Source organism: Chelon labrosus, assembly GCF_963514085.1.
Source record: "Chelon labrosus genome assembly, chromosome: 4".
Lineage (NCBI taxonomy): Eukaryota > Metazoa > Chordata > Actinopteri > Mugiliformes > Mugilidae > Chelon > Chelon labrosus.
The window spans coordinates 3,466,512-3,610,690 of NC_140340.1; the positions used below are offsets into that span (position 1 = coordinate 3,466,512).

General features: G+C 44.3%; 4 protein-coding genes across 6 annotated transcripts; 1 reads left to right on the top strand and 3 right to left on the bottom strand.

Annotated features, from left to right (window-relative positions):
• Positions 1 to 54,129: 54,129 nt before the first annotated feature.
• avpr2b.1 (arginine vasopressin receptor 2b, tandem duplicate, 1) lies at positions 54,130 to 56,559 on the bottom strand. Its single transcript, XM_084543867.1, has 2 exons — positions 55,324 to 56,559; positions 54,130 to 54,901 (listed from the first exon to the last, which is right to left on the bottom strand). Exons 1-2 carry the CDS (start codon positions 56,195 to 56,197, stop codon positions 54,693 to 54,695), a joined length of 1,083 nt encoding a protein of 360 aa, XP_084399993.1. The 5' UTR covers positions 56,198 to 56,559; the 3' UTR covers positions 54,130 to 54,692.
• Positions 56,560 to 56,691: 132 nt separating this feature from the next.
• Positions 56,692 to 63,955, bottom strand: trnt1 (tRNA nucleotidyl transferase, CCA-adding, 1). Its single transcript, XM_084543864.1, has 8 exons — positions 63,858 to 63,955; positions 63,510 to 63,642; positions 62,232 to 62,425; positions 61,734 to 61,872; positions 61,506 to 61,632; positions 61,208 to 61,401; positions 59,398 to 59,648; positions 56,692 to 57,116 (listed from the first exon to the last, which is right to left on the bottom strand). Exons 2-8 carry the CDS (start codon positions 63,640 to 63,642, stop codon positions 56,871 to 56,873), a joined length of 1,284 nt encoding a protein of 427 aa, XP_084399990.1. The 5' UTR covers positions 63,858 to 63,955; the 3' UTR covers positions 56,692 to 56,870.
• Positions 63,956 to 64,093: 138 nt separating this feature from the next.
• Positions 64,094 to 68,595, top strand: arl6ip5a (ADP-ribosylation factor-like 6 interacting protein 5a). Its single transcript, XM_084542637.1, has 3 exons — positions 64,094 to 64,305; positions 67,030 to 67,247; positions 67,547 to 68,595. Exons 1-3 carry the CDS (start codon positions 64,127 to 64,129, stop codon positions 67,720 to 67,722), a joined length of 573 nt encoding a protein of 190 aa, XP_084398763.1. The 5' UTR covers positions 64,094 to 64,126; the 3' UTR covers positions 67,723 to 68,595.
• Positions 68,596 to 72,821: 4,226 nt separating this feature from the next.
• On the bottom strand, positions 72,822 to 119,416 carry frmd4ba (FERM domain containing 4Ba). 3 transcript variants are annotated; one of them, XM_084542408.1, is made up of 24 exons: positions 118,877 to 119,414; positions 98,899 to 98,964; positions 98,692 to 98,786; positions 98,446 to 98,538; positions 98,155 to 98,239; positions 96,795 to 96,851; positions 95,969 to 95,991; positions 90,817 to 90,900; positions 90,019 to 90,084; positions 89,480 to 89,537; positions 88,525 to 88,611; positions 83,063 to 83,139; positions 82,477 to 82,615; positions 78,880 to 79,021; positions 78,642 to 78,775; positions 78,445 to 78,561; positions 77,855 to 78,083; positions 77,687 to 77,743; positions 77,462 to 77,597; positions 76,619 to 76,777; positions 75,737 to 76,488; positions 75,513 to 75,648; positions 74,395 to 74,542; positions 72,822 to 73,974 (listed from the first exon to the last, which is right to left on the bottom strand). In XM_084542408.1, the coding sequence occupies exons 2-24, from the start codon at positions 98,962 to 98,964 to the stop codon at positions 73,927 to 73,929; spliced, it is 2,988 nt and encodes a 995-aa protein (XP_084398534.1). In that variant the 5' UTR covers positions 118,877 to 119,414; the 3' UTR covers positions 72,822 to 73,926. The 3 variants fall into 3 exon arrangements, with proteins under 3 accessions (XP_084398534.1, XP_084398535.1, XP_084398533.1); XM_084542409.1 differs by lacking the exon at positions 74,395 to 74,542 and having other exon boundaries at positions 118,877 to 119,411; XM_084542407.1 differs by lacking the exon at positions 72,822 to 73,974 and having other exon boundaries at positions 74,409 to 75,168; positions 118,877 to 119,416.
• Positions 119,417 to 144,179: the final 24,763 nt, after the last annotated feature.

The window sequence follows — 144,179 nt, forward strand, 5'->3', positions numbered from 1 at the left end:
ATATTGCTAGCATAATAACAAGTAGACCTACAGTACGCAAAGTCTCCATTGTAGCCTATTTACGTGGGACATTTGGCTTCCTTCTTTACCCCGCCTATACGTTTACCAGCCAATGGCTGAACGACCTTAGCACATGTGTTTTTGTTTATAAATTCTGGTCCGGTTGCAATTAATCACAGTGTGAAAGCGAACCGCACTAAAAAAAAAAAAAGAAAAAAAAAATTGGTCCGGACCAAAGCAAGTGAACTAACGGACCTTCCTGGTGTGAATACGCCCTTAGACTTAGACAAACTTTATTCATCCACAAGGGAAATTGCTTGGTCACAGTAGCTTAGTTGTACATAAAAAACACTCTTAAGAACCTCAGATAAAAGAAGATTAAATAAAATAGAAATAAGTAAAATAAAATCTAGTAAAATAAAATAAAATAAAAATAGTATAAGCAAAAATGTACAAACTAGCATATTAGCATATGTACAAGAAATAGGTATGGAAGAATATATATTATATATACAGGATAAGGTGTAAGGTGCAATAGTGAAATTGAACTGTCACAAGATGGTCAATGTTATTCACTTCTCCTGTCAGTGGTTTTAATGTTGTGTTCAATTTTATTTTTAGGCTTGGCATGCTAGATGGACTGAAGGGTTGATTCTGTGTCCGGGGCCAATAAAAGATGGTGGGCGACTGCAGCTGACATGGTTCTCAACTGTCTGCTGTCTGCTGGTTGGTCTAATGAAGAGAAATGTCTGTACGGTGCCCTGCAGCGATAGCACCAGTTTAAGGTTCAAAGTTAGCGGCTCGGCTGATCTCTGTGGCCTGATAGAGCACAACACAGCTGCTTCTTGTGCTGCCTTCTGGCCCCTGGCCTGCCACTCCTGATGAGCACTTAGTATTCAGCTGGGACCCGTGGACTGATGCCCATAAACAGAGGAGCTCTAAGAAGAAAACACTGCTCTCTGATTACCCGCTTGAAATAGAATATTCATTATATATTTATTTTAATATACCCCAACTCTCAGTATGAACAATCATGTTGAAGGTCCGGTCCTTCCCCTTACTGACAGGTGGAGAGAGGAAAAAGTCATCCTAACAGACTCCAGCGGTATGAGGAGTCCCCTCACGTCCACAGATTTAGGATTTTTGAAATGACGCTTTCAAAGTCACCAGGGTGGAAGTGTTGAGAGATGAAATGATGGTGCTTCTAAAATGATTATCTGCTCCCCCCCCCCCCCAGTTGGGCGCAGGACGCTGCTCACGTTAGATGAGCTACAGACGTGCAAAGTTTCTATGAAATTAAACAGTAAATTAGATTTAGGATTGGATGATGAAGGCTGTAGTGAGCAGGATCTGGCTTAATACCAGGTCCTGTGAGTTGTCAGCAGCTGTTCTCTGTCCCCGTACCCCCCCACCCCGTCCCATCAAGAGATCTCGCCAAGAAGTTCCAATAATTACCTCAGTAACGGCTTTGCTATTATCCTTGAGGGATAGACGCCTGCAGATGAGAGAGACAGAGAGACAGAGAGAGGGATAAAAGTGGAAGCAATGGTTGACTTTAAGCTTTTTTTTTTTTTTTTCTGGGGGTGGCTTGAGTTTACAAAGTTGAAAAAAAAAAGTGTTGGAGGCTGGAGGCTTGCTGACAAGGCCTTGGCTGTGATGGAGAGACCCCATCACTCCTGTTCCGCGTCTTGTCACGCGCTCGTCCCATCATCGCGGGGCTTAATGTCAGGAGCAGAGCGAGGCTGTGCAGGTGAGCGATGGGTGCTGTGTCATCCCGCTCCCCTGGTCCTGCTAGATGGATCCCCCTCAAAGAGAGAATAAGGAGAGGGATACAGAGCAGGAACACACAACAGTCGGCTCAGATCTCTGCGAGGTGAGAAAACACCACCGTGGAAACATGATCTAGACCAGGGGTGTCAAACTGATCTGTGAAGGGGCCGCTGTGGCTGCAGGTTTTCATTCCAACCATGCAGCACCCGTGCAGTGGGTGTGGCTGGCAAGTTTTTGTTCCAATCAAGCAAGAGGACACCTGAAATGACTGTGTGAAGGCAGTTCAGTTGATTGATTGAGCCAAGTCAGGTGTGCTGCTGCATGGTTGGAATGAAAACCTGCAGCCACAGCGGCCCTTTCACGGATCAGTTTGACACCTGTGATCTAGACGATTGGAGTTTATATTTGAGGCAAATGGACTTTAAACAGCTCCGTCTGCACGCTCGGTATAGATGATTGATTGATTTTATTAAAATGTGACAAACCTCAAAAACAGAATTTCATCTGAACCGTGAAAAACACTCGGGAATTAAACTCTGATTATGGAACTAATAATGTGCAAAGTGCCTGAACTGCTAACTGCTTTGGAATGACTGGTTGTCAGAAATACTGCAGTAGTGTTTTACTGTATGTACAGCTCCTTTCTCTTAGACTTAAACTTTATTCATCCACAAGAGAAATTGCTTGGTCACAGTAGCTCAGCTGCACTTAAAAAATCATGAGAGTCTCAAGTAAAAATATAAAAAAAAAAAAATCTAATAAAATAAAATATCTGCAAAAATATGTAGTAAAATCAAATACAAAATAAAATATATGTAAAAATCTAGTAAAATAAAATAAAATATGTAAAAATCTAATAAATAAAATAGCATAAGCAAAAAGCTACACTTAAAAAACACTCTTGAGAGTCTCAAGTAAAAATATAAAAAAATAAAAATCTAATAAAATAAAAATAAAATTTCTGCAAAAAAAGTAGTAAAATCAAATCAAATAAAAAAATATGTATAAATCTAGTAAAATAAAATATAAATAAAATATATGTAAAAATCTAATAAATAAAATAAAATAGTATAAGCAAAAAATATACAAAATATGCATATGAACAAATGTACAAGAAATAGAGACAGAAGTAAATATATATTATATAGATAGGAATGACAGTAAGGTCCAATAATGTGCCTTAACATTACTAAGACGGAGTTATCTGTTACAGAAAGGTGAGATGTTGTGCAACTGGATACAGTTTGGAGTTTGGTATGAATCTGAGAATGCGAGTGTGATTTAAAAAATAAAAGTGCAACAAGTCAAAAAACAAAAAACAAACAAAGGTTTCATTTTCTTCAAGCCTGGGGGCATGTTCAGGGTTCAGCATAAAATCTTCTGTGGGAAAAACTGGTTCTTCTCCGGATTGATAAGACAAACACTCAGATGACCAAATACCTTGTGTCAGAAAGTCTAAAATTCCATCTGAATATTGTTCCAGAGTCGTGTCTGTGCTCCGTTTAGACCAACAGAAAAAAAGTGTTTTTGCAGAGAGCTATAAAATAACTCACTGCTGTAAACAACTTATTCTTCTTCGTCTACAAAAACTGGTTTTATATGAATCAAATAACGTTGTTTTTCTTGTTTAGTTGGATGAAGCTTAAGTTTACTTGTATAGCACTTTTTGATTCAGCTTTTTAAAATGAAAACTCCCCAAAAATTATTATTATTATTATAAATTATTCTAAAACCAGTCTTGAAAGTACACAGAGTGTCTGGGTAATTCCAAATCAGACTAATTTAACAACCATTTAATGTGGAAAAAATAAATAAAAATCTATATTAAAGCTATCCAAAATGAACCTCATATCCTAAACTCCCTTTTCCTCTTTTCACACTCAGCCATTTATTACTGTCAGAACCACCTGGTGCATCATGAATGGTGCACACTGCAGAGTCACCTCCCTGTAGAAGAAGCTCTGTCACATTCAGCATCACATTTAAAAAAAAAAAAGCTGATCCTTCCTCACGTGAGAAAAGTTTGTCACGTCCAAAACAAAAACATTTACCCACAAGATCCTCGTCTGGGCCGCGGCCCAAAGGTCTGGCTTCTCCAGGAGGTAACCTGTGATACTCAGCTGCTATAAGTGCTAACAGCCCATAAAGAACACGTCTCCATGGAGATGTAACAGGGGTGGGGGCCCGTAAATCAAAGTGAGTAAAAATGGAAGCTGCTGCACATTAGTGATGGTTAATTAGCTCATAGCAGTGACGACTGGAGGCTGTCTGGTGCTCGTCTGTGCCGGGACCTCTGGAGGCTGAGGAGAGGCCCCGGCGTTGTGTTTTCATGGGCCATTTTACTACTCCCCGGGGCGCTCTGATTTAAAACCCGTTTTCACAAAACAGAAGAAATACGCTGATGTGAGTGAGGAGCACAAATGAGAACAAGCTGACATCAAAGCTGATTGTCCCATAAAAACGTGTCTCATCCTTTTCAGAATGGCGGCTTTAATGGTGGGAGGGTTTCAGCAGTTTATGAAGTTTGCCGATAACTTCCTGCTCTCTCCAAAAAAAATAAAAAAACAAGCTCTTTGGCTGTCCGCCCGTCTGGCAGACGAGGCAGCATCCAGGAGGACTCTTTGCGTGCATGATTAATTTTGAAGGCACTTTCTTGTCAAGAGGACCTTTACTCCGCTGATAGAGGCAACGTGTTCTGTCAGGCCTTTGAAATTCAAACGACGCCTTCCACTTGGTGTCCCGCTGACGGCTTTGAAAACTCTAATAAAAGGAGAGCAACCGAGACGGGACCGAGCAACACGAGCTGAAGGAGAACAGAAAGACAAAAAAAAAGAAACGGCTTCGTCCCAAAATAGATGACGGCGCCAAAGGAAAAAGACGCAAATAGATAATCAAAAAGATGCTTGACTAAACGTGTCTAAGGTCTGGAAATGTATAGGAGCATGGCTATTTTTGTAAGGGTGCTGCTATTTTTAACACAGTACTGTTTGACACCTCTCACAGAGATGTGAAACGTTTAATTTTAAGACGTACATTGTTTTTTCTTACTGCAGACCAGAGGGGAGGACTCAAGTCGTTAATTTGATGAATTTAGACTCAACTTGACAAAATGTAAAGAGACTTGCAGCTCAACTTTAACACCAATGACTTGTGACTTCACTCGGATTTGAGCCTTATGACTTCTCTCTCTCTGTACATGTGCGTACTAGGGACTTGACTCAGGACTTGAGGACAAAGACTTGAGACTTACTTGTGACTCTCAAAACAATGACTCAGTCTCTTCTCTGCTGCAAACTCTAGATGTGGTTGTGTTGCTTGTACACCAATAAATATTAAAGCAGTGAACATCTACAGCCATGCTAGCAGTACTTTGACTTCTACGCTATTACCTGCATGCTAACATGCTAACACGTCGACTGCATCGGCGTGCCAACAAACGCCATTTACACTGTGTCGAGTCTGATGGTGGAGAACGTGGTCCCCATTATTCATTCATTCATCTTCTGGAACCTCTTGTCCTGTAAAAGGTCGTGCGGCGTGGGGGGTAGGTGGGGGGTAGGTGGGGGGTGGAGCCTATCCCAGCTGTCATTGGGCAACAGGTTTCCAGTCTATCGCAGCACAGACTGATGACTTGAGGCAGGAAAGATTTCCTGTAGCGTTCTTTGAGACAACAAAGTTGCTTGAGTCTTCTGGAGAAGCTGCTGTCTGTCTATTACCTGGAGGAGAGGGTGGTCAGGGTTATCCATCATTGATTGATGGATATCAATCAATGATGGATAACATATTGTTGGTCCTCCAGTTCAGTCTGTTGTCGATGGTCACTCCCAGGTATCTGTAATCCTCCACCACCTCCACATCCCTACCAAGGATGCTGAGGGGCAGAGGAGCTGTTCCCTTCCTCCTGAAGTCACCATCACCATCTCTTTGGTATTGTCAATTGAAAGCACTTTTATTTGAAATGACCCTTCAGACAGTAATTATCTGTTGTGATGGGGCAGGATCCTCGTGGTCCTTTCTTAGGCCTTGCTGCATCAGTCATCGTGTTCTGTTGTGGTCATATTTAAAATTAGGTCGTGAGTGGAAGTGGCAAAACATTTCTTTGTGCACCAAATCTTTAAACCCATATGAAGTTGATTGCCTTACATTTAAAAGGCGTTTACCAGGAGCCATCTGAGCTGCATCCGGGGCTTCTGCTAACAAACACGTGATAAACAGATAAGCAGTACTTCATTCACAAACTGAGAAACATCCCAGCCCTTCGTCTCTGGCCCAGCTTTGCTCAGTGAGCCGACGGAAGCTGTTTTGCTGTGAGAGTAAGATGTTGATGAGTGCAGGGGCGCCGAGGCTGCAAGTGTCTTAAAAGCTCCCTCATGGTGGCTGGTAATTGCACGTAGTTTGTCAAGCGGACCACATGACCGCATTCCTGGAAAAAAAGCTTCAGAATCCCTGTCTGAATACACCCGGGCAGTTTTAGAATCCATTAGCATGAGAGAGAAGGAAATGTTGTGGTTTTATGGATCCTGAAAGACCAACGATTAGACCGAACACAATTCATGTGACTCATGCAGAACACGGCCCCGATGAGAAATAAACATTTTTTTCAGTCAAGCTGTGAAAGAAGAGGAGAAGGAAAAAAGCTTGATATCTGTATCTGAAAAGAACGAGTGTCGATCCATATGTTGTTTCAAGAGCCGTGCATAATTACGGACAGCGACTCTGCACACGTCACAGAGTACACAAAGATCCCCAGCTGATTGTGTTTGATTTTATATCGTCAGCCCTGCATGGATTCTAGCATCTTCACTGACGGAGCGTATATATAATGAGGTCCACTCACTCATAGTGGAGGAGAATCAACTCCCAACAGTGATGCCATAAAGAAATGTAAATTCAATAGCTCCTGCTTCTAAATAATCTCGAAAGCTTGAGAAAAAAGGAAACGAGGAAGTAGCTGTGCGTTCGAACAGAGCTGCAGTATACTGTATGACAAAGCCAAAAAAGAAATCCATAAAATCAATTTTCCTGGTATTAAAAAAAAAAAGAAAAAAGCGCAGAGGTGACGGGATCAGAGTAAAACGCTCTTATTCTTATTTACAGCAAGGGCCTGAGCGAGCAGCTGCAGGGGATGAAGGGTTTCATTTGTACACACAGTCACGCTGGCTGCATGCCACCGTCCTCTCAGCTACAACTGGAGGAGTAGCCTCGTCCTCGTTATCGCTGCCCAGAGTTAACGTCAAACGTTAAACAAAGCCAGAAAGTTAATGGTGAATGATGACTTTGGTTCCGTACTAGTATAGTGAACGCTTTACAGGAATAATACAGGAAATACTGGATTTTTTCTCGTGTTGTGTAGTTGACGTCTAGGATTTAGTCAAAGGTATATTCATCCTGTAATATGCAAATATACACTCAGTGAGCTCTTTGTTATTAGTGGTGGGGTCTTATTTTGTATCCAAACGTACACACGGTTTTGTGGATTCCTCAGATGTTTCCAACTCATTCCTCTGAGATTCTGTCCTCTGTGGAGGACATTTGTAAACCTGAATATCTCCCACCCTCTGCCATACCTGTCAAGTATCCCGTTTTGGCCGGGATAGTCCCGTATTTTAACCTTCTTTCCCGCCGTCCTCCCGTATTAGTATTTTCCTGTAAATCTCCCGTATTTTAACCTGCGTTATTAAAAAATAATAATACCCCGGGCGGTGTAAAAAAAAAAAAACATTCCCAATCTGAGCTCTGTCACTAGCCTCGCGATAACTGCCACCTGCAGTAGCATACTACAGGTACTGTAGGTGGCAGTTGTCGCGAGGTTAGTGTGTGACATCAGATGATTGACAACGCGAGAAAAAAAAGAAAAAAAAGAGAGATGGATGATGGACGCCACGACAGAGAAGGCACTCCTCCTGCCAAAAAACCAAAACCCTCATGTAAATCTGATTAATCCAGGTGTGTCTGATTATTGTTGTTGTGACTACTGAGGTCAGGCACACCTGGATTAATCAGTTTGTCCAATAATGGCAGACAGGAAACAAAGGAGCTGGCTGACGTTCAGGAAGTAGTGCAGCTGTGCATAAAGCCAGTGGAAATTGTAGTTTATAAGTGGTTGACAAGTGGTGACTTTAGCTTTCTTGTGCACCTGTCTTAAAATGTAAGGGATACTGGAGCTTGGTTGGGGTGGAGGGACTGCTCGCGGCGGGCGCCGGAAAATTTCCCTTATTTTCAAATCCAAAACTTGACAGGTATGCCCTCTGCATGTTACTGAATTAACTCCGTCTACAGAGAACATTTAGGGCTTTTAATGATACTAAATGTGAAGGGGTGGGGGTCTTTCTCATTAAGAAAAATGTCCTGCATCAATTATGTAATTATCTTAAAAACAAAAAAAATATTCTTTTCAAAAACAAACAAAAAATGTTTTCAGTATTCTAATTACCTTACAGAAGATTGGGGAATTAAAAAAAAATAAAAAATGTGATTGGACAATATTTGTTTTCCTGGTAGTCAGGAGGCCACTGCCCTGATCTCACTGCCATGGAACTAGGTGCATAGGCAAGATGCATTATCCTGCAGAAAGTGACCATGAAAAGATGACTAACTGTGGTCGTAGAGGGACGCACACGGTCAGCAGCAATATGTTTAGGGAGTGAGGATTGGTTTTAGGAAGGAACGGAGGACCCAAATGCAAGACACTTACTAAAAGAAAACAAAAAGGTGTTGCGATGACAAGCAGGGAATTTCAAGAACAAGAGTTTAACAAAAGAGAAATGCAAAGGAGAAATTAAGACAAAAAGAACAAGAACAAAAAATATCCTGGAGACACAACCAGAGCATGTGAGCAGGGCAGCAGCAATGAAACAAATTATCCAGAGACTGGGACAAAGACAGGGCTGTATATATATACATCAAAGCTAACGATTCACAGGTGAGACTACTGAAGGAGGATCACACAAGGAGAACGCAATCACACAATCACAAATGATTGAAAACACAGACAGGAAGTAACACAGAGGAGGAGATCTACAAAACACACAAGGGCTGCGTTCAGACTGCAGACGAATCTGATTCAAATCTGATTCCTTCTCATATCCGATTTTTAGGGCTGACTGTTCACACTGCCTTTAGCAAGTGTCCAAATCGGATATGGTTCTGTTCAGACTGGGCCACATTCTTCACCGGTCTGATAGGTTGCTGTAGCAACGAGCGGAAGCGTCATTCAGCACGTGTATTTGTCAGACGTCATATAATTGCGACAGCGACAAGCAAAACAACAACAAACAACACGATGGATGTACGTCACGTCAGTGTAAAGATTTATAAGGCATGCAGTTTCTTCCTCTGTCCAAGGCGAATTGTTTTCAAAGTCCTCCTCCATTGTGATAGCTGTAATATCACTGTCCGTGGCCGTAACGTGGCTCCTCCACAACGGAAATAGGCACGCGGTCTGGCGCATTGGTTCTGGCCTGGCGTCGCGTAAGTGACGTCACGGACAGTCAAAACCCATCTGAGTGTTGGGAGCTGTTCAGACTGAGACGCATCTGTCCATATCCGATACGAATGCGATATGAAACTACCTCTGGATGTGGTTTGCAACCGTTTGGCAAAAATCGGATTTCATGTGATCTGTCACTGTTCAGACTTCAAAATCGAGATCCGATTCAAATCTGAATGGGCTAAAAATCGGATTTTGTCTGGCAGTCTGAACGCAGCCAAGGAGAACCAAACAGGATCAAAGAACATATTTAAAACTCAATCTCCTGAAGAAACAGGGAAGGTTCAAAACTCAATGTCATGACACCCAGAGCAAAGAAAAGAAAAGAAAGCCTTCCACGCACCTTTACACCACCATGAGTGTGACTTACTGAAACAAGGTAGGCTGAGGTCTGTGGATGAATGCCATGGGAGCCTCTGTGTGCTTTAATAAAACTGAGCTCATCTGAACAGGCTTCATTCTTCCAGTCCTCAGCTGTCCAGTGTTGGTGAGCTTGTCCCAACTGCAGCCTCTGATCTTTAGTTCTGACAGGAGTGGAACCTGCACTTTAAGCCCAGTAAACCATAAGGCTGTCAAGATGCTTTTCTACATGACCCCACTTATAAAGAACAGTCATTTGTTTGCTCAAGCCACTTTCCTTTTGCCAGTCTGTGGCATGTTTTCATGCATACCACTGCTGCAACATTCATTCATTTGTTTTCCGTAACTGCTTGTCCTCTGGAGGGGCAAGAGACGGGATACACCCTGGACAGGTCACCAGTCTAACATGCAAACCAACACAGAAATGCCCCAGTCGGATGGTGGATTCAAACCCAGGACCTTCTTCTTGCTGTGAGGCATCAGTTCTAACCCTGCTGCAACATGATTGGTGGATCAGACAGATGCACGAGTAAGCAGATATTACCGACGTTTCAATTGGAATGCTTGGAGAAAGTTGTCAGAATTTGATGGAGTACGAGGAACCGTACGTTTTCTTCTATGTAAACAATAAGGCCTCAGATTTACTGTAGCTACTTAACATACCGGCCGGCCTTGTGATCATTAAACTGTCCATGAACTGTCTGACTGGAGCAGATTCCAGCCCTTTAGAATGATGTTATTGTGCCATAAATCCAGGGAAGAGAAACACGTCTCCGTGCTTGGAGAGCGTCCAGGTTTGCGTTGGTGAATCTTTACTTGTTACTCCAAGAAATAATTATGCACACAGCGACAGTGTCATTTGCTGAATCATCAAGGTTCGCCAAAAGCACAAACACACACGTAGCCTCTCTTCAGATAGGAACGCGACTCAGAATAAAGAGCTTTGAACGCTGCATGCTTGGATTTGAGCCAGGCTTTCCCTAAACACATCACATTACAGTCAAATATGGCTCAATAAAGCACTTTACTGCAGTGCAGCTGTTACAGCGAGAAAGAGACAGATATATAAGCACTTGCAGTACAGTAGGACAGCAGCCATAACACTCTGTAGGCCAAGTTTCACAGGTAGCATCATTTGATTAAGACGTCAGAAGGTGTAGAAACGTACTGTGAAAGTGTGTGTGGAGCTGTTAGCTGCCTGTGCAATGTTCCCCACAAGTTCTTGTTAACGGTGCAGCTCGGCGACGCCTTACCGCTGATCAACACTCACACTGACATGAGAACACACTCGTTTTTTAAAACCACGTCTATTTTATTCATGTGTTATGGAATGCACGTACGGCACAAGCCAGCCACCGTGGTGAAAGCTTTCACAACTTTAACCGCGTGGTCACCAAGGTCCACAGGTTTGTCATGTCCTATCCTGAGCTGCTGCTCATAAAAAGCCCCAGATCATCACACCAGCCTGAGGGGATATCCAACAGCAAACAGGGGAGTTAGCTGAGGGGCGTTTGAGCAGAAAAGACACGCTTTCTAGCCAAGACAGATTTAGGAGTGGACGCTAAACACATTTACAGTTGACAACACATTCAGCGGTGTAGATACAGGGAGCTGGGAAAGGTGACATGTAGTGGACAAGGAGCGGGTTTACCTGTGCTCAACACATTTTAAGCCTGTCATCTGTCGAGATATGGCTCGTTACGAATCGGCTTGAGGGCAGAAGCAGAAGAGAAACAGAAGGAGGCAAAAGCCAAAAAGCGACTAGACATGGAGCTTCTGAACGCAGCTCCTCATACATCAACATGATCGCATCAATAATTAACACAGAATCACACTCATGTACTCATATTAAATACTTCATTTGTTAATTCTTAGATTTATGTTTTTAGCTAGTTAACAGCTACAAGGACAGAATCTTTTAAAAGGCTCTCATTACTAATGAACAGACATCACTTAAGGTGTTTTTTCCTTTTCAGGTGATCATTTATAAAGGCGGCCGTGTATTTTTTTTCCAAATGAAGGAGGCAGGAGCACCGCTGTTGAGTATAAGAGGTCTTTAATGTGACTCAGCACACATTGCAGTCACACTACCAAAGGAATGAGGACACATGCGACCCAGACCAGAGATCAGATCTCTCAAAGCGTCCTGGGGGTGTTCACACGTGATCAGATCGCCCAGATCAGATCTTAATGCAACATCTGAACAGGTAACAGGCCCTCAGACCTCTGCAGACATGTCTTTATGCACACCTCCTCAGGTGTGTCTGATTGGTGCAATTAAGCCCGTGCACCATCCAAAGACACATGCACCGCCGCTACAAGGCCAGCAGTGGTGCAGAAGGACGTACCACACATTAGAGGACAAACTAAATGGTTACGTCACTCTAAAAAAAACATGATCAACCCCTAAAAGTAAGTTTTAAAAAGGCTTAGGGTGTATTCACACCTGCCTTGTTTAGTTCGATTAAAACGAACTCAAGTTCGTTTCCTTGCTTGGTTCGGACCTTTTTGACTGGTGTGAATACAATCACTCGAACTCTGGTGCGGACCAAACAAGCGGACCGAGACCCAGCTGAGGAGGTGGTCTCGGAGCGGTTCCTACCGAACCCTGGTGCGGTTCCTTTATGGTGTGAAAGCAGCCCGACCTCGATCCGACCCAAGTTGCAAAAATCTACCTTTTTGGATTTGACAGGCTCCCGTAGTTTCCCGTAGTTTTCGCGCATTATGGGAAATGTAGGATAGCCCAGTGACACACACAACAGAGAGAGACACGTGAAGCAAACAAACGCAGGTAGGTTAGGTAGAGATGAGCCGTTGCAAAATAACGAGCATGATATGGTTAAACTCATGTTGCATCAAACGGTCTTGACGCTCGAGCACAAGCTGTAAGTTTATAAACCATATTGCTAGCATAATAACAAGTAGACCTACAGTACGCAAAGTCTCCATTGTAGCCTATTTACGTGGGACATTTGGCTTCCTTCTTTACCCCGCCTATACGTTTACCAGCCAATGGCTGAACGACCTTAGCACATGTGTTTTTGTTTATAAATTCTGGTCCGGTTGCAATTAATCACAGTGTGAAAGCGAACCGCACTAAAAAAAAAAAAATTGGTCCGGACCAAAGCAAGTGAACTAACGGACCTTCCTGGTGTGAATACGCCCTTAGATTTAAGCAGGGGTGCAGCTCGTCAACAGACGAAGGCGGGCATCTGCTTGCGGCCCCAAAGCCAGTAGGGTTCTGCCGAGGGCTGACGAGCTTTAATCTTCAGCAGGAGCGACGTGCAGGTTTGTAGATCTCCCTAAGGTGCCCCCTAACTGACACAAACCTCTGAACACTGTATTCTGTTACGTGACACGTGCATGACTTTTTAATATTGTTATGACAACGGCACCCAGTTCAGAATGGGGAGGGAAGAAAGAGAAAGAGGGTGAGGAGAAAAGACAGACAGACAGAGGTCAGAGAAGCAGATGATGGAATAATGGATGGAATAATAATAAGAACAATAATATTCCCAGATGAGTCTAGTGGAAATGTTTGCCTTGGGCCCCGATAGACTCTACAACCGCCTCTGGATTTAAGCCTATTTAGTATCATATGAGAAATTAAATGTCACAAAATAAACTTCAAGATGAAACTAGACGTGCAGAGTGAACCGGTCAGACTCGGTTCTTGTCTGTTTGAGCTGAAAAATAGATAAAATGCCATAAACCAGGCTCTGGAGTGCAGCGGATTTGATGCTGTGTTTGTTTGTTTTTCTGATGAGACGATGCTTCACAGCGATGAGAAGATCCTCCCTAAGATTTAAACACATTAGAGCTCTTGAATTTCTGTCCGTGCAGAGCATAAACTGAGCAGTTCTGTTCTAAATACAGACTGCCATGAGGTATATCCACACGTGTCTCTGACTGAAAGAATGAAATCTTAAAAGCCCTCATTTCATTTCATGAGATGGGATGAGAAACGTCTGATGAGGTCTTGCAGCTGTAGTGAAACTGATCATCTGGATGCGTGTATTATTTCATTGTGTGTAACTTCATCCTCCCTGTGCTCGTTCAGAGCTTGCTGTGATGTAACTCTGCCCAGCTGGGGAGCGCCCTTTACTCCCGAACACTGGTCTCCTTGTTGTGACTGGTGCTCGGAAATGTAAAACATCTCCATCCGCTGCAGGGACGCAGGAACCCCGGGGTGCCTCCAAACATAACAGCTCCCCCCCCCCAACCCCACCCCCCTCAATTATTCAGCACAGAGAAGGACTGCAAGTATATGAACTGTGTGATCAATTATTTACCCAGCTCCATGTATTATTGACTTGGCAAGCTGGATCATTTATTGGGACTTTGTTGTTCTTGTGCTCGTTCAACAGCAAAACAAAAATAAAGACCTGCAGATATTGTATTTTTCTTTGACCCTTGAGGTTCAGCTGCAGAAATAATTCAGAGGCTTTTGATCTTTTAAGGGTTGATGCTTCTAGTTTTTATTATTTTCTTTTGTTTGATTGCCTTTAACTGCAACACATGTTCTAAAGCTAATTTGTTTTCTTACCTGCATCGATTAACGCGATTAACACCAGCTCTGGGGCAGACATGTGACAGCCAATCATCATCATCATCAATATGCATGTCTGAAACGCCTCCTGACCTTGAGGGGGGTAAACAACAGACGAGACGGGAGCAAAACTCCTTCCCGGGTTTGTTTCCTGGTGGAGGTGGGGTGGGGTGCAGTAGGTGTACTCGTACAGTAACTGTGTGGGGTTGCATCACCAGGGATCCTGCCACGCTCGGCTAATGCGATTTGAAACTGTGAGTTTAAGGAATTTCTAATGAGAGGAACGTCTCCTCAGGAAAAAAAATAAAAAATCAGTGTAAGCTTCAGTCACATCAAAAGGAGCATCAGATTTTAAGGCAGACTGATGAATATTCCACGTGGCCGACTGCAGCTTTGACAAAGGGAAGTAAGCTGAGGACGACGCACGTCAGCTTCACAGCAGAGCACATTCTCTATTTATCACCAGAGAAGACAGGGATTTAAGCTGCTCATACATTCTGGAGAAGCTTGAAGAAGACGTGCTGCGGTTTGGATGGTTATTATTATCATAACTGTCTAACTTCTCGTTTGTCTGTTCTCTTAACTTTTTTAAAATTCACAGGAGTTTGTGGTAAATATGACTGTGTTTAACCAAGCGATTTGACGTAACTGATTGAAGAACACTCAATTGTACTATTAAATTACTGAACCGTATTTATTTGGTCACAACGGGGGCGGCTGTGGCTCAGTAGGTAGAGCGGGTTGTCCACGAACCAGAGGGTTAGCGGTTCGATCCCCGGAATGTGCCACATGCCGAAGTGTCCTTGAGCAAGACACTGAACCCCCAGTTGCTCCCAGTGCGTGGCACTGGTGTGTGAATGTGTGTGTGCTTGTGTGAGCGAATGGGTAGATGTGTCTATGATTGTAAAGCGCTTTGAGTACCAATAGGTAGAAAAGCGCTATATAAAAGCAAGGCCATTTACCATTTACAACTGTGCCAATATCCAATAAAGAGTGCTAACTGATCTGCCAGGACGAACACATCATGTGGCTGGGACTTTATTTGGTGATGGACAGAAGAGTGCATGTAATCTGGGCGCTGTGGAGTGGAATTTGTTTCCAACAAAACGTCTCTGATTGGTTAGAGGACTATCCAGTTGTGTGCAGAGGTATTTTTTTATTTTCTTTGTCTGTATTGGTTGCATTGGCTACATCAGGTGTTGAGGAAAAAGTTCCCGGGCCAGGCCAGTTGTTGCTTATGCCTTCTTCCTTCAACGCTTAGTCTATGAGTTTACAGGTGTCTGGATTAACTTCAAAGTCAAAAGGAATCACCGGAGAAGTCAAAGTTTGATGCAAGCAGAGTTTACTCTCAACAAGATACAAACTCAAATCTGATCCAGGGTGCCATGAGAGTTCAGACTGAATCTACGGTGTCATGCATCTGTTTTTATATTGTGTGGTGCTTCATTAACATATGAGGCTGGACCGTGTCTCCTTATATCATGTTTTCTCTCCCTCAGGACAACAACTGTATCCAAACCTGGGCCTCAAACCCCCTAGTGATGCACATTTCATTCATTCTTTGCCACAGTTATGTCCATTCCTTCATGTATGTATATTTTTAAAAAGAGGTGCAGTTCCAGCCATGGTCTTTGTCAGTTCTGTATGTTGCTCTCAATCTTAGAGTTCAAGAAGACATTCCAGCTGCTGTCAGTGAGATGTTGGTCGACTGTGTCCATCCCCTGTTACATGAATAAATGCTTAAACCTTACTACTGTGGTTTCTAATAGTATAAGCACAAGGTTACACAACAAACTTAATTCACATCTGATTTCTCTCGACACCGGCTCCCAAGCTTTTGTTGTGATGGATGTTGGTGTTAATGCATTTGGCTGCTGCCTGATGTGCGTGTGAGAGCACCTACTGTATACCAGCTGTGTTAGCTTTTGGTTTTGTGCCATCTGTGAGTTGTCTAAAGTTCCACATCATCATATGCGGTCCTGGGTGTCACCAGGATATCTGCTACTATGAGATGTGACTGTCTGTTAACACACAGTAGGTACACTCATGAAAAAGAGAAAACGGGCAACACGGGAAAGGAGTGTGCATGAGTGCAAAAGTCTTTTAACTTATTTGGCTCATTTAACTGCACAGTTTGCACAGATCTCCATGTGTTTCTGTCAATGACAATAAAGCTTGATTGACTTTTAGACGAATGACGTCACCAACAACGTCAACGAGAGCTTGTTGTGTGAACGTAGGATATCAGATAGTGATCTAACAACCGGGCAGGAAAGACTTAATGAGAGGACATTAAGTCCTCCAACACTGCTGGGAACATGTTCCTCAGATATATATACACCAATCTGCCACAACATTAAAGCCACTGACAGCAGAAGTCAATAAGATTGACCATCTTGTGACAGTTCAATGTTCTGCTGGGAAACTTTTGGACCTGGCATTCATTGGTGTGGATGTTACTTAGACATGTAGCACCCACCTAGACCAGACCAGGCACCCCCACCCCATAGCAATGACACTCCTTGATGGCAGCACAAACATTTGGGGGGTTAAATGTCTTGCACTTTATATATGCAGCATGACAGATGTTACATTACTAACAGTGTTTCAGTAGAGTTTGTGGGTAATAAAGTAATAAAACTGGTCTTGATTAGATGCAAACTTGCTCAGAGTGGCACAAACAGAATCAAAGACGTTTCAAGTTTAGCTAAAACTTTCATTCTTGTCTCAGTTTTTTTTATATATATAAACAGACAAGCAAACAGTCACAGATGACTCTTTAGGGTGAGTCGACAATGCAAATCACTGCTAAATACAAATACAGTACATCCAGAAACATTTTGTATTCCTAAGAGAATTGAAATTTTAGTACGTGTGAAAACAAATATCCATTTGTGCTTTAAACGGCCGGACTAAATGCGATGAATTCTCCCGTTTACAGTCTCCAGAGATCATTCACTCTGTTTTTAAGAGGCTTTCAGCTCTAGAGCTTTGTGCCGTGGAGGCAACCGGCCTAAAACACTCCAGTGTTCACCTTCCTCCTCTGGCAGACTGCCCAGGTTCCTGAAACAGCAAAGTCCCGTAGGAGGTAATCTCTGCTGGGAGCCGGTTAGAAATCACGCTGTCAATTTTACACATGTCGAGTGGGCCACATTGAATCACACCAGGCAATTTCAGAGTTGACTCCCTTGTAACCAGTGTTACTGTGGCCGTAATTGGATAAGCTGTCAGCCGGGGCCTCTGGGACGGAGCCTGGGCCTTACTGTATCTGCTGGTGTGCAGCCGGATGGACAGATGCTTGTGCAGGATCCTTGCATATTCACTACACTCTGGATTAATGTGCTCTACTGGAGCATCATGGTCCTCATGAATTATCTCATTTTTGATGCAACATTGTTCCTCTAATCTGTTCTGGTTGTCAACTTTGTTGTGAGCTGGAAGAGGCAGATCATATATTTAGTTAAATCCCAACAATGTCACATCCCTTATTGTCATCTTGTCTGAGTTCTCTGATGTTTAATGGAACTTTTGTTTACACATACACAATCAGGGGTGGCACAGTGGTGTGGTGGTTAGCACTGATGCCTCACAGCCAAAAGGTTCTGGGTTCTAATCCATGGTCTGACTGGTTCCTTTCTGTGTGGAGTTTGCATGTTCTCCCTGTGTCTGCGTGGGTTCTCTCCAGGTTCGCCAGCTTCCTCCCACCGTCCAAAGACATGCTGGTTAGGTTCATTGGTGATTCTAAATTGGTTCAAATTGGCCAAATCTCTGTGTTAGCCCTATGATAGACTGGAGGCCTGTCCAGGGTGGACCCCACCACTTGCCCAATGACACCTGGGATAGGCTCCAGCCCCCCGTGACCCTCCAGAGGACAAGTGGTTACAGAATATGAATGCATATCACAAACATGTGACACCATTTGACATAGATGCTGCTATGGCTCTGTGCAAGACAAACAGATGCACCAAGACTTGAAGAGTTCCTTGCAGATGTTTTGCCACTGATCCAAGTAGCTTCTTCACTTCGTCAGGTCATTAAGACCCTTACATATAATCTTGTAAAACTTGCCACTGCCTGTTCTGAAACCAGCTCAAAGCGATTGCTCGTTCCTGAGCAGAGGGAAATAATTGTTCTCTAGCCTGCACAAAATAGTTGTTCCAACCAAAACCAGATATTCCCACAACCCTGATCAAGTTGTCTTTGTGTTACACAGAAAATCAGAAAATGCTGACAAGTGTAGTCGTTTTGAGGCTCATACGAACACTTTATAATAATAATATATGACAACCTGTCTGTCTGTAAAGAGTAGTAAGTGAAGTGTAATGAACGACATGAATTTCATGCTCTTTGGTTGTAATAAAGACCTAATCGAGGCTTTGAGAGCGTCTGAATGAGGGTTTTATCATAAAATTGAAAGCAGATGTTCTTCATCCAAGACAGTTAACGTTTTGTGTCTGATTTATTTCTCTCGTATTCGTCTAAATGAATGAATAGCTGGCGTATTCATAATCAGAAGCTGATTTAATTCATTCAGCGGTTATGAGCCAATTTAACAGATTTTATCTTTGCGGAATAAGACGGCTGAGGAGCACTTTATTAAAAGTCCTAGTGAGACTTGCTCTGAAATCTTTCACACGAAGCAATAAATATCACACGTTTCATTAAAACCTCTTCGAGTAATAACTTAGATCTTGCGAATGCTATTTTAAAAACAGATGTTTGATGTGAGTCCCTGGAGACCTGCATCCTCCTCCTCCTCCTCCTCAGAGATGTGAAAAGAAGTGAAAATGAAACACCAGTCTTTCTGTAATTAGAGGCGACGTGTGCACGGCGTTCTGCTCTGTTCTTACCTTCACAGACGCATTTAGTTCAACAACAAAATAAAACACACAACGGATCTGTTGATATCAGTCAATGTGTGGCTGTGTTTTTTCTTCTTAATTAGTTCTGCTGAATGCTTTTACCGTGCAATTTAATCATCCAAATAGATCCATCAGCATCCTGATAATGAAACCATCTTAGCATCGCTTTATTCTAGGGCTTTGTTGTGCATGCAGATGTTAAGACACATTTCAGCTGCAACATGGTTTTATTTCAGTCTCAAATGTATACATTAAAAAAAAGAGCAAAAAAATCATGCTAACAGTAAAACTCCCACTCGATTTGAATCATATTGCATCACATATTTAAGGAGAAACGTCACAAACTCATCTCAGACAACTACAATATTTAGAAAGTGCAACAAGATATTATTTAGATCATCATATACGGAGCGATGAACAATGAACGCACCACGGCACACGATCCTGCAGGAGATGTGGATATAAATGACAGGATGTAACTTCACTATGTCAGCTTTTCTGTTGGTTTTGTCTTGTACTGCTATTTTATATTAAAACTGTTTATGTTGCAAGCCAAAAACATTATATACGGGGAAAAAGCCAGAGGACTGCGGTATGTAACATGTCTCGGGCAGCAGAGAGAGCGAGTGAGTGGCTATGGGTACGTAGGAAGCATGCTAGCTGGGGAGCTAGCTAAAGGTAAGGGTCGCTACGTGACTTTAGTGTGTTTACAAATCATTATAGATGTGGTCGATTGGTTTGTGTTTCAGTCCGCATCAACGGGGCGAACCACGGTAGATTTGTTTGTGTCGTGATTCATAAAAGGACAAGGCTAATTATTGAACTATTAGTTGTTGTCTAATATTAATGGTGAGAAAACCGGGTTTTGCAGTGGCAGTGTGGAGGAGGGTGACTCCAGGACGCTGGAATTCACTGTTAAGCCTTCTTGAGGTGTCGTGGGCCTAACTTAACGAAACATCAGTGAAGGGAGGTGCCCACTTGAAAACCCCAATGACATGCTGCATACTGCTGTTGTTTAGGCCAGGTTCCTGATGTCTTCATGTTGCTTGGTAGCTATGGTTAGCTGCTGAGTGGGCCATACAAGCCAGCAGCATTTACTTAGTTCATTTAGATTGTAGGTTAAGCATCAAATCACATGACTATAGGTTTGTTGGGGTTTCTCAGCTGCCTGGGATCTTGGCACAAGGGATTGTGACATCTTATCCTGCGTATTAATGAATGTAAGAAACACTAGCATGTACCCAAGTCAAATAGGTTGGAAACAAACCCAGTGTTTTAACTCAATGTTCTCACTAAGTCATGCTGCTAATTGAAGTTTTCTGGCCCTGATAATAATTTAACTCCTGATACACTGAGAAGTTCACTCGTTCTATCGTCTTCTTTGAGGCCAGTTCATGTCTAAGCATCCATATAACCGAAAAAATCACCACTGCGGGTCTCTTCGTACCTTGCGGCAAAATCAATTATTACCCACACTCCTCCGAGCAGATCACACAGTCATCAAAAACAGCCCCGAGTCACATACGTCTGGGCCCTGTTATTGCACCCAGCTCAGATGACATCCCACAGAGCATGGAGACAGTAATCGGATTAGCCGTGGTCTCGAGAAGACAAACATAACATGTTGTGCTCTGTCCTGAGACGTCCCCTTTAGGCGTCGTCTTCATCAGGTGCCATTGTCCCTTATCTGCTTCCCTCAGCGCCTGTCCCCCCCTCCACCTCCACCCCTCCGGCTCTGCTCCGAGGACACAACGCTCACAGCCAAACCAATTTACTCACATCCAACAATCCAATCACTTCCACAATGTGTCCGTGTCAGTGTCAGAGGAAGGGGAAGCTGTTGTCCAATGCTCTTTGAAATGCGGCGGGTTGCTCTGAAATAATTGGATCGCTCACTGTAAACGGTTCATCTGACGGATGGAAGTACACAACCGTGAAACACTGAAACTGAAAATTAAGAAGCTATTTATATCTCTGTTATAGTGTGAAACCTCTATTTTATGAACTGTTTAATTTGTTTTCACTCAAATCATCCTCCACCCTGCAGAGAGAACATGTTTGTTGCTATGACGGCATCATGAGGAGTACTACAGATGTGTTATAATAACAGCTTGTTTCACCTGAGAGCTGTTCTGCCTGTCTCTGAACTCGAGGCAGGTTAGAGCAGGATACAAAAAAGAAAACTGTAAGATCTATGAATATTTATAATATAAGACATAAGACAGTTCTGCAGCATGGCTGAACGATCTTTTTCCCCTTAAACTCCTGCAGTGCTGGCTTCCTACCCTGACTGGTGGATATCCTGCAAGGTAACACTTCTATTCTAAAATATAAGTGTTAAAAATAAAAATACTTCACTTGCTTAGGGACAATAACTGAAACCATAAAAATTCAGTCCTGCTTGATATGGTGACTCCTGTGGTCAATGGTCAGACAAGTAAATAACATTGACTTCATCTTGTAACAGTTCAGTGTTCTCCTGGGAAACTTCTGGACCTGGCATTCATTGGTGTGGATGTTACTTAGACATGTAGCACCCACCTAGACCAGATCAGACACCCCCACCCCATAGCAATGACACTCCTTGATGGCAGCAGCCATCCCCAGCAGGATGCAGCCTGACACAGACACACACACAAAAACACTTTAGGAACAACTAAAAAAAAAAACATGAAGAACAGCACAAGGTGTTGACCTGGCCTCCAAATTCACTATATCCCAAACTGATCAAGTATCTGTGGGATGATCCACATTGACTTCTTGGCTCAAGAAACCAATGATATATAAAATACAGTTTGTACAATACGAGTCCGACTTCCTGCTGGAGTTTTGAGGAGGTGTACTTGGAGCACAGTGGGGACGAGGCAGAGCACTGGAGTAGACGTTCATGTCCTGTGGATGTGTGCTGTATGCTCAGCGGGGTCCTTCTCAGAGGCAGCAGTGATGCATGCATGACCTAAGACACCCGCTGGCCGAGCTGGATGACTTCCTGTTAACTCCCCCGCATACATGACGGGGAAGAAACTGCTCTTCTAAACATTTTAAATGTGATCAAACCGACTGAATCAAATGTAATAACTGGATCACAGTTTCTCTTTCATCAGTCAGAGTTTATGAGAAAAGGTTTTTTGGTCACATGAGCAACTAGCATGGTCTGGCTGCTTGTCCAGCGCTACTCCTGAGGGCATGTGCTGCACGTATAGGCCTGTGTATGTGTAAATCAGTGTCTTATTTTAATAATTGTTGAGATTTTGTTTTGCTTTGAAATACAAAATCTTGTTATGATGATGTGCAGCAAGGAGGCTGCTTCAAAGCTGCTTTGGTGCAAAGAAAATAAATCACATGACATACGACATACGAAGCAGCAGCTGCTTCAGTGACTGAATGAATCAACTGATTTTACTCGTTTTCTAAACAACTTTCTAAACAACGCACACAAAAATCAAGGATGAAACTATTTTTAGTTTAAGAAAACTGCAGTGTGAAGCAGGGTAATGCAAAAAAATCAGAAGCAAGACACGACTCAAGAAAGCAGGAACTGAACACAGACACTAAAAAACACACAAGGGTGCATGAAGAAGTAGGTGACTCAAAGACACACAGGCTAATGGGTTAATGAGACGCAGGTGAGACCAATGGGGGGGGGGGGCATGCAGACAAAAGACACAAGGCAAGACAGGTGAGTAAAATCCTAGAGAACGGGAAAAGACAAAGACAGGAAGTAAAAACTTAAATGCAAAGAGAAAACCGATTTCAAAATAAAACATATTGATCTATTTCATTCATTTTCTGTAACCGAGGGTTCTAGAGGGTTGCGGGGGGGCGGATTTGGTCTAGAGGCGGGGTCCACCCTGGACAGGTTTCCAGTCTATTACAGGGCTAACACAGAGAGACACTCACACCTACGGCCAATTTAGAATCAATGAACCTAACCAGCATGTCTTTGGACGGTGGGAGGAAGCTGGAGAACCTGGAGAGAACCCACGCAGACACAGGGAGAACATGCAGACTACACACAGAAAGGAACCAGTCGATAGATGGATTAGAACCCAGAACCTTCTTGTTGTGAGGCATCAGTGCTAACCACCCCGCCACTGTACCGTCCTCTATATGTCTATTTGCTATAGCAGTTAATTTGTCAAACGTCACCATAAGAAACACAAATGAGAAACTGCACAACTAATTACTTAATATCCAAATGGAATCCAGAAGCCAGTTGCAGTGATTTGCGTAATTGTGCTTAATCCTAATCCTGTTGTTTGAGAGGTTCAGCTCAGCACCAAAAACAAATGTGATCAGCTCCATGCAGCAGCCCCTCCACCCGCCCGGCACATCACAAATGTCTTTTGTCAGCAGGATACACTAATGCTGGCGATGTTGGACCCCCTGCTGTCTGTCTCATTGCTCCTTTATTCACGTCTCAGCTAACACGTTTTCAGTCATTAATTAGTCTGTATGGCTCCACTGATAATACCTGTCGAGTGGATGTTTTCTAGAGGCGCCTGTGGTACGGCATGCTCACACGTTTCAAACCTTGATCATAGAGTAGCACTGAGCAATGACCAAATGTCTGTTAGCTCTCAGTGGTAAAAACATTTTAATTTATTTTCCAATAAAGGCACTGAGGTGAGATTTGAATACTCTCAAGATGAGGACGGACTCATGCGAGTTTGCTTCAGCCGGTTTTCCCGTGGCAATGAACTGCTCCACTGGGAACACAGTGAAGTCATTTAGCAACCATCTGCAACAGCTACAAATCTAATCAGCAGAGCCAGACAGAACGTTGTTCCTTCAACCTCAGCTGGTCAACCTGTCAGATCCAATCTCTGTCCAATTTTGCTCATCTTTCACTGAAAGTCAAGGGTGCTGCTAGGAAACCGCATCCGTCCCTGTGTTGCTCACCTGTGTAATGTGTAATCTGTGTTTATGTTGCACATGTTGTTGTGAATCCTCAAGCAGAGTCTGACTGTGACACATGTAAGGCAGCAAGATTAATTAAATACACTGGTTCTATAATTAGAGCACAGTTATGAACTATTGTTCACTCGAGTTTTAACAAATGAAAAAAAAAAAAAAAACCCACCAGGGTTAGTCAGTGCATTTATATTTCAGCTTCTCCAGCACATTCCTCAGGAACAGCTGGAGGGGACTTCTTCAAATTTGGCACAAATATCCACTTGGACTTGATGGTGAAATGATACGATTTCAATCTCATTTGTGAATTATTTTTTACACAAATGTCTGACCTTACGAGTTGTTGGGTTGGAGCTGGACTCTCAGCGTCAGAGAGGAGGATGTTAGCAGAAGTGAAGGCCATCCTGGACAACTCCTCACTCCACAACAAACTGGCCCGTCTGAGGAGAACCTTCAGTAATAGACTCGTCCAACCAAAATGCACCACAGAACGTCCCGGGAGGTCGTTCCTGCATGTTGCCATCAAACTTTATAACTCCTCCCACTGAGTGACGGTCACTTTTAAGATTCAAGATTCAAGATTTCTTTACGTTCACAACATACAGAAAAATCGAAAAAACGTTTCTCTCTCTGTCTCACATAATAATAAAAACTAAAAACCTAAATAGACCTAAAGTGGATGAAGTTGGTTTTAACACTTCAGGCTCTGTTACAATTTATTTGTAACCACTTAACCTCTGTCAAGTGAAAACTTGTGCAATATTTTATTTTTTATATGTATTTTTTTTATTATTCTATTTGTATTTCACTCTGTCTCTTTGCAACTGCCACTTTACGGGAGCAACAGCAACAGAATAATTTCCTTAAAGGATCAATGAAGAGTTCTGATTCTGATTCTGAAAATCCAAAGAGGCCAACTTCACTGTGACGGCATAATGCTCCGTAGAAACACATGTTAGAGTCTGAACAGACGTGTACGTAAACTGCAACTTGACTAGTCGGTGGAGGCAAGTTCTTTAATCCAACAAGTTTTGCAGAAAGGAACCAGCCTTTCCAAAGGCAGAGCAGAGTTCAGCTTAGATCGGATTATGCAAAGGAGCTCATGCGACTCTGAAAGGAGGGATGGATGAGTCTGTAGTTTGTGTATTTTGTGATTTTTTTTTTCCCCAAAAGACAAATATACTGCAATATATATTTATCCGTTACATGTGTCAGGTATTTTGCAGCATACCTTTTCCTGTATACTCCCACATCACTCTTCCAGTAATGATGATTTAGCTGAGCTGAAGAGCAAAGCCACTTAACAGAAGTAGAGTACAGCGACTAGCAGTATAATAGAGCATATGGTATAAAGCACAAGGAAGCAACGGAACTAAATATATGTTGAGTTATTCTCCCTAATAACTCAGAAGAAGGCTTGCAGTGCTTCTTTCAGAGAGAGCTTTCAAAGAAAAAGACTTGGGTCCTTAACGGTGGAAGAAAAGTAATCTGTGCACCTGAGAAACAGAAGTCCAGTATTTATTTGTTTCATCAGCGGTCAGACAGCTTCAGAAAGCTTATTAAAACGTGACAAGATGAAATGGGAAGCCAAACAATGAGCTAATCGGTGATTGGTTGTGTGAAGATTCAGTTCTTATCAGAATATGAGTCGGGTTAAAGCCGAGGACGCACTACAAGATTTTTTGCCAAGTTGTACTCATTGATTTCCAGTTGGACTAAGTCTGCAGCAGTCTGCAGTAGTTGGGGGACAGTCGGCATGGGTGGTTAGCACAAAAATCTGTTAGTGTGTGAGGGGAACAGACCCAATACGACCTCTGTAAACAAGTGTTGCCAACAGCCGATGAAAAAGAGACAGCGGGACAACAAACAGCGAGAGTCTGAGAGAGGTGACAAAACAAATCTGGACCACAGAAATAGAGCAGAGATTAATGGAGTTGTGGCAGGAGAACAAGTGACTTTATAATGTTGGTTGCCGTGCATAACACAACTGTCGCACTAGAGTTTGATATGTCCAGGTTTTAGTTGGTCTGAAAGTCATGTAGTCTGTGATCCCTCATCAGGAGCTGTTGTTAAGTGTGTGACCCCCAGTCTTTCAGTCTTTTCAAAATCTGTGAAGAAACAAACACCTCTGCACACAGTTGGATGGTCCAACATCCAATCAGAGCAAGGCACTCTCAACAAATGACTTAATCAGCTGTTAATGTTATTTCACTGCCAATATCTTTTTACAACGGAGCTGATAGCTAAACCTCTAAACAGCTCACTTCTCCACACGGCAGCCACTTACTCCTCTGTCCTTCAGCGCGTAAAGACCACACGAATTATCTGAGACAAAAGATTTGTGGCCGGGGCAGTCGCTCTGGCTTCCAGGCTATAAATATGCCACAACACAGAGCTGAGGGAAACTGTGTCGTAATTATTTTTATCACCAGGCGAGATCTTTTACACATTACGGATTACAAATCTAATCCATTGTAAGCATAAAAAAAAAAATTATATTACACAGTGCAGCTTTAGTTTGATTAATTTCTTCTGGCTTTAATAAAAACTGCCAACATGATATCCAATGAAGAGTTTAAGTAATTCCCCCGCTCCTGTCACATCAGGCATGAGGAAAATAAAAATGTTGATTAAATCAGATCATCAGCTCATCATCGGACGACCCGCTGCAATAATGGCACATCAGCATTTAGGAACGATAGCCCTGCTGGAGCTAATTTGAGCACATGTGTAGCTGTGTGTTGTGGTGCACAGGGAGGAGGGAAATCATGCCTTATGAATAAACAAGTGTAATCCCAGCTCTGCGGAACATTGTTACACAACGACTTTGAAAATCCTGCAAATCAGTTTATTCATGCAGCTTCACAGCCGGGGAGGCTGCTCGACATGTTCACTGGAGGAGGACAGACTTACAATATTTTTGATCTGATCAGCTTTGTTGTGGTGAAATCCGCTGTAATTGATGACGGGGACACGTTCCCCCCGGCAAATCAGTTTGAGAGGAGATGACGGATGGAGACGGGAGTCGCTGGGAAAAAGTGGCTCATCAGTCTTCCCCTCTGCCAGGGTGACGGGGGGCATGAAGCTGTCATTTTCATTTGCTCCACCGCTTGCTCTTTTCCCTCCGTTCACAACTCAATCCGCGCCAGCCTCCAGCTCCAGTCCACTCTGGATTTGTATTCTTTGGACAGTTTTGAAATTCATCCAATGTGTGATTCACCGAAAGTGTTCTTGGGGCGCGGGTAGTTGTCAGCTAATCTGGACGACGTTTGTTGAGCTAGACATGACTGATGGTTTCTGTCTGGGTGGATCAGACGGCTGTTTCAAGTTTTCTTCTGTCATGTTTGTTTGTGCTGTGAGACGGACGTTTAAGGAAGTTAGGATGTTATCTGATCTTAAGGAAACGGCGTGGACGACTCTGTACAAAGATAGCAAAATAGAATTTTAGTGTAATTAAACTGTAGTTTGTTGAATTTAGATTAAAAATAACAAAAAAAAAAACCAAACCCAAACATGTTGTGATTGTGCAAGATAAGAAACATGAACACACATAACTTTCACATAGCTAGCAGGCTGCTGGAATGTAGTGTTTACAAATATGAGAGTGGTCGCGATACTTTCAAGAAACCCAATAAACCAATTAAATTTCACACTATTGCTTTAAATCGAGAGCGGCACAGTGGTGTGGTGGTTAGCTCTGGTGCCTCACAGCCAGAAGGTTCTGGGTTTGAATCCAGGCCGACTGGTTCCTTTCTGTGTGTAGTTTGCATGTTCTCCCTGTGTCTGCGTGGGTTCTCTCCAGGTTCTCCAGCTTCCTCCCACCATCGAAAGACATGCTGGTTAGGTTCATTGGTGATTCTAAATTGGACGTAGATGTGTTAGCCCTGAGATAGACTGGAGACCTGTCCAGGGTCCAATGACAGCTGGGATAGGCTTCAGCCCCCCAGCAACCCTCCGGAGGACAAGCGGTTACACTTTTTACAAGTCCTTCTAACTACTTTCTGCTTTTAGCCAGAACTTTACAATATAGACAGAGATGAGATTCTGTCCTCAAACCAATAAACTCTTTGTGTGTTTTGCATTTATCCCCACGATTGCTTTAGTCTTACTCCTGCTCCTCCTGCTCTCTCATTTGCCTTCCAGGCTTTACACGCTCTCTGTGACTTGGGAATAGCGGTGAACGCCTAACATGTTCACATCAGGCAGTTTAACGTGATCAGAACATAATACTCTTGCATCCGCGCCAGTTTATCAGAATTTTTGCCAATTTTCTAGTAGAAATGTGGTGTAAACGTGTCGTATCTTATCTTAAAATAATTGGTTAAGAGTCTTATCATCTTCCAGGGTAGTGATAGCCCTGGCAGTGATTGACAGCTGAAGGCGCAGGAGAGATGATAACGGAGACAGAGCTGGGATGTCGGTGCGTAACATGTGACCTTCTCTAAAGGTCACCCCCCCCTCACCCTACGATGCAGGTACTGCAAGATGCAGACAGTGGGTAGAAACAGGAAGTTCAGGCAGCACGCAACGGCTGCATGTGCATATATCCATCGCATGTGCACATTCCTTGTTAGCAGCATGAGCAGCTTCATCAGGCTCTTTTGTCACTGTGCTGCAGGGATGCTGGGAGGACGCCAGAGGTTTGCAGAGCAGCTGTAAAAACTCAGAGACTGCAAAGATTCAGCTCATCCTGCAGCACCTCTGATGAGCAGATCTCACTTTGTCCAGATTTATCTTCCAAATAAATGATTTGGAAAGATTTAATAGAATAACCATTTTAAAAGCTATTTCTATTATTATTTATTTCCACTACATTCAAACAGAATCATGCCGAATAAGAAGCTTTTCTTCAGGGGTACACGATGTACTATAAAAGTAAATTCAGCTCAGTCTGCAAAGGATCAGTGCAAGTTTCCTCTCTGGTGTCTGTGGCTGTCTGAAAGCTGCCCCGTGCATAATCTGGATAAATAATGTACACCAAGTGGCAGCTTCTGCCTGCCAGCTGCAGCGGAGACCTCCTCTGCATCCATCCAAGGAGCTGATTATCCTGAGCCTCTGCCTCCAGCTCCACAGTCCACACACCGGCTCAGAAAATCTCACTTGATTGGTTATTTGTTTTTTTTTTGGAGTAAATACAACCACACTATATCACTAGAGTACGATGCTAAACGTACATGTGATATAGACGCACAGTCAGTTCCGCCTTGTTGACAAACTGCTGAATCACGTCTAGTATTGACAGGCCGGGCTCTGACCTTGGGAGGTGTCCACCGCAGCCTGATTGATGGCAGATAGACGCCAAGAACAACAAAGATAGAGTGATCGATCTGGCCAGGACTCACTGATCCCCCCCGCTGGTGCCCAGACCCACCAACCTGTCAAGAGGAAGTCTTCTGTCTTGTCTCGTTATATGTGTCTCTCACGTTTTACGCTTGAAATACAAATATGTGATTTTCCTGCAGTCGCACCGGAGTGCATTAGTTGGATTTCTGAAGCGGGGCCTGTCCAGGTGGAAGACGCTCACATTATGTAAGGTATGCATTTAAACAGCTGGTCACCGTGTGTACCTTGTAGTGTAACTACATAATACTATAATACTACTACATACACTACACAAAAAACAGGAGCAGCTGTAGTGTAGATGGACCGTGCACACATTATCCGTCTACTCTACAGTTGTTAATGTGTTTTTGTTTTATTATTATGCTGAAGCTCAGGATGACCGACTGTCATACTAATCCATTTTTCCAGGCAATCATCCACAGCTCCTTTTTTCCAAATGATCATCACCCCTTACTATAATCCAGATCCACAGCGGTGGGTGCACCGTTTGTGTTTTTCGTTCTCTGAAGGACAGCACTGACATCTCCTGGACAGAGAGCAAACCTGCAAGAGTGGACATGTAAAAAATATAGCCCAAGAAGAGTCTCCAAATCTGCTCAATACAAGTTGTAATCTGCAAGGATGTCTGTCACGGATATGGCCTGTAATTAGTTTACAATCAGCCTTTATTTTATTCATATTATATGTAATATTTGGTGATCTGTTATTTTAACAAGTCTGATGTGGCAGGGTTTGAGTGAAGCAGTGTTGTGGAGGCAAGCTATTCCCTCTGGAGGGCGCTTTACTCCTTCACACAGCAGCGTACAGCACAGTAACACGCTCTGACAGACATTCATTCATTCATTCATTCATTCATTCATTCATCTTCTGTAACCGCTGTCCTGTGAAGGGTCGAGGACTTTGACAGACATACAGCGGGTACGATTGTCTCAGTAAATACATTTCTGAAGGTGCTACTGATATGAAACTGTCACTAGATGTCGGTAACAATCCATTCAACCCACACATGCAAAGAAATCAAACCTTAGATGTCCACAAATTAAGTTACGTGTTGCAAAATGGAATGACACAGGGAAAAAGTACTGAACACACTTATTTAAATTAATTTAATGCTTCGTACAAAAGCCTTTGTTGGTAATAACAGCTTCAAGACGCCTCCTGTATGGAGAAACTAGTTGCATGCATTGCTCAGGTGTGATTTGGGGACATCCTTCTGCACAAACACTCTTCTATGAACTCTGATCTTTAGCTCTTTACATAGATTTTCTATTGGATTCCAGTCAGGTGATTGGCTGGGCCATTCTAGCAGCTTTATTTCCTTGGCTGTGTGTTTGGGGTCATTGTCTTGCTGAAATGTCCACCCTCGTTTCATCTTCATCATCCTGGTAGATGGCAGCAGATTTTTATCAAGAACATCTCGGTACATTCTTCCATTCATCCTTCCTTCAGTTATAAGAAGCTTGCCAGCACCGTATGCTGACAAACAGCCCAACACCATGATGTTCCCTCCTCCAGACTCCACTGTTGCTATGGCGTATGTATTATGGCATCCAAAGAGTTCAGTTTTGGTTTCATCTGACCAGACTATATTCTCCCAGTATTTTACAGGCTTATCTAAATGTTGTGTAGCAAACTTTAAACGAGCGTCAGCATATTTTTTCCTCAGCAATGGAGTCTTGCGTAGTGAGCGTGCAATGTTTTTTGGGATGTTTTCAGCTACACTGCCTACAGCAGGCCTAATAGTGGCCCAGGATCAACCCCTGAGTGGCCCAGCCTGTTGTCCAGCCCACCTCAACTGAACTGAACTGAACTGAACTGAAGACATGCAGGGAGCCGTGGATGCAGCACTCTGCCCTCCTACCTCAAGTTCTGTTCAATTACAGCTGTTTTTGTGTTTTTATGCACTTTTTGATGAGCCTTTGTCATGTTGCCAACTTTAAAAGACAAGATTTATTCAATCATCTTCTGTAACTGCTTGTCCTGTAAAGGGTCAATGGGGGGGCTGGAGCCTATCCCACCCTGGACAGGTCTCCAGTCTATCTCAGGTCTAACACAGAGAGACACTCACACCTACGGCCAATTTAGAATCACCAGTGAACCTAACCAGCATGTCTTTGCATGTCTCCTCTCATCTCTTTGACCTAGGCGCCACAGTTCAAATATATGCTTGTGTTTTAGATATCAAACGTGTTTTTCAACCCTCAGCCTGTTTTGTGTGTAAATTGTGAACCACCGAACACTTTTAAATTAGCGCTGACTGTAAGAGCAGACTGATAATAAAGAACACACGGTATTATCAGACAACCTCGCTCTGAGAAACTCGTCTGTTTTCTCCATTACGCTCCTCTGTCTTTTTTATGAAGGGCAACATTTTCATGCATCTCTCAGAAGACAATAAAACAAAAAACCAGACAATCTTGACAACTGTCTGGGTGTCAGCCACTTTCCACCTCTCTGCAGATGTTGTTAGTTGCTTGTCGTGAATCGAGACGTCTCATAAAATCTAGGAATATCCTGTATATAGGCCTCCACGTAGCTCATCTCAGAGCGGCATCAAAACCTTGGTATCATTTTTGACCCCGTGTCGTCCTTTAATAATCACGCTGCAGAGCATCCGCTGCAGAAATTCTAACCCATGCACTTGTCATTTCAAGTAAATAATGATTTATTTTCTTCCTCGCTTCACAGCAGCACTAGAAATCAGTTCACGGCTGCTGTAGATGGAATTCCAAGCTCACCTACGCAATATTATTAAAATGCCGTGCTCGCCCTATCTGCCCTTTCGTGTTCTGTGGTCAGAGGCCACATGATGACTGTGTGTATCTGCTGTGAGAATTTTTCCTTATACATGTAACGTGTTATGTTTGCTTTTAATCCAATCTTAAAACCCGTCTCTTTTAATTGCACACTCTTTGTATTAATGTCTTCAGCGTTTGTACAGTTTTAATTCTATACTGTAATGCACAGGGGTGTGTAAACTATAAGAATACAAGTGTCAGCATTGTCCTCCCCACTGTCCATCCTCTGACTACTCGACTAGAAGAGACATTCCCACCTCAAACCATCTCAGTCGTCACAGTCAGACCAGGTGAGACGGCGGATCTCTAGACCAGGGAACCGAGGATGCTCCAGGTTTGTGTAGAACGGCTGTCTGCAGTGTTCCAGCATATTTCTGACCTCTCCCCTGAGGTGGAAATATATGCCCAAAATCCCAATATCTTTACAACATCCTGCTAGTCCTGCACGTGACCAGATGTCCCAGCGCTCTCACTGACTTCAGGCCTTGTGGTCTTAACATCAGGCACCTTGGGCCTCTGGTACGTAAAAGCCAGGACCCCCTGCAGTTTGCATGTCCTCAGGGTGACATTAGTCTGTCTAGCCAGGCCAATATTCCTCAACAGCATCCCCTCTTAGCCGTGGCGTTCTATCTTGGGCCCTATTCTTTTTCCGTTGCTGCCCTTGGGGTCCATTTTTAAAAATGTAACATCTCGTTTCACTGTTTTGCAGATGATTTACAAATTCATCTGCAAAGCGGACGAACAGCAATGCCTCTATACGGACTTTGCTGAAATGTGTGAAGGATGTGCAATCATGGATTTAGCATTTAAAGTTGATTAGTTCAGTAGTCTAGACATGCTTTTTTAAATTAAGACTTCCGAGTAAAGCGAAGTGCTACCTCCCCCCACATGATTTTGAGAAGATAATTTATTACCTCTCATTCAGACTACTGTAACTCTCTGTGCATGGGGCTAGACCAATCATCAGTATGCCGCCTGCAGGCTGTACAGATACTGGCATCCCTGCACTGGCTTCCAGTCCATTTTAGGATTCATTTTAAATCCTTTTAATGGCCGGGCACCATCTTACCTGTCAGAACTACTTCGTCGCCACACTCCAGCCAGAGCACTGCGATCAACAGACCAGCTGCTACTCGACCTCCCTAGATAGAGTTTGGAGCATTTTAAATCATTGTTGAAAACCCACTTCTTCTCGCTGGCCTTTGGTTGAGCAGGATTTTATCATGCAAACACAGTTTTTAATCACAGTTTTACTTTTGCCCAAAATCCCAGGTTGTTTTTAAATGTGCTTTCGAAATAAACTTTGACTTGACTTGACTTGGAGGATGCCAGCATCTCCCTGATTCCTACAGCTAGAGAAAACACTGTGAGCATCAGTTCTTGGACTTTACCAGTGCTGTCAACACCTCCTGGCCACACGTGCAAAAACATCATAGATCCATACATACTGCACATACCTATATTTATTGTTTACAGATATTGCGTATGTTTGTTTTTATTGTGTATAGATAATGAGGATGCTGGACATGCACATATAGATGTCAGAATCAGAATCAGAATTTATTTATTGACATTGCACAGCAGCAAATTAAAAGCTCAAGCTTTAAAATGCAGATCACACAACAAAACAAGACATTTAACAATAAAGACTAAACAATCGGTGCCATCATTCAGCATTCAACATTTAATACATGGTCCTGAGTATGTGTTCGGAATATATAAAGTGCAAGTGCATTGAGATACACTAACAAGACATATAGTATTACATAAATGTATCTTTTGGCAGTTGGTGCATGTTTCTGTTCAGCAGGGTAATGGCTCTGGGACCTGTAGCGCCTCTCAGAAGGCAGTAGGTTGAGCAGATGATGGCCTGGGCAGACTGTCCTGAGCTGTGTTTCAAGCTCTGTTTAAGCAGCGGGAGTTGTGGATGGAGTCCAGGGAGGGGAGAGGGCGGCCGATAATCCTCTGTGCAGTGTTGACCGCTCTTCTTAGCCCATGTATAAATTCAGATTGCTGTTTTTCTCCAACGTCTTGTATTGTATTGCTGCTGTGTCACTGTGAATGTCTCCCTTGGGCATCACCAATAATATCTTATAGCATATTGAATGACCGAGTGTCAGATTCAGCTTCCAGAGACCTGAGGTCTGCAGCTTTAGCGTTCATCCATCACATGACTTTGTCTGAGCAATCGAAATGTGAAACTTCTGCCATTGTTGGGACCTTGTCTGAGTCGTCTCTGTGATCCGGTGCGTTATACGGCCATCAGGCATAACATTACGACCACTGACAAGTGAAGTGAATAACACTGATTATCTCCTCATCACGGCACCTGTTAGTGGGCGGGATGTAATAGGCAGTAAGTGACCATTTTGTCCTCAGAGTTGATGTGTTAGAAGCAGGAAAAATGAGCAAGCGTAAGGATTTGAGTGAGTTGGTGGGGTGTCCCTGGTCTGCAGTGGTCAGTATCTATCAAAAGTGGTCCAAGGAAGGATCAGTGGTGAACCAGGGCTCGTTGATGCAAGTAGGGAGCAAAGACGTGTCTCCCTTCTGGTGAAGTAGGGCCCAAATTCAGGACACAGAAGGAGGAAGAGCCAGGAAGCAAAAATTACTTTAATAAAAACACACTAACCAAAACGTAAGGCGCTGCAGGGGAAGGAAGGGTATCTAAAACACAACTACCACTAACCAAGATGAGCACACAGAAAGGATTCATCATCAGTCATTTTTAATAACCACCTGATTCTGAAAAAGCCAGTTTGATTAAGAAGTAAAATATTCCATTGACCGTGTTGAATTTTGCAAGCTTCTGTGTTCAGGAAGAGGCAAGGAGGAAAAAGGAATCCAGTGTTTGACAGGTTTATTGACAGATGCTGTATTTTGTTACACAACGTCCACCTCATGCGCTTGTGCAGCCACTGAGCTATTAGAGACCAGCTGAGAAATAATTTCTGCCTTGGAGGCAGCACAGCTTTTCAGCTCCGTCGGCCTCTACGGCGCTTTGAACGCTGAAGCGCACACAGCATCGCATGCATCCGAAGCAAAGTGCACATCACGGCAAGACTGCTCGAAATCAAGGCCGTTGTTGATATGAAAGACCTGTCAGTTACCTCCACATGTCTTCTAAATTAATTGAAAATTTAGTCTTCAGTCAGAGATGTGATGATCAATGCCAGTGTTTTCAAAGGCTACGTTACTTTGACAGCCTAGTATCTTCCCACATGCTACAATGACATTTGATGTCTACAGCCTTGTAATGGGGGGTGATCGGAGGATGGAAGCAAAGTCCCGTCCTATCCATGGTGCTGTAATAGAACTGGTCAGTGTTACCAGAGGGTTAGGGTTAGGGTTAGGGTTAGGGAGGTCATTCCTTCCTGCTGCTTAGAGGCTGTACCACCAAGCCTGCTCCCTGTAGACCACAGATGTATAATCACTGTTCTAATTAAATAGTTATTTCTGTATTTATTTAATATTTTACCTTTCCTTGTCTTGTGCACTGTCCTTAAACCACATGCTGATGTAACATGGCAAATCTTGTTTTGACGATGCTGGATGAATGTAGATTTTAACCTGATGATGGTGCTTGAACTTAGCACAGCTGGACCGATCCATTCTCTGAGGGACACGATTCTCCATCCGATGGCTGCCATGATAATTCACTATATAGGTGAAAACGTTGCTGGATCCACTAGTGGAAGACTGGTAGTGATGAAATGAGAAAACACACAGACCTCTTCAGACACACTGCATGGTTTTAGTCATGGCTGAAGTGCTCTGAGCAAGCACACGTCCAAAGACATGCTGGTTAGGTTCACTGGTGATTCTTAATTGGCCGTAGGTGTGAGTGTGAATGGGTCTCCAGCCCCCTGTGACCCTTCACAATACAAGTAGTTACAGAAAAAGAGTGAATGAAAGATTAATTATTATTATTAATGTTCTTAGAGTCAGACTGGAAGGCCCAGATTCCCTCGGCTTATATTTTTAGTTTTGTTAGAGTCAGAAGAAAGAAACTGTGAACACTGACACACCATCACGTACCTTCATGTTCCTCAGGGAGGGAGGACATTCTGTCATATCACGTATGTTTGTGTGACAGTACGTGCTGATAACTTGAATGCACCAGTATATATTACAAGTTTCAACACATGATGGAAAAAGTCCACTTCAAACACAACTGTATTTCTGTTTTAATTTGAACTGGAGAAACATCCTTGCAGCCGAAGGGATTGGATGAGCAGTGGTGGTGCCCGATCAAGCGCATCTGGGAACCGAGGAAGCATGAAGACGTGTCATATATAACAAGAACTCCCAACCATGCGTCTCCTCTCTGAAACCGTATGGAAAGGGAGGAGTATGGTGTAGTAGTATATTTGATGTGCATGTGGTAGGTGGACTGGTGTGGGGTTTAGAGCAGGATGTCTGCAGACACTAGTATTTAACACTGCTCAGAGCTTCCAGGAAGATTTGTTTTGAAATAAGCAGCCATGTTTTTTTTTCATGATTTTTTTTAGTGTTCAATCTTACCTTAAAAAAAACCTCCACACATGTTTTGTGCTCCTGAATGTGTCTCACTATAATCTCTAGTGCATTAAAGGCAATGAATCGAATACTTCTTTTTTTTTTTTTTTTGTTCCAGCTCACTTAACACCTGCATAATTGTGCCTCTTATTGACTTTCATATCGTCTGTTCTGAGACTTCTCCCAGGCACAGAATTGCTGCCGTGAAAAGGCTTCCATCGATTTTCCTCAGCTGTCTTCCTCGTTTCCACGCTCCCTCCCGCCGTCTATCTGGAGCAGACAGACACAAGACCCGGTGACAGCTTCATTCATTAAGCAGCCTCAAATTAATCTGTGGCCGTGCGTATCTTTCAGCTGAATTATTAACCGCGAGGATATATTTGGCTGCAGAGGTGAACGGTTAGAGTTAGAGTTTCCCGCAGCAACCTGGTGGTGTTATCAGTTGACGTGCGCTCTGTTTAGAAAACAGTTTGATTTACGATTTTAAAGTGGAAACCGTTTTGTCAGGAGTCAGGAAGTGATTTGTAAAAGGAGTCGTGTGAGCCTGGTCAACCGATTCGTTCTTCCCCTACATTTGACACTTCCACAGATTGTGTTCATTGAAGGTGACAGGTGTTCTCCCCCCTGTAGGATTAGTGCAGGTTGTAATCGCTGAGCATGAGCAGCCTAAAGGTCACATAGAATGTTTTCATTAGATTCCGGTTCACTGATTTGCCCGACTTTAAGGTCAGTAAGTCATAGGGCTCTCTGTCATTGCATTAGCAACGCTGTGCAAAAGGTATTTGGTCTCTGTGTCACTGACATGGCCTAGAGCAGGAGACAAGTGTTGTGCAAGATGCAAGACTCAAAATTAAATCTAATAAGACTTCACTATCAGTCATGATGGCATCGTGTCAATCAGTGGTATGGGACAAAAGATAAAAAGACAATGAAAGCTGCTACAAACGTATGCCTGACCCTTGTTGCTGCAGGATGGGTGTGATGCACAACTAAGCTGAGCTAGCCTCAGGTCTTTAATGTCTCTGTAAGATTGGTCTGATCATTTTGAAATGGATGGCGACGTAACATCAAGCCACAGAGCTTCAACCACACTTGTATATATGTGAACATATATACTATATATGTTCACATGTTCACATATACTGTGTATGATTGACACGCTAACATTCATTCATTCATTCATTCATCTTCTGTACGTGCTTGTCCTGTGAAAGGTCGTGGGGGGGCTGGAGCCTATCCCAGCTGTCATTGGGCGAGAGGCGGGGTACACCCTGGACAGGTCTCCAGTCTATCACAGGGCTAACACAGAGAGACACTCACACCTACGACCAATCTAGAATCACCAATGACCCTAACCAGCATGTCTTTGGACGGTGGGAGGAAGCTGGAGAACCTGGAGAGAACCCACGCAGACACAGGGAGAACATGCAGACTCAACACGTTAACAAGTAGCGCTAAATTCTAACATAACGTTAACACGCTGCAGTTCTCACAAACATACTGATATTCAATCCAGTAAAATGTTTCCCTTGTTCATCATCTTATTTAAGCATGTTTACAGTCTTCTTCCTCCTGAAGCGTTACGAGCAAGATAATGAGCACTACCATCAGACGCCGACGAGGAACTGTGACAGCTCTGATCATAAACACCAAACAACCTGATTATTTGTCCTACAACGTACAAATGAACATAAGTGGGGACACTGAGTAGCAGTTGTTTGCCATGCATTCAATCAAAATTTAACTACCAGCTTGTCGCCACACAGAACAATCACTCTGTTGGAACTGACGGACAATGAGATGCTGCTTCAAGGGAAACAAACCACCGAGAACTTGTTCCTCTTTAAATGGTAATTCAGGAAACCGTTTACTGCTCCTCCCTGATAGTTCTTGTCAACAATAAATAATCTGAACGGCGTGAAGAATGAGCAGATAATTCCTCTGTGTTTTCCAACTTGTCGTTCTTCTCAGACCCAGTGATTGCAAAAATGTACGATTGACTCGATGATTACTAGCATCCACTGAAAGAGGAGAGCAGAGTAAATCACAGCACAGAGAAGGAAAAGGTGAGGTGATGATTTCAGATTAGAAAATTGGGCTGCTCCTGCTCGCTGCCTGCCTAGGGTCATACGGTATACGTGACGCTGATCAATGGATCATGGAGCATCGACCAGAGACTCTTATGTAAGAAACTCTTTCACTGGTTATAATACAACATGTCGAGGAACAGCTCTGATTATCACAGTGTCAGTGATTATCATCATGCACTCTAGAAAGAGCAGAAATTGATCAGAGGTGAATTAGCCTTAGGCACCAGCAAACACACAAACACACCAGCAAACACACAAACACACCAGCAAACACACCAGCAAACACACAAACACACCAGCAAACACACCAGCAAACACACAAACACACCAGCAAACACACCAGCAAACACACAAACACAACAGCAAAAAGTCACAACACCAGCAAACACACAAACACAACAGCAAAAAGTCACAACACCAGCAAACGCACAAACATGCTGCAAAAAGTCACAACACCACCAAACGCACAAACACGTGGCAAAAAGTCACAACACCAGCAAACGCACAAAAATGCTGCAAAAAGTCACAACACCAGCAAATACACAAATACGAGGCAAAAAGTCACAACACCAGCAAATACACAAACATGCTGCAAAAAGTCACAACACCAGCAAATACACAAATACGAGGCAAAAAGTCACAACACCAGCAAACGCACAAACACAACAGCAAAAAGTCACAACACCAGCAAACGCACAAACATGCTGCAAAAAGTCACAACACCAGCAAACGCACAAACACACGGCAAAAAGTCACAACACCAGCAAACGCACAAACACAACAGCAAAAAGTCACAACACCAGCAAACGCACAAACATGCTGCAAAAAGTCACAACACCAGCAAACGCACAAACACGCGGCAAAAAGTTACAACACCAGCAAACGCACAAGCACGCGGTAAAAAGTCACAACACCAGCAAATGCACAAACACACCAGCAAACACACAAACACACCAGCAAACACACCAGCAAACACACAAACACAACAGCAAAAAGTCACAACACCAGCAAACACACAAACACAACAGCAAAAAGTCACAACACCAGCAAACGCACAAACATGCTGCAAAAAGTCACAACACCACCAAACGCACAAACACGTGGCAAAAAGTCACAACACCAGCAAACGCACAAAAATGCTGCAAAAAGTCACAACACCAGCAAATACACAAATACGAGGCAAAAAGTCACAACACCAGCAAATACACAAACACAACAGCAAAAAGTCACAACACCAGCAAACGCACAAACATGCTGCAAAAAGTCACAACACCAGCAAACGCACAAACACACGGCAAAAAGTCACAACACCAGCAAACGCACAAACACAACAGCAAAAAGTCACAACACCAGCAAACGCACAAACATGCTGCAAAAAGTCACAACACCAGCAAACGCACAAACACGCGGCAAAAAGTTACAACACCAGCAAACGCACAAGCACGCGGTAAAAAGTCACAACACCAGCAAATGCACAAGCACACTGCAAACACGCTGCATTAAATTAGTTTAACTTTTGTTTCTTAAATTCACTCATTTCCAGGTAGACGGTAGGAACACTAGTCGGATAACATTGACTATGAAGCTGCATATAATATTGCGAAGGATTAGTGGAGCACAGATTAGAGAAAATGGCCGGTAGATTTGTCCGCTGTTCTGCAAATTGACTGACGCTATGACTCATACATGAGTAGTTTCTCCTGATGACGGGAGGAAGAGGACGGACGTACGCTCCCTTTTGTCTGTGTCAGTGGGAGGGGTTGTGACTGAATGTGTGCAGCTGATGAATGAGGATGTCTTCAATCTGACTTCATATCAGCCGTTCTACACTCATGCACTTATCTGCTCACCATTTTACGGGCAAGATGGAGGGTCTCAGTCGGATGTTTGAGATGTACAGTATGTACAAGTGCATTAGACTGACAGCATTTTAGAAGTTCTTTCTGTTTACAAAAATGAACCAAAGTCGTCATCTCCTTCCATATCTGATCTGTGGAAGTCAGAACTCTGTCATGTCTCTCATCTCATCGTCAGTGTTTTCTCTCTGATACCTCTGTATCAGCCTTATTAAATGAAATGATTCATGAGCTGGCCTGATTCTGTGAAACGCCAGTGGTGTTTTCTGTTAGAAAGTGTCAAAGTATCGTCTCCGTGGATTGTCTTTTTTCCTCAGGCATCTTTCCGCATCTCTTGTCAGTCTCCTCCTAGACTGGGATGTGTCAAAGGATTGAATCTCGTCTTCTCCGGAGAGATTCCCAGCACCCTCTCCTGTGACTATGTGGATCTTTTCATGCCATGAGGTAATTTGAGCCAATCAAATATGTTCTGAGTCCCACTACATTAATTTAAACATCAAGTAAAACGTTTGATATTGAAAACTAGAAAATGTCTCTCTGGTTTTCATGTGGAAGTTTGTTTACAGAAGCTGCAGCATGCAAATGAAATAGCTCTCTTTCCGTCAGGTTGGTGCGCGTGAAATTCAAATGACACCCAGTGGCACTTTCGGTTACGGCTTGCCCTGCGCAAACGTGCAGGCTCCTGCTTACATTAAGGGCGGAACAGAAAACTCCGACAATGTTTAACGAGAAACAAGCTCCTGCAGGACCATTACCTTTTCAGTCCACAGAGCTCTGCTACATGGGGGAGGGGCTTTTATCCTGTAGCCATGCCAACTGCATATAGCCAATAATAATAATCAGCAGCAGAAATATGGCAATGTGGGTACTCACCCATGATTGCATGCATACTGTGTCATAGATTGAGGGGTTTGTGTAAAACGGCCACAGTGAAAAGGTATGAAAGAGACTTAGTGATTCATTAAATGTTGGGACTGGCTCCACAGAAGCGTTTGATCACCCGGGCATTACAGAAACTGTGCTCCACAGGCAGAGAGCGGCTCATTTACATGCAGCAGGTATTTAAATCCAGCCTCTGCTTATGTTCCACCTTTGCTGCTTCCTCCCCAGAGCAGTTTGGTTTGAATGAAGCAACAAGTCATTTCAGATTGACCCACAACCGCAATATGTGGCTCTGTTACACAACACGGTGTTTGTCAAGATTCTCAGTCATGCAGGTGTATTAAATACAGAGCTAACACAAAGGCAGAGCAGATCCCATGAAGATGTTTCAGCATCTGGAGCTGGTGCACACCTGGAACGTTCATGTCTAGGGTCTGTTAATGGCCCATCTGCATTTGGAGGATGTTCAGATTAACCTGGGCGGTGTCCTGTTTTTTTCACGATTAGTGGTTCTCTAACGAGCCATTAATGACCGGAAACTGTTTTTGTTTTTCACCTCCATTTCACAACTCAAGCCTGGAGAGTGTCTGGCCATTAATGGGTCGTTAGGCAACCAATAACCCGGAACAAAAACAGGATACCACCCAGAATCGTGCGTAAATGCGCGAGGTGACGCTGCAGGAAGGTTGCAGGTTGACCATTTGGGTTTAGCTTTGTTTCTCAAGACGTCTTTGCAAGAGAGACCTGAGAATAAATTACTGGGATGTTTTCCTACATCAGCCTTCACCTTTAACTGTCCTGTTGATCTGGCGTCGTGGTTGCCCGTTTCACATTTCCTGGAGCGGTCTACGTCCAGTTAGAATGACAGCAGGATGACTGCGTCTCACAAGTTTACGTGAGACAGACGGGTTCGGTGTAAGAAAGTCTGTTTTCTCTTCATTGTCAGAGAGATTTCAGGTGAACAGAGAGATAACGAGCACTAAAAGAAACTGATGCATGAATATGAATCTCATTTGGAATGCATCACGGTGGCCGTCCTATTGATATGCAATGCCACAGCTCCGGTTCTCACTTAATCCACAGCAGTCGAGTGCGGTTCATCATTGCCGTGCTGTTCTTGTATTGATCATTTATTTTCTCTTGCTTCCTGCCAAGATCTGCATCAATATTCGCTCGCTTTAACACAATAAGACCGGGTGATCGGGGCCGGTTTGGAAAGTCATCTAAGTGTATAAAAGATGAAGCATGTGTTTGCAGAGGATAATTTTTATAACGAAATGTTGATCTGTGATAAAAAGGAAACCCAGCGTATGTTCTTTCTAGGGAGCATTTAGTTGATTAGTTTAAAAAGCGCTGAAACAAAACTGATAGTACATCAGGCTTCTAGGCAACACGTTGTTTTTCCATCGCGACTCCTGCGTCTCTCGACTTGCTTTCGTCAATACCATATACATCTGCTTCCCGTCTCCTTCTGCGTTCCCTCACAGAGCTGATGAAGCAGTTACACTAGAGAACATTGTCTCTCACAGAAGAAGACGGAGCCCAACAGGTGTGGAAGCTGCTAATTGTCGCCTCGTGATGAGTCCAGCTCGGTTCCTACCTCCAGTCAGTGAAAGAACTCTAGTTAGTAAAAATCCAAATTATATACAAATATCCCTGTCTGCGATGAGCTGCCAGAGCTTTGTGGGATTAATGGTGAAGAGTCATGACCCGAGTGAATAGAGGTCTAGACCCCAAGCCCAGCCACTGCAGGGCACTGATATTATTGCTTTGAAACTATCATAGCATGGACTTGTGAAATAAACCTCATACATCCTCAGCAGCCTCTCCTCCAGGAAACATTTATATTTAAATGGTAGTCCACATTTCAACTTTTCTGTCTGCAGAGCATAGAACCCCCTCATGCCCTGCCCCCAGTCTCAAGTCACAAGCTTTCTAGAAAACGTCCGAATGTCACGTGAGGTTTGTTTAGTGAGGACTGAGCAGCAGAGAACTAATTTCTTGCATTGAAACCAGGAGAAATAATTAGGAGCAGTGAACCGTGCAGACCCATAATGGCAGCCCAGGATGGACACAGTGGAATTCCTCTCTTTGAAGAACATCAGGGACCTCAGCTGACATTGTCATCATTGACTGGCAGAGCAACAATTTGTCCCTGCATGTGGTAGCTTGATGAAGCTCCATGTCCCTAGAAGTGATGTCCACCCAGCCCACGTCAGTAAATCTGTGACTCAATGTTTCTGCGAAGGAATCGAGGAGTTAAATACGGGCATGCATTATTTATTTTTCAGTTTGTGTAAATGTCTGTGTAAATATACGGTTCAAGGATGAATCCAAACATGTGCCGTCTGTACTAGAGATTCAAGACAACAAGCTCCCTGCAGCTTCACCACAATATATATATATATATTCATAAATAATTGTAATTATTTTTTTTTTCGGGCCGTCAAAATTAACGCATTGATGCAGATTAAGCCATCATCAGCACAGAATGACTCTGAGCGTCTCTGGCAACGCATTTCGGGCAGTTGGTCCAAGTAGAGAGCCCTGATAGACTGCAGACCTGTCCAGGGGGTACCCCGCCTCTGGCTTGATGACAGCTGGGATAATGGGAAAATGAATGAATGAATGAATGTCCAGGTAGAGTTACCGTCACTCATGCACAACTGGGCAGTTGATCCGGCAGTGACAGGCAGCAGAACCAACCGATAAAGATGGAAGACGCTAAACAGCACGTTATCTTTATCGGTTGGTTCTGCTGTCTGTCACTGCCGGATCAACTGCCCATTCGCGCATGAGTGACGGTAACGCTACTTGGACAAACTGCCCAAAATGTGTTGCCAAGAGACGTTCTGAGTCATTCTGCGCTTCAGATGGCTTAATTGCGTTGAAATTTTTAATCAGATTAATCACGATGATGGATTAATCTGCGTTAACGAGTTCATTTTGACAGGTACAGAACCAAAACCTGGACACGTGACTTCCCAAACCCAAATTAAATTAGAAGGCAAAACTAGGAAGCAATAAGACCATGGTGAAGTTCCAGTGTAGCTCTACTGCACTGCTGCAAGGCCAGTGGGGGTTAGAGGGACCCAGATGTCTGTTTTCAAGTCACACCTAATGTAATCACAGAAATTAGCCGTCTGGGAAACCCTTGAAGCTAACTACATTTGGGATTCCTATTTATGGACACTTAATGGAATCAACCTGCATAATATCTGATGATTATCACCTGAACGCTGCCTCCATAGAGGGAACACAGCTCATGGAAATCTGGTCCTTTGTAAAGTAAACAGGGACTATCAGCGATCAGACCTGGAACCGGAGCAGAATCTAAAGCATGACATAAATGACAGCTTTTCAACCTGGACCTGCAGTGTAGCTGGAATCAAACTGAGCCAGCGAGTCCAGGTTAGACTGTTTGTGTTGTAACTAGAAACTCTGCACATCTTAACATAGACTTTTGTGATGACATAATTAATAATGCACATTAACTAATTGATTGTGTACGTTGCAGTCCTGCTTTCCCTCAGGCCAAGAGTCTCAGGACCACTCCAGCCCCCGTCTGGGTCCTAATAGCTCCTCTGATAAATGGATATATCCCACAGGCATGGGCGATAATAACGAGTCAGACCTATTCCTGGGACTAGCAGCCGTTTCATTTTAATTAAGCCGATGTCACGTACATGAATTATACAGGGCTTTGTTCAGCCTTTAAAGGTTTCATGAGAAAGTTTCATGCTTTTGCAATACTACCCCCCCCCCCCCCACCCCACCCTCCACCCCCTTGCAGAACTGACACATGCGGTGTGAGTCTTTCCTCCCTGATAGATGCGTGACTATATAAATATAAATAATCCAGTTCAATCGTCCAATATTTGAAATATTCATTACCGGACTCAGGGTCTCAATCCACATTTGTTTAATTAGTTAGTGAAGGCACGGCGGACACAAGCTTGTTTTTCCCCGATGCTGTAGTGCAATGCATACATTGATCAACACGTGCTCCACATCTGTTGGTTCTGTGTAATGATTCGCTGAGGGACAATCAAATGTACAGAAGAGGATAAACAAAAGGCCTCTGTATTATGTATTAATGTCAGGCAAGGTCATGCACCTTATTACAAGGCTCCGTTAATTCTACTGTGATGTAGTTCACATGCACAGACAGCTGCAGAAACTGAGCCATATCGAGTATGCATGCACAAAATAAATAAAAACAACACGCACGGAGACGTTTATGGAAACTGAAGTTGTGAACACCAGATGGAGATAAGCATGGCTCATTTGTATCTCTATATGTCTCTTATGTTAAAGTTTTTCCATTAAATATGAAGAGCTGCTTGTGGATTCTCAGCCAGGAGGAACTGAACGTGAATATGAAGCAGGTCTAGCAGTTATTCGACATATTAACACCTCTTGCACGGAATTAATCCGTGATCCCAGTGGTGGACGTTTTGAAATGAAAAGCAGCATCCGCAACCTTTCAAGTGGCTTATTCCAAAGCGAGCAAAGAAGACGTTCAGGACAAAGCATTTCTATTTTTGCATTTTAATAAACTGCCGCGTTTAAAGTGCATTCACATACATAGTTTGCATCCAATTTTCATGTGAATGATAACCAGCACAGGTTACAGGATACTGAGCTCCAGCTTTGTGTTGGTCAGAGTAGATTAGATTTTAGTCACATCCTCAAGAATGAGCCATGAATAAGGAATCACTTTATTCTAAAAGGACAAGAACAAGAACAACTCATCATCATCATCATCATCATCATCATCATCATCATACTCATCATCATCATGTCTATGAAGGTTCTCAGTCATCCAGGTCATGGTATATCCAACAAAGGTTCAAAAAAGGCAACTGGACTTGTAGAGTTTTTTAAGAAGACGTTTCAGCACCCATCCAAGTAGTTTCTTCAGTTCTAGGGGACTGGTGGGAAGTCTGAGGTTTAAATAGGACTCAAACTTCCCACCAGTCCCCTAGAACTGAAGAAGCTACTCGGATGAGTGGTGAAACGTCTTCTCAAAAAACTCTACAAGTCCAGTTGCCTTTTTTGAACCTTTGTTGGATAACTCATCATCATCATCATACTCATCATCATCATGATCATGATCATCATCATCATCATCATCATCATACTCATCATCATCGTCATCATCATAATCATCATCATCTTCATCATCACAATCATCATAAATACCATCATCATCATAATTATCATCTTCATTATCATCCTCTTCCTCATCCCCCTCCTCATCATCCTCATCCTAATCTTCATCATCCTCATCCTCATTAATGAAGAGACCAGAGAAATGTTGACAAATTCAGCAAAGCCATAAATAATCAAAGAAAATGAAAGTAAGGATAGATTAAATTAAAAAAAAAAATTCTAATTTTCCATTTGTTAAAAAATAGATACTTCTTTAGATCCGGACCCATTTGTAGACGTTCTGTGTTTCTGTTAAGTTTAGATATTAAATAAAAGTTAAATATTGTTTAAGGGCGCAGGATTTGTTCATTCCCATAACCAGTTTGTGAATTAGAGTACTGGTCCTTATAAAACAACTGTTAATGGGGGAGATGATGGGGGAGGTGATGGGGGAGGTGATGGGGAGATGCTCCTCCAAAGGGAGAATGAAATGAATGATTTTTTTTGTTCCTCATTCATCTAGCTGCTGGCTGTCAGTGATTGTTGTAGATGCTTTGACTGCATGTCTCTGACTAAAGTCCAATCAGCATCAAGCTGTGCTCCGTGGAGCACTGCTCAGCCCCTTCCTTAAGACGACTATCAGAGGTAAAAAAAAGTACTAAAATATCATACTCAAGTAAAAGTACCAATACTTGGATGAAATATTACTCAAGTACAAATGAAATTACCCATCTGAAAAATTACTCAAGTAAAAGTAATAAGTAGCTAATTTAAAATGTATTTTAAGTAAAAGTTACTTAGTTACATTTAAAAAAAAAAACGTAGAACGGGGCGGGGGATCTCTCCCATGTAGTGAAAATAGGACAAGGGGTCATACATCCAAAACTGTTTGGTTTTTAATTAAAGAACAATCTATACAAATGTATAAAAGTCTATACAAATGTATACACATGTCACACATGACATGTAAGACCCTTAGAAAGGTATAATGTGCAATTTTAGTTCTGACCATCCCATAAAACTTTTTCAAATAATCAACTGTCAATCAAACTGTCTCTGAACCGTCGTCGCTCTTCTGATCCACCTCCATCTCGTTCTCAATCTCCTACAGAAAGACTTGGCGCGTAGCGGTAGCCTACATGCTGACCATACGTCACTCACTACGTAAAATCTTTTTTTTTTCGGTTTTCGTTAGTCAACGTTTTTTTTTTTTACTCAGTAACGGATGGGATTTGTAATGTAGCGAAATACAATGCTTCACTCAAAACGTAATCACGTAAAATTTAAATTACCGATTTTAAAAACTACTTGAAAAATACAAAATACACAAAAAAACTACTCAATACAGTAACGTGAGTAAATGTATTTCGTTACTTTCCACCTCTGACGACTATAACATGGCTCCAGTCCTCCAGACTGTTCTCGTAGGCTCTCATATTAAGACATAAGACATGTTTATTGATCCCACGTATGGGAAATATCCTTGTCACAGTAGCGTGGAAATTGGCAAAAATATATACAAAAAATAACACTCTGAAAAATATATAGAGAAATAGAACTAGAAAGACATTCTGTATGTACACTGTGGTGGATGGAAAACTTTACAAAAAATATAAACTATGAGTTGGTGAGGTAGTGATTTATGTAATATAAGACAGTGCAAAAAAAAGCAGATTTAGTTTGTGCAAAAACAATGACTGACATGAATGATTAGTTTTAATAGAACTGTTGACTGAATGTCCTTTCATTATACATACCCTGATTTTTTATATTTTTCCTGTAACGTACAATGTGTGAGGGATGTCTGAATGCAGGTCATGCACTCCAGAGAGAAGAAACTAATGAGAAGTTCAGTGAGAAGGTAACATGTCATTTTACTGCTTTGAAAAATAGATTAGCAAAATGTCACGTCACAGCTTTTCCTTCTGGATTTGCTGCGTCTAAAATGAAATGTACAGTACACGATGTACTGAGTCAAATTGTGAGTTATTTCCTCTCCTTCCCTTCAAAACAACAGCTGCAGACTCAACGCGACGAGGACTAGTACGCCTGCTGTTTACCATTCTAGGTGTTACCGGATAGAGCTTAACCTAAACAGTGGCTACGATGAGGAATCTCAGTGTGATCTTACTGTCTTTGAGGGTGATGTGCAAGAAAAAAGGGGCGAGCGTGAGGATCGGAGACAGTTTGACAAGGGCCAAATCGTGAGACGACTGGGTCAGAGCATCTCCAAAATGGCAGCTCTTGTGGTCGGTATCTATCAAAAATGATTTAAAGAAGGTGAAACGGCAACAGATGCAAGTGAGGAGCAAAGATGTGTCTCCCTTTTGGTGAAGTAGGACCCAAATTCAGGACACAGGACATTACTTTAATAAAAACACACTAACCAAAACTTAAATTACTGCAGGGGAAGGAAGGGTATCTAAAACACAACTACAAAACTGAGACGAGCACACAGAAACACAAGGAAGAGAAAAGACAAGCAGGGAAAGGCAGGGCTATATATACACATGGGCTGGGGGTTAACGAGACACAGGTGAGACCAATGAGGGGAGGAGCACGCAGACAAAAGACACAAGGTAAGACAGGTGAGTGGAACCACAGAGGTGGGAACAGACAGAAGGTAAAAGTGAAATCTAACAAAACTGATTACAAAATAAAACATTCAAAACTCATGACAAAGTTGCCCCACGTGGTTCTGATGCAACAGACGAGCTACTGGAGCTCAGACTGCTGAAGAAGTTGATGCTGGTTCTTTTTTTTTTTTTTTTTTTTTGTCCTGTCCAGCATTGAAGCAAGCAGAATAATGATCTGTTCTTCATATTGTGCTGAGCAGATTTTGATTTGCCAAGGGGAGCTTTATGAATGATAAGGCTCCTCTTGATAATCTCAGTTAAACTTTATTTTATTTTTTATACATGTTGGTGGATGGACCTTTACATAATATTGCTGAACCTGACACGGAGAGAGAAAGAGAAAGAAAGATAGAGTGGACAGGAGTTGAGAGAAAAAGGGGGGGGGGGGGGGGGGGGGATGGAGAGAAAAAGAGGGATACACCAAGCAGCAACTGCTACACCTGTTGAGAAACACAACAAAGAACATCACCCGGTCTCGGCCGGAGAGCAAGCTGACAATCCTAAAAGGCACACAAAAGAGAAAGATTACGCTGGGGTAGACAACAACCATGGCACAAAAGTTTCATACACTCGTGTTTAAGTCTACACATACATGTTTGTATAACACAGCAGATAACTAAACCACAGTAGTCCTTAATGTTCACGGTTTGTATACACGGTTTAAATGTTCACCAGAGGATGCAGTGACTGTGTCACCATGCAGAATGAGGATGAAGAGTGTTTAAAGATGGCTGTGATGGTGCAACCGTTCCCCCAAGGAGAGCAGACAATGGACAGGAAGTCCCAGGATCCCAACCACCAGCAGCAACCCCAGGGTGCGTGTCCCCACCACCACACCACAGAGGGACATGCCTCCATCCAGCTGGTGGCATAGGAGGCCCCCGGCCAGAGCCCCCCCCCCAGCCGCGGCGAGCAGGCCCCGGCGGCCCAAGATAGGCAGCCACCAACCTCGCCAGGCAACCAGCCACCCGGGACAGGCACGGAGCAGGGTCCACGGCCCCACGAGCCCGAGGGCAGCACCCCCCACCCCCACCAGACACGCGGCCCAGCCGACGCCCACAAGGACCAGGCCGCCCCAGACGGCCGCCCGGGACGGGCCAGCACCCGCCCCCACGCCCAAGCCACGCGCCCAGGGACCCCGGCAGCACCCACCCCCGCCCCCCCTCCCTTCCTCCCACCCACCCAACCCTCCCCTGCCACCTACTTGCACACCCACTCACTCATACACTTCCATCCATCCCACTCAGCCCTCCTCTCATTTCCTCACTCATTCACACCCTCCACCAGGTTCTCCCACTCATTCCGTGCACTCACCTTACTCACCTCCCCCCTCCCTCATTCTAACACGCTCTCCCCCTGTGACTCACCCAGTCGAACACAAACAACACAAACCACAAACAAACCGTGACCGCCAGTCGGCAGCCACACCCATCCCCCAGATCTCCAGGGCCCTACACCCCCCCGCCGGCAACGGCCAGACAAGCACCCAGGGACCCCCCCATCCCGACAGGGCCCCACCCCACCGTACTCCCCCCCCAAGCAGTCCCCCCAACCACGGCACGCTGCCACCACACCAGGACCACCACCCTGCCAGAACGAGGTCCCCACCGGATCAGGCAGATCCCCAGCGATACAGCCGGCAGGTACCGCAGGCCCATGGGAGAGCTGCCAGCCCCCCCACCGCCACCCCGGCGCACCCAGGGAACAGGGGAACAAGACTTGTTGATGCTGGTTCTGATAGAAAGGAGTCAGAACACTCAGTGGATCACAGGTTGCTTCGTTTGAGGATTCGTAGCCTCAGACCAGTCAGGGCGTCCATGCTGACCCCTGTCCACCAACAACGGGCACGTGAGCATCAAAACTGGACCATGGAGCAATGGAAGAAGGTGCATTATGGGAAGAAGGCAAGCCGTTGGAGGCAACGTGATGCTTTGGTCAATGTTCTGCTGGGAAACCTTGGATTGCAGACCATGTACACCCTTTCATGGAGACAATATTCCCTGATGATTCCCTAAAAATGGTTCAGGAATGGTTTGAGGAGCACAACAACGAGTTTGGGGTGTTGACTTGGCCTTTCCCTTCCCCAGATCTCAATCAAGTCCCGCATCTGTGGGACATGCTGGACGAACAAGTCTGATCCATGGAGGCCCCACCTCACGTCTTACAGGACTTAAAGGATGTGCTTGGACACACATCTTGGAGACAGATGCACACCTTCAGGGGGTCAGGTGCAGTCCATGCCTCGACGGGTCAGGGCTGTTTTATCAGCAAAACAGTCTAAAGTCATTGTCCTTTTTCTTAAAAATAAATAATGGCTTTAGACTTCAGACTACATAATACGCTGAATGGTAAAAATGGTGATTATGATTCGTCCGCTGCACCCACATTGAGTGTCAGCTAGCTGTCAGTGGTGAAGATAAAAGCAGGAGATGAACTGGAGGCTTTGTCTGCAGAGATAATGATTCAAGATCCAAGGTTCCTTATTGTCACTGTACTGAGCATACCACGGAAATCCAGGTGCACCCTTTCTCTAATAAATACAAAGAGAAGTGTATAAAATAAAACCCACATAAAACCCACAGACACACTACATATCCACACATTGCCATCATATGCACTGCAGCCATTTGCGAGATCCTCTGTCAGGTGTGTGTGCAGGAATTTGAAGGTAGACATCCTCTCCACCACCTCGCCGTGGATGTGCAGTGGTGTGTGGGACTTCTACCTCCTCCAAAAGTCAACAATCATCTCCTTAAGGTTCATTTAAAGTACCGCTGGACGTACACGGCGTGACCGACGCACGTAGCCTTCGCCGGTTTGAGGCGTTTATACTTTTTCACCAGTCGGGTTAATTTTTGTTTCTACTCCCTGTTTCACTTTCAACGATGGCGACTGAAACTTTCGCTGAAATTTCGGGTCATACAAACGTTTCTATCTCCGAGCCTGTTCAGTTAACCTTTCCTCCATGTGTTCCATCTTTACTGATCCAAAACAACCAGTTTCGAAAATTGTGGAGATGGAGAAGCAGCTGGAAATACTAAAGTGGAAACATGCTACTACCAAGCGGACCAATCACAGCTCTTGTGGTGTTATAGGCGATTTATGCTTCTGCGTCAATTTGACGCCGTAGCTACAGCAACAGCGCAGACCCTAACGCCGTAGCTTAGCGTGCACCTCCCCAGAAATGTAACTACGTGTTGTGGCGATGCAGACCACAAGAGCTGTGATTGGTCCGTTTGGTAGTAAACAGGAAGTAGAAACAAAACTTAACCCAACTGACTAAAAAGACACAGTTTTTCACCCGACTAGCGTTTGGGTGGAGTTGTTACAGAATGAGCCAGACTGACGAGAGCACAAGTAGAAATGGCTTTCATCGGCGTAGGCTACGTACGTAGGTTCCTCCTCCTCTCCTCACAGACTCGTTCCCTTTAATAAAAGCGTGGATGCACATGTTTTTCTTGCAGCTCTTTAGAATAATGCATCTGCAGAACTGTTTCACAGAAATGTCGTAATCTCTTCCTCCACATGACACGCGGGCTAGTTCAGTCAAATGACGCACAGCTTTTTCCTAATGCTGCCCTCATGTCTTTACTGGAGCTGTAGTGGGATGCTGCACATAGAACATACCTCTGAGAAACGTATCGCTGTGTGTCAGCTGACAGCTTCACTTACGCTCCATTCTCCAAATGGAAGCTGAGCACGCTATCAGGTGACAACCAGCAAAAAAATAAAAAATAAAAAAATAAAACGGAGGCCTGAAGAAAAAAGAGAAGAAAAAGCAGAGACAAACAGAAGTCTGTGCGGCTGAGGCTGTTCAGAGAGCGTGAATTAATACTTCAGCTTGAAACCTAAAGGGACATTTTTATAGTGCTGCTGGAAAGAAAGAAGAGAGTCACATGAAAAGTCACAGCTGTTTATTCCACAACACCTCAGAGGTGATCCCTCCTCGTGGGTAGAAAAACGAAAACAGCAAATATGAGCATAAACCCAGCACATCTGTAATTATCAGACATGATCATTGAGACATGCAGATGTAAACTGAAGAGTCAGAGTACAATACAATAAATATACGTATGAGAACAAGACCACGCCTTCTCTATACACTATGTACATGCGTTATTACTCACAAGACCAGCTGTTACACAACAACAACAACTCTGACAAAAAAAAGTCTGCATGCAGTTACATGAGATGCATTTTGTGCAGCTGCTTGCAAATGAATCTGTTTTATTTTAAAAGTTGCATGTTCCGGTGAACAGCTTTCTGCACAGTAGGTTGCTACATGTCAGAGAGTCACGTAGTGGTTTTTTGAAACTGGAAGCTAATGAATGTCTATCAGCTCTGTAACATCGTTTTTAGCCACAACTGTGCTTTATGCTGAATCTGAATGTGGACGTAAGAATATATCACTTGATTACCAGGTTCTAAATGTTTTAAGTGGACCTTATATTCTGTCATATTGCATGTTCATACAAAAAAAACACTTAAACAACAAGTTTCAAATAATGAGGTAAACATTTGGAAAAGCAATCCTTGCAACTCAAAAGCTCAAGCTTCAGATTACTCTGAATACTTTTTTTTTCACTTTCATAAACTGAACATTGATTTTAAGAATGAACGTTGGTTCATCACAGATTTCTTTCTTTCTTTACTCTTGGTATGTACATGTTTTAGAAGCTGGAACCTCCACAACAACAACCTGCCAATCAGGAGAAAGCATATTTGAGGGGGGAGGGGCTTAAAGAGACAGAAGACCATCTTGTGACAGTTCAGTGTTCAGCTGGGAAACTTTTGGACCTGGCATTCATTGGTGTGGATGTTACTTAGACATGTAGCACCCACCTAGACCAGACCAGGCACCCCCACCCCATAGCAATGACACTCCTTGATGGCAGCAGCCATCCCCAGCAGGATGCAGCCTGACACAGACACACACACAAAAACACTTTAGGAACAACTAAAAAGAAAAACATGAAGAACGGCACAAGGTGTTGACCTGGCCTCCAAATAAAAGCTTTGACCTGAAGATGCTGCTAAAGCAAAAGTTAAGGGGGTAACCGAAATTACAAAAACATCGCCATCATCTGGAGACCAGAAAAGATTAAGACAAATGTGATGCCAAACCATAGATTAATTTGACTCTTTGGGACATTGCACTAAGAGTCACATGGGTTTAGTTTTATATTTGTTGAGATGTTTCATCCTGGGCCTTCTGATCTTACGTGTTTTATAATCATCACATCATTCTTAATACATCAGTGTGCTACCCATTTAAGTGTGTCTTGTGCTTTATGAAAGCACTTTACACAATGATCATTTGTACAGCAGGAACATTTTTTCAAGCTGGGATGTTTGTCTTCACACTTATCAATAAGTCTTTCTCACGAGGAAACCGCAGCGTGTTCAATGAGCCTGAGGTTAAAAAATAATAAAAAATATAAAAATAAACAAAAGCAGCTGAGTCACCGGGACTTTTATCTGCAGTCCGACAGACTCTTGAGGCTGATGTAGAGGGAGCTGACCATGGTGGTCTCCTCCTGCATGGACTCCTTCAGATCGGGCTGACCCGTGCACACGAGGGTCACCAGTCTCTTGGGAAGCTTCCCACTGAACAGCAGGTAGATGCAGGGGTTGGCACAGCTGTTCAGGCTGGACAGCAGCATCAGGATGGTGAAGGTTGCAGCTGGAGGAGGAAATGAGCGTCACGGTTACTGGTGGTGGTCTCTGATCAGGTCCTAGTTAGATGTACATGTCATTAATTAAACCCTTGTTAGCATATTTAAGGAGTAAGGTTTATTTTTATGATGATGTGCATATAATGGAGAGCTCACACATTATGATGAGACTTTAAAGTGATTGCCCATCATTTATTTCTAGTTTTCTTCAAGCTATTACATTAATTAAAATCACTTGATTGCAATTAGATTCTGGTTTTCACCCAGAAAATATGATTATTTTACAACATTCTTTCCTTATTTCCTTGTTTTTCTTGGATGGATGGAATTTATAGCCATATATGTTATAATTTAAAACAACTAAGCTGTTAATAATCTGTGATAACAGTCGGTTTTATGTTTCCTTTCTTTCCACGCTGTGAGATCTTACTCTGAGTGGGAGCCTCGACGTCCCACACCGACCAGAGCTGCACGGTGAAGAACGGCGTCCAGCAGACGATGTAGGCGAGCACGATGACCACGGTCATCTTCACCGTCTTCACCCTCGCCTTGGACACCCCGGCCACGCTGCTGGCCCTGGACGAAGAGGGTTTACTCGCCGCCGCCGCCGCCTCTCCGGCGTGCTGCGTCCTCGAGTAGAAGTTGGCGCGCAGCGTGCGGCAGATGCGCACCTGGCACACCACCACGGTGAGAATCGGCAGCACGAATATCACCAGAGTCGTCCAGGTCACGTAGGCTCTCGATCCCCACGGCGCGATGAACTGCGCCCAGCAGTCGTACACACCGGGAGCGACCTCGACCCGGGAGAAGATGAAGACCTGCGGGAGGCTGCCGACGAGGGAGACGCACCAGGCGGCGCACACCGGACCGTTCCAGCGCGCCCTGCGCCTCTGGAAAGTCACCATGGGGTTGCAGATGGCTTGGTATCGGTCTACAGTCATCACTACGATCATGTAGGTGGAGGCGAACATCCCCACCACCTGCAGGTACTTGACCAGGCGGCACAGTATATCCGGACCGATGAACCTGTCCGTGATGTCCCACATCAGCTGGGGGCAAACTTGGAAAAATGTGACCACCAGGTCTGCGACGCACAGGTGGAAGACGAAGACGCGCATCCTGGAGAGCTGCTTCCTCCGCCGGCACAGGACCAGCAGGAGCCCGAAGTTCAGGATCCCGGCCGTGAGGAAGATGATGGACAGGAGGGCTATCTCCACCTGGGCCAGGCGCTCGTCTCGAGGCTCATCCCCGGAGAGAGCACTCTCCAAAGTGATGTTACTGGTATTTACACCGAGCTCCTCCATGCTGAGTGGCTCACCACCGTTATATCATCACTCCAGTCCAGCCCAGGCGCACTGAAGGCATTTGATAAATATCATAAATGAAATAATAATAAATTAAAACCAGCACAGGCAGCCTGGAATTTAAATGTTAACAAATTCATCAAAGGAAAGAGCTCCTAAAATATGGTTTAAAGAGTTAACAGTGTTAATTCCTCCGGATCCAAACTGGGCTGTGAGTGAATGAGACCAGGAGCTTTATATCTCCTCATCTGTGCAGGAAGGAGGAGCAACTTCACACCACAGAAATACCACAGAAGGTATTTATTTCTCACAGCAGCAAAGAAACCAGAGTGTGTCGAGGGGATTTAAACATATAGGCTAAATGAAAATGACTCGCCTTTACCAGGATGAGTGAACATGTCCCGAAATGTAAAATTTCCACTCTTAAATCCACCATCCTAACCTTTTTTTAACGTCCACTGAATTGACTGAAAGAATACACGGTGAAATCAACATCCTTCATAACAGATTTCCTTTTATATATTGTAGCTGTGATGCAGAGAGGAGAGTCATCTTGTGCAGAGTCCATTCACATTTACTTGAGGCTGCTCAAACACTGAGTGCAATTTCAGAATCAAGTGTCCAGGCTCTTATCGTCCAACGCACAAAGACGCCTTCTCCTCTTTCCGCTCGATCAACTCTTCACGTAACTCAGGAGTTCATCTTTGTCCATCTGGTAGCGGCTTTTCTTCCAGATGTCCCGGAGCTTCTGTAGAGTGGCGCCTATCTCCTTGCCCGACGTGACGCCCATCCTCCTCAGATCGTGGCCGCTGATGGGGAAGCGAGGGATGGACCACCTGCTGAGCTCCGACAGCAGCGTCCCCTCGCCTTGATACTTCAGCAGCTCGCACACTTTGCTCTGGGAATCCAGCTCTCGGCTCTGGAACGACACAGCAGGGGTGGATTAAAGGTCACGAGAACTCACTGTCACTTCAGGAACACTGTAGTATTTTCTAGAACATATTCTGATCATATCTGACTGGCAGTAGCCTGATAATAAGAACAAACAACCCTACAAGTGTTATCATTTTGAACGTGATGTTCCTGAACCCTGAATGCTCCAAAGTGATATAACATTTTACTCATCACAGTCTCTAACAAGGTAAAAGAAAATCAACAGCACAAAACAGCACAGCCTTGAGGAACATGTACATAACATAGACTGTAAATAAAGACCGAGGACAGAACAGCTCCTTTAAAGTGAAGCCAAAGCAAGTAGAGCTCCCCCTGGTGGCTGGTTGCAGTATAGGTCATATAAGCCCCTCCATGTTAGTGAATGGGAAAAACTAAAACACTAAAATACACATGAAATAACTATTTTTTCAAGGATGGTTTCTGTCATCTTAATATTGCATGATTTAATTCTTTATTTTACTCTCACCGTCCTACGGGACAACAACAGGCCGACTGTGACGTCACCAAACTTTGCTCGCGTCAAAAAGCTGCACGTTACACATACTGTGTGTTCTGGATTTGCATGAAAGGAAATAACTCTTCTTTGAATTCTTCTTCTTCTTCTTCTTCTTGGATTCAACCTGATGAATCGGCTGAAAGGCCGTCAACAGGGGTCCAACCAGTGGCGTCAACGGTGCAGGACACACCGGAAAAACTAGAGCTACAGTCGGTTTGGTGTGTCGCGCCTCTAATGCGCCTCCCAGGGGACAGATCTTGGATGTCTCCTCCTGTAGGACATGATGGGGACAGTTTTAGGGTGGCATTTAATAAGGTGTTTCTTCCAAAGTGATCCACTCTACTGCCCCAAGAGTCATATCCTAGTTTTCCAATCGAACTGAGAGTCCAATAAAAGTGATTTCTTAATTCATCCTCTATTGTACCTGGCTCCTCCTCTTCCTTCATCAGGGCTACACAGGGGACACAGTCCACGGCATGAGGACGAGCAGCTGGTTGTGACCCGAGGAAAGATGATCGATGAGGATGGAACAGTATCAGTGGATGAAATGTTAGTTCATCTCCGTCTGATGTAGTTTGGAGAGCGAGTACGTCTGACTGAATGCAGATAAGGTCCAGGAACATCACAAGGAGCATATGGTTCTCCAACAGGGCAGCAACAGCATCTTCAGTTCTGTGTACTTGTGCTGGTGAAGCAAAGCACTGGGCAGCGCCTTCAGCAGCCAACTGTGAAGGTCCCGCCTTCCTTCGATCCTTCCTGCTCCTGTGAGGCTGTGCAACCGAAGTCTGCTCCCAGTAGAACACACACGTTTCTATCTCTTGTGGAGACGTCGTTTTGTACAAAATTTTTACTTTTTTATTTATTATTTATTATCTTATCTATTTTATTTTTATGTACAACTAAGTTACTGTGACCAATGAATTTCCCTTGTGGATGATTAAAGTCTAAGTCTAAGGACAAGTGTTCCGCTGCAACCCTGCACATTTCCAGTCTGTGGAATAAATAAAGAATTCACTCATCTAATCAAACAGAGTCAATCTTATCTCGTCTCAGTGAGCGTACGTACATGAGAGCTCTCCAATGACTTCATTAATACAGAGCTTCCAGGCACAGCATGAAAGTCAGTGCACTCACGAAGTGGGATGACGAGATGAGACTGACTCCAGCTGATGGATTAGAATCTGGAGAAGAAATGTTTGTATGAACGTGTAACTCTTAAATGACTCGTGGCTCTCCTCTCCAGAGTCTCCAAGGCGTCTCTCGTGTGCATCTTTTGCATTCCTGAGTTCACCTCTCAGTTCCTCGTTGCTTCTTTCTTGTTCCAATTTGTATTTTGGAACTAATCCTATTTAGTTTCCTTTCCCACAACGCCTCAGGAGGCAGAGCCCTACTAGTGATGGTGTTACAGTCCGTTGTGATGGATGCAGGAGCGCCGCTGTTCCAACAACAGGAAGGAAATGAGCTAAACGGTTCCTGTATTTAGGAGAGGCTTATTTTCCAACTAATCAAGTTAATCATTCAAGTTTTAATTGAGATGAGATGAATTCATCTTACTTGTAGGTCAATTAAACTGATCAAAGGCGTCCTGTCTGCAACACACGTGTCCATCGACTCATCTTCAAAATAGACCATCAAGTTTTTGTGAGCAACAATAATATGTGCCTCATATCTCCCCTTCAATGTCTGTTAAAAACACTAAATGACCCGTGGCGTCTGATTATTTCTGACGGACCAAGAAGGAGAAACTTACATCAATGATAAAGTCGGTGAAAGGTTTGAGGCTCTCCCCGTCTTCACTCTTGCAGAGCTCCCTTCTGTGTTTGACCAGGAACAGAGCCAGATTCTTCTCCTCGCGGGACACCTTCAGTCGGATGTCCATCTTTTCCACGTCCTCTGGGCAGTGGAGGAGGGCGGCCAGGACGGTCATGGGTTTGGGAGAGTGGTCTTTAGCGTTCTGCCACACTCGCTTCATCTCGGCAACATCGCCATCCGGTGGTAAACCTGAGGAGGAGGAGGAGGAAGGACAGGAGGGAGTCACTCGAAAGCCCTATTCGCACGGGACTAGTTTTACCTGGGGACATCATGTGATTCAGAAACGACCCCCTACGTCTGTGTTTCATGTGGCGCATTCGCACGGGATAAACAAACTCTGTGATTTACTCTAATTTACTATCCATAGTTATGTCTCTGCTACTTTCCGTTTCATTCCACTGCATGTCGGAGGACATTTTACACGTTTTGACAGCTTCAGTTATGAATTTTAATTGATAATAAAAAATATATATTTTAAAAAATAAACATGATGAGACTATTGATCCCGGGAAAGAAATTATGAACGACCTGTCAGTATTTAAATCAGCTCCACCTTTCTCGATGAACACATTAATGCTTGATTTAATGCTTTCATCCGTCTAAATGGGTGAATGGGTCACACATCCTGACGTTGCACCCTAACATCTGTCCAAACTTTGATTTACAGCACATCCTTCATAATTCTAAAATGACTAGAGGCAGAAAAAAGCCGCAAATCAAACAAAGGTTTGACACCCTAAAATCACAGAGATGCCGATTCGCACTGGATTAGTTTTATCACAGGACCTCTGTGTTAGGAGAAATAGGGGAGGTAATTTGCGGTGTAATTTTTACTTTACAAATTACGGACATGGCTGATTCACACGGGATTAAGATCACAGATGACCTCCTCTGTTATTCCAAATTACCGGAGGTCCCCAGGTAAAACCAGTCCTGTGCGAATAGGGCTAAACTCAAATTACATGAGATTTTCCCTGATGCTGTTTATTACTGTCCTTTCTGTGTTCACAGAAGTCAAGAGGTATTGTGTCTACTTTATATCCTTACTTAGAAACTTCTTGAAAATTACTGCAGCTACTATAAAATACCTCTACCTAAACAGTGTCTCAGGGCAGGGTAGATTCTCTCCGACCATTTTCAGGATGGATTTGATCCGAGACATTGTCAGGACATTTTTAACCAACGAGATCACGCTTATTTTAGGATTTCTGCATCGGTGCATGTACAGCCTCAGGGAGGTCCCGTTTGAGTGGGAACTTTAAAGCAGAACACAGTTAATCCCTTCACTAGTTAATCCAATTTATATGGCACTTTATAAATTGTGTCAATTAAACTAAATCAACATTTTAACAGCAGTTTATTTGCAAGGGTTTTTATAACAGGAGGGAATAGAATGAAATGAAAGCACCAGCCCTAACAGAGTTACCTTGGTTTGGGCTTGAGAATCAGACAATAACTGTTTGGGTGAAGGTTCAAAGATTCTGGCATTTGGTGCAGAGGGAGGGAACAATAAAAGATGTTTATGGAGCTGCATGCAGCGTTTCTGGATCTTGACCCGTACTAGAGGAACAGGGAGTTCTGATTTTAACCCTTTCACCTTTAATCAACCTCCTGCTGACGGTGCAGAACTGGGATCACTGAGCACAATCACACTAACGTGGTTAGTTGGTGAATTGATTTCCATCACATCTGTCTCTTATATTTGTCAAAGAATATGAAAACATGAACATATCTGCATCCATTCTCACCCATGTACTGAGCCAGTTCCAGGCTGTATATCAGCTCCAACAGATGATCCGCATGGCTACCAACCACCATCTTCTTCAGTTCCACCCAAATCCGCTCCCCCGATATCCCCGCCAGCCCACGGCCGTTCTCCCTGATGGCGGCCAGCGTCTCGGGCTCGTGGTCATCTGGCTCCAAAGCCACTCTGCCGTAAAACCTGGGATGAAATAGCAGGACTGAGGTTAAAGTGTGATCAGGTCACACAGATAAGGAGTTTTGTTCTTTATTTTAAGGTGAACGAGGCGCGAGGAGGCAGCCCACCTGAAATATCGCAGTATTCTCAGGTAGTCCTCTTGGATCCGTTGTTCAGCGCTTCCAACAAACCGCACTTTACGCTCCTTCAGGTCTTCGTATCCTTTAAAATAGTCGTATAATGTGCCATCAAGTCCTGCGGGGGAAAGAAAGTCAAGAGCTTGGACATGAGTTTGATTCCCCAGCACTGAAGATACAGGGGTCGTCTGATCAGACTGAGTCGAGTTCAGACGTCACCTAAAAACATGGAGTTGATGGTGAGGTCTCTCCGCTCAGCGTCTTTCTGCCAGTCAGTGGTGAATTCCACCTCCGCGTGCCGCCCATCCGTCTGCACATCCACTCGCAGCGTGGTCACCTCAAAGTTCTCGTTGTGCAACTGTGAAAGAAAATGAAACGCACGAGACGGCGGCTGACACGTTTGATGAACGTAAATAAAACAAAGAGATGAAGCCGCTGGTTCTAGCTTGCTGCCTTTTAGCCATTAGACGGAACTTATTTACATATTCCAGGAAGAAACCAATAAATCAGCTGTGAAGCTTCCTGCTATCCATCAGGATGGGTCAGCCGTTAAAGTCTTTAAATCAAGACTGAAGATCAACCTTTCTGACTGATCAGACTGATGAAGCACCCGAAGAAACTTTGGCTGCGCGTTTAGAACAGTTTAAAGCAACATTTTCAAACAATGAGAAGCTAAAGGTCATAGTTACACCCACTGCCAACAGCGCAGTCTCTTACCCTCGCCGTGATGGTCCCGTGTTTCTCTCCTTTATTGTTGATCATCCTGATCCCAGCAGCTTGGAACATGTGCTTCATCTCCTCTGGAGTAGCCGTGGTGGCAAAGTCCACATCTTCAGGCCGCTTCCCCGACAGCAGGTCGCGGACGGCGCCTCCAGCTACCCTCAGCTCGTACTGGTGCTTCTCAAACACCTCTGGAAAGACCAAACACTCCGTTAAAAGAAAAGTTGGGGAAATTTACAGAGGCAGCGCGTCTGGCAGAATAGATATGAATAGATGAGAACATTTTTTACAGGTGTTGGATCAACAGAGAAAAATCTTTTGGCAACAGGAGCTCAGTGCTGTGCTTCCACAGTAATTTAGTATTAGTGTGGAAGGATTCAAAGAAAGGCATCATCTACAGGCAGGTTGTATCAAACCTGAGGAAACAACAACAGCTTTTCAATATGATGAATAATGATCATACACTGAAATAATCGTAACCACAGCTTTATCATCTCTAAACTGTAACTGTCACGTTTGTGCTATTAAACTATTATCATATATACACCAATCAGGCATAACATTATGACCACCTTCCTAATATTGTGCAGGTCTCCCTCGTGGTGACTCATCAGAGGATGGACATGGGCCTTCTGAGGGTGTCCTGTTGTTAGTGGGGGGCCTTTGAGGGGAGGGGCCTCTGTGGATCATCCCACAGATACTTGATCAGTTTGGGATCTAGTGAATTTGGAGGCCAGGTCAACACCTTGTCCTGTTCTTCATGTTTTTTTTTTTTAGTTGTTCCTAAAGTGTTTTTGTGTGTGTGTCTGTGTCAGGCTGCATCCTGCTGGGGATGGCTGCTGCCATCAAGGAGTGTCATTGCTATGGGGTGGGGGTGTCTGGTCTGGTCTAGGTGGGTGCTACATGTCTAAGTAACATCCACACCAATGGATACCAGGTCCAGAAGTTTCCCAGCAGAACACTGAACTGTCACAAGATGGTTTAAATGTTATCAACTTCTCCTGTCAGTGGTCATAATGTTGTGGCTGATGGGTGTAGACATACCAGACGACTGATTTGTTCCTTCAGTGAACTTTTATAAACTCCAAAACATTTCAGCATGGACTCCAGTAACTATAAGCTCCCCTGCATTTCCTCTCAAACTTGTGGAGATGTTTTTTGGAGTCTCTCTCTCTCTCTCTCTCTCTCTCTCTCTCTCTAATTAACCCGCTGACTCTGACCACCAGCAGGTGACACCTGCCAGGTGACACCTGTGTGTCCAGAGCTGCAGCTCACCTGCCAGCCCGTTCAGTCCGTCACTGAACAGAGACTGGAACTCGTTGGTCTTCAGCCGCATGGTAAAGAGACTCCTCCAGTATGAACCAGTTCTACCGATCACCCGACGACTCGACAGTATCCTGCTCCACATCTGCACAAAGAATTATAAATAAAAATAAAACAATAAAACACCGTCATGTGCTTCTGTTTATGTGCTTGTCCTCTATGGAGCTAGTAGCTAGCTAGCTAGCTGGCTACAAGCTGTACCGGTCCGCGTGCACATGACACATAGTTTATATATAAATATTATATAAGCGGCACCGACACGTTGACGTAGACGAGCTGAATATAACCGACAGAACTGACCTGAACATTAAAGCAGCTGTTTTCTGAGCGTACAACGCATTTATCTCCTCATACTACTGTTCCATCAACTCCCATGAAGTCAGGAAGTAGACTTCCGGTAACGTGCGCTCGCTGACCAATTAGCGTGAGCCCTCGTCTGGCTCCGAGGGGGGGCGGGGTTTTTTGAACGGCGCTGTCACCGAAGTATCGCGAGAGTTGAAGTTTCAGGTGATCTTTCCGGCTGATCATGTGTGAGAGCCGTCAGATTAGCGGACGGAGCAGGGAGCGTCATGGCTAAAGTGGAGCTGGCACCGCTCAGACCGTGGGACGACTTCTACCCCGGCTCGGAACGGTTCGGCAAACCGGACGCGAAAGATTTGGCCAAATGGAACAACAGGGTCGTGAGCAACTTGCTTTATTATCAGACCAACTATCTGGCCCTGGCCATCGCTGTGTTCCTTATTGTGGGGTGAGTGATTCAAGCAGTGTCAACACAGCAGCTGGTTGTTTCTAATATTATTACACAAGTATGTCTTTGCCTGTTCCGTGGTTGCTCTTTGTTGCTGTTGCTCTGGTAAACCCGGATGTTGCCTACTTTAAGAGGATCTGAGAGACAGGATGTTGTCTGCACTCAAGCAGAGAGGAGGTAGAATGAGTCCTCTGAGAATAAATGGAGAGGTCTGTGCCTGTTACTGTTGGATGCACTCTTACTGTTCTTGAAATGCAAATATAAAGTCATTATGATGCAGTAATAACAGTATTTATAATAATAATGATAATCTTTATTTGCATAGCACTTTTCAAATCAACCTTAGAAACTGCCCCACCAAAAAAAACATAAAAATCTGACATTTTAAAAACAGGTTAATAAAAACAGAACAGTAAAACAGTTTTAAAGTATGCTTTATTTATTTAAGAGGCTTTTGTTTTTGTCCTGGAACAGACAGACAGTAGACTCTAGGTAAAGGTCGGTGATGTAGCCCGGGGGCACGGCCATGAAGAGCTTTAAAAGTAATCAGTGAGACCTTAAAATCAGTCGGGAGCCAGTGGAGATCTGCTAGAACAGGTTTTTGATTAGACCGTCTGAAGGTTTGTTTGATTTATTGTTCAAACAGGTAAAAAGACTCTTAACAATAATCCAGATATGACGAAATAAAAGCACGTAAAATAGTCTCTGTGTCTTTAAAAGATAAAATGGGTTGGATTTTTAGAAAAAACAAGTTTGGACTATCTCAGAAGTGATATGAGAATCAAAACAGACTCTGAGGTTTTTCACTGATGTACTCATGAGGGCTGTTTGAGGGCAGATTGACCTGGTGAGGGATAGTAGGAGTCTATTTATTAGCTCTAAGTGCATGCAGAGAGCCAGACTACAGCAGGATGAATGAATGAGGAACTGGAACGGTTCATGATCAGATCAGAGATGAAATCTCTCCTGTATGAAATGTCCCGGCTTTAGCTGGCTCAGTTGACTATAAATAGTGATGCCCCATCATGGTCAGTCCACTGAGCTGTGTGATGACATATTGTTGGGATGGTCATGAAGGCCCACTAAGCCGTGTGTTTTTTGTTTTTTTCTCTGGTCAGCTGTTGCACCACAGATAGCACTCTGGTGATAAGATGGCAGCTTACTCATCTGCTCACTGTTCTCCTGATAAAGGAGATAAATCCATTGTTGGAAATATGTTGTGTCACAATTTGAACTTTGACACGTTTAGTTTCCTAAAACCATGTGATGTTATTTTCCATCCACCGTGGAAACAGTTTAAAACATACACTGAATATTGTGTAGGTCTCCCTTGTGGTGACTCATAAGAGAATGGACATAGGCCTTCTGAGGGTGTCCTGTGGTGTCTGGCAACAGGATGTTGTTAGTGGGGGGGCCTTTGAGGGGAGGGGCCTCTGTGGATCATCCCACAGATATTTGATTAGTTTGGGAATTTGGAGGCCAGGTCAACACCTTGTGCTGTTCTTCATGTTTTTTTTTTTAGTTGTTCCTAAAGTGTTTTTGTGTGTGTGTCTGTGTCAGGCTGCATCCTGCTGGGGATGGCTGCTGCCATCAAGGAGTGTCATTGCTATGGGGTGGGGGTGCCTGGTCTGGTCTATGTGGGTGCTACATGTCTAAGTAACTGTCATGGTTCTACGTTTTGAGTTCCTGTGCTCATGTTTTGAGTTTCGTTCATGTTTTTTCAGTTCTGTCAAGTATTTGCAGGTTAAGGGGTTTTGGACCCAAATGCAGGACTGAACGGGCTGAGCCAGGTGTAGGCAAAAGGCATTTAATTAAAAAAACAAAACAAGACCAAAGCGCTGCTGACAAAAAACAAAAAACTACGATGAGAGATGAACAAGGCAAGGAAACAAGTACGACCTAACAGAACAAAGGGGAAGGCCGGGCTGTATATACACACAGGACAGGAGGGTGACGACAAACAGGTGAAAACAATCAAGACGGGGAAGAGACAATCACAAAGGCGGGAAGATACAGGAAGGATGGACACGAGACAGGAAACCAAGAACTTAACAAAATAAAACAGGAAACATGAATGAAACTCAAAACAAAGAACCATGTCTAAGTAACATCCACACCAATGAATGCCAGGTCCAGAAGTTTCCCAGCAGAACATTGAACTGTCACAAGATGGTTTAAATGTTACTGACTTCTCCTGTCAGTGGTCATAATGTTGTGGCTGATAGTCGTCCCTATAGACGTGGGGAAGCGTATTGTGTCACAGTGTTTTGATGTAATAACGCCAACATTTAGCAGGGATTGTCTGACTGAGAAAGATTTAGTTTGCAGCTCTGCAAGATGCTCAGTAGAAACAATGAAAAATACACAGTAGTATAAATAAATATAGTCTCTAAATGCAATGGAATTAAACAGAATGTAATATAAATATGATTAATGATATAAATACGGCCATGGGATAAACAGATATATGTACAGTATTGTGCAAACTGTCATCCAGTATAGATAAATCTTGATGATCTCAAATCTGCTCACGGTTCTGCTAATCTGAGATGAGATTCCTACATCCTACGATCCAGTCAGGACTCTTCTTCTCGTTGTTGTTGTTGCCCAGACGCCCTCTAACCACTTGGAGGCGCCAGTGACCACACAACAGCATGCCTGTGCTCCAGCTGCATCCCAGCGGCCTCAAACTGCTCTCACGTGCTTCGTGTCGCTGCCCCGCAGGTTCCTGAACCCTCTGGGGATGTTGACAGCGATGGCCGTGGTGCTGGCCGTCTTCCTGGGTTCCCTGTGGGCCGGGGAGAACCGAGCGGCCATCAACGACTTCAAGAGGCAGAATCCCACGGCGTTTGTGATCGCTGTCATGGTGGCTAGCTACGTGCTGATCTCCATGCTGGGGAGTGTCATGGTATTCATGACAGCAATCACATTACCCCTGGCTCGTAAGTTGATAGAGCTCAACAGTGACACGGTGACACATCGGTTTAATATGTAACTGATACTGCAGAGGAGAAGTTGGCAGGGGAGCAAACAGAGAAGAATCGAAATACATTCCTAATACATTATCCGCTGTGACATGATGCTGTTAGCGTGTGCATTTGATTCAAATCTGAATTAAAATCAATGAAACGTGTTTTTCAGATTCTCATGGAGTGATATTATTACGGTACGACTTAGTTTATGGGTTTGTTTTTGCCAAACGTTTCAATCATTAACAGTCACTTTCACATCTGTCTTTCAGTGATATTCGCGCACGCTTCCTTTCGCCTCCGCAACATGAAGAATAAACTGGAGAACAAGATAGAAGGAGCCGGACTGAAGAGGTCCCCGATGGGCATCCTGCTGGAGGCTCTGGGTCAGCAGGAGGAGAACTTTCAGAAGATCCAGAGTTTTCTGGAAGGGAAGCTGAAGGAGTGACTGCGCTGGAGGAGCACGCACACGAGCGCACGGCGTCCGTCTGTCGGACAAAGATCATGACTTTTTGCAACCAATATGTGAATCCCTCGGTCTAAATCTCAAAAACTCTCTCATGTGCAGCATGTGGTTTGAAAGGAAGGCTTGTTATCTGAAGGGCTTTACTTTACCTCAGGGTACCTGTCACTCCAGCCAGAACTTGTCAGGGCACTTTTCTCCGGTGTGATGAGGGCATCTCAGCGCTGCCTCACGTTTCTGCTATGCAATTTGTAAGTGTTCCTGTGCACCACAGCTGCAGACTAAGTATGAAATCTGTGTTTAATCAGTCTCAGAAACAGCCGTCAGTTTGCACTCGACTAAAATTGTGAAAGCAGCGCCTGTGCTGCCCCGAAAACAAAGAATAAAATGTGCACACTCGACACACTTTACTGCCAAGAAACTCCAAAGGCTGGACTGTTTCAAGGTTTTGAATAATCTGCTCTCATAAAATGTAACGCTGAAGAGAAACCCTCGTGCTTAGCTAAATAAAAAGAACCAGACAAAAGAGAAAGCGCCCGGCTTTGTCTCGAGTGGGATCACTCTGTCAGCGTTTAGGCTTCAAAGGTAACCCACGTCCGTCAGTATTCCTCCTGAATGCCCCGAGTGTTTAATCTTGACAACACCCCCTGGCTGATGGATTGGCTAAGTTTGCTTTCCTCTCCACTTATCCCAGAGGCTAATCAATGGGCGTGCAGTGGATTGCAGTGTGGAGAGCTGAGAGCTGAGAGCTGAGAGCTGAGAGCGGCACGGTGACAGAGTGCATTCATCTGCCCTTATTCACCTCCAAACCCGAGTTAGTCGCTGCGTCAGCTGTGGCTGCATTTTTTTTCATTAGATTCCATCTGAAATTGACTGCAGATAACGAGAACCCATGTGGAACCTAATGCTGTTATGTGGTTTTAAGTGCCAGTGTGTTGTGGGCGTCCATGTTAACCTTTAGTTTCAAATTTACTATAATCAAATCCTCGTTTCTCTGTGGAACGCAGCAAACAAACCTCTGACGACCTCTACACACTCAGGTGTAACACCATTCCAGTGGCTCTCCAGTTTAACTCAGAGTCGAGCTGCGAGGCTTTCTCCCTCCTGCGCTACAGAGGTGATTTATTTCCTCCCCTGCGGCGCCTCATCCTCATCCATATTGTGAAACTTTGGAGGAGTGAACCCAAGCACTGGTGGTAATAAGCTCATGTAAAGTCATGTCTCGGAGGCCACAGTGGAGGCCCCTGTTATTGCTGCTGCAGCTGCTGGAAGGATCCCATCAACACGTGTGTGCTGCTGCTGCTCCCCCGGCAGGTGTGTGTGTGTGTGTGTGTGTGTGTGTGTGTGTGTGTGTGTGTGTGTGTGTGTGTCTGTGTGTGTGTGTGTGTGTGTGTGTGTGTTTGGTCTTTTCTCCTCGACGGACGTGTAATCTAAGAGAGTTTTCAGACACTATTTTTGGCGTTTGTGCATTCATCTTGTAATTATTTCCATTGGTAGCTCTCAGTGAGGCAACAGAAGCTCATGGATGTAACACAAAAACAAACCAGTGCATTGTTTTTTTTCACGAGCTGCTATGCAACAACCCCGTTCTCCTTGTGCGGGCGTTTGACTTGCAACATCTGCATCCTGTGCCGTTTCCATAACACAGGCGTAGGACAAGCAGCGGCCCAGTTTACAATGCTTTATTTTGTTCTGTTCGGCCCACTTTGAGAGTCGGCTGCCTCCAGCTTGACCTCTGCATCTCCTCCCTCCCTCCCTCCCTCCCTCCCTCCTTGACTTGCCTGAGAGGCTTTCAGCTAGCTAAGCTGGTTAGCCATAGCCTCATAACTCAGACGGCCTGTCATTCAGCAGATCTGGCCGCTCAGACCTACACCACGGCTGATCATGTGACACGTTAACGGTGACCCGCCGTGACCTGTGCGGCGCGCTGTGTCCTGATCCCCGCTCCTCGGGCCTCACATGCGCCCGCGCTGCTTTCTCTGCCTCCTTACCGTCCCGTGAGCGAGGCGTGAGAGCATGTGAGCGGTCAGCTAATCCCACTATTCACCCTTGGTGAGTTGTCAGTGGAGGTGCTGATCCTGGAGAAGCTGATTTACATGATTTACGGGGGAGTTCATGTGTGGCACTTACTGTGTGTGCTCTGGGTGGCATTAGAAACTGACATGTGTTCTAATACTTGGTCGAGTACTTCTCTGCAACAGTTTTTCCATTTAAGCACTAAAAATGTGTGAAAACACAATGAATTGTGCAATTAATTGCTCTAAATCAGGGGTGTCAAACTGATCCGTGAAAGGGCTGCTGTGGCTGCAGGTTTTCATTCCAACCATGCAGCAACCATGCAGTGGGTGTGGCTGGCAAGTTTTTGTTCCAATCAAGCAAGAGGACGCCTGAAATGACTGCGTGAAGGCAGTTCAGTTGATTGACTGAGCCAAGTCAGGTGTGCTGCTGCATGGTTGGAATGAAAACCTGCAGCCACAGCGGCCCTTTCACAGATCAGTTTGACACCTGTGATGTAAATGATACTAAATATGTAAAAATATTTGATGTAAAGTAGTAATTTTGAATCAGCTTTAATGGCCAAGTATGTGTGCACATGCAGGCAATTTGACTCCGGTAACTTTGCTCTGTTGTACAGAAACACACGGAACTTAAATAAGTGAAAAGATAAATAAATAAATCTCAATCTGTACACATAAAATATAGAATAAGAGCAGACATATATACCATAAATCCCCCGTATTTAAAAGAGACATGAGCATTCATTCAAATTCTCACTCCATGAATGATAATTATAATAAACAAACTCCTTTTTTGCTCACATTTTGGGCTCCTCCACCACCCCGTGGAGCTAATTGCTCCGTTAGGTCTATTAGCTACTTACTGAACTGAAGCCTAGACCAAAAACATTTAAGCCAGGGCCTGGAGCCTATCCCAGCTGTCATTGGGCGAGGGTCAGATGGAGGCCAGTCTATCGCAGGACGGTGGGAGGAAGCCGGAGGACCGGGAGAGAACCCACGCAGACACAGGGAGAACATGAAAACTCCACATAGAAAGGAACCAGTCGGCCCATGGATTAGAACCCAGAACCTTCTTGCTGTGAAGCCACACCAATGTGCCACCCCACATAACAACATAATCTATAAATAACAACTTCTAATTTTTCTCTTTGTTTTAGTGCAAACAAGAACAAATACATTATTCATTAATACACAGGATTAGATGTTACAATCCCTTGTGCCAAAATCCCAGGCAAAACACATTTAGAGGCCCTGTCCAACTGAGAAACCCTAACAAACCTATAGTCATGTGATATGATGCTTAACCTACAATCTAAATAAACTAAGTAAACGCTGCTGGCTTGTATGGCCCGCTCAGCAGCAGACGCTAACTCCAAATGCTGCTGGCTAGTTTAACCTACAATCTAAATAAACTAAGTAAATACTACTGGCTTGTAGTCCCACAGAGCAGCAGAGGATAATTCAAACCTTGTGAAATATAAGCTAACCTAACGCTGCTGGCTTGTATGGCCCGCTCAGCAGCTAACCATAGCTACCAACCAACATGAAGACATCAGGAACCTGGCCTAAACAACAGCAATAGCAGCATGTCATTGGGGTTTTCAAGTGTTGCACCTCCCTTCACCGATGTTTCGTTAAGTTCGTATTAATTATACTTTTGAAAAACATTTCATGAACAACCTGAAATTTCTTGAGAAAGAAAAAGTGCAATTTCGCCGCAGTGTTGTCGTCTGCTGTTCAGTTTGTTGCGTTGTGTCTGCAGCTCTCACTGAAACATCGTGGCTGTCCCTAGTGGACGAACTAGGAACTGCATGGATAATTAACGTCTTCCCCACTGGGACCAGATTGGACCCTCTGTTGGGCTGGTTCTGGCCCACGAGCCGTATGTTTGACACCCCTTGATTTAAGCTGTGCTGCCACAATGCCAAAACAATGAGCTGAAAGAGGCTAAAATAGTTTTCTAATAAAAGCATTTAGTGCAGCTTTAAACCAGAAACTATTAAATGAGACAGATATCTGCTGCCAGCCTTCAGCCTTCAGCTTTCAGCGCTCTGAGCGGTGGACACATTTCTGTCTGGACCAAAAAGCTGTGAGGTCGATGCCCCGCCCGCCTCCATCCACCCTCCACATGAGAGGAGTTGTGTGTGTGTGTGTGTAGTGTGATAGATGAAGGGAAAGTACACAGGAGGCTATTGTTGGTGTAGTGGAGTGTCAGCTGGAAACAGCCTCCCCCTGATGTCTGGCTGCAGCTGGTGTGAAGCAGCAGAGACAGAGGGAGACAGCTGGATGCACGGCACCCCCACCCACCTCACCCCCCGTCCAACCACCTCACCCCCCTCTGCCTCGCTGCCTCGGGTGCAGCCGAGGAGCTGGACGCGTCTGAGACCTCCCCTGAGCGCGCTCAAGAAGCGTAATGAGAGCGAGTAGCCGGCCGTCCTAAACGAGGCCAGCGGTGGCAGGACGCGCTGGTAGCTGGGAGGGAAATGTGTGTCGGCTGCGGATGGGAGGGAGGGAAACGAGGTGAAGGGTTACAGCACAATGTATAAGGGATAAGGGTGGGAGGCACGGACAGCATGTGTACGGCAGACTTCTCTAACATGAAATGCCTGCGGGGAGGGTTTGGTTGCTGCTATAAACACCAGCTTGTCATTCACAGGGAAGACAGAAGGAGAGGTTAGAGACCGTAGAGGGTGTGTCGGCTTTTAAAGACTGGTTTGGTCAGTTTACAGCTTTACAACAACAACTAAAAAAAAAAAAAAAAACACAGCCTGGCGACACAGCAGGCGGTGAGAAAACAGAGCAGAGATCATTTAATACTTCGCTCTCATCGTTGACCGGCTGCAGCTCTGCGTTCGTTCCTAGAGGCTCTAAAACAGAAACGCCAGGGCTCCCCGGTTATCTGCGCTAAACTATAATCTGGTTCCTTGAACGCACCGCAGATGAGCTGCTTTCAGACCAGTTATATGTGGAGAATGCATCTGTGCTCCAGTTACCAGGAACCACCACCATGACAGAACGCATTCTTCAGTCACAACCTCTGAGATCTGAGCAGGAAACACGACTCACTCACGTATTTTCTTCTTTTAATTCAAACAAATGCAATAATACAAATTACTAAGAACCAGCTTAACAATAATTGTTTACTATATATTACATGCTTTTTTTTCAAATACATAAAAAACGCTCTAAAAAATAAAAATAATAATAAAAATAATAAAACAGAACCAGTGTATTTACAATACCAACATTTACATACAGCTTCATTCTCTTCAGAGAAGTGTGGAGCACCAGTCCATGATTTCCAGCATGGAGGAGACGGCCGTGTTAAAAATAAAACAACAACACAAGTGGACTACGGCCCGCTACGGCAGTAATATCAAAACTGGTACTTCTGGTAATACTCAAATGGCGCAACAAGTAAGTGTTTGGCTCATTGACGCTGTAAGTACTGACAGTGAGACTGGATTCCTTGTAGATGACACATGAGAGTACAGGAAGCAGCAGAGTGCTAAGTCTGAAGCAACGCCGTGATAAAACTGGATCTGGTGACTGTAATAAGTTCCAGGAAGTAGCTGACTCATGTTTTAAATGAGCTCAGTCCTTCATTTAGACATTATCCTTATCAATCCTTCATGGTTACAGAGTTCACACGTGTGTGTACGAAGCAGAACAGTCTTTTGTTTTTTGTTTTTTGTTCATTGCAGCTCAGTATTCTCCTCCAGTGACGGTCTCAGTCGTCGGTTCGTGAGGTCGGCATCTCTAAGAGGTTTTCAGTTCACATTCCCTTTTGTCCTAACCACACAGCAGTCCACCGCGGGGCCCGGAGTCGTTTCAGTGCCGTCGCCACATAAAACTGACGGTCCCGACACGCAGACTCGCTCCCGCGGGGTTTCGCTCCTTTACTTAAAAAGCAGGGTTTGGCAGCTGGATTCAAAACAACCGAAAATGAGAACGCTTCATTTGTTAGCACGCCAAATTCCACAGACGTTTAAGTTCCTTCATTCTTTGGATCCTCTTTACAAAACAAAACAAAACAGGTAAGTGCAGTCTAAGGCACAATGACATCTTGTCAAGGCAAAACTTTTCACACACACACAGCACAGTGACAGCTTAAACTATTGTTCCTGGTTTTGAGTCTTCGTGCCAGTAAATCTGCTCCTCAGGCTCCAGGTCAGTGTGCATCTGGTTGTCGCAGTGTTGCCTGACATCTATGTAGGATCTGGAACAAACACACAGGAGGGACACACGTTAGGCTGCTGACTGGACGCAGACTGTAACGGGTTAACGGTGGGCTCAGAATGAACGAACCCCGGGGGCTGAGCCTGTGTATCACGCATGCTAATGCTTAAGTCAGCTTGTTTAAACCCAGGTGTCAACCCCTACAAAGCAGCAGATGCACGCAGACATGATACAAACACACAGCCTCCAAATGCAGCAACGTTCAGGGGTCACATTTACCCTCTGCCACACGAGTGCTCTCCCACCACCACAGGACACCCAGAGAAATTAAATCATTAATTAGAGAGAGGGATAGGAGGTGATTGTGACCCTCCCTGTGAGTCCTGTCAGCCACATGAGAAAACACACACCACCGTCACCGTGTTAACCACGTGGGCTTTTCACATTCTTTGTCTCTCACCCTTTCTTCTGTGCTGTGCCTGTTATTATTGGGGTAGGGGGGGAATTTTTCCTGGACAGTAGCATAGGCAACAGCACCAGACCTCTCTAAAGGCCCCGCGGGGCGCGCCAGCCTATCACAGGTTCGCCACTCAAACTCTGGGGAGCATCTGTGCATGAGAGGGGGCAAAGGTCAAGGGGTGAGTGGCGGCACGAGGGCAGGGAGCCTCCACAGGGGCCGAGGAGACGGAAAACAAACAGACAACAACAAAACAAAAAACAGAAAACTGAGCAGTAAATACACCCTGCAGAGAAATGTGACCACTGGATGACAACGTACCAGCTGAGAGAGGAAGGAGGGCAGGCATGTTTTTATTTAAGAAGCCATGCATTTATCTTATCGTACATGACAATGCAGATCAGTCAAACATGTCAGAAATGCAAAGGTTCACTTCAGAGCGTTGGCAAGCAGACTATGGAGTCACACTGTGGGACACAATGAGTGAGGCAAACACGCAGGCTCCGACCGTCGCTGGTTACTTACTATGAGCTACCTTTAGCAAAAGACACCTTACTGAGCCTGCGCCCTCTGGAGGGGCGCGGTTGAGCAGGGCTGGAGGAGGACACCTGCCTGACCCGACAGCCAGGGGAGCAGGACTGGGAGGGAAAGGACGAGGAGGACAGGGAGGAGGTGGAGGGGGAACCAGGGGTGGAGGAACTAGGAGGGAAAAAGGCAGAGCGCCTCTGGACATCAGGGCTGTGCCAGGACCCCTTAAAAAGCTGGGAGGTGCCACATCTATAAGAAAGCAGGGGCCAGGGGACAGTTAAGGAGAGCCGGACCATTCTAAAGCTCAGAGGACGAACTGACTGCTGGCAGCAGACGCTACGATCCTACAGCTGAACCGAGCTCTGTCACACGGAACAGTTATTTAAGGGCGAAGTTGAAGAAGTTCAACATTAGAAACACATGAGTATTATTACTACGTGTGAGGGACAACAGAACTAAACAGCAGCTTATATTTTCTTAGGCCGTCCATTCTGGGTAATTAAACACTAGTGCTTAGGTCTGGGATAAGGAGGATCAGGGAGTGGCTTACTGGATAAGGAGAAAAGCCGAAGGGCAAGATTTTTGTTCCTCACCTGTTGTGGGCGGAGTGGCTGTAGGGGGCTGTGCTGTAAGTGTAGGACTGTGGCGCGTGCATAGGCATGTCATATTCCAACATACCACCACTGCTCATTTGGTTGTGCCAGTTTCCACTGGAGGACACCGAGGACACTGGAGGAAAAACAGCAAATAATAAAAGTCAGCAACTGACCCAGAGACATGTAAAACCAGGGCTTCACACGTGGCGCTGTGTCCTAACCTGAGGAGTAGGAAACGTTCCTGCTGATCTGGCCGTAGGGAGCAGGCATGGTCTGATAGCCCAGACTCTGCTGGGAGCCTCTGTCGTAGTCGTAGTTGTACGAGGTCGGCTTGTGTGCGGCGTTGCGTTGGTACCACCCCCTCAGGTGTTCGTGCACCAGGGCCTTCTGGAGGTTCTTGCCCACCGGCTCAGTGCTGCGAGGCGCTGGACGGTTCCTGGGGGGCCGCAGGGTGGCGTACGGGTTCTGAGACATACCGTCCATTTCATCGGTACCGTAGTGACTGTGCATGTCGTGGCTGTAATAGGCTGTCTGGGCGTGGTGGTAGGACGGGTTGACATTATAGTGTCCCTCCATCTCATTGTCGTACACATTGGAGTAAGGCTCCGGTTCTACGTAGGCGGGATAGCCTGCGACATAGTAGGCGGTTGTGGTGGGCCTGGCCTGAGGCTGGTAGGCGTAACAGCGGGCGTCCGGCTGAGCCAGGTTGGGCATGCTGCCCGTGTTGGCGTACAAGTCTTTCCTGTGGCGGCCACGACCTCTGCGTCTGTGGGTGTGGTTGCCGGGAACACTGTACTCTACGCTGGACTGGCTCGTGTACGAGGAGCCGTCATCCAGGATGTCAGTGCTGTTGCTCCGTCTGGCTGGAGAGATGACAAACGCTGGCACGGACGGTTTGGTCTCTGTCACGAACTTAGACTGGGACTCCAGACTCCCGCTGCGCTGGCGGAAATGTTGCGGCGCGTCCTCTGATCTATAATTGAAGGCACAAGTAATTGAACGTCTGTGTTTTTGTCATTTTTGGCTAACACGCTGCTGTTTATTAGGTGCTTATGTTGTAAAAGACAAATTTAAAGAAAAAGAGTCGGTGTCTGAGGCCTTACCTGAGCTGTGTGCTGCTGTAAGCGTTGCGGGTGAGGAGGGGAGTGGGCGGCATGCTGCGGGCGTCACGTGGCTGTCTGGAAGCTGGTTTAAACGGGCTGCTGTAGCTCGATAAGGCATCACGGTGACTGTAGTGGAGCGGTTCTTGGTCGTAATTGAATCTGGAACACAGATAACAACTATGTTTTCAGGGCATTCGCCTCTTTAGGGAAGAGCCACCACTAGCCTCTCTGCACTTACAGCTTAACGAGAACAAAACTAAGCTCGCTTGGCTGCAGCAGTCTGGTCATTGCTTAGACGGTTCATCTATGTTTCCATTCAGCAGCAAGCACTACAATCGTCTAAAACTATTTTAAATTTCATGTAGCACCCACGATTTAAACTAAACTCCAAGCACCACTCTACGGTTTCTATTTTCCTCTCTCTCTTCCCTCAGCTTGGGATTGTTGTCTACTCCTTCACAGGCAGTGACATGTTTTTTTTTCTTCCATCTATTTTTGAAGCTGTGCATTTGGGCTGATAAGAGGGAGATTGTTGGAGAGGCAGGGTTAGGAGGGAGGAGATGCCTGGCAGGAATGCAGCTCTGAATCTGCTCTACAGGTCTGTACTAGCTCCATGCGTTGGGCCTACAGAGAAACAACAGACAAGAGTGGATCTAAACAGAAAGAGCTTCAGCCACAAGGCTCCATGTCATCTGTGAGCGCATTGTTTACATGGGCTGCATTAGTTTGTGCTGTATTTTTATTTAATTTTCACACATTGTTGTGCCTAAATCATCCCGTTTACACCTCCTGTGTAGGCACAGAGACAGACAAGCTCAGTGAGCGTCGGTGCTAGCCGTATACCTGCTGTCTGCAAGCTGGTCATTGGCAGAGGCTCGTCTGTCTTTGTTGTAATGAATGTCCAGAGTTTCCGCATGGTGCAGCCTTGGCGAGTACTGGACTGATCTAGACCGCTGCCTCTGGGAACCAAGCTCGTCATCTGGGAGACAAAAGTAAGTAATACTCTGAGTGCAACTGATCAATAATACAAAAAAAGGGAGCAAGCGTGTAAATAATGAGAGCAGTTACCATCGTCCAGAGTGAGGCTGTCAGATAGAGAGCTGAGTTCTGAGGCGTGGGCATCGTCTAACAAGAGAAGAGACAGACTTCTGTTATTCCACTTCACATAAACGTGATCTCAACAACACATTCCTGTTTGACCACAAGCTTTGATAATGGAAGCAGCTGTTTATCTACCTGCTAAGATCAGCGAGGCTCTCTGAGTGGGCTTCTTTCCTTTCTTGATCCTGTAGGCGTTGATCTCTTTCTCAATCTCCTCCAGCTTCCTCATAGCGTCCATGCAGTTGTTCTTCCTCTTCCTCTTCACCGTCTTGCAGAGGTCGCCCTCGTTGGCCAGTTTCATGGCCGCTTCCACGATCTTCTGCTGCAAGGCGAACCTGCTCTCCAGATTCCTCAGATGTGGGTCCTGTAGGGAAAAATTAAAGGATTATCTCATCTTAACACCCACACGGTTAATGGGGGATTTCCCAAAAAAAAACACACACACACACACAGATGTTGTCAGTGGCAGTCCTCTGAACAAAGAAACAGACAGCCCCGTTCCATGTTAATAGACACAACATGAATTTATCTAAAAACATTCATCTTCCTGCTGCTGGCACAGTCACGATTACTCTCTGTTATATTTATTCATCCAACTGAGCTGCAGGTGGAAACTAACTACAAAAAAGTGTTTCGCAAAAACACATGTTACACTCATAATCCTCACTCTTGATCCCTGGATACATGTCACAACAAAAACAAGGCACAACAATAAGTAAACTAACCTTGTCAAAGGGAAAAAGGTCGTCCAGCTTGAATGCTGTCCCAACGCGGCGTCGCACCTGAGGAGCCTTCTCACCTGCGGCCAAGGGATACTCTTTAGGCAATCTGCCCGTAAGATCCTGCAAATGAGAATAAAAACCAGCGGTCAGTGAAGTGTTCGGACGCTTTTAAAGAAACAAACTGCAGGAGAGGCACTCACAGCTTCTCTCATGCAGATCTTTTTCAGCTCTTCAAGTTTCTGCATCAGCGTGTCCTGAAGGTCCTTTTCTTTCTTTTTTAATTCAGCAATCTTCTCTTTCTTCTGTTCCTCTGTGACTTCAGAGTCTGCAGAACCTGGAATAATCACACATGTGATTAGTTGCAAATTACAGCCATAAATCATCACTCATCAATCCGACACGGAACAGCAGCCGTTAGCTGATTAACTCTCCGCTTACCGGCTGAGATGAGGCTTCCATTACTGGCCATTATCAGCTGGTCTTTGCTCTCAATGCTGGAAAGTTTACTGATCCGCGGGGCGCAGATTTCTGTGAGGTCCACAGCGATGTCCCCTGAGCTCCTGGTTGTGGTCATCTTTGCCTGTAGGTGAGAGAGGAGACAGTGAGTAGGATGGAAGCGGGGAAGGAGCGGGGAGAAAAAAAATGAAAGCGGGACAGGGAGTATTTCATTTTAATGACAGCGCAGTGCGATGGCGGCGGCTGCATTTGCATGGTTGGCACTCCAAGAGCACGGCTCTCTCATCAATCAGTGCGGGGCTCTATTCCTGGATGACACACCATCTGCCTTCGAGAGAGACAGTGGCTGAATAACCTCGTTTGACTGGAGCCGCACGAACTCATCCATCTCCACGACAAAACTCTCATCCCACACCACTCATACTGTGTAACAGCTAGCCTGACGTAGCCATACTCAGTTCTAGTCAGAATGTGAGTCTGGTAGCGCTCCATAGGGCTGTGATTATGGGGCGTGTTTCAACCGAACCAGGAAAAATCAGAGCAACGGAGTGTGTGACGTATGTTAATTGTGTCCCATCTTCTTAGCGACCATCGGAGCCAGCTGATATATTAAACTTTTGCCGAATCCCGTAGGAAGGACGGCAAAAACATGTTTCCGATTAACAAATGCCTTGATCGCATTTATCTGTTCCTCTTTTAAAATTAATGCGCTGTCGATATCTTCTAGAACAGACTCGATGGCAGAATCTACACGTCTCAGTTCTCCAGCGGCAGCCATCTTTGGTGACGTGGTTACGTTACTGTTGATCATCTGTCCATCATCGTATAAAGCCCGCCCTGAGAATCTGTTCGAGCATAATTGCGCCTCAACGGAGCGACACCAGACCGAACTTCCAGACCAAAAAATGTTGTGGGCGGGACTAAGTTCGGCTGGCACCCAGGCTATACAACAGCCCCCGACTCTCTACAAATATGCATCGTAAATACAAACACATGAAACACAAGTGTTCTCAATAGTGTGGTCACAGAAACAAAACAAGATATACCTTCCACACTTCCCATTTTACTGGGTGTGTTTACTTTGTGCTGAGCCAAAGAATTAAAGGGATAGTTCACCCTAGAATGATATTTCGCTCATTATCTACTCACCCTCATGTTGACTAAGGGCTGGAAGAAGTTTCAGAGTCCTCCGTCCCTTCTCTGAGTTACAGGGGGTCTTGGTGTAGCAGTGCATTTCAATGCAACGGTTGTAAAGGGACACCAGAGCTCTTCGTAAAAAAACACACACAAAAAAACATCCAAATACCTCCATGATGCTCGTATGTAATGTCCGTCTTGTGCTGAAGCCCCAAATTGCGTAATTGTCCCGAAAAAAATTTAATAAGTCCACATTCCAAGCATGTTTGTAGCATTAGCTCCGAGTGTTGTTGTCCCGGCTCTTCCGCTGCCAGCGCGCATGCGCAAGGTTCGCACTGAGACTCGCTTCCTTGTTTACCCCGGCGAAGGACTAGAAGCAGCCCGTAATAGCCTGCCTTGCACCGGGATGTAAGATGTATTCCCGGTTCTCCACTTCAGAAGCTTTTCTTGGTTGAAGCATCCAGGGTAGGAACAGACGAGAACCATTTTGGATGGCAAAAAAGAAATGCCGGTATAAGGCAGGCTACTCTTCTCCTCCTCCTTCTTTTTCCTCTCCTTCTTCTTTTTCTTCTTCTTCCAAAGACGGTTTATAAACCTTCACCTTCTTCTTCTTCTTCTTCTTCTTCTTCTTCTTCTTCTTCTCTCGTTGCACGGCGGTTCTGGTCCTTCGCCGGCTGGCTCAATTCGCCGGGGTAAACAAGGAAGCGAGTCTCAGTGCGAACCTTGCGCATGCGCGCTGGCAGCGGAAGAGCCGGGACAACAACACTCGGAGCTAATGCTACAAACATGCTTGGAATGTGGACTTATTTAATTTTTTTCGGGACAATTACGCAATTTGGGGCTTCAGCACAAGACGGACATTACATACGAGCATCATGGAGGTATTTGGATGTTTTTTTGTGTGTGTTTTTTTACGAAGAGCTCTGGTGTCCCTTTACAACCGTTGCATTGAAATGCACTGCTACACCAAGACCCCCTGTAACTCAGAGAAGGGACGGAGGACTCTGAAACTTCTTCCAGCCCTTAGTCAACATGAGGGTGAGTAGATAATGAGCGAAATATCATTCTAGGGTGAACTATCCCTTTAAGAAGAAGGCAGAAATAGACAAACGGACAAAAACATCTCACCTTTACCTTATTAGACGGATCAAACAAATGACAACAATTATCAGAACCAAATGATTTTCCAATGAACAGATGACCAACACGGAAGACATTTACTTTAGAACTGGAGCCAGAGGGAATATCCCTTTAGTCAGAATATTTACATAAGTTACGGGCACGAGACACGGATCTGGCCGTGCATCACATGATGAAGAGTCACCGCTACAAGAGGCTGTGACGCAACAAGCAGTCATTACTGTCCCTGTCCAGACTGACCTCAGTGCGTTTACATTTGTCTACCTGGTAGAAACAGGTCAACACCGTAGCTCAATCTGATAAGTTAATTAAATGTCAGTGTTATTTCCCAGAGTTCCCACTATGGCTTTATTGCTTGACAGAGTGAGTATATATTATTTGCTCTTCCAACATCCCTCTGCATGAGCTGCCTCAGGGTGCTGACACACCAAACCAACATCAAATAACCGGCGGCAACGAGAGCAGACCGTGGTGTCGCCTCACGAACGCCTCTGTCTGGACCAGAAGTCTTCATGTGAACGTGCAAATATTACAGCCAACGGCCCCCGAGGACATCGTTTGACGGGAAGTAACTCCATACCTGGGGGAGGCAGTGGTCTGTTCGTCTAAGGGCCGTCATGTACAGAGCTGGCCTTTCCTGAAACATGCTTAGACTCAGATAGACTTTATTGATCCACAAGGGAAATTGCTTGGTCACAGTAGGTCTGTCGCATAATAAATATATATATATACATAAAAAAATACTCCTGAAAACTGCTAGTAAAAAGAAAAATAGGCGTAAGACAGTTAAAAAATAAAATAAAGACAACAGGGAAATAAATACAACATGCAAAATCTACAAGAAACAGAAAAAGAAATAGAAATAAATATAAACTGTATACATTGGAAGGATTAAATGATAAGGTGCAATAATATGGAGGGAAAAGCTTTGACGTGAATAAGAACGCTGATCACTGGTCCTACTTTTTCTTTCATTCAATGTCAATGTTTTAATGTTGAAGACTGATAAAGAGTCCTCTTGACTTTGTTGTTTGTTTACTTTTCTTATTCCCCCCGACCAATCAGAGGATCTCTCTCAGCGGCGTTTCTAACAAGGACTAACCGACTGCCCGGCCATCGGCTTGGTGTATAACAGCCCTCACACATGCACAGCCAGGCTTTACTGTGATAAGTAGGTGCAAGCTCTCTTAACGTGTCACACAGTGTAAAACATTGTCGTAAAATGTTATTGTTTTTTATCGGTTGTTGGCAGAAGATCAGAACAAAGCGAGCTGAATCAGGAAGGAGACAAATGACACTCACTTTGCTTTCCTTCCTGTCCAGGTAGAACTGGTGTTGACTGATGGCCATCACCCAGATGGTTTTAATCAGAGAGTGGCTGGCATACCATGAGTGAATAACCAGGCCCGTCTGGCCGAACGTTCGCTTGGTCACTGTTCTTCTGTAGAAGATAACAAGACAGACACTGATTACTTTTGCTGAGCCAAGAAATAAAATATTTTCACTTGACACTATATACACACGAGGCTTTAATTAAGATTAAAAAAAATATTTATCCAGTTAAACTTGTCGAGTGAAGAAGAGGCGAGCCGCAACGTTAAATGTGAGACACTCCTCCGTGTTTAAAGGGCAGAGGTCTTATGACAACACTAGAATAATAAAGTGGCTCTTCAACAGCAGGAAAAGACAAATTTAACAGACGGGTTAAAGCTTTTAACAAGTCGTCCTGAGCTATTCATCTGGCTGCAGATGCCCTTCACAGAGTGTAAGGTGGAGGATAAGAACATCTGAAGCAGGAACAGCATCCAAAATGGAAACACTTCAAAACACAAGGAAAGCACCTATTAATAAGAGATAAGATAAAACCAAGTGGTCCGTGTCCTCTGACCTGTGAGGGTCGTTCACTTCCACTGCAAATTTCTTCTCTCGGAAATACAAATTCTCCAGCTGCTTCCACTGAAACAACTGCAGAGAGACAGAGACAGGGAGGGGTAGGGAGACAATACACAGCAGTGAGAACACAAGCCAACGATACCAATGATTAAAATGTGGAATTAACAGCACATAAACAGAAAGGTTATCCCTGAAGCCTCGTAACATGATAGGGAGCAAAATCACCAAAAGGCAACAGTGAATGATGGCATGTATTAAGACCAGTGGCTTAGCTTCAGCCACACCAGCCTCCCTCTTTGACACAGTTTTTCTTCTGTTCAACGTGCGACATTAGCACAAACAGCACAACAGCTGTAGCCGTGAATGGGACTCAGTGGGCCAGACAGTCAGGTGTAAGTACAGGCTAACACTGGGGCAATTATAAGGCTGCTGCAACTGCAGGGGAGCAAAATCGTGGCCAGGGCGGCGAGCCAGCTTCTTTCATTCTGCTGTGCAGGAGAGCAGAGGAAGGAATAAAACATCTGCTCCACTGATACTGGGCTAACTCAAAAGATTCAGAGCCTGTGAACCAATCTGATCTCATTCTGAACAAATCTGAGATAAAAATTATTATGAAACCAGAAGCAGCAGCCTAAACCTCTCCAGGCGACAAGAGCATATTTTACACCACGTACCCTGAGAGGCAAACTGTGCCCAGCGTAAGAAATCACTATAAGCTGACACATGCAATTCCACTAGGACAAACATGTTTGGTGAATTTTTAACACAGCAAATAACAAACCTTCCTGTGTATAAAGCACACTACACCAAGGCACGACAACACACTCAGGAAATAATTAACAGAAGCACACAAGGAAACTAAAGCATAAAAAAACAAAACTGACTATTTAAATCAGCTTGACAGGTAAGTAGTGGACACAGCAACAACAGCAGCTCTTACCGTGGAGTGTGTTTTTTTTTGTCCTTATCAAATCGCTGCAGTATTCTCTTGGGTTTGTCCTGAATGCTTTGACTTTGAGTTTCCCACAGGGCTAGAGCTTCCTCGAACAATACTCTCTCTTGTCTGTTCTCAGGGAGCCAGTCATAGGTGTTGCAAGAGTTTCAGCTGAGACGGGCCACACCCCCTCAACCCCAGCCACTCCTCCTCCTGACATCACGGACACCTCAGGCTGGTCTGCCTCCTAGTCTTCGTACTGCTCTCCCCCCCCTCTCTCTCTCCCCCTCTCTCTCCCTCTCCCTCCCAGTTCTCCTCTCAGTCAGACCAGATGAGCAAGTTGTACACAAGTATTTGCTCGGCCAGTTTTTCCTCGTAAAGAAGAAGACATTTCACCTCTGCTCCACTTTACCGTCACTCACAGACTTTGAAAGCTCTATTTCTTATTGTAAATATCACACTGACCACCACTGTAGTAAATCCACTACTACAACCCCCCCCCCCCGCCCCCCCCCCCCACTGGGCAAACATGTGAGCAATCTGTTACTACTGTCTAATCATTTATAGCCATGGCTTTGTTTGGCATCACGTGAAAGCAACTGAGCTCAAAACATACAGTTCAACCAGACACAGATGATGCATAACATTATGACCACCTTCCTAATACTGTGTAGGTGTCCAAAACAGTTGTGACTCATCAGAGAATGGACATGGGGGTCTTCTGAGGGTGTCCTGTGGTGTCTGGCAACACAATGTTGTTAATGGGGGGGTCTTTGAGGGGAGGGGCCTCTGTGGATCATTTTTTTAGTTGTTCCTAAAGTGTTTTTGTGTGTGTGTCTGTGTCAGGCTGCATCCTGCTGGGGATGGCTGCTGCCATCAAGGACTGTCATTGCTATGGGGTGGGGGTGCCTGGTCTGGTCTAGGTGGGTGCTACATGTCTAAGTAACATCCACACCAATCTGTATTGTCATAAGGTGGTCAATCAGGGTTCCCACTCCTAACCTGAAATTATTTTCCAGGACTTTTTCAGCTGCTACAGAGACAAGTTATCATGTCATACACTAATACATTCCCCTGTCCCGCTCATTCTTTGGAATGATACTAGCGACACTGGCACTTTTCAATTTACTGTAGTCCCGAGTTTTGTCTCTAGGCGCGGGGTCTGAAAAGTCGCTAAAGCCAGAAATTCTCTGCTAAAGCTAGCGACAAAATCAAATTTGATTTGCTGGTAGTGTCACGTGGGGCGCTGCGCTGGCTAGAAGCAGAGAAGCTCTGTGCCGTATGTTGCCCAGAAGACTTTTAGGCAAAATACGGCAACTTTTAACCCGTTTGCATTCGCTCAGAAGGCAGGGGGAGGATAAATAAATTTCCAGGATAACTTAATAATTTCCAGGACATTTGACCTTTTTTCTCATTTTCCATATGTTTTCCATGACTGGAAAATTGGTCAATCATTTTCCAGGTTTTCCAGGTTTTCCAGGATGCGTGGGAACCCTGTCAATGTTATTTACTTGTGTAAATAATGTTATGCCTGATCAGTGTACATAACTGTAGATTCAATACATGGTATCACAGCACGGTGGCTCATTCCACATGGTGCTGTAACCACTACTGAGACGAAGACCATTGAAGAACGGGAACCAGCCGGCAGGATGCATCTGAAAAACCTAATCTCATTGTGAAGGGAACCTCAATCTGATTGACACCTCTTAGTGGCTGTCACTTAGTATAATTTACATAGTAAGAACAGATAACAAAGGTCTATCAAGTAAGCATGCACGTTCACCTGATCATTGATCCTATTAGAGAAACTCCACACCTGTGTGCCGGCTCATTAATGAAACTAACTCCATTGTGGATGCCGGTGGAGCCACTTCCAAAATATGTTAAGGATGTGTGTGACAGACATCCATCTACAATAACAACACAACAGGTCGGCCTTGTAAAGAGGGAAAAGGTCAGAGAGATCCTCCAGTGACTCATCAATACAACTCCCATGTAAAGAAACAACAGAAAAACCAGGAACACCAGCTCGACAGTGCAGTGTCTTCTCTGTTTACATCTGCCTTTAACCAAACCTCTCGTGGTGGAAGTTTTCCAGAAATGCCTGTGGTTTCAGATGGGATCAGGCTGTTCAGATACAACTCACACCCACAATGCAAGGACCCCCGGGGGCCACTCGTCCCCAGAATCACACGTGAATTAAAAAAAAAGTGGCAAAGGCACTGACTCACATGCCTGCACAGAAAAAGACCTGCCCCACCCTTCACATACTGCAGCACGTCACATACCAGCTCTGGTTGGCTGGCAACGCTGTACGTTTCCACAACGTGACGCATCGCTTCAAGTTGTGAAAACCTGAAAACAGCAAGACACAGGAAGGAACTTATCCTGTTCTGATTCATGATAGGAGGGAGCGTAATAAAAATAAAAGTGACAGGGGAGGAGGTCTGTTTAGTTTTCTTTCCAGGTCTCCCATAACATGTCATTGCTATTTTTTATTTTTTTTTTATTTATTAGTGGGGACCATATTAAATTGAAGTTCTGTTTAGCTCCTGCTGGCTCATCATATCAGTCCTGAACACTGGCCCAGAGCCAAGTGACACAGAGAAAGGAAAAGAGACAGAAAAGTGTCCTGGTTTAATTTATGAAGGAATTAAGTCTTTATTTGTCCCGGTCATCGTCATGGAAACGCACACTCTGGTGGTTCGCTGTCGCTCACTGAATATTATCTGTTCCTCTTCCTCATAAAAAGGCTGCATCTTCATGTGTTCCCCTAAGATCAGATGTTGTTGTTTTTATCAGGCAGCAGAGAGAGGCTATCATCATTATGGAGCGATACAACTGTAATACACACAGAGAAGACAATCTGAAGATAAGATATTGTGAAAAATAAATAAATAAATGAATAAATAAATTCATTACTGAGTGAGCAAACATTTACTGCACTGGGTGTGACGTTAACTGATGACTAAAAACTATTCTAGGCATTTATTCTGAGTGAGTAAAACTCTTATATATCTGAAAAATTCACAGGTGGTCAACTGACCTCCCACTTGTACTAACACAAAACCCAGACACCCCCCCCCCCTTCCAACAGATCAATTGTGTTCCCTCCAAGACACACACGTAGATTATCATAATGAATGCAGCATGCTGAGAGGGGTTGGGCAGAGGGCAGGAAGGGATGGGATAGGCTGAATACGGGGACTGTTATCTAAGGGATCGGATCTCTCCACGCGTCCTGGGGGTGTCCACACCTGTCTTTTACATGAACAGATCTCCCAGTTTGGATCTTAATGCAAGGTCTGAACATGCCCCTAGACAGGAATCACTATCAATATTCAGCAGATATTCAAGGCAAAAGGAAAGTGGGCACAGACTTCCAGTTATCAGGCAGTAAAAAAGGCAACAGGAAACAGGAACTCTTGTGATGTTCCCGCAAAGAGTGAAAAAGTTAGATAGGGCAAAGTTGAGTTTTGATGAACCTACACCCGTACTGCTGTCCCCCAGTAACAACCAACCACCCAGTCGGTCGGCTGGCAGAGCTCCAGCCCCAGTCCCAGTCCCAGGGCCCTGCAGCTTCCCACGGAGCGCCATAATTACACCGTTCACTGGGAGGGCTGGGGAGAGTCACGCTGCGCCGGTGCCCATTAATGCCTCGGCATTCAGTGTAACAGCACACCCTGCTTATGTCAACAGGTTCCTGCCATATAACAACAACTACGGAGACTCTAATGAAAGAAGCCGGGTAGAAATGCTCGGCTGGGACGTTATTAAGTAACACCTCTAAAACAAAAGGGGGCGGCAAACGCAGACGCATTCAGAAAACCAGATGAGTATCTCAGGATCCACCAGCGAGCTAAGAAGCAGAGCCTAATATTTTAGAAACAAGTTTTTACTAATTTAATCAGCACTTACGTTTAAAAAAAAAAAGAATGACAACAGCTTAGAAGATGTTTTAAGTTGAGGTAGACATATTTAAAGTTAAATAGGGGCTGTTCAATTCTTTTTTTTCATTTATAATCAATTGAACTGGTCATTCCACTCTTGCTAACGTGGGTCCTTACTGTATTTGCCGTTACACTAACAGCCTTGACTGCACTAAGCACATACTGACACTCACAAAATATTTTCCCCATCTGTCTTTCTCTATCTCCTGACTGACATGGGAACCAGGGTCTTGGTTACACCTATTTACAGTCCGGGTGGATCATTAACCAGCTAACTACAAAAACACGAGGTGTCAATAGCCAATCAAAGCAATATTAATGATGCTCAATACGACCACGCTTCCACAAAACGAAGAGCTCGCAGCTTTGATCCTGATTGACTTGAGTGTTAAATGTCAGAAGCAAACCATGTCACGTTTATTTATAAGAACCCCACACCCTGAGCTAAGTATGCCCAGCAGGCTTGTAATCTAAGATCTTTGACAGCGATAAGAAAAAACTGCACACATTTACAAAAAGTAAACAAATGGAAAAGAAAAACGCAGCCGCTATAAAAAGAGGTCAACCTGCCTTTCTTGGTTTCAGCTTATCCTGCAGATCGTACTGGCCGATGCCTTTGTAGCTGACTCCCAGCCACCAAGGTATTCCCTGCTTGTCCTGCATGAAAGCACACACACACGCACACACACACACACACACACACCCCACAGCACCACTCATTAGAGGTTGCTTTATTGGTTTGAGTTTGAAAAAAAGCCTTTTTCCAAAGCAATTACCCCATTATGCTCACAGCAATAGCAACACAAGTTGAGATCAAATACATTAAAAGCCTTAAAATCTCTGCAAGCCTAACTGAGTCATTTAAACGCTGCTGTTTGATCTCTTCACACACCTTGATTTTAATGGGGTTTGGTAGGAAAGAGTCAGTGGATGTGTGTCACAGCATGGAGAGCTGAATGGATAGCTTTATGCTGATCTAAACAGGCTGCAATCCATCTGTAAGCCAGTCTGTAACGATCTACTGCAGCAACTTAAAGAGGAAAACGTTTATGATTCCAGCATCAATGAGTGAATAAGGCTCAGACTGAAGTGTTCTATTAGATGCAGAAAACTAAAAGGAAGGTTGTTGTCATGAGCTCGTGTCTGTGAAGGTTTTCAGCCATCTGGGTCGTGGCATATCCAAAAAAACATATCGGGACTTGTAGAGTTTCTTGAAGACGTTTCATCCAAGTAGATTCTTTAGTTGTAAAGGACTGGTGGGTGGCTGAGGATTAAATAGGAGCAGGACAGGGACAAACAAGTCCCCCCTTAACGACAGGTAAGTATCTGGTCGTTAATGGACACTAGTTAAGCAAGTTTCTGTTTGGCTACGCCCACAGATGGTCCTGTGTAAACCTCAACTCCTCACCAGTCTTTTAGAACTGAAGAACAAACTCTACAAGTCCAGTTTCCTTTCCTCTAACGTTTTTGGACATTAGCTCATTCAAAGGTTAAGCTACTGTTTGACTCAGGGCACCGCTATTACCTTCACTGGATAATAATGGACTCCATATGTCGGCAGGGACTCCACCAGGGCCAGATACCTTCAGTAAAAGGAAAAACAGGTTAAAAGGAATTCAGCCACTTCCACTTAATCACTGTCAGAGAGCGGCTGTTGTACGACAGAGCGAGTGGGATTTAAGCTACAGCCTTTGAGAGCCCACAGTCATCTCCAGTGACAAGCTGATCAATTAGTTTCAGGGCCGTGGCACAGGGAGGGGAAGTCCATTGATCAGTTCAAGGGCACAAATCATCTGAGCGTAAATGGCTCAGGGCTGCAGAGAGCTACCCAGACAGAGCTTCCCAACACTGGCTGGCCGACCGCCACCTCCTCTTATTAATGACACACTCTGGCACGGTGACAGCCGTGTTTTATAAAAACAGTCACCACTGTGCAGATACATAAGGTTAAAGTGTAAGACCTAGATGCACGGACAAAGAACTGTGTCATCAGAGGCATACGCAACGCTTTTTGCAAATTATCTTTTAATTACAAAAAAAAAATCAGATATTGTTTTGACTTACTTCACGATGGCTTGTCCTCTGGTCAGTCCCTTCAGCTTCTTGTAATGTTCAATCACTTTGTCCTCACTGTAAAAGGATAGATAAAACATTTAATGAATAATCCATCAGGTGTAACACATTTGTAGTGCACAGAGGGATTGTTGTGCGAGGGCCCTTTCTCTGACACACATTCTGTCCGCTCAAGCAGAACATGCAGTCTGGCCTAGTGGCCTGCTGATGGCTCTCATCTGCCTCCTGCAAACGCATCCCATTTACTTCCCACTGTAATCATCTCTTTTAATAGCACAGCAACACTGAAAACTCACTGCAGCCCAGCAGAGAGGGAGGAAGAGACACGTGTGCATGTGGATACTCATGCGCCATAAGGCTGCAGTTTGTTTAGGCCATTAAACTAATGTGTCTTCTTCAGAGACTGCATCAGTTTTAGAAGACCAAGAGAGGAGACAAACAGAGGACCAACAAGAACCGATGTGGACTGAAGAGACTGTCAGAGGCTGTCAGCACCTCCCAGCGCTCTCTCAGGGCTAACGAGCTAATGTAATTAACACGACCCAGGCACTAATGAGTCGCCCCATCAGAGGTAAAAGCATCTGCAAACTAACTGTCAGGTCTGTATGAACTACCTTGGCTTTGTACGACCAGGTGTCACTGACTGGAGAGGAGATTTCACAGCTGTTTTGTACTAAACTGATAAAAAACCTCAAGCATCTAAAGGACACCTCAGAACCATCCCATCAATCCTTCCCCCTTGAGAAATGTTTATGGTTTTCTGAGACAACGACTGCTGAATTATCTTACCAATAATTGAGAGAGGGGTGCTCCCTTAGTACTCGGGTGGGCAGGACCGGGAGCTGCTTCAGGTCCGATGCGGCAGTCTCAGGACTGAGAGGGAAAGAAACATAGAGAGCAAACACAGAGTGAAACAGAGTTATTCATCTATTCATCTGAGAGAGACGCACAAAGGGTTTAATTACAGGTCCTTAGAAGTCCTTAGTTCTGCACACCAGTACATGGACTATAAAGAAAAGGTAAATGTTGACAAAGTCTAAAAATGTGTCGAGAACATTTCTGTTCATACTTTCACAGTGTGGTCTGATTTCTTTATCTTAACACAGCAATGATTCATGTTTGCAAACCTTTTGAAAACATTCAGCGTCAGGATGTTGTTTTTTTTATCTACAGTATAAAGAGTAGTGCCGCTCGCCAAGACGACGCTTGAGCTTCACTCATGTCGTGCCAGACTTCATACACAAAAGCACACGCAGAGAACTTTAAGTTGTAAGGAGACTATAAAAGAGGAAGCAGAGAAAACTGTCATAAAGTTTCATACAGGTTATCTGTAGTAGCATACACTGATGATGAGGCATAACATTATGACCACCTTCCTCATCAGAGAATGGACATGGGCCTTCTGAGGGCGTCCTGTGGTGTTAGTGGGGGGCTTTAAAGGGGGGGGTCTCTGTGGATCGTCCCACAGACACTTGATCAGTTTGGGATCTAGTGAATTTGAGGTCTTAATGTTGTGGCTGATCAAGCTACAGTATATTAATTCACCTTCACAGGTTCCTACATGATAGATGTGACAGGTGCAGCTCCTCTCACCTATAAACACAGACGTGACCACCGTATCTCTACAGACTCTGTGATAATGAGCTGTGAATCCCTCCAGCCTCTTACAGGAAGACTCCCCGGGTCTACAGTTTTAGTTGGGACAAAAACGTCTCTGGATGGCAGCCCTGTCCCCTGTCCACTGGAGACCTGAACAAAAGCCATTCACAAGCACTTGGCAGCTTCTGCCTGTGTTGAAAAGTGCTGTGTGGGCCGGCGGCGCTGTTACAAAACTGTCTGTGGCCTCTCGGACTGGACTTCAATGTGCAGGTCAGACCACATTTAATATAACGCTATTTAGAACATCCTCAGCCTAATAGCCATCTGACCTCAAATTGACTTTAAAGGCATCAACTTAAATCTTTTCTATGAAGAGTAACGGAGTTTAACACCGTCTGATGGGGCAGGACAGAACCATGATGATCCAGTTATGTGAACCAGCTTACTAAACAAAAACAAGGGTGCACAGCTGCGAGGGCAGAGGCGCTTGAATCACTCCTCCCTGCAGCTACCTCTCCTAAGGCTGACTGGGTTTTGCTGCCACGGCATTCAGCTGTGTTTGATGGCACACGTTTTATGGGAAGCTGGGCCCCGGTGTTGTCGGGGTGATCTACTCTGCAGCCCGCGCTGCCATGTCAGCAATCTGGAATTCATTACTACGTCTGTTATCTTCCCGCAGCCTGCAGCGTGGGGGGCGATTCCTACGCCCGGCCCGGCCCAGCCCAGGGCGGGAGAGATAATACCCATGTGTCAGCTCTTCCACGAGGCTGAGACATGGTGAGAGTCGGAGGGGGGCACAATGAGAGGGCTGGTCGCTGTGAATGAACCACTAACTACCAGCTACACCTGCAAATAGAACTAAGAACTGTCTGGGTGTGATACTGCTTCACGCTTGATTCATTTTTAAAGGAACAGTATGTAAGAAATGTATTTCAGTTAATCATAAAATGGCCCTGATATGTCACTAGACATGAAGAAATCATGTTCATTTCAAATCCTTATATCACTGACAACAGTGGTCCGGCCAGGATATTGTCATTTAAAAGTGAGAGTTGCAGCCCTCAGCTGATTGTTGATGTTGTCATGTTGTGTTTTGGTCTGAGGCACCACCCTCCACCTATCCACCAATCACGAAGTCAGTAGAGTTTCGTCTTCCGGGTTGCCAGCTCTGCTCTAGTTACCAGCTAGTTACCAACATGTATAACGTTACTAAACCTAAAAGACCTCGTTATGAATCCGAACTACGTTGTGACAAAGTCCGAAATAAAACAAGGATTTGTAGGAGATGCCTTTGGAAGATGGAGACGGCTGAAAACGGAGAAGAATTTGAAGACAGACGCCAACGTTGCTAATTTTCTCCTGGACAGGTAAGATTCATCTGGCTAACTCACTTGTACATAATGTAAATGGACATTTAAAATATTCACGACAGTCGAACAAAGTTATGCATGTTCGTGCAAAGTAACGTTACGTTAGCGCATACAGAGGAGGTGGGTCATCGAATTGAAAAGGTGAGGAATTGGGAAATAACAACGGCGAGTCGTCAATGCTAACATTAGCATTAGCATTATAAGTCATTATGCTGAAACGCCGAGGAAAACAACATTAGCACGTCGATTATGGCAATGTGAAACGTAATTGACCTTTGGCTAAGCCCCGCCCCCCTTAGTTACTGTTGCTACGTCCGACATTCTCTTCTGGGCTGTGGTTTTCTGGTTATCTATAAGGCTCTGGTATCAGTATCAAGGAGCAACACTGTTCATGCAAAGCTGGGTACGTCTCTATTCACTTCTATAATCGTTATTACGAAGCAAACGGACTAACGTTACGCACGTATAACGTTGTATTTCTTCAGCGTGTGCTAGCGTATCAACAACTATGCAACTTAAGCTGTAACGGTGATGTTTTGGTTAGCTCCACAGGGTTTTGCGCGCACATCATTGGGCTTATCCATACCCTGGATGCTGGATATATACTGACAGTATAGCCTGCCGAGACCGAAAATATGAGACGCCTGCGTTAAAGTCAATGGAGCGCTGTGGAAAAAGTGTCGGACCCCTGTGGGAGCTCTCTTGGCTTTGATTGGTCAATCTACATTCTAGGGCGGGGCTTAGCCAAAGGTCAATTGAGACGTATTGAGTAGCCTAACGTTACCTCGGTAACCTGGCAACCTGGAGTCAGGTGGGAGGTTGGAGGGGATACACCGTTCTACAGTATTTTGAAAGTGAGTGCAGTACCAGCTTTGGCCACAATCCTACATACGGTTCCTTTAACAAAACTGACACTCAGAATAAATACAACTTAATAAGCAGTGAAAGGGAGCAGCCTCTGAAGCTGACTGTTGAAAGTAATTACAACTATACAATAAAAAAAAAATCCCCAGTTGCTCTTAAAACTGTAAGGCATAATTAAAGACATCAGTCAGTCGATACAGTGACTTCCAGTCCCTCCCGGATGCAGCTTGTTGCACTCAGCTGTGCGTTATTATACCTGCTGGTGGCGAGAGCTGCAGCAGTAAACTGTGAATCAGTACGGCAACGTAAGACACAGTGCTGAGGGAATCTTAACACGAGTACAATGAGAAACCTGACGGCGCATTAATTCAGCGCACAGCAGGGGGGTTGGCCCACACCGCCACAACAGTACGACAACAGCGAGTCCTCCCGACGCCAAGTTGTCTGCAATTGGACAGTGGGGCCTGGCTCATCCTTCTTAAGGCAGCCGGCCGTGGAAGGGAGGGGGCGCCCCGACTCCTACACAGCTAATCTTTCTGCTCCAGGACCCTTTGCTGATACGGGGTAGAGCAGACACATTTATATTGTGAGCTTCATGAGGGGGATTTACTGGGTCAGCTCTCTCAAAGAAGAAGAAATAAAGGAGACCACTGACAGGGATAAGAAATACTTCCACGGGACAGTGAAGGGGGGGGGGGGGATAAATCAGGGGTGGGCTAAACTCAGGTGAGAACAGTCTGGAGAAAACTTAATTTGGATATTTTCTGTATATTTTATCACTGAAGTAAACAGATTATATTATTAGAAACGAGGCTCTTTAAATAAGCATGGGGAAAGTATCAACTGTGCAAGTAAAAGAAAAAGACAGCATGATCTGGACACACTCCAGTCCTTGCTGATTCTTCCAGATTTGTTGGCTGGTTGTCTTTTTATTGTGCTTTCAGAGCCCGTCCCCTACACCCACATGTACTGAAAGTTCAGACTGCACGGTGCACGCTACACTTCAGGGGGAAAAAACTGTTTTTAAATCAAAACACTGCAGCGTGAATCTGCTTCGAAGCTGTAATAAATAGCAATTAATATTTATCTGGTACAGAGCGGCTAATGAGCACAAGCACATGCAGCCAAGTTGCATTTTTCTTTTCTGTTTTTTTAAGAGAACAAAGGCGATGGTTTGACAAGAGGTCAAACTGCATTTTCAGCGTTGTGTATATATATCACCATCCTCACAGAGCACAAGTCTTTGTGTTTGAATAATGGACCTTTAGAAGTGGAACACACACTGGTTCTGCTGCTTCAACCTGCTCAGTCAATCCATCATGGAGAGCGGTGTTTACCGATGGCAGCTAATGCCCTTCAATCCTATGGCTGGCAAAAAAAAACAACATACCTTAGCAGCAGGTCAAGCTTATAAGAGCAAGGCCTACTGAAAAAAACATTACAACCATTAGCGAAGAGATTATGGAGGTTGTGTTAGACTCGACCAAATCCTGTACATGAAGTCCTTGTGTCTGTGTAAGCGTCACACAGGCCATGACCGTCAGGGTATGTGACATCGCGTCATGTCAAACAGAGCTGAGTTTTTCAAATGTTGAAAGTATACACACACACAGAGTGCATTTGCCTTGACAGACGGTGGTGGTGTGATGAAGAAGAAGAAGAAGAAGAAGTGCAAGTTGTGCCTGCAGAGGCGACGCTTGGACTCGTGTGGATTTGCAGCAAGCCGGCAGAGGTTCAGTTCAATGTCACAAGGGCAAAACCCAGGGAATTATTAACCGAGACAAGTCCAAGATAAAACCAAATCTGAGCTGGTAAAAGTTGCACATTAACCATTAAACCATTCTTTACACACGAAGAGGTGACCTAACAACTTGGCAAACCCTGCTTCCTTGCTTACAGTACAACCTTTCATAGAGAGCACAGATCTTTGTATTTCAGTCCATGAGAACGTGTGTGTGTCTGTCTTTGTGTATGGCAACAAAACAAAAACAACAGCACTGTGTGTGTAGATTAACTTGACTGGTTAGTGTTTTCTTGCCTGTATTTCTCACTCAGCAGCACATGCTTTAGGTAAAAAATAAACTTGTTTAACAATAACAGTGTCTTACCTTGTGTAATCTCCTTTGGCTTCCTAAAAAACAGGAAAATATCACAGTTAGTAAAAAGCATTACACGAAAACACAGCACCAGCACCATTGACAGTGAGTTGGAGACATTTTTGTGTCAGTGAGGAACAGGAGGACACAGGAGGACACAGGAGGACAAACTGCTCTCCATCATAGGACAATCATTCACGCCCTCTTCACCGGACTACAGGGGGGCAGCTCCGGTCCCACATTGAACGCTATGGGACTTTATTCATACCAAACTCAATCCACTCACCTTTATGTAACATATAACTCCATTTTATCATGTCAATAATCCCCTATCCATATTTTTATGCCTCATCAGTTATCCTTCCTATGTTTATACCGTATATTTACTTCCATTTCTATTTCTTGTAGATTTGTACATGTGCAAATCTTGTATGTTTTTGTTTATACTATTGCTATTTCTTTTTTAATTTTATTTTAACTATCTTCCACCTATATTTCTTTTCATTAGTGTTTTCAAAAGTCTATTTACGACTATGCTAATGTTAGCTACCTGCAACATCTACACAGAGCGTAGCGTTACACCACTAAACTAAACATTCATGCATTTAGTTTGACTGAAACTGAATTTCACCTACAAGTAAAGGCAAACACTCATTCAAAGACCGCAGTGTAAACATATAAACGGTTTGTGTGACATTTTCCTGCGAGCAAACCGTCCTGAAAAGACAACTGTTTTCAAATGTTGACCGTTGATCGTCTTCATTCACATTAACGGACCGAGGGGGGGTTTGAGTGACAACATTTCAGCATGGAAAAGGCTGCGACAAAAACTTCTTACCTGCAATGCGAATGCGGCTAACTTGAAAACATTTTCACTCTCCACTGCGATGGTTTCCTGTGGTAAAAAGAAGCAAAAAAAATTGGCGAAGTTCTTAGAAAAACACACACACACACGGAGTGGGGCTCGTCTGAAACACTTGACTTGAGAGAAGAAGAAGACCGTCCCGTTCCGTACCTCGGTCGCACCGTTACCGACTGAACCACTGTGTTCAAGATTCAATCGGTGTTTAAAACTGTTCTTGACGACGATTCGATTTACGTTTTCCAACTACAGAGATATTATGCTGTTTACTATAAAAAGTAAAATAAAAATAAAAACGTTCCCCTAAAGCCTAGTTGTATATCCAGCCTGAAGTTACAACAACCCTCCCTTTGGTAATGTGGTACAGTCCGAAAGCAGGTTCAACAGTCTCCGTCTCCCATGGTGACCAGTCCCCTCTCCCCGCGAAAAAAAAACTGCACTGCATCGTTTGATCACATGCTGCATTCACGTGCTCCCCGTAAGCGTACGATTCCACGATGATTACCATGTCCTCTGTTAGCAACCAACGGGCTTCTTCAGGTAACACAATTTAAAATGTTACTTGTTTTTTTTTTTTTTTGCACCAAATTTTACTCAGTATAATATTACAGGTCTGAACGCTGCTTTATAATTAATTAAGATTCCTTAAGTGATTTATGAAGAGAAGCAATCGTATTATTAAACGAAACTTTTTTTTAGGGAAAATACCAGAGCTACACAACTCAACGCAAGTAGAGATTTATTTGTATTTTTTTTTTATTTACTAATTATATTGTATTACTAAAAAAATCCAACAAATAAAAACTGCTCATCAAATGCTAAACACATATAACTTGGATAACGTTGTTATTTTACTTAACAACAATCGGTAAATTTCCCAACAGCACTTGAAAGCAACATTCTGCATGAGGCTAACAGGGGCATGTTGTGTTAAAGAGTTGAGAGAGTGCATTTAAGTTTTAGAGGGACTATAAAACGTGATGCATTTTTGGATAAAGAAATTATAAAAGAATATGAGAAGTTATGAAAAGGCTAGAGAAAGATATATGATATTTAAACAACGGACATTCAAAAGACACTCAAGTAGGTTTGTAGACAAAGTAGTCGAGGACCAATCTTATATGAGCAAAAACATCTGCACGGCACAGATTATTGGACCATTGCAAAGGAAATGAAGCATGTTTCTTATGAGTCTAAGGTATTAACCAACCAGACTGATGGTTGAACTAGTCCTCTTCTGTTTAGACAATCAGCTGTTGCGTGCAACAAACAGTAACTTAACAAAAGGAGAGTATTGGCTTGGTATGACACAAAAAGAAATACGAGAAACACTTACATTGAACACTAGAGATTTAGCGTTCAGGAAGAAGAGCTCCACTGTTGTATTCTCTTTCAAGAAGGTGATCTTCTCAATGTAAAACCTGTGGAGAGTTTATTTAAAAGACAGTGTCGGTGCATTTTGCATCATGTTCAACAGAGTTAAACTGTGCTCCATCACTGCCACCTGCTGGTCAGGCAACTTGCTTTAAAATAAAAAACTAGAGATTTTTAATAGTCACTATCGGCCTTTCTGATAAAACACTGCTATTCCATGTTTGGCAAGCTTTAGCACGGGGAGGGCACTCACCTCACAAGGAACCTCAGTTCCAGAGGCCCTGAAGTCTTGGAGAAGTCATGATCAAGGACTTTACGATCCAGCTGGAGCCAGTTACTCTGGCCACTGAGCAGGGATAAAAGAATAAATCATATGTTTGTATCGCAGCCATGTCTTTTTCTTTAACCTCCCTTTTTCTCCTTCATGTAAATGAGAATCAACTGGGCCAGTGCACATTTATTTTTTATTCAAATTAAAAACGCCTGGAAATGTACTTACGTGTCGTCTATGAAGCACAATCCAAAGTACTCCTTCTCCTTCAGGTTGAAGTGTGAGGCCACCAAATCTAACAGCTCTCGGGACAACAGTTTAGGCTGGATAAAGGTTTTAGGATAAAACAGAGGATCTCCGTTATAGATCACAAGTATGAGCAAGAAAATGTTTAAAACTTTCCATTCCTGGCCCACAAAACTCTAAAAAGCTTACCTGAACTAACAGCTCCAGCTTCCTGTCATCAAGGAGGTGAACCTGGCACAGACGGCCCTCCGTCATCTAGAGGGGAGAAAACGAGACGTGAGACATGAGCCCTCTGCGTCCACCGCCACCTGTGTCTCTCCACTCAAAGCCGTGCTTCCACTGTTTCAGCCCTGCGATAAAAAAAATGACTCTCTCTCTTTTTTTGGGAGATGAACTATGACTCACCTCAGTGTCACGTAAGTCTTTGTGCCGAATGAATAGGTAAGAGGAGCCCACAAGGCGAGCATCCATGTGGGATAGATCAGTCATTACAGATCATCACTTGTTATGTATTTTTTTTAAAAAGTACAGCAGCAACAACACGTCAACTATAACTCAGCACACAGTGAATCTGAGACAGCGAGGATCCCTTATCAGCCATACATCCTTCCTATGCATCACCACTCATGGGCTCGTGAAGAAAGCCCCCAAAACGTCATCGTCTCATGTTTTTCTGTCCCGTTAAGCCACGAAACTAAAACACAATGAAGTCCTGGTCCAGAGTTTAATTGGATTTCCATTCTATTGTTCCCAATGAATGGCTTTAAGATTCAGCAGAAGGACCTTTCATCGTGGAGCGACGTAAAAAATATTACTGTCTACTGACAAATCCTGTGTCATTCTAAGCTGTCGCCAACATCCAGGTTCTAATATTTTGAAATACTATGAACTCATCTGTACACATTTGTTGGCATGTCAGTGAAATGTAATCTCACTATATTAAAGCAAATACTATTGTAAATGTTGAGTGTGGCACTGTGGATTGTGACACACCTATTTGCCCGTGTTCAGATGCCTCCGTAAACGTCACATTACACGAAACGCTGACTTTACTCACCTTCATTTTCATTTAGGAGGAAGATAAGAGGATATTAACCATACTACTGTCTGAAAATCTTAAATAAACCAGATGCAAACAGCTGGTTAGCTTAGCTTAGCTTAGCACAGACGCTGGACACAGGGAAATAGTAAAGCTGACACAGCCCACAGGTAACAAAGTCCACATACCAGCAGCTCTAAAGGTCACTGATTAACAAAGAACTAATAGCTACAGCAGAGGTGTCAAACTCATTTCAGTTCCGGGGCCACATACAGCCCCAATTCAACCGGGGCCGGACCGGTAACATAACAGCATAATAACTTTTCCCTTTGTTTTAGTGCAAAGAAGTACAAGTACATAATGAATTATACTTTTACAAAACATTTAATGAACAACCTGGAATGTCATAAGAAAAAAAAGTGCCATCTGCTGTTTAATTCTGGATCTCAGTCACTGTGTTGTGTCCGCATCTAAAACAATGTGTTCTCCTAGTGGGGAAATAGGAACTGCAGCTACATTTATAGAAAAATTGCAGATAGTATCTACTATGTAATTATCATCATCGTCTGGGCCAGAGTGGAGCCTCTAGTGGGCCAGCTATGACCCACGGGCCGTATGTTTGACCCCCCCGAGGAACAGCATACTGAGATGTCACTCTAAAGTTTGCCAACACTAGCCACCACATACGAAGTTAACTGACACTCACCCTAAGTTCAATGTCACAGCACTGACAGAGTCACTGTAGAAACGTAAAAATGGTTTAATTCTTCTACAAAACACAAACCAAAGATGTTATCTAATGAAATAATTAACCTTTAGCGCACAAGCTTTCAACACATGGCGGCTTTTAGTTGACGGAGACTCAGTCTGAAGTCAGAAAAGCTGCTTGACTCTATCTGTGGTGGTGAAAGCAGTGCTTAACGACTGTTATAGGGATTACAGTCAGCAGAAAGGTCAAACATTTAATAAAGGCGGCAAAGAATGTATAAAAATATGTATAAAACGTAAAAGTAGATATAAACAATATATAAAATGTATGTAGAACATGCAAAAGTGTGTATATATATATAAAATTCAATAATATGGATACGAAGATATGTGGTAATAAATGGATATATAGACACTATGTACCCTGTATAATAAGATATATAAGATATAAAGCTGTATAAAAATATATAGTAGCAGAGCCACCACAGTTATTTGAACCATCTCAGTCACAGTAGACCAGACTCTGACTGGATGACTGGTGAATGTGCGCCCAGGATGCCTTTTATTTCTGTCGCTTCAGTGAAAAACACGTGGCACCCAACTAGTCGCCGTCCGCGCCGGAAAGCGAGGGTCATGTCGACGTCCAGCCAGCGTGACCACACGGCGGCAAGACGCCTTCTGGCTGTTCGATCCACCACCAGAACATATTGTTCTTCTGCACCACAACAAAGTCATTTCACTTTTATACGGCGCTTTCCAACTCGGTTGTTTTTCAACGCCCAAAACCTAAATGAGATTTACGCCTCTGTGGGCAGAGTTCTGCGTCTTAACAAAGCGCCGCGTTCGCAGTCACGCTAACGCTGGTGTTGCGCTAACGTTTGGCCCCAGATTTGGACACCACTCCTTCTACTGTGCGTCCAAGTACAATGTGAGCTATTTAAGATTTATATGTCAGCGGTTCAGACGAAAAAGTTTGACAAAAACAGGAAAATTAAAAAAAAACTCTAAGTGATTTGCCTCGATGGGAAGAATTATTGTGTATGACAATAATTACCATTTTCTGATCTGGGATTAATCACTATAGCAACCCTTTCATGAGTGGTTGTGGCTGTCCAGTCCAAGAGCCTGTCTGTCAATGGTGTATTGTTGTAAGCAGTGACATCAAAACACAGAGAAAAGGACAAAGGCTTTTAGTCAACAGTCTGATTATCAAGCTCACAGCCAACCACTGAATTTTTAGATGTATGTGAACCATTATGAGACGCGCCACATAACCGTGTATCCTGTGGAATAGTCACAGAAATTAAGGTGAAACAAAGCCCTACTATCCTAGATTTTGTTCAACGTTTGACAGAGACCGCTGCCTTCGGCCCTTCATAGCAAAGTCTCTGATGATGAAAGGAAAAAGGTCACGACCGTGTCAGGGAGGTCATCCTCCCCGGAGCCCTGTCATTACGGGCAGCGAGCTCTGGTGGGGCTTCTCTTCACACGACCTTCGGCCACTGACCTGCTGAGGCTCAACTGGGCCCACCCAGCAGCTCTGACCAGGTCCCGCAACCTACAACTACACCCATTAACACCGGGCAACCCCCCAGCTGAGATGGGAAGTGCACACAGTGGAGGTTAGCAACTCTTATATTAATATTTACTCCACTTTACACCTCTTTATATGTCACTTTTCAGCAGGACAGAGTGCATAATCCACTCATAAATAGTATATGAAGCATTTAGAATAAGCTCTAACCCAATCACGTCCAATAAAATATGATCATATTGTAATTTTACTCTAGAAAATGTCAAGAAAAACTCTTCTACCGTTACGTTCACTGTATAAAAAGATTGTGTTGTGTTGGTTCAAGATGAAAGGGATCTGATACCTGTGTTTTCTTTTAAAAGATGTCATAGAGGGAAAGTCCTGTTAGTGTACATGACCGCATGCTGGGAAAAGACTACTTTCAAGTTTACACAGAGCGCGTGCAAAGAGGTTCCGTTAACCGCTCAGGCAGCGTTCAGGTGTTCCAGCAGCAACGCATTTCAAAGACAACTTTCAAAGTTCTCCTTTTCAGCCAGACAGAGATCAAACGGGCCGGTCGCGCTGCTGCTTTTCAAATCACTGCCATATGCGCCGGCCGGGAGGGGGACGCTTGTTAAAAAACAGACTTTGTGACTCACCAAGAGGCAGCCTGCGCCTCCTCACTTCCATGCAAATAAACACACGCATACACTAATGAGCCGAAAAAAGTACTGACTCACTTCACTCGGAGGAAAAAGCTGAGCCATAAAAATCCAATTAATTAATCGCAAATGCCGTCAGCGGGGCAAACTCTGCTGGAGTAGCACTCCTCTTAACGCCGAGGAGCTGTCGTTACCTGGTAGCATTTTCCAATCCTGAGCCAGGCTTCCAGGAAGCGCCTGCACGGCATCAACCCGCGATTGTACCACCTCCTCAGCGTCTGATGAGCCAGGCTCCAGACGAGCTGGCTGCCCGATGCCACCAGGTCTTCCATTCCACGTATGATGCGCACGGCCATGGCTGAGTGGCTTCACTCCCTGCCGCCTGGTTCCAACGGCTGCTGATGACACCTCGCGCTTTCCACGGCCAGCAGAAGAGATGATGTGCAGACCACTTTGTTTTGCTTGAGAGCAACGAGCTGAAAGGAGCATCCACACTCCGGCACACACACACACACACTGGTCCACTATGTCTTCCCCAAGCTGATGTAATGTCAGTGAGAGTCGGCGCTCTGGAGAGGCTGGAGCGGAGCAGTGTGCCTCAGGCTTGGTCCTGGGCCTCAGTCCAAAACACTGCCTCATAGAGTGCAGCGGAGGCAGGACAGAACCAAGAGGCCCCTGCTGCAGAGGCTCCGTCCCCCCTCCACATAAACACACTCGTATACAAACACAACACGCGGAAACAAAACCCGGCTGTCCACTCGACCTCATAAATTATTTCTTCTGTGGCTCCCAGCAACGCAGTGATGAAAGCAAATGACTTAATCTGTTATATCGCAGTTTTATTTCAGTATGTATTTCAACTTCATTGTCTGGAAAGAGTGTGGGAATGGAGTGTCACTTTGTCTGGGATGTGGGAGCAATTTCCTGAGGAGACCAGACATTCCCACCCACTATATTCTGCAGGAGCACTAAAAATAATTGGTCCTGTTTGGATCAGCAGGGTTGGCAGAACTGACGGGGCACAAGCTAAGAGTGAAAGCATGGGAGGGGGGGGGGTCCATCGCAACCAGACGCCTTCCTTTCTGCAGCTGACATTAATAAACAAGTGTCACATACAAGATGAACACCTGATTCAGACAAACATCTCGGGGAGTATTGAGAAACACGACGAAGAAAGACGGCGGCGACGACGGGGCTGGGACAGCGTCGAAGCTCATCTGGAAACAATATCCGGCTGTTTGTTTATGCAAACCCAGTTTCCAAGAGTGCTTAAGTGTCCACAGTCAGCACGGTGCCGTTTCATTTAACGTGATCAGCGTAACTGTCTCAGAGGCTGGGGACCTCTGCATCTCCACTAATAACACAGAAGACCGGTCTAGACAGACAGAGGTAAGAGAAGCAGGTTAGTTACTAGAGAGTGTTACATTAATAGTTCCAAAATAAACAAAGCTACTTTCTGAGGCTAGTTACAGGACTTTCAGCACGGCTCTACTCCAGTAAACAATATTCACGAGCATCACGGATCAAACTGCTTCGTGTGCGCAGCCGGTGAGATAAATCCACATGTGAACACGTCAGTTACAGAGCCTGTACGCTGAGCAGCTGTGACATTGGCCTTTCACAGAGAACAGGATTATAAGCAATTCTCAAGGAAGCGTGTGAATGATGTGCATCATCTGACAGATGCATGCGTTAGTTAGTCACTTGAACAAACTCCGGTCCATCATGAACAATGTCCACCACCATTTATAGGAAGACATAGTCTACATCTAGACACAATGTATTTTCTAAAATGGTGAGTGATTTCTTTAAATGTGTGTAAAATAAACCCCAGCCCCCGTTTCTTAATTTCAAATGCACCAATCAGCCATAACATTATGACCACCTTCCTAATATTGTGTAGGTTTCCCTTGTTGTGACTCATCAGAGAATGGACATGGTCCTTCTGGGGGTGTCCTGTGGTGTCTGATTACACAATGTTGTAAGTGGGGGGCCTTTGAGGGGAGGGGCCTCAGATACTTGATCAGTTTGGGATCTAGTGAATTTGGAGGCCAGGTCAACACCTTGTGCTGTTCTTCATGTTTTTTTTTTTTTAGTTGTTCCTAAAGTGTTTTTGTGTGTGTGTCTGTGTCAGGCTGCATCCTGCTGGGGATGGCTGCTGCCATCAAGGAGTGTCATTGCTATGGGGTGGGGGTGCCTGGTCTGGTCTAGGTGGGTGCTACATGTCTAAGTAACATCCACACCAATGAATGCCAGGTCCAGAAGTTTCCCAGCACTTCTCCTGTCAGTGGTCATAATGTTGTGGCTGATCGGTGTACCTTAAACTAAGCTCCTAAACATATAGAGAAGATAGTTACATAAAAAAAAACTAATACATGTCAAAACTGTAAACTTCATCCTTCTATGTCATATTAAAGCCCTTCCAGAGTCTAAAAAGCCTCCTAACAGGATCAAATTGATGCTGTTTTCCAGCAACTCATGAACCAGATGTGTCTACTTCTGGAGCAGGTGATTCTGGAAACAACGGCCGACCAGATCCGCATTCTGAAGGTAAAGATGCAAGCCGACCGCAGCTAACCGTGATAAACGTGGTCAGACGTGCAGGGCCACAGCTGCATGCAGCAGCAGAAGCAGGAAAGAAGTCAAACATATGGTGGAGACAAGCTGCTGTTGATCACACACATGCTCGCCATGTGTGCAAAGAAGAATGTCCTGGTCCACATAAAGTTAAAACATACACACATTTCTGGGGTGTAAACACACCGACAATCAATGCAATTAAAGCCGTTTAAATGATATGTATATTTCTTTTGCAAGTAGACTCCAAAACACATTAAATTACACTCACCTGCGAAGTGTAAACAAATAAATGTGTATTAGTATTATCCAGTGCGAGCGACACACGCAACACATGAGCACAATGCCTGCAGGCGGCAGATAATCCGAGTCGATTTCCACACTCTGCGCTGCGAGTTTCACAGGGATGAGTACGTAGGAAGGGGTGACGACCTGAGCTAGAATCAATCTTTGGCGGTCTGCAGTCAGAGGAAGCATCCCAGGGGGGAAGCAGGAGTTAACTGTCTGCACTGAATTAAAGATTCGTACGTGATGAGAAGTCTATCGGTGCTCTAGTTAAACCTTTTTTTTAAGTGTCTGTAGCAGCAGGAAAGGGATAGGGATGTTTCTATATATGTGAGGACAGTGGAACAAAACAGTCGACATAGAATCAACATAATTCTTTGGTATATTGTGAATATGGTAGCTATCAGTTGCTCATTTACACTCCAGTTTAAAAAACAATCCAGATCTGAAGCATCAATCACACAAAAAATACACCTTTCAGCCACAACATTAAGACCACTGACAGGAGAAGTAAATAACATTGACCATCTTGTGACAGTTCAGTGTTCTGCTGGGAAACTTCGGGACCTGGCATTCATTGGTGTGGATGTTACTGAGACATGTAGCACCCACCTAGACCAGACCAGGCACCCCCACCCCATAGCAATGACACTCCTTGATGGCAGCAGCCATCCCCAGCAGGATGCAGCCTGACACAGACACACACACAAAAACACTTTAGGAACAACTAAAAAAAACATGAAGAACAGCACAAGGTGTTGACCTGGCCTCCAAATTCAAAATCAAGTATCTGTGGGATGATCCACAGAGGCCCCTCCCCTCAAATGCCCCCCCCACTAACAACATTGTGTTACCAGACACCACAGGACACCCTCAGAAGGCCCATGTCCATTCTCTGATGAGTCACCACAAGGGAGACCTGCACAATATTAGGAAGGTGGTCATAATGATATGCCTGATAGGTGTATTTTACCTTGTGGTTATAGCATTACCTGACAGCTGAACCCAATTCTGACTAATTATCCCTCATAATAAGCTTAAATGTTGACATATTTCTTCATCCACACCCTGCAGACAACTAGTCTCATATTCTAACAGCTCTGTAACGGCCTCTAAAAGCTCTCGTTGGACGTAACTGGATGTTTAGCAGTAAAACGTTCACAGTGTTAGTTGCTGACTTCAGCCGTGTGTTGTTTATTCATGACAATCGGTATGCTGGTGCTTTTCTTTTGAAAAGTTCTGCCTATTATGTCGGGAAACAACACTGGAAGGCGTGATGAGAGAGAACCAAAAGAGTGAAGTCAACCAATTCAAACTCATTTGCTCTCAAGCTTCAAGACAAACAAGTTGTGTTTGTACAACTTCATCAGCTTGTGTTAAGGCGAAGAGCTTCTTTTTCTTCTTCTTTTCCATCATCTATTGCCCATATGAACCTTATTCTACATGTCTGCCTCCCAGTCACCTCCTCTCCCTCCGTCTCCTGCAGCTGTAAACACCCTGACCTCACACCACGGGCCCGTCACCCCCTCTGATGTCACTCAAGTGTCACTCCATCTCTCTACACCAGTCATGTGGTGCACACAAGACCCCCGCTCGCTTAAAGCCTCGTTCTGTTCAAGCTGTTGTTGTGCTTTCCCTCTCGGGGCAGAGCACAATCAATTGTTGTGGAAATGAAGCGGAGGCTGACATGAGAGGGTGCAACGCCTCGCTACGGCCAGCAGATGGAGAAAGTGAGTGTCGCACACACGCACATCCCTAGGGGACACAGAGGAAATTACTTTTAGAGCTGGAAATTGTGTGGTAAATGATTCTGTCTGGAGGGTCTTCCTGTTACCTTTATGCCAATGTCATGCCCTTTCTCCTAAAACAAAGGGGCTCATTTCACTCCTGACGCCTGGATTGAAGGTTTAATAAGACTATAGACAGGCAGGCTGTTACAGTTTAGCTCTGTCCCGTCCCAGAAGTTCACCATTAATAGGCCGGATTCTGTTGAGAATACAAGGCAGGGGCATGACAGGGGCGGCCACGCTGCCAAGATCATCACAGCTCCACGTCCCCGGGCTCATTTCAGCACGGGATGGCAATTACCATGTACAGTAAGCGGTAGATTAATAGTCTAAATGGGGGGAGGCCTCCCAGCGAACGCAACAGAGCCTGAGTGGGGCAGGGAAACAGCTGTCACACACACGGGTCTGCAGCTGACGAGATACGACCGCATACTGAGGCTGCAGCTGACACGCTCAATGGAATATATTGTGGACAGTGTGCCTGACACACACACACACACACACACACGCAGGAGGGCTCGCTCCCTCTTCTAATGCCCTTTCCTCACAGGACCCGGCCCGCGTGCTTATCAAACACCGTCACCCGCCGTCAGAAACGGAGCGTGTGGACACAGCTGTCGGATGTCACGATACTGATTTGTAAGCATGCATCATAGATGAACAGATCAGGTTCATAAAACATGAAGGAAGGCCGTCTCTGGTCATGCATGGGGTATGTCCTACATTTTAACGGGCTTTGCTACTTCAAGAGCCACATAAGAGTGTCCTGAAAATGAAATATCACACACCGTGCTGGTTCTTGCTATTGTTTAATCTTGCACACTCGTTTAGAGCAATAAATATAAAAAACACGTCCAGGCCTAAACTCCTCGGATTTGCGAGTAAGTGAGAGGTTGCCATTATGCATCTTGAGCGAAATTGTCACCGCATCTGTTTAAGAAACCACAAGACATCTTAATTACAGCCAATTAACACCATGTGATAGAGCTCCATTTGGCAAATGAAAGGCGAGACAGAAAAGCCTTTTGTGTGCGTTTAGGCGCTACAGTCAAGCGCAGCTTTGTGTGGCCAGGCAGGGGGGGTAGAAAGAGAAAAGGAGGCAGGGAAAGAGACGAGGGCCTGCAGCTTCAGGCTGCTACCCTCCACCTATCGGCCTGTTGGCTGGTGTCTGGGGATTTGGGGCCGGCTCCTTTTTTTTTTTTTTTTGCCGTACAGGGCCACGCCGGAGGCCGCGGGCCACGACAGACCATGTGTGTGCATAACCCAGATGCTATGAAGAGGAGGAGGAGGAGGAGGAAGAGGTCATAAAGGGAGGGGGGGTTGTGGTGTCAGCCAGCAGCCCGGCGCTGTCTGCTCAAAGCAAATGTTGCCCCAGGGGACTGTGAGTGCCCAGATTTGCCAAGACGTGTCTTAGGAGGAGCATAAAGAGCCTGTGTCAGAATTTTTCAATATCATATCCAAGTGATGGGAAATATGAATGGTCTCAGTGCACGGAGAGGGGGGAGGAGAGGAGAACACACCAGTCTGTAATGAGCCTCAAGGCTATGCAGGGAGGGGGGGGGTTCAATATGCTGTACTGTTTATAATATACAGTTTAAAATAGGATGTTTTGCAAAGTATTTCAAATTTTTCAGATAGATAGATACTTTATTTGTCTCGAGGGAAATTCTGTGATCATAAAAAATGCTATCATGACTACCAAGAGCCCACTGTGAGCTCTTCAGATATTTATTAATATCAAATACCTATATTTAAACATGGTTTTTGTTAATCAGCTCACTGATTCCATAACTATCTATCTGATAGATTCGATATTTCTGTCTCAAAGCGGAGGACTGAGGGAGTTTCTTGGCCACATCACATCGTTTGTCATCTCTCAGACGTTTCGTATCGGCTCCTCTGTAATCTAGTTTCAGAACTGCGTAAACTGTCTGATAATCTCAGATTCAGATTCAGATTCAGAAAACTGTATTTTCCCCTCGGGGGTGGGGACACTTTTAAAGAAACCCCAAAAAATGTAGAACAATGCGCAAAAACTATGCCATAAACCGTCTATGGAGGATGTGAACATGACTGTATGAATAAAGTGGATGATGTGCAGACAGGGTAAGTGTTAGAGGGGTTATATACTGACATGTTACTGCTGAGGTAGTATGGATAATTATTAATAATAATAAATAACATCTGAATGATCAGTATATGTTGTAAACTGAGGACCGAAATTGTCCCTTAACACGTGAGGATTTACCAGCAGTTAAACTAATATATTTACAGTCCAAATCCATTTTGTATTTATTTTGTTCCAGTCTGAAATCAGCTGTGTTCTTAGTACAGTATCAGCATATGCATATGTGAGCCCCTCTGGCTTATCACTCTCAATCCTCCTTCCTGATTAGATAATCACACCAGCTACACACGGCCTTAAACCAGCCACTGTACCGTACAGACACACAGCAGCATCACTTTAAAGCGTAGACCAGTGGTCTTGAAGGAGTACCTGTCACCTGTCCCGTCAGTATTAAGCCACCAATAACGGCAGACAGCCTCTATTTTTATCCCGCCGTATGAATACAAAAGCTCTCGGTGGGCCGAAAGCTCTCAGAGGTGCCGACATTGTCAGAGCGATTTCATGAGGTGCCATGATTTGAAGGGAGGGCGAGTTCACTGGAGTGAAATGGGGATTTATAAGTAGGCAGAGGTCGCTGAGCAAAGAGCCTCGAAAAAAAAAACAGGACATGTGTTCATGGTTTACTGGCCCGAGAACGTCTGAGTCTAGGTTTCTACTGTTTATATGCTCACAGGTGGAGAACGGTGCTTCTCAATATGTTAGCGGTTAGAATAAGACACTGCATGCAAACAAATATATTTTACACAACAATCAGCCACAACATTATGACCACTGACAGGAGACCATCTTGTGACAGTTCATTGTTCTGTTAGGAAACTTCTGGACCTGGCATTCATCCCCAGCAGGATCCAGCCACAAAAACACTTCAGGAACAACTAAAAAATAAACATGAAGAACAGCACAAGGTGTTGACCTGGCCTCCAAATTCACTAGATCATAAACTGATCAAGTATCTGTGGGATGATCCACAGAGGCCCCCCCCATTAACAGCATTCTGTTGCCAGACACCACAGGACACCCTCAGAAGGCCCATGTCCATTCTCTGATGAGTCACCAGGGAGACCTGCACAATATTAGGAAGGTGGTCATAATGTTATGCCTGATTGGTGTATTCTCAGAGTTACAGTGAGTCTGACCTCAAATTGCAAAGCTAAAGATCCCCTTTGTGCTTTTTTTCATGTTAAAGTACCAGACGAAGATCCAACAAAAGAAAAGAGGGAGACTTAAACTTAAAAGCTGTAGCACTTAATATTCGTACTCTTAAAATACTTGATGTGTAATGTGTGAGCGCTAATTCTTCAGCTCCTCTCGGCTCTGTGGTACGTTTAAATAAAAATCTTGAGCTCATTGTTTTGGTTTTTACGGCCTGCAGCTTTCGTTGGGGAAATGTTTCCAGCACACGTCCTCTGTACATCACCTCACCCTTAACAAAATTACAGGCAAAACAGAGCTAATAGTAAATAATGGAGTCAAATCTGTGTGATGTGTCAGAGTTAAAGTTAAATAAACCTCTTTTCTTCATAACTCATATGATGTACACCTTCTTTTAACTTTTCATGTAGTGCTGAAATATAACAGGTTAAAAAAGGGACAGAAGAAGCTGAATTTATTCAGTAGCAGAAGATCAGGAGTAATAATTCTGGTTCAGTTCAACATTGTTGTGCTTTTTCCACCTCCATGTTTCTGTCCCTCCTGGAAACTTATCACCTGATGTTTACCACAAACATGAGCAGAAAGAATGGATTTATTCCAGCCACTCTCTCACGATTTATTAGGCTGTTAACACTAGTCCTGTTAATCCAATTTAAAATGCCTTCCGATATGTGCAGCCTGTTGTGACTGAGGTATCATCCTCTATATAAACACAGCTCTATCTAACACCAGTGCTCTATGTGAAACAAGAAATTAGTCTCTTGTTTAATCTGTCAGGACATGTTGAGGGGAGGGGAGTACTACATTTAAAACACCTCCTCTTTTCCAGTTCTCTTGTCTTGTCTCTTCTCTTCCGTGTGTAATTCCCCTGATGTATAGCAGGTGATTGAGTGCACCTGATGCCACTCGCTCATCAGGGCAGAAGGCTTAAAGGCTGAGAGACGACGAGCATTGAGTGGAGGAGGGTCCTTTGTCTCTGTTTAAGCCTTGTACTTTAATTCTTCTTGGAAAATAGACTCGAAAGAGCTCATTTTTATTGCTGAACTGAAAATAAAAGTGATTCCATACACCGATCAGCCACAACATTAAAACCACTGACAGGAGAAGTGAATAACATCGACCGCTTTGTGACAGTTCAGTGTTCTGCTGGGAAACTTCTGGACCTGGCATTCATTGGTGTGGATGTTACTTAGACATGTAGCACCCACCTAGACCAGACCAGGCACCCCCACCCCATAGCAATGACACTCCTTGATGGTAGCAGCCATCCCCAGCAGGATGCAGACAAAGACACTTTAGGAACAACTAAAAAAAACATGAAGAACAGCACAAGGTGTTGACCTGGCCTCCAAATTCACTAGATCCCAAACTGAACAAGTATCTGTGGGATGATCCACAGAGGCCCCTCCCCTCAAAGGCCCCCCCACTACCAACATCATGTTGCCAGACACCACAGGACACCCTCAGAAGGCCCATGTCCATTCTCTGATGAGTCACCACTGTTTTGGAGACCTACACAGTATTAGGACATAGTGTTATGGCGGATCGGTGTATCTTAAAGTATTTGCATAAACGCCACTGATCATGTTCCCCTGGTGACATGGAGTATTGGGTTTCCTCCCAGTGTGCTTGACACCTGTTACTACCTCCATATCAGCCTCCTATCAGGTGATCTAGATAGAGTGTAGGGTTGTAACAGGTAGGAAGCTGCTCCTGTGCTGCTGATTCAATAGAGTACAGTATAGGTGAAAGGGCAAAGGCACATGTAGGACAAAGCCACGAAGCAGCCGAGCCTCTTAGCAGCACAATACACCCTTGAAAGGACCTCCAGATCAAAGGCAAAGACATTTTTTATTATTTCTCTCTATTGAATTACTGGTGTCATGGTTTCCTCGTGTCGTCGTATCACCAGACTCCTTCCCTAACACACAGCTTCATCCCTATCAGGAGAGGCTTGACCTGGCCTGTGTCTGAGCGAACCAGCGGGGCGCTTGGTTTCGGTCCACAGGGCAGGTGATAATGACTTCCCTCCCCTCCCTGCTTCTCCTCATCCCCTATAGCTGCAGCGGTGAAGGTGACTGCAGCCGTAGGGATGATTTCTGTCTTTCTTTCTAAACTGCGGGGGATATGACTCCAGTGGTTTGTGTTCGCATATATATGTGTGTGAGTGAGTCCAGGTGGGGGTGTTGGTTTTCTAGCTCAAGACAAAGCTCAGGTAACACTTCAATTATTGATGGATGCTAAGCTCCTAGCCCGACCTCCATCTCTACTGTCCACTACGTCACACCACACAAGGGCTCCGTTTACCCAGTGACATCACAACCACAATCTAATTAACTTATTGAAATGGGGTTTGATAAAAAATAATAAAAAATCTAGGACAGTACAGGAAATTACTACATGGGGGTTGAAAGAATCAGAGCTTCACATATTCACAGAGGTCTCTGGTGTGTCTCTTTACCGAGCCTCCGTGCCTTCTGGCTCTAAATGTGTGAAACACTCACATGGGGGTTTTAAGAGCTGAGCGGTATCGATCACTGGCGGACACGAGGCTGTGGGGTATGTCTACCACTGTGGAAGCTTTTTCCTCCAGCTTCGACACCATGTACCTCTCTGTTTGTGCCTGAGAGGGTAATAATAGCTGCTCAGGCCCCTCCCGCCCGCCTGCCCCCCCTCCACTCCATCCTCCTTTACCTTACGCACATCAGCCCGCGTAGGGAGTCTCACTCTAATCACTGCCATCCAGGCTTTCAAGCACCCCCTCTACTATTTAAGAGTGAAATGGCGAGCGAGCATAAGAGGACGGATTGACTGATGGACGGATAGACGCACACAAGCTGCATAATTTCAGTCAAAACCAACTCCCCCTCATCCACCCACCTACCCAACCACCACCACTACTACCTCCTTCTTCTTTCCAAAACCTTTCAGGCAAGTCAACAGACGGAGAGAGAGAGGGGTGGAGGAGGGCTTTGCTTTGTTGTTATTTTCATTTTTCATTTCTCAGCCTCACAGCCATTACATCCCAATCTAAAGACCACGTAAAGAAGTGGAGGTGGTGTGGGAAGGGGGGCGAACATAAACACAAACAAGGGTATTCTGCTGCCGGAGTCTACTGCTGCATATAGATCTGTTGGGTTCAAGGTTTCTCCCCTCTCGCTGCCTGAGGATGAGGATGAACTCACCATGAAGGAAGGCCGTACAATCTACATTTGTACCTGCACCACCTGTGCAGGAGCGCACGGTGCTTTTTATTCTGGAAAATCTTCTGAATACTGAGAGGTGGGAACAATGGGAGACAGCGTTTTTAGGAAGAAATACCTCTTGTTAAAATTTAACTTTGTCTTATCGGCATGCACCAATCAGCCATATCACAATGACCACACTTTTAAAGCAAATTATCTGAAAAATAAGAAAAGTGTTTTAGACAAAATCTAGCGTGGATGGATGGGGAAAGGAGAGAGGGAGGAAGGAAAGTAGAAAAGACAGATAAAATGACAACTTTAATTAAAGACCTGGAAGCTATAAGACCTATTTTCATCTTGTTTGTGTATCTACTGTTCCCATGAGCTTTTTATTTTTTCCAGCAGGAGAACAAATTACAGGAACAGTTATTCAATTACGTGCAAGCCTCCCAGTAATAACATTCATGTTACACTCATTTATTTTCCAATAAATAATTACGCTGCGTTCGGCAAATATGATTATGGTCACAAGCAACGTTCGTCTCCGTCTAAACGGATCAACGCGTGCACCAAACAGAGGTTTACATGGAGGTGGGTGGGTGGATGTCGGGGCGGATGGTGGGCGCAGAAAGCTGAGCAGATCTGACAGGGTCGAACATGAACGTCTTATTTTAACGACGCAAAATCTATTGTTTATGTTAAGTGTTTCTAAACCTGGCTGTTAAAACGTCTAAAACATGCTGCATAAGTGTCACTTCAGTGTTTTCTTCTTCTGTGGTGTCCCTCTAGCCTCTACCCTTTTTGTACAATCCTCCAGAAGGAGAGGTATGTGTCACGGTTTTAAATCACGGTAAATTATTTCTGGCATAAAATACGATTGTTTACTCACCCATATAACTTTGGTGTCATTTGGAGTCGTTCGGATGATATTTAGCTCCAGTGGAGCTAGTGCTATTCCCCGTTGAGTCCGGAGTTACCTGTTATCATCATCGGAGGTCTGTAGATTGACCTACTAACCTCTGACCCTTGGCGATGTGAAAGGAGGATGCGGAGGCAAAGAGAGGTGGCCAAAACAACAGCTGGCCAAAGAACAACAAACCGCTGCACATCCACGAATAGATAACAGGTAACTCTGGACTCAACGTGGAATAGCACTAGCGTATCATAACAAAATATTGGTGAAATGAACGAGTTTCGCTGCAGATAATGCGTTATTTAGAGGCTGCGTTTCTGTGCCCCATTCACTCCCACTATATGGATATACACAAATCTAAATATCGTCCGAATGACTCCAAATGACACCAAAGTTATATGGGTGAGTAAACGATCATATTGTATGCCAGAAATAAGGTCCAGGTTGTAAAAAACGGTAGTTCCCCTTTAATCCTATATTTTTAATAATTGTTTTTGTGTGTATTTTAATTGTAATAACATTATTATGTCTGTTTCTGCCTTTCCATGCAGATATTGTGATATATGCTGGACTTAAAAGTCAGCGTGTGCTAAGCTAACTTTCCTCCCGTCTTATATTTGGTTTATTCACATGGGACCGGGAGCGGGCAGCTGAGTTACATGGTCGTTTTTGTTTTTTTGTTGTTGTTATTTAAATCCGCCAGTTATGTTTAAATGTAGAAATATAGCCCTTTTGTACGATTCTTGCCGGAATAAATGGAGATCACCTCCAAGAGTCAGCGGTGTGTCAAGTCCTCATTAACCCAACACAACGATAATATTAATACAAGATTTGATTTTTGGCAAATAAATAACATTTTACTGATTAATTTCACAGCACAATATCACCATGTTAACAGAACTTGTATAGATTATTAGGTGTATGTACACTGGTAGTAATTTAATGTAGTTTTTAGCTTGTTGTTAACTGTAATTCATACATAACACAGTGGGCGTATGCTGTACACTAAAGTCATCTTTAATGAGGCATCTTACTCCAGAGATGATGTCGGCTTAGTTTCAAAGAATGAGGCATGAGCTTTCTGTTCAGCTCACTTCTTCACAATGAGTAAATGATAATGTATCACCAACCAACTGTGTCATCTGATTTGTAAAGGTTGTTGTACTGGTATAAACCCGCGCACTGTTGGAACTGTGATTAATTTCCTCCTCACACTCCCCTGGGACGCGAGGCTTTAACTCTGAAGTGCTTGGGTCAATGCCCGCTGATACACACGGGTAACCTAGAAATCCATCCTGGTGTCTTTTCCTTTAATAATTCATAAGGAGGTGGGCTTGAACGCTGCATTTTGAGGGGAGTTTGTCCACAAACTGACAAGTTATCTGTCCTTAAACAGATTGGAGCGTGTGTTAATGCAGTCTCTTTTATCTAAATGATATGGAAACGGGATCCCGGAGGAATTCCCCAACCAGCTGAGAGTCCCTCTCCGGGCCTGATGCTGGTCTTCTCTGCTTTACTCTGATGGGAATAACATGCAAACCAAGTCTCAGCATCATTATTCACTACAGTCTCTCATTAAAGAACCAAATGAACCAAAAGGCATTTTTAGTTCTGACACATAAAACTCTTTGCATGTTCTGTTTCTGGTCAACACGCAATGAATGTGGGTAATTTCACAACGCCTGTGTTCTGCACGCGAAACCAAGGCACAGACTCTTTGTTTTACTCAGGATGTCCTGTCTGAGGAGGACAAAGCAGACATGAAACAAGGAAAAGAGATGTAGTGTCTGCACACTGCTGAGCTGGTAGGCAGCCAATGAGGAATAGATTCCTGTTGACACAACTTTCGACGTGAACCATGTTCACAGTGATTATGTTACAGGACAGTCACTGAGGACGTTTAAAGCAAAGATCGAGACGTTACTGATTAAATATTCAGGACTGAATTATTTTATAGGACAGTCACACGGCCTCTTTACTTTGATGCTCTCCCCTCCCTTGGACTGGGGATGTGAATTGATTTCCACTGCTAAGCTTATAGATTACTGGTGACCCACAAACACATTAACTGAAAAAAAACACACTGCATTGCCTGACCCTGAATTAGGCCTGAAGCAGGACGCCTGAAAGTGCTAATCCATGTTTTTTATTTTCAGTTCTGACGACTAAGCCCTTGCTCTTATATGTTGCTTGTCGAGACGACAGTAATACGACGTCTTATGAGACCCCCTTTACGACTGAAAAGGTTCCTGTTATACAGAGAAGAACATATCCTCATGCAATTTAAAGAATAATTCCGGTTCATTTTAGCACATTTTCTATCAGTATGGTTTTTGTGGCTGGTGCTCGTTGCACTCTCCACCTCTTGTTATCCGACAGCTTTCCAAAGACCATGACTTTAACGCAAAGTTGTCGCCACGATACACAACGCTTTGTGCGAATAATAATAATAATAATAGAGCACAAAGTTAGCATAGCCTCAGAGAACTACAAAAGCCGCATTATGGGAAATATTGTGGGTTTGGAATAAACTGGAACTGTTCTCCGTTACTGGTCGCTAATGTGAAAGCAAAGTACAGGTTTTGCCGTGCACTACCGTTTTATCATGTAGCATTTTGGAAGAATCGCAAGCTAATGCTCAGCTAACAATAGCTCAGCATTGGAGACCTTGCAGGTCAAGTTATTTCCCTGTTGTTCTGGAGTATGACATCATACTTCTTGTGATGTCATCAGGGTCATGGTGCAGGATCAGACGTTTTTTAAGTCAAACAATAAACTACAAATCAGGATTTCTCTGTCTCTTGTGCATCGCCCAACTAGATTGCAGTGAAATCCAAAATCTTTAAGCTTCTTTCAGGGACATGTTGTCTGTCTCTTGCCTCCACACTCTGATCGACGCGCTGGATCTTTCTGCTTGGAGGAAATCTGCTCTCAGAACCAGTCTGGCAGGGGCTTTGTTTCTGGCATTAGTGTTGAATTGTGCACATGAAACCGGCGTGACAACTGTATCGCGTAGCCTAACCAACTCTTGTTTACATCTGTGCACGGGGCGCTGTGATGACGAGACGTGTGGGAAATGAGGGAAAAAATGCTGATGGGCAACTTTTAGGACAAAAACAGGGGCGTTGAGGAGCGGTGGGAACACTTCCCTGCCTCAGGTCACACTGCCTGCAGGGTGTTTAATCTCGCTCACCTGTTCATAAGCTTGCCTTGTGCATGGATAAGGCCATTAATGGACCCTGATTGGCAAATGGCTCCTTTGTGCCGGGGCCTACAACAGCAGCGGCGTTGGAATATTCTGCGGCAGGTTAATAGCAACGCTGAATCGGAAACGCTGACCCCATTAAAAGCGGCTGAACACACCAGACTAGACGCAACACAAAGCAGCGCTGCCTTTGCAGTTTGTCTCTCTCTCTCTCTTTCTCTGTCTGTGTGTGTGAGTCAGAAAGAGAAAGAGAGGCGGCACATGTTGCTCTCATGAGGCACAAATTCAGTATAGTCACCTATACAAAGCAGGTCTGTGCCTATTGTTCTGTATCTCTCCCACACTTCCTGTTGCTGGATTTCCTCATGCCACAGCTGAGGCAAATGAACAAATGAGCGGCACTGGAAAAGAAACTTTAATTTGTGTTTTTAAGCTCTATCTGTTTTTGTATTCATTTGCCACAACCACAACAACACACACCCATCATGTTTTATGTTCTGAGGTGACACAAGACCCATACAGGATATCACATGCCTTCCCTCGCCATTGTTTGTTTGGTCCAGGAAACAGGATATTCACAGGGAGAGGAGAGCGAGAGGGCCAGCTCCACCACAGGGTGAGAGGTTTTAATAAGTGCAAGAGTTTCAGGAGAATCAATCTGCCTCCTCCTGTGTTTATAAGGCAGCACGTGGGTTCGATGAGAGGTCTCCTCTGCTTCAAATGTGTCTAAACATCAATCCTAAGAGCAGGACTCTCTCATGTTGACATGTCAACAACTCAGCTGACACCCGGTCAGCAGGTAACACACATGTGGGCTGTAGTGATAAAGAGTGTGAAGCTTAACCTCCACATAGATCATGAAGTAGATCAATCAAAGACTGGAAATATGGAAGATGTATGAATTTAAAAGTACCACACTCAGGAAAAGTGTGCCACAAAACAAACAGTGGTTCAGTTGAACACCAGTAAGCTGTTACTGGCTGACGGTAAATGTGAAATGAAACCAGTCTCACCTTGAGCCTTTTGTTGTGATCTGATCGCCTCCACTTATTGTCTGTCCGCGGAGCGTCTCAGCCGGCGCCGGTCACTCAAACAAATCTCGCGTTAAAAGCGGAGTGTTCCCACAGCGAGAGGCGCGTTGTTGGGGTGAAAATGAAGACGCGTCTCTGTGGAGTTCATCGGAGATCGGGATGGAAAGTCCAGGAAAGGGAAGCTGCTGCTGCTGCTGCTGCCGCCCGGTCGGCATAATAACCCCGTCTACCACTCTCCACACACACAGCGAGTCCCATCCATTCACACTCCCCGCCTCCTCTTCTTCCTCCTCCTCCTCCTCCTACTCCCCCTCCTCGCTACCTTCCACTGATTCGGGATGGGACAGATGAATTTCCCTCTGCTGCTGCCTCAGCGCACGGCTGCTGGCCAATGGGGGAGCGCGATCTGCTGCGTAAAAGCACTGCTGTTCAGTGGAAGAGACAATTAAAAACAAAACACTGCTTCAGATATATAGAATGTAAGAATGTAATGGATCCAGGGTTGGAAATGGAAATAAAAATATATATATAGTCACCCAGACATTTATAAACTTAACTTTGTTGACAGATCTTTTGTTGATGCACCACATGTAGAGTTTCTACTGTTGTTTGTCTAAATCAGGTGCATGACAGGAAGCTCTCTGGGCAACTTATAGAGCAAGGTGCATATGCACAATTTCCTTTTCTAAACCAGTTATTAGATGCTAAATGTTTTGCACCAACCATCTGCCATGCAACTTGTAAACTACTGTCTAAAAACCATATTCTCAAAGCTGCTTTAGCTGCTTTATTTCTTATTAGTGACATGTTCCTAGTAGGGATCATAGATCATTATTCCTCAAGCTCTTCTGTCCTGTCTCTGCTCCAAGGAGCACTTTCAGCATCTTCAAGCTTTTGTTGTTCTGATTTGCTGACAGGCAGCTTTTATGTTTTAGTTTAAAATGATCATTATCATCTTCATTATCATCCCATCCAGTGCAATGTCCAGCAGAAGCAGCAGTAGAGTTGCAGAAATTAAAAAATAAAATAAAAAGTACATGAGGAAGAGGAAGAAATGATAAAACAAATTGACAGTAATCTGTAGTAAGCCTCGTTGTGATTTTGTGTGTGTGTGTGGGGCATATCATAGCCATCCAAGCGGCTGCACCGTAAACGGAAGGAAAGGAGTGTCACTCTGTTGTGGCTTCAGCAGAACAATGGAAAACCCCAGTAATACACAGAACTACTGCAGGAGAAAGGAAATGGAGGGAGGGATGAGACTGTCCATGTCATCCTGGACCAGTTGAACCAAGTGTCAGGGCAGCTACGGGGTGATGTTACACCCCCAGCTATCTCAGATGAGCACACACAAAGAGAACAAAAAAAAAGAAGAAGAAGAAGGCAACAATAGATGAGTCTACGCATCACACAGTAAAAAGGCCCGGCTGAGGTTGAGGCTGAGGCTGAGGCTGAGACTGAGGCTGAGGCTGAGGTAGCCAAATTCTTACTTCGAAAAGCTAAATGAGTCACCCCAGGGATTGCCCCAACCATCCCCCATGCCTCCTCCCCATTTGTGAGGATTTCTGCGAGCCCGTGATTAGGCTCACCCCATGTGCCATGTGTGCACCAAGACCCACACCCCCCAACCCACCCCCCCAATCCCTCACATGCACACCAAATCTGTGCCTGGCCTCAGCTCCTGTTGAGATTAGCCCTCTAGCTATTGTGTGCAGATGACACTTTATATGAACGGAACCATCATTAAGACAAATGACAATGACAGCACCTGATGATTTACGCTCAAATAAAATAGGTTGTACATATACATAAAGAACAGAAGGACAGAGCACATCCAATATATGTAATAATAATAATATATAAGAAGAACTTTTAGCTTTGAGTTTGAGTTTTTGCATCTAAAAAAACTCATGCGAATAAACAAGTCAACCACTTAAATGAAAATTAATGCAAATAAAACTATGTGCAGCTGAAGTGAAACCATTTAGAAGGATGCAAACTGGTTAAAGTGGGGGCTTTGTGTGTGCAGAGGGAGGAAACTATGAATTTAAAGTACACAGGGATTATGTCGCGCTCGTGGAACAGATGTTAGCACGCTAGAGGTCTTCCCTCCTGAGAGTGGCCCCTGACTGACACGCCGTCACAGGCCGGCTGTCAATGTGCATCCTGTCTTCTGAGTCTTTAGTTGCATACCGCCCCTACCCCCTCTATTACAGATTACCCCCCCTCACCACTCCTCCACCATCAGCCTTGACCTTGATGGACTGGTAATGTCCTCTCCCCCTTTTGTGCTTTGACAGATATTAACTCCTGTCAACTTTCCTCTAAAGTGAGCCGCCCCGTGCCGCTGGTGAATAGTTGGAGGTCGACAAAGAGAAGATGACAGTGAGTAACATCAACAATAAGTGAGCACTGCGCCCCCTATCCCCATCTATTACATCTCATCCTCTCACCGGCCCCTAAAAACAGGTCAACTGTTGTGCCACCGGTCTTCATTCTTCTCCATAGCTTGGTCATTTCAGTGTGTCTTTAGTATTTTCCAGGTCAGGGTGAATGAATCTAGTGGTGCTTTACTGTGTGCTACCCCCCATATCTGTAAAAGGAAATACCTCTATTTAAAGCAAACATGCTAACACTGCATATCATGATGGAAAGGAACTATTTTTGCATTTAAATAAAAAAGCATGAAGTTTTTTTTTCTTTTAATTATGTGCCTCAAACAATAGATAATTATTTCCCGACCTCCTTTTCTTTTGCTGCCCGTCAAGCTTTCGTTCTCCAGTGGCAGATTAACTACATGAAACTGGCAGCAATTTTTGAAACAATGAGTCTTTGATTACACAGAAAAGTGGAGACAATCAGACGTTTCTCTGCATTTTCCTCGACACAAAAGGGAAAAAAAGGAAAATCTGATCAGAGTTCACATGAGGCCGCTGCTGTGTTAGTGTTAAAACCCAATGTCCTCCTTCAGCAGTTGAAAGCTCTACCGCATGTCAAGCTACGATTTATCAGCTCAATTCAATTAAATTTTATTTATATAGCGTCAATAGCAATTCCAATTGTCTCGAGACGTTTTACAGAACCCAGAGCCACAAACCACCAGAGCAGCGCTGAGGAGACGGTGACGAGAAAAAAACTTCCTTTAACGAGAAGAACCCAGAACATATGGAGGAATTGAGGCCGGGTAGAGCGAGGAGAGGAGGAGAAGAGATAAACACACATCTGCCATACATACACCAATCAGCCACAACATTATGACCAATGACAGGAGAAGTGAATAACATTGACTTCATCTTGTGACAGTTCAATGTTCTGCTGGGAAACTTCTGGACCTGGCATTCATTGGTGTGGATGTTACTTAGACATGTAGCACCCACCTAGACCAGACCAGGCACCCCCACCCCATAGCAATGACACCCTTGATGGCAGCAGCCATCCCCAGCAGGATGCAGCCTGACACAGACACACACACAAAAACAGAACAGCACTAGGTGTTGACCTGGCCTCCAGATTCACTAGATCCCAAACTGATCAAGTATCTGTGGGATGATCCACAGAGGCCCCTCCCCTCAAAGCCCCCAAGCTCAGAAGGCCCATGTCCATTCTCTGATGAGTCACCACAAGGGAGACCTACTATTAGGTCATAATGTTATGCCAGATCGGTGCACTGATGCTGTTATTCAGACACGTTCTCACGTTGAGAGAGAGCAGAAAGATAGAGCGCACACAGGGCACCTAGAGAAATTCAGACAGTTCAGACGGCTGCTGTACGAGCTTTTACATGTTGCTTCACCCCTGTGTTGTGTGAACCATCAATATCTTCCTGTCCTCACAGCATGACAGGTTAGGGCCCTTTAGAGAGCCTTTGAAGATTATAAATTTGCATGTTATAGTGGCCACAATATCACCCAAAACAACCGTAACAAATGTGTGTTAAATGTTCATATTTCCTAAATGTTTTATACAGCTGAAAGAGCCTGGGCCAAAAAACACTGATGCGTACAACATGGGTACAGGACACTGAAAACACATCATCATCATCAAACACATAATTTTATGTTTACCCAGTTGTCCCCATTAAATTAGGAAAAGTCATTAAATATGAAGCAAAAAACTAAATATGTTAATGATATATTTAAACACTGAATGGGGTCAGATTGAGCCCAGACATACTTACCTGGCAGTGGAGGTACTGTGATCACGAAGGGTTAGGGTTAGGGTGCTGCGAATTCCCCAAATGTGGGAATCTCGACTGCATAATTTCTGGTAGTGGGGGACTGCGTTTGATAACTGCTGTGGACAAGAAGGGCCTGAGTAGACTCTAGTTCCTGAGGAAGCTCAGGTTTTTTAATGTGTGCAGCAAGTTGATGGAGACTTTCTACCAGTCTGTACTTTGTTGTCTTTGTCTGTTTGTTGGGGGAGCAGCACCAGCAGAAAGGACATAAGTAGCATCAACAAATTGATCTGAAAGGCTGGACATGTCATTGGCAGAGAGTTGGAGACGTTTGTCTCAGTGAGGGACAGGAGGACACTGGACAAACTGCTCTCCATCGTGGACAATCCATCTCATCCACTCCGCCAGACTATAGAGGGACAGTGGAGCTCATTCTCCAACAGACTGATCCAGCTCCACTCCCACAGTGAACGCTACAGGACGTCATTCATCCCAAACTCTATCCAACTGGACAACAACAACATAACTCCTGACTGTTAATGGACACTATTGCACCTTATTATCATTCCTAAGTATATAATATACATTCTTACGTCTCTGCTTCTTGTACATTTGTTCATATGCTAATTCTGTACATGTCTTATTTTACTAGATTTTACTTGTGGTTCTTAAGAGTGTGTTTCTTTATGTGCAACTAAGCTACTGCGGCCAAGCAATTTCTCTAGTGCATATGTGTCAAACATACGGCCCGGGGGCCAAAACCGGCCTGCCAGGGGGTCCAATCTGGCCCGTGGGATGAATTTGTGAAGTGCAAAAATTACATTGAAGGCATTAACCGCAATTTTTTCAATAAAAGTAATTGCTATTCCTCGGGTTCACACAGATTTAGTAAGAGTTGTGGACATAACACAACACTGAGACCTAGAACTAACCAGAAATTGCATTTCCTTTTCTTAAGAAATGTCCAATCATTAAATGTCAACATTTTCATAATGTTCTTCTTTGCACTAAAACAAAGGGAAACATTTGGAGTTGTCGTTATTTATGGGTAAATACGCTATTGTGTTATTGGTCTGGACCCCTTGACATCAAACTGGGCTATGTGGCCCCTGAACTAAAATGAGTTTGACACCCCTGCTCTAGTGGGTCAATAAAGTTTATCTAAGTCCAACATAATAGGAGGGTTAAACTGATAACTTACTGTATAACTTTAAAATCCAGTAACTTGTAGCTATGGAAACACTCAGCTATAGCTGCTCAAACCGTGTCTGTATATTTGGCTTGAATCTTTATTACGTCTGTCATCAGTACAACCCTGGATCACTGAAATCATTAAACAAACAAACACATTAATAAAGTTTTTTTTTAAAAAACATACAACTAGTTTATGAACAGAAACCTTTTTATCTCAGTGATGGGATTATTTTTTTAACCCAGTATCATCCAGTTAATTGACTGAACTCTCTCACTTGTGTTACATTACGAAACCCCAGCATTATTTCCTCGTTCCAGTAAATCTTCACTTAATATTGTCAACTTCCTCCTGGCTGTGGTGACAAAGAACTACACTCACACCGTGCGACTTCTCCTTTTTTATAAATCTCATCAAAGAGTCTTGAGGATGTGTCCCCATGCGCCCTGACAGCTCGCCTTATCTCGGTATCAGTGTGATGTCATGCACCGAGTACCAAAGGGCCCGGCTGCAGGGGATGTGGATGAGTGGCGCCGTTTCCCCTGCACCGAAGTCTGGTTGCTTTCTCAAAAACACAGACAGAGAAGTGAAACCTTCACAGGGAATTGAGATGATCGGGGTGCAGATGTAAACACTCTGAAAGTTGTACAAAGATGCAGCGCTGGGAGAAAGTGAAACCGACCAGAGACAGTGGTGTCATGTCCTACATGCAAATCTTTCTTATTTTGTTTTTTAACACACTTCATCTTTCAAATTTGTATTATTTTATTACTCATTTGACTGGCCTTCTCCTATCTAACACATGACACATTATTTGTATGTCCCACTGTTTCACTCTCAGTCTTGCTAAGGTGACTAGTGAGTAGAGAGTGAACCTGCTTTCATTCAAGGTGTCGTTGCAGTGCCACCGTGTGGAGCAAATGTGTTGTGCAATTTCTTAACCTGCAGACAGGAGGAACTATGCATCTAAAAAAAAACGTTTGCGCAAACACAGAATTGACATTAATCTCTTTATTCTTCTCCAACTGCTTCTACTTTCTCATAAAATAAAACATTTAATCCCTCCAGAGTTTAAAAAGAAGAAGTTTGAGGAAATGAAATATGTAATTAAATGCAACTTCTGACGAGAACACCCTGCTTTTATTCAGCTACACTGCCTGTAATACCTATTTTAATGAAATCTACACCGATCAGCCACAACATTATGACTGGAGAAGTGAATAACATTGACAATTCATTAATTCATCTTCTGTAACCGCTTGTCCTGCAAAGGGTCGGGGCTGCAGCCTATCCCAGCTGTCGTGGGGCAAACACAGGGCTAACACAGAGAGACACTCACACCTAGAATCACCAGTGAACCTAACCAGCATGTCTTTGGATGGTGGGAGGAAGCTGGAGAACCTGGAGAGAACCCACACAGACACAGGGAGAACATGCAGACTACACACAGAAAGGAACCAGTCGGCCCATGGATTAGAACCCAGAACCTTCCGGCTGTGAGGCATCAGTGCTAACCACCACACCACTGTGCCACCCACATATTGACTATCTTGTGACAATTCTATGTCCTGCTGGGAAACTTTTGGACCTGGCATTCATTGGTGTGGATGTTACTTAGACATGTAGCACCCACCTAGACCAGACCGGGAACCCCCCAACCCTACTCCCTCAAAGGCCCATGTCTATTCTCTGATGAGTCACCACAAGGGAGACCTGCACAATATTAGGATATTAGGTCATAATGATATGCCTGATCGGTGTAATCTCAAAGTACAGATGACTGTAGTAGTAGTTTGGCTTCTCATATGTCTTTGGCTCCCCCTGGTGGAGAATATTTTCAGCTTCAGTAAACTTTGGACCTCTAACTATTTCTATTGTCTCGTCTTTCATCCCATTTAAATATCACTGGATCAGCCAAGTAGCCACACACCACACATATAACTGTGCTTTTTCTCATGCTTGGTATGTCTCTGCACGATCCTCCACCGTTGTTACACGTGTCTTCACCTCTGGCTACACCCAGCTGCAGGCAGTAAACTGTCAAAATTACTGGAGGAGCTCATTCTCATGTTAAGTACACTGGCCGCAACAGCAGCAGCAGCAGCAGCAGTGAAAGAAAACATGTGACTAACTAGCCCATGGAAAATTAAAGGAACGCATGGCATGTCAGAATATGTTTCACACCTATTCTGGGACGTAACGTTCATCTGAAAGACAAAAGAGGAAGATATCTGCATTCTCTCATTGACGTCATACATAATAATAAAGATCCGACGTTACTGTTTCATCTACAGTCTCAACTCAGCTTGATTTGTGCAGCATGTGAATGCAGCATAAAAAAAAATTATCAAGGAAAAAGGCAATTATGTACTGTATGTTAAGCAATTTCAGGGGAGATTTCTTTTTACTGAAAAAACATAAATGCAAATCGAGGCAAGACAATCTAAACCTATGGTCTCAGACTTTTACAATTAAACGTAAAACCATTTGCGAAGTGAGTTCATTCACTGCTGTTTAAGCAAATTCAGCAGCAGGTAAATCTGTGTTTGGAGTCTGGAGTCTGGGGCACGTTCTATAGCGCTAGTTTAGTGATAGCAAAGTGTTAATATGTTAACCAGGAATGATTGTTTCCCAGAGCTGAGAGGAAGGACAGCAGCTGTCTGGAGGGAGAAAAAGCAGCAGACAAATGCAGCTAGGAGAGCGGCAGAGCTTATATCGGCAGCGTTTCGAAAAGGTTTTCGGATGATCTGGATGAAAAACAAATAGTCACAGACGTACGGAGAAATATCCACAAATCAAAAACGGTTCACTATTTAGAACGCAGCGCTATAGTAACTGCACAGACTTCCCTTCTTTCTGGGATCTTCAACAAGAAACGGCCGCACCAATGTCAATAATTCATGTCAGCAAGCTAGCTAGTATTATTCATCGTTTTGGAAAAATAGTAAAAGCTGTTGTGTCTCTTTTTTGTTAACTCAAAAACAGGCTAATTAGCTATGTTAGCGTAGCTCTTATTCCACAGACAGTTCCAGTGCAACTCCTGTCACTGCCAGTAGGGGGAGTAAGGAGTTCCCCATTGAAGCTTTAATGGTTTGTTTTGACAAACAGCAGGATCACTAGCGAAGGCCTTCTGAGTGTCGTTGTCCAGAAGTTTAGGAAATAAGTGTATTTATTGTATTGTGCAGTCTAGTCCTTCTAAGACCTGGTGTCAACATGCGTCACAGTTTTGCTCTCCGGCGTGCAAATAAAGTCCGACGTCATCCGGGGCGCAGTACATTATTCTAACAGCTTCTGCCTCTCTAATGGATCCGCTGTTTCCGAACAATGACCGGCGCTGTTCTCTGGGTAATGACACAAATGGTGGGACTTTCACACTGAACTCGATCGCTGGAAGCACGCATGTGGAGTCATTTATTTATTCCTGCCCCGATATCAGTTAATTTATAGACCTGCACAGAGATGAGATTAAAACTCCAGCACTGGAAGCAGAGTAGTGTCACTGCTGCGCTGTTTGCGGCGGTGAAAGAAGAATCTCTGATAATAAAGTTATGATCGTTGTGGAGAATAATACAAGAGCATGTAGCTTAACTCCACATGGCTACTTGACATACATCAACACAAACATATTGCTAAGCAACCACATACCAGTACATTTTACATTAATCTTTTATTAATACATTTATTAATAGGACAATCAAGGCTCTAATTAGTAATGAGAGACCAGCTCAAAACACCTCCATGTGTATTCTGAGCGATAGGCTAGCCACTTGCACTCGGATCACTCAGGATGGATGTCAACTACCGTTTTTTACAACATGGACCTTATTTCTGGCATAAAATACGATCATTTACTCACCCATATAACTTTGGTGTCATTTGGAGTTGTTCAGACGATATTTAGATCCAGCGTATATCCATATAGTGGGAGTGAATGGGGCACCAAAACACAGTCTCTAAATAACGCATTATCTGCCGCGAAACTCGTTCATTTCACCAATATTTTGTTATGATACGCTAGTGCTATTCCCCGTTGAGTCCAGAGTTACCTGTTACCATCATCCGGGGTCTGTAGATTGACTTGGATGATGTCATCTCTGAGCGCCGTGCTCACCCGCGACAGTCGGCTCATTTACCTGTAATTTGCTACTGCTAGTTTTTTGCAACATGGCTGAATATTTTCCCAATTCTGAGGTTGTGGACGACGACTTTGTTTATGATGGACGTCCTTACCGTTTTGAGCCAGAGTATACGGATGAGGAGCTTGTTGAAAGGAGGATGTGGAGGCAGAGAGAGGAACAGCTGGCCAAAGAACAACAAACCGCTGCACCTCCGCGAATAGATAACAGGTAACTCAACGGGGAATAGCACTAGCGTATCATAACAAAATATTGGTGAAATTAACGATTTTCGCAGCAGATAATGTATTATTTAGAGGCTGCGTTTCGGTGCCCCAGTCACTCCCACTATATGGATATACGCGGATCTAAATATCGTCTGAATGACTCCAAATGACACCAAAGTTATATGGGTGAGTAAACGAGAGTATTTTATGCCAGAAATTAGGTCCAGGTTGTAAAAAACAGTAGTTCCCCTTTAACACCAGGTCTCAACAAGGCCCTAGTAAGGCAGTTAGCATATAGACTGGAGGCAGAGGAAAACAGCCAGCATGTCTGAGTCCAACATTAAAAAATCTCACGCTCACACTTTTGTTTCACTGACTACGTTGCTGTGTCGCTGTAGCTGGAGACTCTGCATGCAGTGCCTCGTACAATCACAAATAGCTTTTGTTTCCTTTCTGTTTTGTGTACTGATTAAATGAACTAATATTAGAATAAATTCAACTTTATTGTCATTGCAAATAGTACAGGTACAAAAAAAACGCAATTCTTAAAAAAAACTTAGAAGTGCAAAATTAACTAAATAATATGGGACAAGCTACAACTTTTGTATTAAGTCAGTATTTTACAGTAATAGTATATATAAAAAACAAGTGTAATACTAATATTAATATATAATTGGTATATGCAGTATGGACAGACACACATGTGAATACAAATGCACATAAATACATTTATAAAGGGACAAATGAAGAGTCCAAATATGACAAATGTGTATACATACGCATCCCTGGAAAAGACAATGTGTGTTTAGGAAGAGGAAGAGTTATAAGTGCTATTCTGCAGTTAATGCCGTAAATAACTCATTATCATGGGCTGAGAACACAAGATGTAGCTCTGAATTGTACATTTGTGTGCAGACAACTGGCCCTGTAATAAGTCCCATCCTCACACATCAACCAGCAAAATTCATTTCTATGCTTCATCCCGTTATGGAGCAGGAACACATGGGGCGAGTCTCTTCAAGTCAATAGTCCATGAAGTAAAAGATGTGTATTCTCTTACTCCACAGAGTCTGTGGCTGCCATTATTGTTATTGGATGTGCTAAATTGTATATTAGTGCATGTAATTGGAGAGATGTGTTTTTTTTTGTTGCAAACAATTAGAAATGAAAATCTCAAATCATGTATTTCCTCACTTGAAAAATGAAATCATTTTTCGGGCTCAGCGACATGCCAGTCATTCAAAACCCCTGCAACTGTTTTACCAAATATAGATTTAGGGCTACTGCTGCCGTTGTTGTGAAATCCTCTGTAAAGATATTTAACAGTCTCATGCAACGGGAAGAAGGTGATGAAACAGTCGGGAAAAGAAAGCACCAATTTTAGAGTTTCAGCATGGAAATGGCTGAATCACAGTCCTTGCTTCCTGTTTTCAGGGGCTGCACCACATGTGCCACATTTACGACCCTGGAAAATGTCTAAATGAAGACCGGGGTTAGTCCTTCGCCATATCTATCAATATTTTCCATATGCATTTGTCCACCTGTATCGAGGAGGCAAGGATCTGCACGGAAGCTACGCACGGGATGCCACTAAGGTGTCTAAGGCTACAGTATAATCCAAATAAATGTTGCAGGATTGAAATGTTGGTAAAACATATTCCTTTGATAAAGGAAGGTGCAGAAATCCCAAAATATCCTTTCCATGTGACGTTCACATGATTCTGATCGTTATTTGGTGTATTTATGCCGTATACGCAGACATACGGTAAAACCGGAGACAATGGCGCCTATTGAAGATGAGGTGAGCAAGGATATCGACCCTGTGGACCAAATATCACGGTTTGTTTCGTGGTTCAGAGGGAGCATCACCGCTGTGAAATCATCACTTTATTGCACTGTAAAACATCACAGCCCCATTAAGTTATGTGAACATATTTCTTCTCTTCAGACTCCAACAGTAGAGGGGTGATGTGATTTGAATAATGGGAAATAATGATGTTCAGCTCCCACTTGATGTCCCGTGTTAGGATGGTTCCCATCAAGCTGGGTGAATCCCAGGGGGGCGAGCGGCTGGGTCGGCGTTCCTCCTAAAGACACTGTCAGCTGTAGGTTGTTAGTGTCACACCAGGACACCAGAGGATCGTAATTAATTGATCCAATGAGGGGTGGCGTCATCCGCAGACCTCCGGACCTTGACAGACTGGTGACTGGAGGTGCAGCTGCTGGTGTACCGTAGCTACGTCAAGCTAACGGATTCTACGGAGAGCTATAGAACTCTCCTCACTCCTCTGAAGTGACAAGTTAAAAAATATCAAACTATGGCTTTAAATGAATGATTAGAGAAGATATTTCATAATAAGATTCAGCATTTAGCATAATTTAGAGGCTTTTTGTTTCATCCAAAAGCCCAGTTTTTGTACACTTTTTGAAAATGTGCATGGAAGCATCTCAAAAAAAAAAATATGTTAAGTTTAAAGTTGTAGTTTTTCATTCCGCCTTCATTTTCTACATAACTCCGAGTCCGTTGCAAAAGTCTGCTGCTGCTAAACTGCTGCTACCTTCTCCTTCTCTAAACCGACATGTCCATTTTAAAACCACACAAAGTCAAGACATCTGGGACTTGTCATCGTGTCAACTTACAAGTGAGACATTATTGTGTCACACCAGGAAGTTCTGACATCTCGGAGCCCTTTAAAAGACCTAATTCCTCAAACTGCAGCAATAGCGAAGTGGGAACCCTTGAATCACCAACATGAAAATAAAAAGGTAAGGAAATCTCTGCATATTCATTATTTTTTTTTTTAATCGTTATTTCTTTGAACATTTGCTCCTCTTGGTTTAGTAAAGATTAAGACTGAACGAGTGTGTTATGCTCGAGCGGCCGACATTTCCACATCCCCATAACAATTGGCAGCACGTCAGCTGTGCGTCTGAGCAACACATGCACGTCAATCTGCTCCAACGACCGTGGTTAAATCGTGACTGTGGAGAATTAGCCTTATGTGGTTTTCACAGAATCAATGGGCCCTCGCTTGGAGACAGTGACGTGTCTTAATTTTGCTTGTGGGATTGATTTTGGTTCAATAAATCTGTGTTGGAAGCATGAACAATAGAAAAACTCATCCCAGTGAGGCACTTACATGCAGTTACCAGTGGTTAAATGGAAACAGTCTAGTTAATGTGTAGATAACTGATCAATGTAGAGCGACCAACATTTTCTAAAGCAGATGTAAGGGACAAGCTAACCCCAGTGGTGATGCAAGCCATGACTTTCTCTGTACTTATTCACTTTCTAAGATCATAATATATTTATGCTGTCATGGTTACGTGGCAGTAGGACCCGAAATGCAAGACACAGCAGAGGCAGGAGTAGTAACGAAAAATTACTTTAATGAAAACTCAATGCAGGGAACCAAAGGCGCTGAAGGGAAGACACGGTAAATTAAAGTCAATGAGGTTTTTAATTGTCATTATATATATATATATATATATCCACTTCATGGTATCCAAAAAGTGTTTGGAAAAAGTCAACGCTTTTTGGATAAGCTTACGCTGACGATACAAAACAGTGCAAGAATGAGAGACAGTGCAAAGAGAAGCAATACAATACAGACGGTGCAAAACACTCGGGAGACAGCGCACCTATGAAAAGACATTACACAAAAACAGAGCCACACCGACTAATAAGCAGACTAACAGAGTTAAAGTGGTTGTAAAAAATAAAAATAAAAAAGAGCACGAGGAACTGAGCAGAAAGCACATAGAATTCACAGCACAGAAGAAAAGACAATGTGACGACAGGAAATAAAGGGAAAGACAGGACTACACACGAGGGCAGAGGGTTCAACGAGACACAGGTGAAACTAATGAGGGAAGAGCCACGAGGAGAAACCAATCCTTCAATCAAAGGAGGGAAAACACAGGAAGCAAAGCAAGGAGACAAAGAACACTACAAAATAAAACAAGGAAACACAAGGAAAACCGAGCAGGGTAACAGGAAATACTCCAAAACTCAAACCCATGACATATGCTTTCATTTGCACAAATTTTCTCTCATTTAACTACTCAAAGTAATCTGCAATGTTCTAAAAGTCTTCTGCACATAGAAGAATCATGCACGTCTTTAAAATAATTTATTTAGCAACGTCACAGAGCAACGGTTCTCAAAATCCTCCTGCACACTATCTCCAAATGAAACAAACGTGTTAAAGGCACCTGGAGCGTTGCGTCTGTGTGTGTTATCGTCCCTCCACTGTTACACCCTCGATCATCTGGTGTAATGGCAGTTTTAAGTAAACAGCATGCACAATGACTTTCTTTAACTCAGCCTTTTTACAGTGAAGCCCAGAAACGCATGAACATAAAGCACTAAGCGTTGTATCTGAGCATAATTGCTGGTAAAATCAATGAATGCCTTTTATGTGTGGCTCTTTGTGTGTGTACGTCCTGTGTGGCTCATGTTGTGGGGACATAAATCTGGTTACGCAGTCATACTGTTCTGTGAGGACTTGCCCCCACCCCCTCCCGACAGTATAGCCCCTCAGATCGCAGGGTGAAGATGAGTTTTAATCTTAGGTTAGGGTCAGGTAAACGGGGGCCGCTGTTAGCGTAAGACGGCAGCACATGAAGCGGCTGGGTTTCCAGATTTTAGAAGTGCATTCAAGAAGGCTAAACTCACAAATACAGCAGTTTAAGTCTGTATAGTCTGTGTTACTTTTAATTTTCCGATGTGAATAATAATGTTTATTGCATCGCATCCAGTCTGAGCTCGCTGTGCCGTTATTGAGACTGTACGAACTGATTCACAGTAAATTATTGGAACAAACAAAGGCCGCCGTGTCAAATGAGGTTTTGCTGACCCAGCAGCTTAAGGAGGTTTAGAACCGTTGGAATGACATACACTAAACATCGCAAAGAAACATCACGCATCTGATCTCAAAGGTCACGGATGCACGGCCGTGACCGATGCTGCAACGTCAGCTGTGTGCTGATAGCGTGCTGCGGAAGATTTCTTTTAAAATGGGATTAGCACCCTTTGTTAACAAGTTTTTTTACTGGCCTGCCCTGCCCCAACAAAATGTCTCCAAATAACCTAAAGAAAAGCATACAAGTTTAAGTAAATGAATAATATTCCCGTTGATCCATTAAACTCAGCTGCTACTGTTCTGTTACTTCAACACTGTTCTACTTTTCTTTGCTGAACGTTGGGTTTGGTACAAAGAGGAAAATAATTATTGTCAAGACTTTTTTAAAGAAATAAACTGCACACTAACTTTTACTAGTCTTTACTAGCGATGGCTGCAACAGAAACTGATAATGAGAACATTTAAACCTCCACTTGTTATTTCTAAAAGGCTACAGAAGGTCTTTTCAAGGAAATCAAAGTGCACGCACAAACATCCGTGTCCTGAACAGCTGGATACACAGCTTGATCTTTTATCCGAATCTAAGAATCCACAGACATAAAATCATTCATATTTGCAGTTTTAAGGAACAATGTGCAGATTTCTGTGCGGGGGAGAAACAGCCGGTGGTGATGTTGCAACGATAGCTGCAGACGGAGGCTAGATTTGACACGCCGGAGCCTAATTAGTGCGATTATCACACAGCTGCACAGGCTGAGAGGTTTTGAAGTGGTCTTATCAAAAGGATCACTTTCCCAGGGAATGCCTCGCCCTGACAGCGTGTGCGCTGCCAGATCCCTTCCCAGTTTTGGGATGTGCAGCCGCTGTCTGCTCGAGTGCGGTGCAGGTTTGAATGGGGTGAAGTCGCGGCGGACGGGCCGAGAGTTTCGTCGCACATGGGTGAACCTGAGGAGTGATTAGGCACAGGCCTCAGACCTCACAGCGGATCGCTCTTTGGGAGTCTGGTGGTGCATAATCCACGTCGGCTTACCTCCAAATCATTCTCTGAGCTGCTGGCAGAGGGGTAAACCAGTTTAGGACTAACCACGTTAACAAACCTGATAACCAGAATTAACCCATAATCCCTTAGTTCAGCTAGAGATTTGCTTTTCCTTTCTTTAAAGGAAATAAGGCTGTTTTGAGTTTTTGTGCGGCAGAAAACAGTTTTATACGACTAGCTGAGCAAATGTGGAATATGAAAGGGCTCACATGTCATTATGACCCCATGAAGAAGTATCATTCGGTTCCTCTGAACCCTATGAACTGTTTTAGCTCGTTGTTTTTCTCGGCTTGCACCTTTCATGTCTCACTGAACTACTTTATTGTTTAGCATGCAGCACAAGCAGCACAATATATAAAGTTTACCCAAATTGGAGCTACAAAGAGAGAGGATAGAGTTCGTCCTGCTCTAAGTGGCTACAACAGTCCACATCAGGACAGTTCTCCTCTGGGTTATGTGGACACCTACCCTTCTTACCGTTACCGTTGCATAAGCTCCATGACATTTCATTCACTGAACAACAGCATATTCTCAGAGAAAGAATCCCAGGCTTCCCTCTCACTCAATCCTCACATTGTACTCTACTACAATACCTCTTACTGCTCGCTGACTCACGCTGGCTAAGAGAAACGCCACAGGCTGAGCGTATGCACACCAGTGTGTGTTATTTTATCCGGCCTTGTTTAACTCCTCCCTCCTCTCTTTGCCCCTTGGGTGGGCCGGGGGTCTTTAGCAGTCCTCCGGACCTGCATGGCCTCCACAAGCACCACCAGGGCCACCCCCCCTCTCTGCAGGCCGTGACGTCAGAGGTCCAGCTCGGAGATCAGCCGGTGCTTGCCCGTCGGCGGGGTCAAGAACGCAGGGAGGACCGTGAGAAAAGGAGCGGCGACCTTCTACGCCACGGTGCCCGACACACCTCCGCCGTCCCGCCTCCGCCCGGCTTTGGGCGGCCTGCTGTGAGCCGGCCGTCCATGGAAGTCCTGAAGGTAAGTCCACCGACGCTCCGCTCTGCTCTGCTCTGCTCTGCTCCACCTGTGAACGGTGACAGTGATCTGGTGATGGGCTCCTCTCTTGTGGATCCTCGAGTCCACGTCTTCCAAACCGTCACTTTCTGCTTCTTCTTTCATTCATACTTTGATAAATGTCTGCGTTTCAGCTCCTGAGAGACAAATACAGTTCTTCTGAGAGTGGGCCGTGTTTAATCCGCAGTGTCGGATTATCTCTTGACAGAATTCCTGTTTCCAGACATTTGGCATTCAGCTCATTTAATCCTATTTGCTCCACTACACTGACACATTTTCGTTTGAATCTAACAGAACGGACCCTTGAAAGGTGCGAATTAAACTATTTAAAAGAGCACACATACTGTAAAACATAAAATTCAACAACTCATTATTATTATTATTATTATTATTATATGATGAATTAGGGGCGGCACAGTGGCGAGGTGGTTAGCACTGATGCCTCACAACCAGAAGGTCCCGGGTTCGAATCCATGGGCCGACTGGTTCCTTTCTGTGTGTAGTTTGCATGTTCTCCCTGTGTCTGTGTGGGTTCTCTCCAGGTTCTCCAGCTTCCTCCCACCGTCCAAAGACATGCTGGTTAGGTTCATTGGTGATTCTAAATTGGCCGTAGGTTAGAGGTGGGCGGATCGATCCAAATATCGATAATATCGATACCAACGTTGGTATCGAGATTGATCGATACCAATGTAATGAGATCGATACTTAAGTTTCAGTTTCTCTCGTTTCATTAAAGAAGCGACCCGACTCTGTTTGTCTAGATGCCGCTGCTGTCTCAGAGCAGATCAGGCTCGTTTTGCTCCTCCTCCCCCTCGCGTGTGTTTGTTGTACCGTCACGTGACTCCGCAGCGCCAGGTGACCGAACACCGCCCACCGCTACAGCCACAGCCAGGCTCGGCCAGCAGCAACGCATTACACACGAGAGAAAGAGTAGGGCTGTTTGGTTATATTTTCGGGCCGAAAATGAAACGATAGCAAGTTGTGCTATTTGTAAAAAGGTGGTAAGATACAGTGGTAACACAACAAACTTGTAAAAGCATATGGAAATTTTTAAAATCCCCCGCCCACTTGGCCCCTACAGATGCTGATAAGAAGAAAAAAAAAAGTGCACTAAAGGGGAGAAATGTTGTCTTATTTTTTGTTGTATTGTACTTCCTAAACACGTCCTTACATTATTTATAATATTTGTTGTGGAGTGATAATTTTCTACACTTTGTTTATTTAAGAAAAGAAAATCCAGAAAGAAGTTCAATGAAGGGAGAGATTAAGTTTTTATTGTAGTTTCTGAACATGCCTGAAAAATAATTTGTTTTTATTTGTCCTCAAGTGATCATTTTGTGTTGTTTCTGAACAAAAACTTTTATTGTGATAGTATAGTATTTTCTGTTTACTTATAAACCAAATTCTGTACTGAACTTTAATTGATTAATAATCCAAAAGGCAAATCACGAAAACACTTAAAATGTCATGAGAATTAATTCAGATTTAGATTGATTCAGATTGATGGCGCATCCACCTTAATTTTTAAAAAGTATCGATATCGGTATCGGTATCGGCGATACTGGCCCTGTATTTACTTGGTATCGGATCGATACCAAATCTAGCGGTATCGCACACCTCTACCGTAGGTGTGAGTGTGAATGGTTGTCTGTCTCTGTGTTAGCCCTGTGATATACTGGAGACCCGTCCAGGGTGTACCCCCGCCTCTCGCCCGATGACAGCTGGGATAGGCTCCATCAGACCCTTAACCCATTCAGGCCTAAACACTCTTCTGTAAACCCCCTCTCAAAACCTGAGGTTTTTCAAAATATGTCAACGCTTACTAAAACCTTAATTTCTCAGGCTCTGTAGCAGATAAAAACATGAGATAAAAAGCATTTGACAGCTTACTTCTTTGGCTTTCAACTTGACTGACTTGCTAGGGCATAATCTTCAAATGCATTTTTTTTTAAAATCAATAAACACCAAACATTTTTAAAATTTTGAAAATCAGTAAAGCTCTATTTTTCCAATTACTTCGTCAATATCACTTCCTTCACTTGAGGCACGCATGACGGATCGCTAGCACGGTGTTTAAAATTTTCGACCAAAACATACTTCACGTGTAGGCTTATTTCAACCAATCACAAAGCGTTTTATTAGTCACATGAGTTTAAAAAAAATCCAATCAGCCAATCACTGTGGAAATAATTGGCCATGTGCCTCGAAAAAGACGACAACGCTCAAAATGACACAGACGCGTTTGCTGGTCTTACTACGCATAGATGCGTGATCCGGTCTTAAGCCCAAGTTATGCTTCTGCGTTGACACAGCGCGAGGGGACGTACGGACCTATTACGTCCTTGCGGACCCCCGTACATGCTACGCAAGGGCCAGACGTGCACCACCCAAAAATCCTCGACGCGCGTCGAGGCGACGCAACAGCAACGCAGCAGCAACGCAGCGGCATTGGCTGTGATTGGTCCGCTAACTACATCCGCTGGAGACCGCTTTTCCGGTTTCCACTCATAAACACCACCATTTTTAAAAAGTCTTCAGTTTGGTTGGTCTTTGAGAATGGACAACATCGTTCACTGTGACTACGACAAAAGCCGGAAGGTAAATAACTATACGAGGCGAGATACGTCACAAGAGTCTCGGTCGGTCGGTCACAAAAAATCATAGCGCCCTCTACCGGTGTGGCACTGAATTGCATTTCGACACGTAAACCCCACGCAGAACCATCACGGTCTCACGACTGCGTCCAAGCAACTGCGTGGCCATTGCGTGACCATTGCGTGATCACTACGCGGAAGCATAATCCAGGCATTAAAGGTAAACACGCACAGATGCGTGATCCGGTCTGAATGGGTTAACAGGAATAAGCGGGTACAGAAGATGAATGAAAATGAATGAATGAATGATGAATTAGTCTTTGCATTCTGAGGTTTACAGGAAGATAAAAAGGTAAGAGTTCACTTTCACAGCCTAGGGAATTTCAAAGAGTTGAGTGACTGTTAAAAAAATTCCAGCTGTCAGGCACCTGACGTGTAGCTGATATACTGTACATTTATTAATTTCCTGCAAGTTTTTTTTTTTTTGTTCCATTTGTCAGACACATGTATGTAGTAACAGTAGGTACAGTAGATTAGGGCATGATCTGTGAAGAACACATTCCTCTGAGCTCATATATATGACAGTAACGAGCCTGTAACACAATCCTCCATCTCTATAGGACCTCAAGCTATTCCAGCATTGACATAAATCTTTTCACACTTCTACTTGACACATGTCTCTCGATTTTCACACGTGACGTGATGTGATCGACATAGAAGTTGTGTAAGAGCAGGCCTACTCAACATGCAGCCCAGAACCAACCCCCGAGTGGCCCAGTCTGTGGCCTAGCCCATGTGAACTGAATTGATTGAAGAGATTATTCTGATAGATAACTCCATGTTATCCTCCATCCACATTATTTATCCTTCCTATGTATATAGTGTATATTTACTTCTGTTTCTAGTTATTGTACTAGAACTAGTAGATTTTTATCCCGTTAAATGCACTTTGCAATGTGCCGTGTTCAGATATGACCAGAAACAAATGTCACTGCTACTATCTGTGCACATTTAGTTGGAGATATGCCTCAGGTTCTGTTCAACTACAACTTTGTTATTGTGTTTTTATGCAGTTTTTGATGAACCTTTGTCATGCTACCAAATCTGAAAGTGCATTATACTCATCACATTAATCTGTATTTGAAATGGGACATTACCAGCTTCTCACTGGGCGCCTAGACATCCGACCCGGCTACAATGTGTAATTGAATTTTGATGTCAGTTTCCCTTAGCAAACATGTTTTGACAGTTAGAACCCCCCCCCCCCCCCCCCCCCCCCCCCAACAAAGCCATGCAGGCGAGGCTAAGGGCCCGTCCACACGTACGAAAACGATCTTTTTCCTCTCCGTTTTCGATCATCGTTTCAAGAAATATCCGCGTCCACACAGGTCCGTTTCAGCACGACCGAAAACGCTACTTCCTATTCCAGGCCTATAGGTGGCGCTGTTTCGGTTTCAGAAATTCACCAAAAATGGAGAGGAAGATGCGGAGCATGCGCACAAATCTTGAGCGCTGTTTACAAATCGCCTTTTTTGCTCAGCGTGGTGGCACAGGAGCATGATATTTTGCCTTAGTAACCCTAATAGGCTCAATATCGTCTCCAGCATGAAAACTAGCATGTAGTCCGCCATTGTTGTTGATGTTGTTACGAGACGTCTCGCGGGATGTGGAAGGCTGCTCGGGAGTGTGGCGATGACGTCATCGTTTTCCCCGTATTCGCCGTCCACATGAAAACGCAAGAGCTGCGTTTTCGAATTTCTCCACCCTGGGACCCGTTTTCAGAAAAGTGCGTTTTAGGGCTATGCGTTTACAGGATACGTGTGGACGAAAGGCCAAAACGATGAAAAACTTCTGCGTTTTTGCGTTTCCGTGTGGACGGGCCCTAAATTAGCTTTGAGGTGCCAGGCAGAGCATGAACATGAAAACAGAAAGCTGGGATGGGGTTGTCCACAAGGGGAGGGGGGGAGGGACCATTAATTAGCCGTGTCACCTCTGACCCCTGTGAGAACCGAGTGTAAAACCTGTTCAGGACAAAGACGAGCAGAGTTTCTCTCAGATCTATTCCTGAGGTAAAATGTGAAGCATCATGGAGCCGGTGAGGATTTTTAGCCTATATTTCTTCACAGTTTTAAATCTAGTTTCCAGTGGATTACTTTGATACTGCAGAACTTAACAGAGTGATGAATATCGGACAAGTTGTGGAGTTACAAGAGATGTCTTTTGGCTCTAACACACAAGCTGATTTATTTAATTTATTTTTTTGTCATTCATTTGTGGATATTAGAGATTTTATCACGGCGAATCTAAAACAAAAATATGTGCGTTCAGATTTGACTGAGACAATTTTGGAGTAACTCGTGGCATGTGGGCGCCATGGGAGTCAAAAACACAAAAACGTCTGCTTTTCACATCATGTCTCACTCCTCTCCCTCCGGCCTCGCGAACACCTGGAGAGGCGTGCCTTGCAGGTTGCAGGCCTGAAATTCCTCAAAAGTGCATTGAAGAGCCGCTGTGCTCCTGATCGGACTGAAACTGTCAGCGGAGAAAGCGGAACGCGTTTGCTTTTCACTCAAAACACATAACTTAATTCAATATTTTTACATTTTGTGTTTTTCAACCTTTAAGCAAAATGTCAATCTCAAAAAAAAAAAATCTCCTGATGATTCTTTGCTGGTTTATCATCAACGTTATATTATTGACCACTTTACTAAACAATTTTCTTATCTACCTTTCTTTTCCTGCATGCACATACACACAGATCAGGCGTAACATTATGACCACCTTTCTAAAAATCAAACCTCACCCCCAACAGTGGAAACCGAAACCGACGGCTCCATGCGCTCACCCACGTCTGCATTTTTTAACAGTTTCCTCACCTCGTCCCGTACTTGAAGCAGTACGCCTGGCAGCAGATTTTCTCTTTTTTTTTTTTAGTGTCAGAAAGTCCCATTGTGGCGCTGATTACACGATGTGATTTACTGGAAAGTTGACACAGATATTTGCACTTCAAAGATTTCTTGTTCTCCTCTTAACGCTTTGGGCAAGAACAAATACAAGAGAAACGTTGATGAATGAGGCCCAGTGTTACTCCTTTAGCCCAAGTTATGCTTCCGCGTTGACATAGCGCGTCCGTGCGTACGGACCTATTGCGGACCTATTGCGTCCTTGCGGACCCCCATGCGTCCTACGCAAGGGCCAGACGTGCACCTCCCAAAAATCCTCGACGCGCGTCGAGGCGACGCAACAGCAACGCAGCAGCAACGCAGCGGCATTGGCTGTGATTGGTCCGCTAACTACATCCGCTGGAGACAGCTTTTCCGGTTTCCACTCATAAACATCATTGTCTCCTTTGTCGTGCCCTAATTTGCAATAGAAGTATTTCTTCCTCTGCTTCAATAATTTGGAGCTCCAACGCCAGTCTCTCTGTCTCGGTGTCCATCGTTCACTGTGACTACGACAAAAGCCGGAAGGTAAATAACTATACGAGGCGAGATACGTCACAAGAGTCTCGGTCGGTCGGTCACAAAAAATCATAGCGCCCTCTACCGGTGTGGCATGCGTTTCGACACGTAAACCCCACGCAGAACCATCACGGTCTCACGACTGCGTCCGAGCAACTGCGTGGCCATTGCGTGACCATTGCATGATCACTACGCGGAAGCATAATCCAGCCTTTTCTCTTTCTTGTTCTTTCCTTGTTTCCTCTGTAGAGGTGTTTATTAAAACACAACGCTTCAGACACATCAGAACTAAGAGAACTGGGTTATGCATTGAAACTGTTGGTGAAGGTTGAGTAACAGTTTGCTTCATGTGATGGGACATTGTTCGTGCTTCTTACTGTGGATCCCGGCGTGGCAAGTTTACTTGTGCCCCTGAGCTGAAGCCGTTCTTGGAGTCGTGTTGCGTGCACATCCACACTTTGATCACAGCTGTTGTAGAACAACGGCATGAGCATCCAGTCTGGCCCACGGGATGAAAAAGGAAGAGAGAAGAAGGAGTGGAAGGAGGAAGAGGAAAATGAGAGAGAAGGAAGAAGAAAAGGGGGGAGGAAAAAGAGGAGGAGGAGCAAGTGTAGAAATGGGAGGAGGGGGAGAATGACGAAGAGGAGAAGAAGATGAAGGAGGACGAGGACATGGAGTAGTAGATGGGGAAGGATGAGTTGAAGAAGGAGAAGAAGGAGGAGGGGAGAATGGGGAAGAGGACAAGAAGGAGGAGGAAGAAGGATGATGATGAGGAGGAGAAGTAGCTGGGGAAGGGTGAAGACGAAAAGGAGGAGGAGGATTGAAAATGATAAAGAATGAAGATGGCGGAAGAGGAAGAGGAGTAGGAGGAGGGGGAGAACTAGGAAGAGGAGATGTAGATGGGGAAGGAGGAGTGGAAGTAGGAAGACAAAAAAGGGGAAGAGGAGGAGGAGGAGGGGGAGAATGAGAAGAAGATGGAGGACAAGGAGGAGGAGCAGTAGATGGGAAGGAGGGGTGGAAGACGGAGAAGGAGGAGGAGAAGGAGGAAGATGAAAATGAGAAAGAAGGAAGAAGAAGAAGGGGAGGAGGAGTAGGAGGGAAGAGGGCAAGACGGTGGAAGAGGAGGAAGAAGGAGGATGATGAGGAGGAGAAGTAGGAAGAAGACGAAAAGGGGGAGGACTGAAAATGAGAAAGAATGAAGAAGGCGGAAGAGGAGGAGAAGCAAGAGGAGAACTAGGAAGAGGAGAAGTAGATGGGGAAGAAGGAGAAGGAGGAGGACGAAAAGAAGGAGGAGGAGAATGAAAATGACAAAGAAGCAAGATGAATAAGGGGAGGAGGAGTAGGAGGAAGAGAAGGAGATAAAGGAGGAGGAAGGAGGACGAAGAGGAAGAGCAGTAGATGGGAAAGGAGTGGAAGAAGAAGGGGGAGGAAGAGGAGGAGTTGGGGAAGGAGCTAGATCCAAACAATTAGTTAATTAAGTAATGGGGTGGGGGTGCCTGGTCTGGTCTAGGTGGGTGCTACATGTCTCAGTAACATCCACACCAATGAATGCCAGGTCCAGAAGTTTCCCAGCAGAACATTGAACTGTCACAAGATGGTCGATGTTATTTACTTCTCCTGTCAGTGGTCATAATGTTGTGGCCGATCCTTGTGAACTGTAATTTTAATCATGTTTTCTTGCAGCAGCTGTTTGCTAAGCTGCTAATATGACCTGCTGCGTTGTTCCTCAGTGCTGTAAATATGTCTGAAGAGAGTCTCCTGACTTTCAAACCTCAGACCATCAAATTGATCTCTCCCCCAAATTGTTCCTCTTGAATTTCTGCTCCGACATCAAAGCCTTCACAGATATTATTTGATGGCCCCAAAAAGCAAACCCTGTCTCAGAAAATCATCAGATTTAATTCCACGTGCAGCCGTTGGTGGTTTACGCTGACCTTTTCCTCAATCTCCAGGCACATTTGGCTGAATAATGCTCCATCTTTGTGCTCTTTGATTTCCAGGGTACGCTAAAGCCGAGCTGAAATCCAGCTAAGAGAGAGCCTTTTGTCTGCCATGCTCATCACAGTATACCTAGAGCTCTGTTCTCAAATACGAGTAGCCAGTAGATTCCTCAAGATAACGTTTTCAAACGGCGGGACATGTCTGCACAAGTTTCAAGAAGTTCCAGCTTTTCGTTTTTTCCTCGCTGCAAAATGTGGCGTTTTATTAGTTCCGCTGCACTTGTGTAAATGACGATAAATTGCGTGACCTTTGCCCTCACTGCCAGAAGGGAACTGGCAGTCATTTTACTCACTTCTTTGCTGCAGCTAAGCTGACGGCCGGGGCGTTATAACGAGACTCTGTGTGTTTACGTAGCTGCTAAATTAAGCCCAATTGTTTGTAGCCCAAGCAAGTGCATGTTCCTAATTCCACACTGAGCGGACAATGTGTCTCGTTCTTGGAAGAGGATGTTGCATTCTTGCTAATGTTACCCAGCAGCCTCGGGGTGAGGAGGACAGAAGACGTCTCTTTGTCCCTGGCTCCTCCTCTTAATGAAGTGGCATGTCTCTGCTGTGGCTGCTATTTGCTGTAGAGAAGTGTTGCTAAGGGCATTAGGCAA

Coding starts and splice junctions, on each gene's coding strand:
- arl6ip5a (XM_084542637.1), top strand. CDS start 64,127: ATGGCTAAAGTGGAGCTGGCACCGCTCAGACCGTGGGACGACTTCTAC. Junction 64,306..67,029: donor GCTGTGTTCCTTATTGTGGG/GTGAGTGATTCA, acceptor GCTGCCCCGCAG/GTTCCTGAACCCTCTGGGGA. Junction 67,248..67,546: donor AATCACATTACCCCTGGCTC/GTAAGTTGATAG, acceptor TCTGTCTTTCAG/TGATATTCGCGCACGCTTCC.
- frmd4ba (XM_084542407.1), bottom strand. CDS start 98,964: ATGACGGAGGGCCGTCTGTGCCAGGTTCACCTCCTTGATGACAGGAAG. Junction 89,538..90,018: donor AGAGGACAAGCCATCGTGAA/GTAAGTCAAAAC, acceptor CTTTTACTGAAG/GTATCTGGCCCTGGTGGAGT. Junction 76,489..76,618: donor TACAGCAGCACACAGCTCAG/GTAAGGCCTCAG, acceptor CTTCAATTATAG/ATCAGAGGACGCGCCGCAAC.
- avpr2b.1 (XM_084543867.1), bottom strand. CDS start 56,197: ATGGAGGAGCTCGGTGTAAATACCAGTAACATCACTTTGGAGAGTGCT. Junction 54,902..55,323: donor CGTCGAGGCTCCCACTCAGA/GTAAGATCTCAC, acceptor TTCCTCCTCCAG/CTGCAACCTTCACCATCCTG.
- trnt1 (XM_084543864.1), bottom strand. CDS start 63,642: ATGTGGAGCAGGATACTGTCGAGTCGTCGGGTGATCGGTAGAACTGGT. Junction 62,426..63,509: donor CGGACTGAACGGGCTGGCAG/GTGAGCTGCAGC, acceptor TGGTCTTTCCAG/AGGTGTTTGAGAAGCACCAG. Junction 61,633..61,733: donor CATCAACTCCATGTTTTTAG/GTGACGTCTGAA, acceptor TTTCCCCCGCAG/GACTTGATGGCACATTATAC.